Raw genomic sequence first — 107248 nt, 5'->3', positions numbered from 1 at the left:
ATTTGGACCCCACTAGTTATTATTGGAGTCTGAGGTGAGTCCAGAACCCTACTTGGAAGCACTGTATGGGTTTGGACCCCACGGCTAGTCAGTGACGCTGATAACTTGCTGGGAGGTGACTGATGACGTGGCAAATGGCAGCATGGTAGGTACAGCTTGTCCCAGGAATTAATCATGATTTTGAGGATTAGATGTTAACTGAGAAACACACATTCTGGATATATAGAGGATCTTGAACTATTTACTGATCAGCATTTTGATATGCTCAAAAAGAATCAGATACATCGAAGCGACCAAGAGAAGACTTCTCCTCGAGCTCTGCAAGCAAAACTGAAGGGAAGTTATAATCTAAAATTCCAAGTTTAACATTGGAAGGGAAGGTTTTTATTTGTCTCCAGAAGATAGAGCATGGCTTACAAGCATGAGCAAGCAGTTAAAAAATATGTATCTATTGCCTGGGCTACTGGGGGAGGTTCAGGCCTTAAAAACAGGAATGGAAGTATGAAGAATAATTAATATTGTCATAATGGGAAAAAAGGGGGATGAAAACAAAATAAAATGGAGTCAATGGAGGAAAAAGTAAAGGTTTTCATGAAAGGTCATCTCAAGATGACTAACGAACAGGTGGATACAATCGATTTTCAAAGGGCTCACTATTTCGGTGGCAGAGGGGAGGGAAGGCCCTGTCCGATAGTAGCTAGGCTAACTCACTGCAAAATGAAGATTGCCTTTCTACAACAGGGTAGGGAAATGAAGAACACCCGTTCTCTATTAATGAACAAATTCCCCATTAAATATTGGAGAGAAGACGTGCCCTGTACGCCACTTTCAAATGGCTCCGAGCAGAGAAGCACAACTTTCGTCTAGTGGTGATCAATAATAAGTAAACAACCAAGTGTTCAATGACTCGAAGATTACAACGTGGCTGTGAGGGGAAGGCGAAGATGGGTAAGGCTGACCTTTTTTCATTTTGTTTATTTATTTACTGTAAAATAATAATAATCAAAAAACAAGGTTGTGATATGGCGTCATTGTAGAGATCGTGGTATATTATGACTTAAAGCTATTATACAGTGTGGCCCTTTTGGCAGATGTAAATCGGAACGAATCGAATTTAAGGTAAAACAAAATAAATATTAATATATCTAATGTACTGTAGGGCTAGGATAAAAGATTACAGAATTAAAAACCTGTCTAGATTCTCTACTGGAGTAGGCCTATACGATCCTATAATAATTGGTGTCATTATCTTTTTACAATCTTAAAAATGTAAAGGACATATTAATGTTCAGATACACACCGGCAAATGGATTGATTATTGTCAACAGGGTTATTGTTGATATTAGTGTTCGGCTAGCTGGTTAACCCTGGGTGAAACCGATTTAAGTTAACGGTAGCGCCAACACAATAACTGGCTTATGGAAGCACTTCTCTAAGTGAGAAGTATATTATATTTTTACACGAGCTATATACGCTACCTTTATACTCTCGATCCTAATGATATTGGCCTATGTGTACAACAGCCGAAGTGATATAGCAACGCCCCTCTAATAAAAACAAAAATGTATGTGGGTGGAGAGAGGGTTGGTTTTACAGGTTTACTCGCTCTGCATGTCTTCTTTGCTATCGTTCCATGGCCTTGTCAGGGTCGATTGTAAGTTAAATGTATATATCCCTTCATGGGTAGTGTGATGCGTATACGCTAAACATTAGGGGTTCAACAAGGGTTCTTCTAAGATCCTCAAAGTTCTTTGAAGAACTTTAGGGTTCTCGGCACTGAAAATTGCACACAAAAGGTTTTTCCAAGAACCCCATTGGAGGTGGGGCTCATCGAGGAACCTCCTTAGTTGGTGGGGGTTCTTGCACCAACCTAACTGCCCAACTGAAACATTTGGATTTGAATTTGAAAGGAGAGCAGGTGCAGGCACTTAACTGAAAAATGTAAAGATCTCAATTTAAGGTAAGATTTGTCCCTTGTATGATATAGTAAATTGATATTGTTTTCTGATGATACCATCTCTCTTTTCATATTTGTGCAAATCTTTCTAAAACAGAAAATGGATTCAATGGATATCAATCAACAAAGAGGCACGCATATGTGGGTTATAAGAATATGTTGAAGGCTAGCTGTATTGGGTGCGGATGACTGAACTGCTCACTTTTGTGTCTATGTCTGCAGGTATACAGACAAGGAGGCGTACAATGGTATGTCAATTGGTATTGGTATGTTTAATGCAGATCACATTTACCATCCTCCTCCCTTACCTCTTCAATGAATATCTCATAGTCCTCTACATTATGGACAAGGTATGTGGATGAAAACCATTATCAAAGCAGTTTTTTTCATTCACATTCACCAGAAAAAACAAGGTATGAATACTGTTGTGTGCATGTTTTGTTAATCATCTGTATAATTACTATTTTGGGGATTCACAGACTTCACCCTCCCTACACCTCTATGACTATAACAAGAAACCTGTTCGATCACCATGCACTGCAAATTCATTCTGGCTGTGGATGCGGAGAACATCAACACATTAACATCGACAGGCCAGAGGATTTACCCATTGGACTTGGGACTCTGCTGGGAGTTTACCTCATATTTAGATTGTTTTATTCTGCTTTGCCACTAAAATCATAATACACACTGACAACTAAAATATTGTGTTATTGTTGTTATTGTTCATGTGTATTATTATTATTATTAATAATAAGAATAATGGGGGGGGGTAGTTAAAAATGTACCCCAAAAGGTTCTTCAAAAGGTCCTTCGAGGATCCATTAAAAGGGGTTATTTGAGGAACCCTTTTTGAAGGGTTCTTCGAAGAGCCTACAGTTTTAATTTGAAGAACCCCTAAAAGATAGTCCAGGAACCTTTTCGTTTTAGAGTGAAGACACATTTTTACTGGCCGTTAAAATGCAAGTTGCTTTTTCTTTCTTCCTTTTTGCCGGAATATAACAGGATATAATAAGTTTCTCGGACGATAGGCAGTGTGCATGTAATGGACATAAAGAACTGGTCTGCGATATTTATAGAAGGTATTTTTTCTCTTAAAATTGTAGAATTTTTTAAGAACTTTTTGATCCAATGAACTGAGCAGGCTGGGCTGACATGCTTATGGCCTTTGCTAGGACTTTCCTAATATGAGCATACATCTATAATATTGTGCTGAATTATGTTTTATAATATGATCTATTATTGTTATTATTTTATTTTTCAGACTGTTTTCCATGTTATTTGTTTAGTTCTCTCTTAAAAAGCACCCTTTGTTGTTGCTCTGGGTCAGGTTCACCACTTTTCTGTTGGTTCCTCCAAATCCCCTCCAGATCCCCTTCAGCTTGCCGTAGCAGTCTTTCTTGCTGGGTGGAGGAATTGAGGTTCATATCCATGCGAACACCTGTATCCCACGCCACATTAGGCCAAAAGACCATTTGTTAAGGCAGGTTGCCTATTTTGTACTGTGTGAAGGTAGGAGCTGGTACAGGAGTCCCAGTTAGAGTACAAGGATAGGGAGAGAGACTTGAGGTTGCGTTCTAGAGTTGCAGCTCCCGTTTGTTTATCATTTCAATTATCCATTTCCATAAGTGAGTGTGTGCAAAAAAAACAGTAAACAAAACATTTGCATTAACACATTAACATATTATTCCTCGTCATACATATTTCATCATATAACCTAAATTCTTTCCTTAACATTTACAAAATATATTAATTTCAAGGCATATCGAACTTCACTATCCCTACGCAGCCACAGCAAAACATTCTACAACTAATAAACAACAGTGTGTCTAAATGAGCATCTATACACATGAAAAAGCAAGTAAGACGTAAGCAATATTTAGGTTTGGGTGCTGTGATGCACAGATAACAGAAATAAAAGGCTAAATGCAGGAGAGTTCTTCACAACTGCATGGGTTGTTTGGCACTGAACGAAAAGACAAAGGAACTCCGGTATTTAACAAGGGAAAGTGGTTGCAGGTACACTCAGAGCACAGAGATGTGTAGAGATCTCTAGTTCCCAAAAGCCTGAATAACTCGGGCAGCGCCATTTGAGGACTGATATGTAGCGATCTCTACACATATCTATGGCTCAGAGGTGCCTGCAATTAAAGGGACAATTAACTAAAAAGTGCAATTAAAGGAACAGTTAACCAAAAAGTGTCAGAATCATGACAGTCTTTTCAACAAAAACACGGGACATACAGTAATGGGCAGGCATAAGCCCAATTCAAGACACTTCACTACACTGCACTTGTCTAAGCCCAATCGTAACGTTAGCTAGATGAAGTAAAACATTTGTAACAGGTCAAATATATTGTCTGAAATCTAAGTTTAGCTACTAAGATAAGATACACATTTCTTAACGGAAGATGACTTATCTGCTCAGAAAAGCCGATAGCGATGGCTGGCTTTTTCGCGGGAGCCGTGAATAGCGAAGCTTAACTTTCCTTAACATTCCTTTATTCTTATCACTACGGATGCAATATATAATATTTTTTTTGGGGGGGGGGTTAAACTAAATTAAATATAATTGTTTTAAGAACTTAAGGATGACTTTGCTATTTGATTTGGAATTTTAAGACCACTTGAAGTATAACAAAAATACATAAAAACAATATTTGATGGACATTTTTATTTGACCTTGCTATAAGCCCATACAAACGCACGGAGCAACAGATAGTCCCCCCAAAAAATTATCCAAAGGAAGTTTGTCCTGAAGTGTCTATCCTATACAGTTGAAGTCGGAAGTTTACATACACTTAGGTTGGAGTCATTAAAACTAATTTTCAACCACTCCACAAATGTCTTGTTAACAAACTATAGTTTTGGCAAGTTGGTTAGAACATCTACTTTGTGCATGACACAACTAATGCTTTTTCCAACAATTGTTTACAGACAGATTATTTCACTTATAATTCACTGTATCACAATTCCAGGGGGTCAGAAGTTTACATACACTAAGTTGTCTGTGCCTTTAAACAGCTTGGAAAATTCCAGAAAATGATGTCATGGCTTTAGAAGCTTCTGCTAGGCTAATTGACATAATTTGAGTCAATTGGAGGTGTACCTGTGGATGTATTTCAAGGCCAACCTTCAAACTCAGTGCCTCTTTACTTGACATCATGGGAAAATCAAAAGAAATCAGCCAAGACCTCAGAAAAACAATTGTAGACCTCCACAAGTCTGGTTCATCCTTGGGAACAATTTCCAAACGCCTGAAGGTACCACGTTCATATGTACAAACAATAGTACGCAAGTATAAACACCATGGGACCACGCAGCCATCATACCGCTCAGGAAGGAGACGCGTTCTGTCTCCTAGAGATGAACGTACTTTGGTGCGAAAAGTGCAAATCAATCCCAGAACAATAGCAAAGGACCTTGTGAAGATGCTGGAGGAAACAGGTACAAAAGTATCTATAGCCACAGTAAAACGAATCCATATTGACATAACCTGAAAGGCTGCCCAGCAAGGAAGAAGCCTCTGCTCCAAAACCGCCATAAAAAAAAGCCAGACTACGGTTTGCAACTGCACATGGGGACAAAGATCGTACTTTTTGGAGAAATGTCCTCTTGTCTGCTGAAACAAAAATAGAACTGTTTGGCCATAATGTCCATCGTTATGTTTGGAGGAAAAAGGGGGAGGCTTGCAAGCTGAAGAACACCATCCCAACCGTGAAGCACGGGGGTGGTAGCATCATGTTGTGGGGGTGCTTTGCTGCAGGAGGGACAGGTGCACTTCACAAAATAGATGGCATCATGAGGACGGGAAATTATGTGGCTATATTGAAGCAACATCTCAAGACATCAGTCAGTAAGTTAAAGCTTGGTCGCAAATGGGTCTTCCAAATGGACAGTGACCCCAAGCACACTTCCAAAGTTGTGGCAAAATGGCTTAAAGACAACAAAGTAATGGTATTGGAGTGGCCATCACAAGCCCTGACCTCAATCCTATAGAACATTTGTGGGCAGAATTGAAAAAGTGTGTGCGAGCAAGGAGGCCTACAAACCTGACTCAGTTACACATGCTCTGTCAGGAGGAATTGGCCAAAATTCACCCAACTTATTGTGGGAAGCTTGTGGAAGGCTACCCAAAACGTTTGACCCAAGTTAAAGAATTTAAAGGCAATGCTACCAAATACTAATTGAGTGTATGTAAACTTCTGACCCACTGGGAATGTGATGAAAGAAATAAAAGCTGAAATAAATCATTTTCTCTGCTATTATTCGGACATTTCACATTCTTAAAATGAATTGGTGATCCTAACTGACCTAGCTAGACAGGGAATTTTTACTAGGATTAAATGTCAGGAATTGTGAAAAACTGAGTTTAAATGTATTTCGCTAAGGTGTATGTAATCTTACGACTTCAACTGTATCTGAGAGACATAAGAAAGATCAGGAAACATTTGTTATAATTTTCTACATGTATTTAACACCTTATTTTTGGCACTAAACAGTCTCCATATATACAGTGCATTTGGAAAGTATTCAGACCTCTTGACTCTTTCCACATTTTGTTACGTTACAGCCTTATTCTAAAATTGATTAAAAACAATAAATAAATTGCTTCGATCTACACACAATACCCCATAATGACAAAGCGTAAACAGGTTTTTAGAAATGTTTGCAAATTTATTGTGACACATCCAATGCATAAAAACCCTATCTCTATCTTAAAATGACAGGGATTTTTTGTATTATGCTATTCAATTTCCTTGGGGGGCGTGGACATCGACTCTGGAAACAAAATAATATAGACCTAACACATTATTTTAAAATATGTTAACTTGAACCTGTTCGCAGTCCACATTGTTCTAAGTAATTGCATGGCTTCAATATTGAAATAATACATAGCATTTGCACTGATATAGGGGCTAGGCCTACTGTAAATTACATTATGGCTAAGCATGGATATGCCAAATTTTGTCAATAAGCAAGATTAAATTCACAAAAAAATGGAATAATTCGAATCAAATTCTAAACAAAACGAAACAACAACTTGTTGTAAATAGGCTATGTCTAAATAGACTTACAGACACCATAATTGCTTCCCGTGGGCATATAATATTAAAACAACACAGACTATGGAGAGTTTTACGCACATCTAATCTTTTCCCAGTAACTGGACAAAGATCCAATATAAAGAGAAAGGGAGAATGTCCACTCACCCTTATACTGCTCCCAAATATAATGCTTTATATACACTGAACAAAAATATAAATGCAACAATTTAAAAGATTTTAATGAGTTACAGTTCATATAAGGAAATCAGTGAATTGAAATAAATTCCTTAGGGCCTAATCTATGGATTTCACATGACTGGGAATATAGATATGCATCTAATTGTCATAGATACCTTTAAAAATGTTTAGATGCGTGGATCAGAAAACCAGTCAGTATCTGGTGTGACCACCATTTGCCTCATGCAGGCAGACACATCTCCTTCGCATAGAGTGTTATCCCACTCCTCTTCAATGATTGTGCGAAGTTGCTGGATATTGGCGGGAACTGAAAAACGCTGTTGTACACGTCTATCCAGAGCATCCCAAACATGCTCAATGGGTGACATGTCTGGTGAGTATGCAGGTCATGGAAGAACTGGGACATTTGCAGCTTCCAGGAATTGTGTACAGATCCTTGCGACATGGGACCGGGCATTATCATGCTGAAACATGAGGTGATGGCGGAGGATGAATGGCACGACAATGGGCCTCAGGATCTCGTCATGGTATCTCTGTGCATTCAAATTGCCATAGATAAAATGCAATTGTGGTCATTGTTTGTAGCTTATGCCTGCCCATGCCATAACCCCACCGCCACCATGGGGCACTCTGTTCACAATGTTGACATCATCAAACCGCTCGCCCACACAACGCCATACACGCTGTCTGCCATCTGCCCGGTACAGTTGAAACCGGGATTCATCTGTGAAGAGCACACTACTCCAGTGTGCCCACTGAATTCGGTTACGAGGATGACGAGCCAAAATTCTTCAGTTGCGCAAACCCACAGTTTCATCAGCTGTCCGCGAGGCTGGTCTCAGACGATCCTGCAGGCGAAGAAGCCGGATGTGGGGGTCCTGGGCTGGCATAGTTACACATGGTCTGCGGTTGACAAATTCAACAACAACAAAAAACATTGGATGCAAATTATGGTAGAGAAATTAAGATTCAATTCTCTGGTGAACATTCCTGCAGTCAGCATGCCAATTGCACGCTCCCTCAAAAATCTGTGGCATTGTGTTGTGTGACAAAAGTGCACATTTTAGATTGAGCATTTATTGTCCCCAGCACAACGTTCACCTTGTGTAATGATCATGGTGTTTAATCAGCTTCTTGATATGCCAGACCTGTCAGGTGGATGGATTATCTTGTCAAAGGAGAAATTTGTGAACAAAATTTGAGAGAAATAAGCTTTTTGTGCATATGGAAGATTTCTGGGATCTTTTATTTCAGCTCATAAAACATGGGACCAAAACTTTACATGTTGAGTTTATATTTGTGTCTGTATACAGTACATATTGGAACCATCTTGCAGATCACATTCACACTTCTTACATAAAACCAGGACAGTGAATCATTCTAATAAGTTTGGTTTTAATAAAATGAAACAAAAAAACAAGCAATCTGTTCGTTTTTTTTCAACAACAATAAATACATGTAAAATGTAATAATATCATAAAATCGCCAGGGTAAAAAAAGACACGAGGCATTGATGTTGAACCAGCTTTTGTTATAGTAGGCCTAGGGTAAGTAAGGGTAGCCTACAGTGGGCTTGGGTCGATTTTTTTGTTTTTACAGAAAAACAAACTACTGTTACAGGAAATAACTTCTAAATATGAGGTTTGCCGGTATTCACCGAGGTTCTCATCTCTTGTTTCATGATAGGTATGGACACGTAGTCTACATCATGGAGGGGGTTTTACACATGTCCAAAGCATGGCTAAAATAATGTAGGCCTGCCTACAATACATAGCTCATAAAGGGAATGTCAGCTCACTGTTTTGCTCCTCTCAAACTTGATATTTTAATAAAGTTTTAGATTAAAGATTAAGATTTCTTTCCAAGCGGCCTCACCAGCCAAACACTTTATCAACGGTCTTGACTAGCCTACTTGATTACATTGAGCAGGGTGAAAGGAAAACAGCCTTCATTGAGAGGAGGGAAGTTATGCTTGGTTTTTAATATTTTTATAAATATGAAGTATGCAGGCACCAAAAGCATATCTTGTTCCATGTGCATCTGAGCAAAATCATACTGATGTTAGACTGGTAAATTGCCGAACTTGGCGTTAGGGTTGTAAAATGCCAGTGCGCCAGTTTTTATGTGTGTTTGACACTAGCGCCACCTTAATGGCAGCCTAAAATAGAGCCCTCCGTGTCAGAAATATGCAAAAATTGAGAACATTAGGAAGTGTGCAAATACTTTTTTCATGTCACTGTTTATCAGCGCATTCGAACAACCTAACCATTACGAAACGTATGTATTCGATCAAATAAGTCTCACGTAGCAAATTAGCAATGAAACATTTTGTAGACCAAATTCAACATGTTGTCATTCACCTCCATTAAAAAAAATCCTCACCTTGCAGGGCTTATTATCGTGGACCTATTTTTTTGTAAAACCTCTCACTTTGCCTATTCTCTCTGGCCTCGGCTGATAACTGTGTACTAAAACCTTGAATAACTGTATAGGCTATGCCATGACTGACCATGTGCTTGAAAAAGGCTAATTTATTTGAGCGACTCAAGGATTTTATCAAAACCAACCACAAGTTTTTATTGGAACAATTTCAAACAGTACTGATGTCAAACAAAACATATTTTTTTATATGCTAAACTTAATGAAAGTAAATTTCTCCAAAACAATGTAACCAAGTGGTTCATGACAATAATGATCATTAGAATCACTAAAAGATATCTGTTATAGTGAAGTCCATGTGGCTATAGTATTGTACATATACTGTAACTCAACGGTTGTTCGCCAACCAAGACATTTTAGAAAACACAAGATATCTTCTCAAAACAGAACAAAATTAAAACACAGCCATTATAAAGTTGAACTGTACATTGGTTTGCAGTAATGAAGGCTAGTGTGTCTGTACCATTCCCTGACTTTACACGCAATGTGTATTCAGCTCTTTTCTCTTAGATGGAGTTTTCCCAACATCCATCCTCTCTGATTATACATACAGTGCCTTCAGAAAGTATTCAGACCCCTTGACTTTTTCCACATTTTGCTACGTTACAGCCTTATTCTAAAATATATATATTTTTAAAGAATCCTCAGCAATCTACACACAATACCCCATAATGACAAAAATAAAAAAAGTTTTTAGAAAAGTTTTCGCAAATGTAAAAAAACTAAAACAGAAATACCTTATTTAATTAAGTATTCAGACCCTTTGCTATGAGACTCGAAATTGAGCTCAGGTGCATCCTGATTCCATTGATCCTACTTGAGATGTTTCTACAACTTGATTGGAGTCCATCTGTGGTAAATTCAATTGATTGGACATTATTTGGAAAGGCACACACCTGTCTATATAGGGTCTCACAGTTGACAGTGGATGTTCAGAGCAAAAACCAAGCCATGAGGCGAAGGAATTGTCCGTAGAGCTCCGAGACAGAATTGTGTTGAGGCACAGATCTGGGTTAGGGTACCAAAACATTTCTGCAGCATTGAAGGTCCCCAAGAACACAGTGGCCTCCATCATTCTTAAATGGAAGAAGTTTGGAACCACCAAGACTCTTCCTAGAGCTGGCCGCCCGGGCCAAACTGAGCAATTGGGGGAGAAGGGCCTTGGTCAGGGAGGTGACCAAGAACCCATTGGTCACTAACAAAGCTTAAGAGTTCCTCTGTGGAGATTCTTTCAGAAGGACAACCATCTTTGCAGCACTCCACCAATCAGACCTTTATGGTAGAGTGGCCAGACAGAAGCCACTCCTCAGTAAAAAGCACATGACAAGCCGCATGGAGTTTGCCAAAAGGCACCTAAAGACTCTCAGACCATGAGAAACAAGATAATCTGGCCTGATGAAACCAAGACTGAACTCTTTGGCCTGAATGCCAAGCGTCAAGTTTGGAGGAAACCTGGCACCATCCCTACGGTGAAGCATGTTGGTGGCAGCATCATTCTGTGGGGATGTTTTTCAGTGGCAGGGACTGGGAGACTTGTCAGGATCGAGGGAAAGATGAACAGAGAAAAGTACAGAAAGATCTTTGATGAAAACCTGCTCCAGAGAGCTCAGGACCTCCTACTGGGGCGACCGATCACCTTCCAACAGGATAATGACCCTAAGCACACAGCCAAGGCAACCCAGGAGTCTCTGAATGTCCTTGAGTGGCCCAGCCTGAGCTTGGAGTTGAACTCGATCGAACATCTCTGGAAAGACCTGAAAATAGCTGTGCAGCAATGTTCCCCATCCAACCTGACAGAGTTTGAGAGGATCTGCAGAGAAGAATGGGAGAAATAAACACTACCGGTCAAAAGTTTAAGAACACCTACTCATTCAAGGGTTTTTCTTTATTTTTAATATTTTTTACATTGTAGAATAATAGTGAAGACATCACAACTATGGAATAACACATATGGAATCATGTAGTAACCAAAAAGTGTTAAACAAATCAAAATATATTTTATATTTGAGATTCTTCAAAGTAGCCACCCTTGATGACAGCTTTGTATACTCTTGGCATTCTCTCAACCAGCTTCACCTGGAATGCTTTTCCAACAGTCTTGAAGGAGTTCCCACATATGCTGAGCACTTGTTGACTGCTTTACCTTCACTCTGTGGTCCAACTCATTCCAAACCATCTCAATTTGGTTGAGGTCTGGTGATTGTGCAGGCCAGGTCATCGAATGCAGCACTCCATCACTCTCCTTTTGGTCAAATAGCCCTTACACAGCCTGGAGGTGTGTTGGGTCATTATCTTGTTGAAAAACAAATGATAGTCCCACTAAGCCCAAACCAGATGGGATGGCATATCGCTGCAGAATGCTGTGGTAGCCATGCTGGTTAAGTGTGCATTGATTTTTAAATAAATCACAGACAGTGTCACCAGCAAATCACCCCCACACCATAACACGCTCTCCTCAATGCTTTACGGTGGGAAATACACATGCGGAGATCATCCGTTCACCTACACCGCGTTTCACAAAACCATGGCTGTTGGAACCAAAAATTCCAATTTGGACTCCAGACCAAAGGACAAATTGCCACCAGTCTAATGTCCATTGCTCGTGTTTCTTGGCCCAAGCAAGTCTCTTCTTGTCGGTGTCTTTAGTAGTGGTTTCTTTGCAGTAATTCGACCATGAAGGACTGATTCATGCAGTCTCCTCTGAACAGTTGATGTTGAGACGTGTCTGTTACTTGAACTCTGTGAAGCATTTATTTGGGCTGCAATTTCTGAGGCTGTTAACTCTAATGAACCTATCCTCTGCAGCAGAGGTAATTCTGGGTCTTCTATTCCTGTGTCGGTCCTCATGAGAGCCAGTTTCATCATAGCGCTTGATGGTTTTTGCGACTGCACTTGAAGAAACTTTCAAATTTCGTGAAATTTTCCAGATTGATTGACCTTCATGTCTTAAAGTAATGATGGACTGTCATTTCTCATCGCTGATTTGAGCTGTTCTTGCCATAATATGGACTTGGTCTTTTAACAAATTGGGCTGTCTTCTGTATACCCCCCACCTTGTCACAGCACAACTGATTGTCTCAAACACATTAAGAAGGAAAGAAATTCCACAAGTGAACTTTTAATAAGTCACACCTGTTAATTGAAATGCATTCCAGGTGACCACCTCATGAAGCTGGTTGAGAGAATACCAAGAGCGTGCAAAGCTGTCATCAAGGCAAAGGGTGGCTATTTGAAGAATCTGAAATATAAAATATATATTGATTTGCTTAACACTTTTTTGGTTACTACATGATTCAATATGTGCTATTTCATAGTTTTGATGTCTTCACTATTATTTTTGACCGGTAGTGTAGGTGTGCCAAAATTGTAGAATAACACCCAAGAAGACTCAAGGCTTTAATCGCTGCCAAAGGTGCCTCAACAAAGTACTGAGTAAAGGGTCTGAATACTTATGTAAATGTGATATTTCAGCTTATTCTTTTTTATAAATTAGAAAACATTTTTAAAAATGTTTATGCTTTGTCATTATGGGGTATTGTGTGTAGATTGATGAGGGAAAAAAACAATTACATACATTTTAGAGTCAGGCTGTAATGTAACAAAATGTGGAAAAAGCCAAGGGGTCTGAATACTTTCCGAAGGCACTGTAAGCCCTCCTTCCTCGAAGTTATCACTGATCTGATATGATTGGTGAAATCAAGGTAGTGGACTTCTTGCTCACCTATGAAATAATGCTAGATTTGTGCTTACCTCAAGGAAGGGAAGGAGGAAGAATGTATTATTAGAGTATTCGAACAGGGCCATAGACAGCTGCTGCATGTTGGACAGGCAAAGAGCGAGAGACACAGAAAAAACAGACAAAGTACTGTTCTCTACAAGCAGTTACACATTGTCCACCATAGTAGGAATAAGGGAAGTTTTGCATTTCTGTCCCCTCTAGTTCCTTTTTTAATCCCCAAAATGGTGCTCACTCTCTTGTCCAACTTTGCCCCGGAAGTCCAGCCTACTTAGCAGCACTGTTCGGCCTCAATGAAGCCCTCCTTATCGTGACCCCCAAGCTCCACCTCAGCATAGGTGGAGTGACAGCTCTGGTTGCGGAACTTCATAGATGGCCAGTAGTTATTGGTGTGTCGCTGTGAACAACAGATATTTGACCCAACCAGGATTAGTCAAGTCCATGAGTACAGTACAGCCCTAGACCAAGGTTGTGTTCAGTAGGGAACAACCATTTTGAAACGGAGTGAAACGGGGAGGTTCTACCTGAAAGTGTCCAATAAAAACGCAGATTTTTGTTTCCGGCTCCAGTGTGCCTTACTGAACACGACCCAGCACATCTGGCCCTCAAGGGCCGAAATCCTGCTACCTATCGTTTCTTCGTGGCATTTAATGAATCTTTTCATGCTGATCATAGCTTAAATTGAGTCATGCATCCCTGCTCTAACATTTCTATATAATTACAGAGCATCCAAGTGGAATTTATCTAATTCTGTAAGGGCCTGCTCTCAGTCTCACCTGCATGAGGTAGAATGGAGGAGCAACAGTGGGGTGTGTGTTGATATAGTAGACAGCCAAAAGGGTTAAGGCTACCAGCAGAATGAGGGCTGCCACCACACCTGCAATAATCGCAGTGTGCTCTGTCCGTTCCTGGTGTGGAGGACCTGTTTGCAAGTCTGAGAGAAAAGGAAAGTGAGGTAATGCCAATTATTCGAATCATTGGAATGATTGTGAAGAAGAATTGCTCATGTCAAATGAAATTAGCCCTAGTCTACCCTGCTACGCTTGGTAAAATGGCTAATGGAGAAGGCAAGGTGCCCACGACAGGATACATACAGTACAGACAAACAGTTAGCCAGCTTCACTTGCACATTAGCGACAGTTATAGGACAAAAAACACATCACAAAGACAGAACAACAAACGACTTACAGTACAACACTATGAACTCAAGACTCCAGCAGCATTCCAATTTGCCTGGAAATTGTTGGTGACAATAAAGGCTCGGAACAGCCAGGATATTGTCTTTCAGTAGGTAGCGCACAAAAATGTTGATTTTATTCATAGTTGCATCAGGATCTTTTTTTCGACATTTTTTTACTGAGTTTATCCTCTCAATGGCTCAGTCTAGTCTACGGTCAGTGCTTCCGGGTAAGGATAACATTACTCACAACCAGGCAGCCTCACTGACCTATGCAAAACACCCACATAGCCAACCAACTACAAGCCAACTCACCACCACCATTGTAGCGAATGAAAAGTTTGGTGTCATCTGTGGACAAAAAGAGAGTATTGTTGTACAGACACATGAGATGGGAAGAGACAGACGGACATAGAGAAACAAATCGACAGACAGACAGAACCTAGACAACAGAATGCAAGCACAGAAAGCATGGATTGGCATCTCACTATATTTATCAATCTTTCGAGGGTGGACTTGGGTTGCAGCTACATAGCAAAACTTGAAATGTCTCCTTATAATTATACTATGGTGTCTTTAAAAACATAGGGAGAAAAACATTTCAATCTGGAAATTGTTAAATGTCTCAACCTGGCAACATTGATTTCCTATGTTGACCTTGGACTGGACCATTTATTTGGGCTGGACCATGCTATCTTTAATAAGCTAATCGGGGTGTGCTGATTTGCTATGTGAGTGGCCAGCAACCCTGGGCACCACTATAACTCAGACCCAGCAGACGGGTGGTGCTTCCGGCCCCCAACTCACCCTCGGTGACGGGGATATCTGAGAGCACTTCAGGGGAGGGCGTGGGCTCTGGGGCCGAGTGGTTGAAGGACCCCATGGAACCCTCAGGGCCACCCTGAGTGTAGTCCTCACAAGTGCCCTCTTTTGCCTGAAAGAAAGTTACAAAATAATATTGCCGGGAGAGGGGGAGTAACAGTTGTTCGATGTAATTTGTCGCAATGTCATCTTCTGCTTTTTCGGCCCTACGATCTAATACCATCTCACCTCTTCAGGACAGTTGTAGTCGAGCCACTCCTGTCTGTGACGATCAATTCCATCGGAGCATCTGAAATACATGTGGAGAGGACCGCGAGAGAGGACAATTATGCAGTATAATTCACAATACTACGCTAATAAACAATTTTTACGTCTCATGTTAGTCTTTCTTACATGACATTAAGTCTAACACATGTATACATACACATGCAAAATCATGCAAACACACACACACACACACACACACACACACACACACACACACACACACACACACACACACCTACACACACACACCTCACCTCACCTTTGCAGTGTATTGCACCAACCGCAGCCATTTGTCAGGTTGGATATGAGACAGAGTTCACAGGTGGTGTGTTGGAGACATGCTGGGAAAATAAGACAAGTGATCCATTACAACTTGACCCAGGCTTGCATTCAGTGGGGGGAAAGCGTGAAACTGCCATCATGATGTCACTAGTTTGGCTGAGTAGGGGTCTGTGAGCACAACGCATACTCACTGGGCAATGGAGTGAACTCAAAGGCAGAGTTATTGATGATCTTAGTGGTGTCAATCTCTACTCTATGGTACTCATAGATGGTCCGCCGTCTTGCATCTATAGAGAGGAAATCAAGTAGAAGTAGGGCCAGTGTTCTTGACCTTGTGACATTCACACAAATAACATGACGCTCCATCTAAAACTGGTCTGGGTACAGTAGAGAGGGAAGGATATTGGATGGCAGGTGTGAGTGAAGTCTTGTTGTGACTGACCTGAGGACTGTGGAGAGGGGAGGAGGGCCATGAACGCGTCAGACAGGCCCACCTTCACTGGGTGTTCAGTGGAGTTGATCTTCTCTACTGGCAAAGGAACCTAAAGGAGTAGGAGAAGGAGGGAATCAAAGACTGGAGACTTGGCTTTTGCGTTTTTACACACAAGATGACTTTGGGAGACTGGTTGAGATATTCCCATTTTGAGCTAGGGTGCGCCTACAGTGATCAATAACATGTTAAAAAATCCTAACCTGTTGTCGTAAGTGTTCCACGTCTCCGAGTGAGTATTATTTTATATCTATAAAAAGAGGCCAGCTATCTATGGCTACAGCTAGCCTTTCTGCCGCATTGTGCCCATCTCTTTCAGTGTTTGGATAAGAGGATCACTTAAACAAGGCCATACACATTTTATTAACGGTTTAACAGATTTCCTATTTTTTTTAAGTGAGGTGAGCAAGCGAAAAAAAATAAAAAATCTAGTTGAACCCATTGTACAAAATACTAAACAACCTCAATACAACCCCTAGTGTTCACACCAAGCGACCTCACAAAAACATTGTATAACTGAATTGGAATGACAGTCACAGGGACCAGGGTTTGAGTCCCAGTCAGGGTACCCCTACATTGGTGTCAGGTGTTGGATAGCACCTTTGAAAGCATGGCTGAATCTCAAACCGAACACTTAGCTCCTAAGCCCTTCATTGAGTGGCCACTAGCTGATGTGTTCGACAGTGATCACTCGAGTCTGCAAGTGTTTTGGCCAAAATGAGCATTGAGACGATGGGCACTCAACGTCCCAACTGCCATTTATCAATATTCCAAAATTCCGAAATCCATTCATGAGCATTCTCCCACGACCTGTCTTGTATCATATATACAGTATACAGTGCCTTACAAAAGTATTCAGACCCCTTGGATTACTTCACATTTTATTGTGTTACAACGTGGGATTAAAATGGATGTAATTGTCTTTTTTGTCAACAATCTACTGTAATTGTCTTTTTTGTCAACAATCTACTCAAAATACTCTGTAACCTCAAAGTTGAAGATGTTTTGTCATTGCATAAGTAATTCAGTAAAATGTTGCTTAACAAATCGCATAATAATTTAGATAATGAGGGTTGACATGATTTTTGAATGACTAACCCTTCTTCTGTCCCCCATACGTAAAACATCTGTAAAGTCCCTCAGTCGCGTACTGCATTTAAAGCACAGATTCAACTACAAAGACCAGGGAACTTTTCAAAAGCCTCAAATAAGTGATTGGTAGATGGGTAACAATAACAAATCAGACATTGAATATATCTTTAAGCATAGCATGGTCATATGCTGTGGATTATGTATTAAACCACCCAGACACATCAAAGATACAGTCGTCCTTCTGATCTGAGCTGCAGGACAGGAATGAAACTGCTCAGGAATGTTGCAATGAGGCCATTGTTGATTTGAAAACATTTACAGAGTTCATGGGCTGTGATGAAAGGATAGATCAACAGCATTGTAGTGACTCCATAATAATACATAATAGACTTAAATGACAGAGTAAAAATAAGAATACAAATATTCAGAATAAAAATATTCTAAAACATGCATCGTGGATGCCGCTCAAACTCAACTCTGGACCTCGAAGCCAGTTCCACTGCTTTTTTTCATTACATTTCCCCCTCTAATCAGGGACTGATTTAAACCAGGAACACCAGGTGTGTGCAATTAGTTGTCTGGTAGAACAGAAACCAGCCAGCTCTGGACCTCTTAGGCTAAAAGTTGAATACCCCTGGTATATGTAACAAGACAGTAAAGTAATACTGCAAAAAACGAAATGTGTAAGCCTTATGTTTGAGGCAAATCCAACACTCTACATCAGTAAGTAACTGCCTACTTATTTTCAAGCATGGTGTTGGCTGCATCGTGGTATAGGTATGCTTGACATTGGCAAATACTGGGGAGTTTTTCAGGATAAAAACCAACAGGATGGAGCTAAGCAAAAGCAAAATCCTAGTGGAAAAGCTGCTTCAGTCAAATAAAATAATAATGCACAAATAAAATAAAATTGTATTTGTCACGTGCTTCGTAAACAACAGGTGTAGACTAACAGTGAAATACTTACTTCCGGGCCCTTCCCAACAATGCAGAGAGAAAGAAAATAGATCAACAATAGAAAAGTTAAACAATAATAATAAAAGTAATAATAAATACACGAGTAATGATAACTTGGATATATATTTACGAGGTACACGGACTGAGTCGATGTGCAGGGGTACGAGGTAAATGAGGTAGATGTGTACATCAGTGAGCTCCAAAGGTATTGAGACAGTGACAGATTTATTTACATTTTTTTGCCTCTGCACTCCAGCACTTTGGATTTGAAACTATACACTTCTACATTAATGTGGATGCTACCATGATTACAGATAGTCCTGAGTGAATCGTGAATAAAGATGAGTGAGAAAGTTACAGATGCACAAATATCACTAAACTTTTGACTACTTTACTACACATATAAATGAATTCCTCCCAATACCTTTGGTCCCCAAAAATGGAGGTACAAAAAGTGCTGTAATTTCTAAACGGTTCACTCGATATGGATGAAAATCCCCTCAAAATAAATCTAACAGTCTGCACTTTAACCTCAGTCATTGTATGGAAGTGCTGGAGTACAGAGCGGAAACAAAACGTGTCACTGTTCCAATACTTTTGGAGCTCATTGTAAACTAGAAATAAAGTGACAGATAATAAACAGTAGCAGCAGCGTGTGTCAAAAAAATTTTTGTACGAAAAGGGTCAATGCGGATAGTCCGGGTAACTATATTTGGTTAACTATGTAACTTGGCTTTCCTGTGGCTCAGTTGGTAGAGCATGGTGTTTGCAACACCAGGGTTGTGGGTTCGATTCCCACGGGGGGCCAGTACAAAAAAAAAAATGCATGTAATTAAAATGAAATGTATGAATTGTATGCAATCACTACTGTAAGTCACTCTGGATAAGAGCGTCTGCTAAATGACTAAAATGTAAAAAATGTAAATGTAACTAACTGGCTTGGGGATAGAAGCTGTTAAGGGTCCTGTTGGTTCCAGACTTGGTGCATCGGTACCGCTTGCCTGCGGTAACAGACTATGACTTGGGTGGCTGGAGTCTTTGACAATCTTTAGGGCCTTCATCTGACACCACCTAGTATAGAGTTCCTGGATGGCAGGGAGTTCACCCCAAGTGATGTACTGTGCCGTACGAACTACCCTCTGTTACACCTTACAGTTGGATGCCAAGCAGTTGCCATACCAAGCGGTGATGCAGCCAGATGCTTTCAATGGTGCAGCTGTATAACTTTTGGAGGATCTGAGGGCTCATGCCAAATATTTTCAGCCTCCTGAGGAGGGAGAGGCGTTGTCGTGCCCTCTTCATGACTGTGTTGGTGTGTGTGTGGACCATGATAGATCCATAGTGATGTGGACGCAGAGGAACTTGAAGCTGTCGACCAGCTCCACTAGAGCCCCATTGATGTGGATGGGTGCGTGCTCGGCCCTCTGTTTCCTGTAGTCCACGATCAGCTTCTTTGTCTTGCGGACGATGAGGGAGAGGTTGTTGTCCTGACTCCACACTGCCAGGTCTCTGACCTCCCTATAGGCTGTCTCATCTTTGTCGGTGATCAGGCCTACCACCGTCATGTCGTAGGTAAACTTAATGATGCCGTTGGAGTCGTCGGCACCCAGTCATGGGGGAACAGGGAGTACAGAAGGGGCCTAACCCCCCCCCACCTGAGGGGCCCCTGTGTTGAGGGTCAGTGTGAAGGATGTGTTGTTGCCTACCCTCACCACCTGGGGACGGCCTGTTAGGAAGTTTTATTTTTTATTTAACCTTTATTTAACTAGGCAAGTCAGTTAAGAACAAATTCTTATTTACAATGGCGGCCTACTAAAAGTACAGGATCCAGTTGCAGAGGGAGTTGTTCAGTCCCAGGGTCCTTAATTTGGTGACAAGCTGACACTATGGTGTTGAATTCTGAGCTGTAGTCAATGAACAGCATTCTCAGAAAGGTGTTCCTCTTGCGCAGTTGAGAAAGGGCAGTGTGGAATGCAATAGAGATTGTGTCATCTGTGGATCTTTTGGGGAGGTATAAAAATTGTAATGGGTCCAGGGTGTCTGGGATTATGGTGTTGATGTAAGCCATGACCAGCCTTTCAAAGCATTTCATGGCTACAGGTGTAAGTGCTATGGAGAGAGTCATTTAGACAGGTTACCATGGCGTTCTTGGGCCCAGGGACTATGGTGGTCTGCTTGAAACATGTAGGTATTACAGACTGGGTCGGGAAGAGCTTAAAAAGCCACTTGCCTGCTGGTCAGCGCATGCTCTGAGTACGCGTCCTGGTAATCCGTCTGGCCCTGTGGCTTTGTGAATGTTAACCTGTTTAAAGGTCTTACATCGGCCGTGGAGAGCACTGGGAGAAGAATTCACCTTTGAGCAGGACAATATTTTTCAATACAAGGCCAAATCTACACAAGAGTTGCTTACCAAGAAGACAGTGAATGTTCCTGAGAGACCAAGTTACAGATCTGCTTGACAATATATGGCAAGACTTGAAAATGGATGTCTAGCCATGATCCCCAACATCTTGACAGAGCTTGAAGAATTAGGAAAATAATAATGGGCTAATATTACACAATCCAGGTGTATAAAGTTCTTAGAGACTTAACCAAGAAGATCCACAACTGAAAACGCTGCCAAAGGTGTTTCTAACATGTATTGACTCAAGGAGCTGAATCTTACGCAACAACTATATTTTAGTTATTTAATTTCTATTAAAACATTTTTTTAAAGATGTTCTTCCACTGACATTACAGACTATTATCTGTAAATTGTTGACAGAAAAATACAATTAAATCAATTTGAATCCTACTTTGTAACACAAAATGTGAAGAAATCCAAGGGGTATGAATAATTTTTGCAAGGCACTATACACTATAAATGACTTGCTATGAAACAAAGACAGGGAGAAAGTTGTAAAAACAAAATGAAATCTCTACTTCTGCCAAAAAATATCTGTAGCTGGAATCATTTCGTCACTTGTCAGTACTCTTGTGAAAAATATTATATAAAACACCTTTATATAAAGTACATATGTACAACAGCTAATAATATCTATACCACAATGAAGTTGTGAACATACAAGGCATTCTATATTATACTACAACATCAGTCTAACTGAATGTGGATATGTGTTGGTTGAATGTTTCAGGCAGGTTCCAGAATGTTCTTCAGCTAGTGAACCTCTTTTTGTGTTGGGTTATGGCAGCTGGTTTAGCAGGCTTTGGCGATGTTCTTCACCACCCACTGCTTCGACCTCTCGCAGAAGATTTAAATGTACTGTAAGTCTCCTGGAAAGACATGAAGACTAATCATGATATGATAATAAACTAGGTTCATTTGTAAACAAAAATGGGAACAGTAGACGGGTATGTGTTTTGTTACACATACCCGGGGATGGGAAATGGGATGTCAGCAAAGACGTGAAATGTTTGAGTTGGCTTGACTTGTACACAGTCTGGTCATGTATTGTTGTGTATGAGCACCTACAGCTGTGCTGTTGAGTAGACAAGCATTGCCAACAATAGAGTGAATAGGCTAAAAAGGTATACTAACAGCCCCTCTCCCCAATGAACTGACTGCAAGGGTGTGAAAAGTTTGAGGAGCACTATTGTAGACAGTTTAGTGTATTGGTGATTTAAATACCTTTGGCTGTCCTGGCTTGTTTCGAAGTCAGATGACCTTGAGCTTGACCTTATTCCAGGCTGAAAGCTTTCATCCAATGGGTCTACAGGCTCTGTGCTACTAAAGCTAGGGTCAATGCCATCATCATCATCATCATCATCAGCAGCAGGATTAGTCTGTAGGACACACAGTAGTCAGTGATTAGCCAACTTTTTACTACTTTATCCCCATCAATACACACTCAATAGATCATGCATACTAACCTTCACACACAATACCCACCCTCAACAGTATATTTATTTGCTCATCATGGAGTCATGGAAAGATTTAATAGATTTTAGTAAGATTTTAGAAGGTGATTTACACTAATTGCTGGTGCTGAGCTTAATGTTGATGCCGCTGCAGATGTTGATGGGATCAGACTTTAAATATAACCCATAACGTTAGTCACATTCGCCTCTGTGGAAGTTAGTTAGCTGGCTAGCTAACGTAAGCTAACAAAGTTAACGTTAGCTTGCAAAGCTACAAATCACACCACCAGATAGTCAAGCCAGTGGATTTTGAATGCTAGCTAGCTAGAGTTTGGTTTAGGTAAACAAATGTAGTTAGCTAGCTAGTTAGCTAGGTAACATTAGCTACGTTACCTCAGCTTGACTGATTTTCTTCTGTGCTGATGTTGGCTGACCGGAGGCCTTCCTCTTTGAAGTGAAGGGGAAAGTCGATGGAATAGCATCACTTTTCAACGACATATGCAACCCCATCGGTTGAGACTTCAGTTCCGTTTTGAAATCCTCTGGCTGAAAGTGCTGGCTACAAACACAGACATTTAGATTTTTATCACAACAATTGGATACACCTCCTCAGGGCAGCACTATGTCCTGAAATCGCTATGAATTCTGGATATTGTGGTTTGCTTACAACCAGAACAATTAGCTGGCCCGTTTCTACCAGTGATATGCAGGAACTTCATCTTAAGGTAGCTAGGTGAGACAACCACATTTCACAGTCATGGTAAGTACAATTATTCCTCAATTCATTCAAGTGCAAGAGACTGTTGCGTTTAGCCAGCAGTGTGTCTGTACCAGTGGGGAACTATAACCGCCTTCTAGGCCTTTAGAGAAGGCCCAAGGATTGATAAAGTAATTTTACCCCCTTTTTCTCCCCAATTTTTCGTGATATCCAATTGGTAGTTACGATCTTGTCTCATAGCTGCAACTCCCCAACGGGCTCAGGAGAGGCGAAGGTTGAGTCATGCGTCCTCCGAAACATGACCCAACAAGCCGTGCTGCTTCTTAACACCTGCTCGCTTAACCTGGAAACCAGCCACACCAATGTGTCGGAGGAAACACCATTCAATTGACAACTGAAGTCAGCTTGCAGGCGCCCAGCCCACCACAAGGAGTCGCAGGAAAGGAAAGCCCCCCCCGGCCAAATCCTCCCCTAACCCGGATGACTCTGTGTGCCGCCCTATGGGACTCCCGGTCACGGGCGGTTGTGACACAGGCTGAGATCGAACCCCAGTCTGTAGTGATGCCTCAGCACTGCGATGCAGTGCCTTAGACCACTGCGCCACTCGGGAGGCCCTTCAATGGTATTTTTGTTGGTGGTCTCTTGGGAGATAAATCTAGCTATCTAGATGAGCAATTGGCTAGTTCTTCAGAAACTAGACAGAAGCCCTCTGCCATTTAACTGTATTAGAGCAGAATTGTGGAGTGGCAATGGAATCAACCAATCATGAGACAGCTTATAGGGAGGATGCCAGAGACCTGAACGTGCGGTGCAAGGACAACAACCTCTCCCTCAACGTGATCAAGACAAAGGAGATGATTGTGGACTACAGGAAAAGGAGAAACAAGCACACCCTCATTCTCATTGACGAGGCTGTAGTGGAGCAGGTTCTTGGCGTCCACATCACCAACCAACTAACAAGGTCCAAGCACACCAAGACAGTCGTGAAAAGGGCATGACAAAACCTATTCCCCCTCAGGAGACTGAAATGATTTGGCATGGGTCCTCAGATCCTCAAAAGGTTTTACAGCTGCACCATCGAGAGCATCCTGACGGGTTGCATCACTGCCTGGTATGGCAACTGCTCGGCCTCCGACCACAAGGCACTACAGAGGGTAGTGCGTACGACCCAGTACATCACCGGGGCCAAGCTTCCTGACATCCAGGACCTCTCTGCTACCAAATGGCAAGCGGTACCAGTGTGCCAAGTACAGGTCCAAGAGGCTTCTAAACAGCTTCTACCCCCAAGCCATAAGACTCCTGAACATCTAATCAAATGGCTGCCCAGACTATTTGCATTGCCCCCCCCCTCCTTCTACGCTGCTGCTACTCTCTGTTATTATCTATGCATAGTCACTTTAATAACTCTACCTACATGTACATATTACCTCAATTACCTCGACACCGGTGCCCCCGCACATTGACTCTGTGCCGTTACCCCTTGTATATAGCCCCTCTATTGTTATTTTACTGCTGCTCTTTAATTATTTGTTATTCTTATCTCTTACTTTTTTTAGGTATTTTCTTAAAACTGCATTGTTGGTTAATAAGGGCTTGTAAGTAAGCATTTCACTGTAAGGTCTACACACCTGGTGTATTCGGCGCAAGTGACATTTTTTGTTGTTGATTTGATCACATTTTGATTTGCATTTTTCCCATTTACATTTTTTCAATTGAATTTCTTCTCTAAGGCCTACCGGCACATCACTACTAAGCGCGCGAGCCTATAGTGTACCATAGTATGAGTCATAATACCCATAAAACCTAGCAGTCAAACATGGAAATGGTTCTAATAGTTTTTTTCCACCATTCATTTTTTCATAGGGGATTAGGTGATTATTAGATTCAGGTGTGTTAGCTGGGGCTGAGGCAAAACTGTGACACCAATCAGGCCCTCGAGGACTGGAATTGCCCACCCCTGAGCTAGCTCATGTTTAGCTAGTTAGCAACATTAGCCTGAATAGATGGCTACATTAGATGTCTATTTGTCTAGCAATTTAAATGCTTGTGAAATTCATAACTAGTTTAACTTTCTTTAGGTTTTATAAACCAGCAGTCTAGATTTCTAGTTGACTAGCTAGCTATCTTAGATGGTGAAGCTAAGCGTTCTTGATAATGTTTGTGTCTGTGGGTGAGGGGTGGGTAGCCCTTTTCAATTACTACTTGACATGTAGCTACGCTAGCTAGCTGTATTAATTTGTTCTGGCTTTTTGAGAGGTTTCAGAGATGGATTGATTAGCATCCTCTGTTGAATCAGCAGTGTGCTTACTTTACAGTGGGAAGACATTGATCTGTTTGCTGTTACCCTCTGGACAGCAGATCATTAGTATATCTTGTAGGCAAAGGTAAGTAATCTTATTTAGTCCTACATGCTATGGTGGGTTTTAAATGAATTGGTACTCACACGTTTGTTTTTGAGGTAGAATTACTGTCATGTTATTGATGCCAAATTGCAAACCTTATTTGCACTTTCTTTATTCCATAACCAATGGGTGTGCCAGAGTCTAATCCCCTGTCAACTAGTTAAGATATTTCAACATGGAACACTATTCTCCTGCTTTGGTCTGTTTCAGTCATTGCAGGAAGTCCTGTGAGACCAGGAGTGTGTGAAAGGTTTTGTCCCAGCTAGAGTTGCAAAATTCTGAGAACCTTCAAAAAGTTCCCTGGTTTTCCTGAAATCCCGGTTTAGGATTCACGGAATCAGAAAGGTATGAGCAGGAAATCTGTAATCCTCCAACCAGGATTTCTGGAGCTGGGCTGTAACAAAAGCTTATATACACTCCTGCCATTCAGATCTGGAGCTGTCCACCGTTTAACTCATTATTCTGTATTATGGGTACAATTCATTTACAATTATGGTATTGCTATATAAACAGGGTTGGGGAGTAACGGATTACATGTAATCCGTTACATGTAAGGGGATTACAAAAAATGGTAACTGTAATCCGTTATGTTACCAGCAAAAATATTGTGATCAGATTACATATACTTTTGAAAAACTAGATTATTACTTCGAGGATTACTTTTAAATTCAGAAAGAACGTTTGTGAGAAAAAACACTTTGACACTTCTCTGTTTTCTCAATGACATTCAAATCCGCATTGAAAAAAAGGTGCAAGTTTAAGTTTGTTCCACCTGAGCGAGTCTGACCACAAGTCAGGGACCACTATCACATTACCAGGGGCAAACTACCTGAACTCCAGGACACCTACAGCACCTGATGTCACAGGAAGGCCAAGAAGAACATCAACCACCCGAGCCACTGCCTGTTCACCCCGCTATCATTCAGAAGGTGAGGTCAGTACAGGTGCATCAAAACTGGGACCGAGAGACTGAAAAACAGCTTTTATCTCAAGGCCATCAAACTGTTAAATAGCCATCTCTAGCATCTTAGAGGCTGCTGCCCTATATACTGTACTGCACATAGACTTTAAATCACTGGACACTTTAATAATGGAACACTAGACACTTTAATAATGTTTACATATGTTGCATTACTCATCTCATATGTATATACTGTATTCTATTCTACTTTTAGTCTATGCTGCGCCGACATTGCTCGTCCAAATATTTATATGTTCTTAAATCTTAGATCGATTCCTTTTAGATGTGTGTATTGTTGTGAAATTGTTAGATACTAATTGTTAGATATTACTGCACTGTTGGAGCTAGAAACACAAGCATTTCGCTACACCCGCAATAACATCTGCTAAACATGTGTATGCGACCAATAAAATTTGATTTTATGATGACAAATGTGTTTGATGGATCGCGGGAAAAGAGCAGGAATAGGTTTTTGTAGGCTACAGTCCAACCTATGTCTTCCAATGGTGTGACTGCTGTTAGCATCCAAAGATTATGTAACTTGAATAAACGCTTGGCGGTAAGGATGGCAGCAGTGGTGTAGTCTACGGCGATACGGATATCACTTATTATTCATATTTACATAGCGCATTGATGTGAATCACACTGCTGCTCTCCCATTTAGCTATTTGCGCCTTATGGATTGTGGTTGTTGTGGATGGCTGTTCACAAAACTCAATAAGAACTTGAGCCCAATAACGGTTGAATTCAAGAAGTTTAAGCTGCCTATCAATTATTGTTTTTGAAACCAGTGGACAGCCAGTGAAAAATGTCCTCTTGCAACAGCTGCACAGTGCAGATCCCAGCCTATGGAATAAAAGTGGGGCTTTTATTGCTCAATCTAATTCACGCTGATAAAACAAAATCCATAGGCCTAATGGACTTAAAGGGGCAATCTGTAGTTGCTACATCTATTTTTGGACATGAATATATATAATTCATGTAAAGATATCATTTAATCGTATTATTATATGTAGTAGAAAGCGATGGGTTAGAAGAAGCCTGCATAACCAACCCATAAAGTAACATTTAACATCCATATATGTTCAGCTATGTAAACTTGAACATTGATTTATCCTGCAATAGATGTCGTTCAATTGGTAACATACATTTTTGTCTTCTTTTAATGCCTCTTAACGTGAAAGTAATCTAAAATTAACGGAATGTAATCAGATTACGTTACTGAGTTTGGGTAATCCAAAAGTTACATTACTGATTTCAATTCTGGACAGGTAACTAGTAACTGTAACAGATTACATTTAGAAAGTAACCTACCCAACCCTGTATATTGTACGGAGCGGTCTAAGGCACTGCATCTCAGTGCAAGAGGTGTCACTACAGTCCCTGGTTCAAATCCAAGCTGTTCACATCTGGCCCAGTGTCGTCCTGGTTTGGCTGGTGTAGGCCGTCATTGTAAATAAGAATTTGTTCTTAACTGACTTGCCTAGTTAAATAAAAGTTAAATAAAAAACATAACGCATACTCCACTCTCAACTTGAAGTTCAACTTGTTGACTGATACCAAGGCGGCGGGTGCTTAAGAAGGGAGCAACCAGAAGACTGCAGCCAAGGCAACACTGGTCCACACTTTGGTTGGTACTGTATGTGCCTTTAGGTTCCTCTCCATGTGTAGACTATTGCACTGGTCTGTGTGGTACAGTCTTATGTGTAATAGTTTCCCTGCTAACAAGGAACATATGAGACATTTGTAACATTCCCCTTAAGTCTTCTAAAGGTACTGAATGTCATAGCCCGTTTGGGACATAATAGGCACATTCATAATGTTTGTAATAAGTATTATAGGGGTTATAAATATCTGGTCGCTATACAGACATGGGAACATTAAAAACATTCCTTGGTAGTCCATGAAAGGTTCTGAATATCATGTTATTTTGGAGAAATCCTAGGAACATTTCATTATGTTAGATTTAGAGCTATGGTTTGTCTTCATATAACATTACAATCGAAAGATAGAAATACATTTTGGAACGTCGTCTGTAAGTCAAGTGGTGGTACACTTGTAACGTTGTTTTTCTAAGTGTGTAGGAACATTTCTTACGTTCAAAATAAGTACTTTAGACATTCTGAGTGTCAGGACACTTTGGTGACATTGTAGTAGTATTTGTAACGTTCACAGAAGGTTCCTGAAATGTACTGAATGTCTGGTCACTTTGGCAATATTTTACAGAACGTTCCCAATGAGTCTAGTAGATGTTGTGAAGGTCAGATCCCTAAATGTCAGGTCAATTTCGGGATATCGTAGTAACTCAGCTAAAGAAAATGACGTTTGAGGATGTGACCACAAAGTTATTTTAGTCCCCACATAAATCATGACAGCGTTATTGCGAAATGTGCCTTGTACGTAGCTGTGGTGTCAGCTGACAAAAGTTACATCCCAAGTCTTTTCATGCAACTTAAATAGCTAAATGACGCTATTTAGTAACGTTATAAGAGATGTCCTTGAATCTTCCCTGAACGTGCACACCGTTACGTACCTCATTGCTACTGCAGGAACTCACCGACGAAAGTTACGTTCCCAGTGGATAGCAGAAACGGCATTTTGTGGGGCTCTCAATGTACTTTCTCACGTTTATCAACGTTATGCGGTTGACGTAAAAATAATGTTTTCATGAAACGTCTCCTAGATGTACCTGTGGTATCAGTTGACAAAAGTTACGTCCCAAGTCTCTTCAGGACGTTGAAATGTGGGGGACCCTGAATAGCTCAGTATTGTTATTTAATAACGTCATAAGAGATGTCCTTGAATCTTCCCTGAACGTGCACACTGTTACATGCCTTATTGATACTGTAGGTACCCACTGACGAAAGTTACGTTCCCAGTGGTTACCAGAAACTGCATTTTGTGGGCCTCTCATTGTACTTTGACGTTTAGTAACGTTTGGAGGTTGACCTAAAGATAATGTTTTCATATAACTCTAATTTCAAAATGTTTGCTAAAGAACCGTGCATAGTTATTCAACATTGCAATGACAATTATAAATAGACATTATGGATCATTGTCAGTTAGTCAAGTGGTGGTGTACTTGTAACGCTGTATTTCTGACTACATATGAGTGTCACTTACGTTTTAAGTATGTACTTTGAAGGTTCTGAATGTCAGGACACTTTGGTGACATTTTAGTAGTATTTGTAATGCTCACAGAAGGTTCCTCAATTGTACGGATTGTCAGGTCACTTTGGCAATATTCTACAAAACATTCCCAATGAGTCCAGTGAATGTCAGATCACTTTTGGGATATTCAAATAACATTTAGGAATTTTCCTTTGAAAGCCCTGGTGTGTCTACAAACAAAATCGCAGTACTTAGGAAAATATTTACTGTGCGGTATGTCCCTTAGTGATCTATATGTCACATTTTCTTTCTGAGCATAAGGGGACATTAGAAATATTTTTTTTTAGAGCTAGGCCCCTTTTTTCTCATTTTTCCTCCTGAATGACGTGCCCAAAGTAAACTACCTGTTGCTCAGGCCCTGTAGCCAGGATATGCATATAATTGGTACCATTGGAAAGAAAACACTTTGAAGTTTGTAGAAATGTTAAAATAATGTAGGAGAATATAACACAATAGATATGGTAGGAGAAAATCCAAAGAAAAAACAACCAGAATGTTTTTTTGTTGAGAGACCATGCTCTTACAATGGAAAGTATAAGGGCATACTGAGAATTAGCTCCCATGATGCAATTCCTATGGCTTCCACAGGATGTCAGCAGTCTATGTTCAAGGTATCAGGCTTGTAACTTCCAAAACGAATAAGAAATATCAGTTTTAGTACAGGGACACAGTCTTGGAAATTCGTGTTTGCGCACGCCATGAAGACAGGACACACCTGCTAAAATCGGTTTCCTATTGAACATACTTCTTTCCATAAGAAATATTATAGTTTGATTACATTTTAGGGTATCTGAGGAGTAAATAGAAACGTATTTTGACTTGTTGAAATAAAGTTTACGGGTAGATTTTCGGATTCCTTTCTCTGTAAGTTGAACGAGTGGATTACTCAAATTGATGGCGCCAACTAAACTGACTTTTTGGGATATAAAGAAGGATTTTATCTAACAAAACTACACTACATGTTATAGCTGGGACCCTTTGGATGACAAATCAGAGGAAGATTTTCAAGAAGTTAGTGAATATTTAATCGCTATTTGTGAATTTATGAAACCTGTGCCGGTGGAAAAATATTTTGATGTGGAGCGCCGTCCTCAAACAATCGCATTGCATGTTTTCGCTGTAATAGCTACTGTAAATCGGACAGTGCAGTTAGATTAACAATAATTTAAGCTTTCAACCGATATAAGACACTTATATGTACCTAAATGTTTAATATCCATAATTTTCACGATTATTTATTTGAATTGTGCGCCCTTCAGTTTCACCGGAAGTTGTCCCGCTAGCGGGACACCTAACCCTAAGAATTTTTTTTTAAGTCTAGGCAAGTTCTAAAATTACTTAACAATATGATGATTTTGGTGACATTTAGGGAACCTTCACAACATTCCCAGTTAGTCCTTTCAATTTTGTAAATGTCAGGCTAATGTTGGGATATAACAATTCAGAGCGTTTGGTATAGAGCCATGCATAGTTACATCTAAAGTTGCAGAGAGAATTATACATAGACATTATGGAACATTGTCAGTATGTCAAGTGGGGGTATATCTGACTACATATGGATATTAGTTACGTTTTCAGTCAGTACTTTGGAGGTTCTGAATGTCAGGACACTTTGGTGACATTGTAGTAGTATTTGTAATGTTCCCAAAAAGTTCATCAAATGTACAGAATGTCAGACTACTTTGTGAATATCAAAAGAACATTTTGTAATGTTTATTTGAGAGTTGTAACGTGTCTATAAACAACGTTGCAATCGTGTTACTAAAGAAACATTTAAACATTTTACTTAACTCCTGACCAGTAAAAGGGGTTATTTGTTATTGTAGTTTGGTCAGGGTGTGGCAGGGGGTGTTGGTTTTGTGTGGTTCGGGTTTTTTGGTTTATGTTATACATTTTCTATTTCTATGTGTTTATCTAGTTTTTCTATTTCTATGTTGGGTTTTGGTAGGACCTCCAATTAGAGGAAGCTGGTTGTCGTTGCCTCTAATTGGAGGCCATATTTAGTTGGGGTTTGTTTCACTTGTGTTTTGTGGGTGGTTGTTTCCTGTATAGTCTGTGCACCTTACGGGACTGTTTTCGTCGTTTGTTTTGTTTAAGTGTTTTTCCTTCAATAAATAAGAAGATGATCAATATACCCGCTGCATTTTGGTCCACTCATTACTCCGCCCGTGACAGAACCACCCACCAAAGAAGGACCAAGCAGCGGAGGAAGGAGCAGAAGGAGAGCTACTTGGAGTCATGGACATGGGAGGAGATCCTCGATGGAAAGGGACCCTGGAGCCAGGCTGGGGAGTACCAGCACCCGAAGGAGGAGCTGGAGGAAGCCAAGAGGGAACGACGGAGGTATGAGGCATTATATCCTCCATTTCAGGAGGAGAGGAGGCAGCCCCCCAATTTTTTTTTTGGGGGGGGGCACACGGGTAGTTTGGCTGGGCCAGGGATGAGCCCTAAGCCAACTCCCCGTACTTATTATGGGGAGCGTTTGGCGTGGAGAGCACCGTGCTATGCGGAAGTGCGCACGGTCTCGCCCATCCGCACGCACAGTCCGGTGCGGTCGATACCAGCCCCCCGCAAGTGCCGTGCTAGAGTGGGCATCCAGCCAGGAAGGAGTATGCCTGCTCAGCACATCTGGCCACCAGTGCGTCTCCTAGGCCCAGGCTACCCTGCGCCTGCTCTACGCACGGCAGCCATCATTCCTCAGAACAGCCCAGTTCGCCCTGTGCCAGCACTCCGCCCGTGCTGGGCTACAGTAACAACTCAGCCAGGACGGGTTGTGCAGGCTGTGCGCTCCAGACCTCCAGTGCGTCTTCTAGACCCAGTGTATCCTGTTCCTGCTCCTTGCACTAGTCCTGTGGTGTGTGTTACTGTTCTGGCGCCTCCAAAGCCAGCCCCACGCATCAGGCCTCTAGTGCGCCTGCCCAGTCCAGTACGTCCTGTTCCTGCTCCTTGCACTAGCCCTGTGGTGCGTGTTACTGTTCTGGCGCCTCCGATGGGGTGGGGGGGGGTGGGGTGTAGCACGGGAGCTGTCGTTGACGGTGGCCACCCTCCCTTCCCTCCCTTTAAGTTTGGGGTTTATTTTTGTGGGGTTTTTGTTTTGAGGTGCATTCCCCTCTCTTTCTGACCCTACTGAAGGACTGTTGAATAGCCTGTGTTAAATATAGAGAGTCTGGGAACATCAAACAAATGGGGAAAAGGAACCATATTTTGGTAATAAAACCAGTTGGAAATATGCTTTGGAACGTAATGAGTATGGATGTCAGTTCGGTTGTCATCTGAGACATTATGACTGATGACAGGACGACAAACTGTACCTGGGAAAGTATACACCCACTAGTTATCAGAGTCACATGGAATTGTTATGCAATTGAAATGTTTGATATTGAAATTGTTTGTTAGGAGATTAAATGTAATTTTAGCTTCCAAATGAGAGAATTGAGTTTTCATAAGGAAAGTGCCCTGCTTGATCAGTGGCCCGCCCCTGTGAAGAGACAGGGGTTCTAAACAATGAAACACATCCTTCCCCCTCTCCACTATATAAGCCTTTGACGAAAAGATAACCACATATTCCAGTACGTGAGGTCTGCAGCCTCTACGTTAGAAGGACACACATGTCACGTACAGAACTAAGCCAACCTCGGCGTGAGCTTTGGTGGCGAATGGTATGAACTTTGAGCTTATTCACTACAGAAGTGATACTTCCTAGCCGTTGAGTTAGCAGCGGCCGCTGTAGACGTGGGCTAGGAAAGGACGGACGACGGATCCAGTCTAACAACCACAGACGAAGATACCACCACGTATCCACTTTACCACCATTGACATTCCCGAGGACAGGAAGATCTGTTGGCCAACCCGGCCAGCATCTACGACCAATCTACCGAAGCACAGCACAGAGTAAATATTTATTGCATTTTCCTTTTCCAAATGTTTCTTTGTTCCTAAGTCTTCCCGCTCTTTCATTTTAGCCAACCCCCTTCCTTTGTGTAACAAATGTCGGCTCCGTCCACCAGGGACGTTTTCTGTATGACATCATTTGTCTTCTGTGTATATGTAATTCTGTGTGATTAGTTTAGGTATTTAGTAGATAAATAATTAAACCCAATTTTGTATTGCTGATTCAACTTGTTAGCCAGGGTTTGTGAAAATAACCAAGAATTTACAACTTTCATTATGAGACTGAAAATAAGATGATTAAGATGACGGCTATCAATGTCAAATATTACTAAGTATTTTAAGAGTTTATTCAGAAGATAACGACTTTCTAGTTAATTACATTTACATGATTAGCTTAATCAGGTAATATTAATTACAGAGAAAGGATTTTATAGAATAGCATGTCCTATCACTTAATCTGGCATAGCCAAAGACACGACAATAGCCTGACGTGAATCCTTAAAAAGATGGGTGGGTCTAAAGCTTAAAATGGTGTTAATGATGCTGAGTGGGTGTAGACAAAGAAGAGCTCTCCATTAGGTACCAAAACATTCAAGGGCCATTTTATCAAAAGTGAGGTTACAAATGTATCAACTTTCAAAGCAGAATTACTTTCCCATAATTCCTCAACCCTAGTGTATGATATACCATTTTCTAGCTCTGAGTCTCTGCTTTTATACAATTTCAAATTTTGCTATATAAGAAAGAATCGAGCTGGTCGGTCACATATAGAGCCATTATTGCATGGAACTCTGTTCCATCTCATATTGCTCAAATGAACAGCAAACCTGGTTTAAAAAACAGATAAAGCCACACCTCACGGTACAATGCCTCTCCCCTATTTGACCTAGATGGTTTGTGTGTATGTATTGATATGTAGGCTGTGTGTGCCTTTACATTTTTTTTTATGTAGTTCTGTCCTTGAGCTGTTCTTGTCTATTAATGTTCTGTATTATGTCATGTTTCATGTTTTATGTGGACCCCAGGAAGAGTAGCTGCTGCTTTTGCAACAGCTAATGGGGATCTTAATAAAATACCAAATACCAAATGTCTGAAAAAGTTATAAATTCTTCTGTCCTGGTTAAGAACAAGTTGTCATCCAATAGGCTTTGATTACATTTCCAATATCCTCGCCCTGTGGAAATTCTATAATAGTATATGTATAAGTATATGCCAATTATTTGATGGTCCAACCGCATTCTGTCCCCTATCAATACTTTAAAAAAAACTTTTGGTGCCAGCGAGAATGACATAAGAAAGTATTCAAGACGTCTATCTTGATTGAGCCTCCGCCATGTACATCTCACTAGGTCAAGATATTTAAGCCTCCATATATCCACTAGATCCAATATATTACTGAGGAAATTACACTGAGGTATTTCAAATCTGCCACCCTAACAATAGTCTTGTTTGCTTGTAGGCTTGATAAATTATTATTTATATATTTAAAGAAGTGTGGATCATCATTATTTGGACCGTATAGATTAATGAGCCAAATATGTTTATGGTCCAATAACATATTTAAAATAATGCATCTACCTGTTTGGAGAATTTGCACATTCAGCTCAAAATTATTGTTATTTAATATCATCACCCCTTTTGAGTTTCTTTGCCCATGGGAGAAGTCCATTTTCCACACAACTTAATCTAAAATTGTTGAATGACTTTCTTGTAAACAATAGATATTATATTCCTTCTCTTTTAGCCAGACAAATACTGATCGTTTTTTCTTATTATTTGCTAAGCCATTACAATTACAAGTGGCTTTACATATTTCACCATTTACCATAATGAGATACACGTTTCAATTCTATTTATCATAATATATGTTTACCACTGAAAAGTACCATGATGATTGAGTGTCCATATATTGAGTGTACCATGATGTTTGCACAGCTACTGAGAGAACTTCCAATTGTGCTCCACTATTCATTCCACCCACTAAAACCTTCCCCATCCCAATTTGGGTTGTCGTCCCAATAACTGGCAGACCACCCCTGTCTACCTGGATCCTAGGGCCTTTGAGAGATTGGGATCCATCCTTTAAAAAGAGCACAGTGCCACCTGCCGAAAAGAAGCAGACTAACAGCCAAAAGCATTTCCAATGCCTTTACCTCAATTGTATTGTGTCTAGTTATTTTTATATATATATATATATATATATATATATAAAAATCATGTACCTTTTTATTTATTTCCACAATTAACTAATAAAATGCGTAATAATGTAATGTAGGCACTTCATACAAAGGATTGTTACCTATAACCAGGACTGGCATTACAAAAATTACATTTTAAGACGAGAAATTATTATTTTGGGAAGCAGTTATTATGATTAATCCTATACTGTCCCTACCATCATTACCCCATTGCCCCATTCGATGCTTCTCCAATATCCCCGGTTTGCAATAACTCACAAAACAGTTCCTAAATATCATGAAACTCAGGGGCTTTCTTTTTCAATATATAAGTAAAATTTTCAAGAGCCAGGCTTGACGTTGATTATTTTAACCAATGACCAAGTGAGGGGGAACTGACATTCTGTTTAAGCTTAGTAATAACCTGTTTACGCTTGGATAGCTAACAAACTCCACAGACATTCCACGAAGTAAGTATCAGTTATTTGAAGTAATTTAACTAAATATGTAGACATGGAATAAGCTATAGCATAAAGGAATATCTAAACTATGTTTAGTAACCACAAGGACCACATTAATATTTTGTAGTGAGGAAAATAAGTAAAGGTCTGTTTGAACAAACAACATATACAGTTGAAGTCGAAGTTTACATACACTTAGGTTGGAGTCATTAAAACTCGTTTTTCAACCACTCCACAAATGTCTTCTTAACGAACTATAGTTTTGGCAAGTCGGTTAGGACATCTACTTTGTGCATTAACAAGTAATTTTTCCTACAATTGTTTACAGACAGATTATTTCACTGTATCACAATTCCAGTGGGTCAGAAGCTTACATACACTAAGTTGACTGTGCCTTAAAACAACTTGGAAAATTCTAGAAAATGATGTCATGACTTTAGAAGCTTCTGATAAATGATGTCAATTAGCCTGAGTCAATTGGAGGTGTCAATTGTCAATTGGATGTATTTCAAGGCCTACCTTCAAACTTGGTGCCTCTGTGCTTGACATCATGGGAAAATCAAAAGAAGTCAGCCAAGACCTCAGATAAAAAAAATTGTAGACCTGGTTCATCCTTGGGAACAATTTCCAAACGCTTGAAGGTACCACCGTTCATCTGTACAAACAATAGTACGCAAGTGGGACCAAGCAGCCGTCATACCGCTCAGGAAGGAGACGCGTTCTGTCTCCTAGAGATGAACGTACTTTGGTGCGAAAAGTACAAATCAATTCCAGAACAACAGCAAAAGACCTTGTGAAGATGCTGGAAGAAACAGGTACAAAAGTATCTATATCCACAGTAAAACGAGTCCTATATCGACATAACCTGAAAGGCCGCTCAGCAAGGAAGAAGCCACTGATCCAAAACCACCATAAAAAAGCCAGTTTGCAACTGCACATGAGGACAAAGATAGTACTTTTTGGAGAAATGTCCTCTGGTCTGATGAAACAAAAATAGAACTGTTTGGCCATAATGTTCATCGTTATGTTTGGAGGAAAAAGGGGAAGGCTTGTAAGCCGAAGAACACCACCCCAACCGTGAAGCACGGGGGTGGCAGCATCATGTTGTGGCAGTGCTTTGCTGCAGGAGGGACTCGTGCACTTAACAAAACAGATGGCATCATGAGAAAGGAAAATTATGTTGATATATTGAAGCAACATCTCAAGACATCAGTCAGGAAGTTAACGCTTGGTCGCAAATGGGTCTTCCAAATGGATGACCCCTAGCACACTTCCAAAGTTGTGGCAAAAAGGACAACAAAGTCAAGGTATTGGAGTGGCCATTACAAAGCCCTGACCTCAACCCTATCGAAAATGTTAAGTTATTTACAATGACAGCCTACCCCAGCCAAACCCAGATGACGCTGGGCCAATTGTGCGCCACCCTATGGGACTCCCAATCACGGCCGGGATTCGAACCAGGTCGGCTGTAGTGATGCCTCAAGCACTGACATGCAGTGCCTTAGACTGCTGCGCCACTCGGTAGCCTCAACTGGTTGTCTCGGTTAGCGTGAACATGGTATACCATGATAAGTTTATAAACCCAAAAAACTATTAAAGATCCGAAATGAACAGGCTACGTGAGAAAAATAAGTACCATTGAATATGTGCTACGTTAACCAAGGCCCTTTGCACATGAGGTCCGGCTTGCACGTGAGTGTCAATTATTTTAGTCCAAGGATATGATCGAAACTTAAGTCTTCATATAAAGTTGTCCCGATGCTTCTCGGTCGTGCAGGATGAATGAATAAGGTCCCGCTGTGTTAAGGCTCGAACACTGGCTAAATAAGGTAACCTTAGTCATTTTGAGTCTGTTGACATGGAGTTAAACATACTCGCCGGCATTTTACAGTGTTTATGTTATCCAATGGAAGAGAATTATCAACATAACAAAAATAAACATGACGTCAAACGTTCAATGGACAGCTATCTAGCCTGAAATACTGAAGAAACTGAGCTAACTGATGAGCGCATACAGGCTACAAATAATATAAGGACACTTTGAGTGGGCTAGCTCGCCTATTATTCACTTAACTTATGCTAGCTACAGTACTACAGTAGCAGCTAATAAATTAGCTAATGTTAGTTAGCTTGCCAACAGTCACATAATCCAAGATGGTTTAATTCTCTGTAGTCCAGAGTGGTGGTAAACTTCACAGTGGCAACATGACTAGGAAGAAGATTTACGTTGTATGCCACAGATGAACACCTTGGCTTGAGAGGGAGATTCAAACTCGTGTGACCGTCCATTGTAAGTCAGACGTAGTTTAGCTGGGAAGGCTATTCCATAGGCAATGTTGAGGGACCTGAGCTGGCGTTTGACCCCTTCGTAACCTTTTCTTTTTCGGTGCAGGTCCGCGGATAGGTCAGGGAAGAACATGATTTCTTGGTCCCCATACATCATCTTACCCTTGGCCCTTGCTTGAGAAACTTCATGATAAGGACTCGAGTAGATGGTGGTTTCTCGGGCCAGTAAGAGCCAGAAGCCGATGGTCTCTTTCAATGTGCAGGGGGTCCGGAAAGGTATCTGGCCCCAAAGCCTCGGGAAGCCATCTCCCGAGACATGCAACTGCATCACCATTTTCCACTTTTTCGGGTAGATTTAACCCGTCTCAAATTAGACCTCCTGTGGTGGTTCTCGAGCGAGCTTGGTTTTGAAATAAGGTCTGCCATCTGTTTTTCCAACTTTTCGGTTGTTGTTTTGACAGTGACGAGAGTATCTTCCACCATGCTAATGCGTTGCTCTGCTTCGTCCAAGTGTGTGAAGTAGGTTTGAAGGTCACGTTTAACCTCACTAATCCCTCTTAGGACACCTTTGAGTTTGGTGGAAAAGTCTTCCCTCATCGCAGACATTGCTTCCAAAACCCCTTGCTTCTGGTTCTGGTTTAGGTCGTCGACATCATTGGTTGCCATGTCGGACTCGTGGTGTGAGCAGCTAGCTGAGCTTGCAGGGCTAATTAGGTTAGTAGAGCTGGCTTTCCTGGCCTAGCCTGGACCAAGTTGTCGATAAAAGATGTCCCTCTTGTTTTAGGAGGACTATGTTTAAGTCGATTCATAATGGATGTAGATACATCTGAAGTTGTCCAAGAAAATTGTTGTTCGTGTTACGAGGATTTAAAATAAGAGATTAAAATAATTTACAAGAAGTTTGCTGAAGTTGGTAGGAGCAGTAAAAACAAGTCCGCTCAGTTCAATGCCATAACCACGCAGCCTGTTTTACATTTTGTGTTATTTGTGCTGGTCTAATTCCTAAAATGGAAGAGCAGATTAGTCTGTGCGATCTCAGATAGTAATAATACTTCCTATGGTTGGTGCTCTAAGATGTCCCAGGTTTGTGGCATTGATTAATGAATAATGTAATCTTTACTTCGAGTCAGATGTTTATTTTTTATGTCATGTATAAAAGGCATATGTATGCATTGTTTACTATTTTGATTTATTTATAACAATGTAATTGATGGAGTGCAGGTGTTTGATATGATTGATGGGTGACTAGGTGTATTCTTGTCAAATAAATATGCTTATTCATGATTATGGATACATTCTGCAATGAGTTAATCTGGTTTTTAATCAGATACAGAACATGTCAACAAGTTAGTTCTGAATTGCTTTATTCCGCAGAGCATTCTGACACCATGAATTGAAATACACTAAACAAAAATATAAATGCAACATGTAAAGCATTGGTCCCATGTTTCATGAGCTGAAAATAAAGAAATGTACCATACGTACAAAAAGCTTATTTTGTTTTAATCCCTGTTAGTGAGCATATTCCTTTACCATGATAATCCATCCACCTGCCAGGTGTGGCATATCAAGAAGCTGATTAAACAGCATAATCCCTACATATGTGCATCTTGTGCTGGGGAAAATAAAAGGCCACTTTAAAATGTGCAGTTTTGTCACACAGCACAATGCACATATGTCTAAAGTTTTAAGGGAGCGTCCAATTGGCATGCTTACTGCAGGAACGTCCACCAGAGCTGTTGCCAGAGAATGTAATGTTAATTTCTCTACCATTGGCTGCCTGCAACATCGTTTTTCGAGAATTTGGCAGCACGTCCAACCGGCCTCACAACTGCAGAACATGTGAGCCCAGGACCTCCACATCTGCCTTCCTCACCTGAGGGATTGTCTGAGGGGGGAGGGATAATAAAGCCCTATTGTGCGGAAAAAAATCATTCTGATTGGCTGTGCCTGGCTGCCAAGTGGGTGTGCCTATGCCCTCCAAGGCCAACCCATGACTGCACTCCTGCCCATTCATGTAAAATCCAATTATTTCAATAGACTTATTTCCTTATATGAACTGTAACTCAGTAAAAACGTTGAAATTGTTTCATGTTGCATTGATATTTTTGTTCATATTGATTTAAACTCATTCATATCGTTGGCCCAAATTATAAGAGATTAAATATAGACCTCCACCAGCTGAAGGAGAAGAGGATCAGGTAAAATAAGGGTATGTTGATATTATAGCCTAGTATTCATGGTACATTGTAAATATCGGTCTGCTACTAGGATAGTATTCTGTAAAAGACAAGAGCAAATGCATAAATAAGACAACAAATATTAGTTAAATAAAATATGGAACAGTAAATGAAAATGTTCAGTATATATTTTGTTTTGGATCAAGGTAGCTAATAGCTAGCTGATAGCAAAGGTGTCAGCTAGAGATGACATGCCGGAGCTTGCAGGGATTTGTAGTCTTGCATGATGTCTACTTTGATGCTAATTAGCATTTTCTAATCTGAGTGTAAATAGAGCTGAACATTGATAAAAATCACATTGTTCGAGAGAGATTTACTGTACACAGCTATCGAAACGTCACGCCAGAGAAAGCCTACATGAAACACAGACCTTGTTTGAAGTGGTTCTAAAATCCCCAATGGTGAACAAAAACTATTGGAACCATTTCCGTGTTTGACCATTAGGTTTTCTGGGTATTATGACGCATCCACCATGGGGCTCTATGGCGTGAGCACTAGTTTTCCCACGGTCAAGCAAGTTTCTCTTTTAGGCTAGAGCGCAGGTGTTATTGAGAAGGATGTGTTTGCTAATTTGTTAGTATCGCCCTTTTCAAGATGAACTTCCACCAAGAAGCTACGTTTTCAAATTATCATCATCTGGTGAGTGCCACTGTTTTATTATTTCAGCTCGCTTGCTGTTAGTTATCTATGAACATATTGGGTGACTGTGACTGGGTAAAACACGGTTGCATTTAAACTATAGATCACCGGTTACTTTGTGTGCAGAACTAGATACAATATGTATGCAATGGGAAGTAGCTAGCTAATATTAGTACTTTTAGAATGTGGAAATGCTAAATGGTTGGTTTTGTATTGTCAAGATTGGGGCCTACTGGCTTATTATGTCCAAGTGAATGGGATGCTTTTATTATTTTGCTGTGTGTGACTGCTTTCTTTCTATTGTCTGTGCTATATAGGCCTATGTTTTATAAAACAAATGTGCTCTCCTACGTGGAGTGTGCAGGTATTACAGTCTCTGTCTTTTCAGGACCACGAGCCTAGCTGTCACATTCTTTGACATGTCACTGACTGTTGTTGCTATTGTTGGTAGTGATGGTGATGGTGTGGGCTACCATAAGTTGGGTGCACATTTTGGTTGTTGTTGCTCCGGTACTGTTATGACTCCTGTGCCAGTGGCAGCCTTTAGTGCAGCACAGGCCTGTTTGATTCATTAATGATGTCATCAAAAAGCATTGCTCCTCTTGCATTAGAGCTAGATATAATGTTGAGCGCATAAAGTGATGCTATGATTCTGTTATTTGTCTTGATATTCTAGTTTGATACGTTTTGGAAAAATCTATTTCCCACTGAAGGTCCAATACCCAGGGTTTGCCACTGGTCTACAACAAGCGGCCAGGGTTCCAGTAGAAGCACAGTTTCGACTGCTCCTAGTCTTGTTTCAATATTGCGGTTTAACTGACGCCGGCCCAGAAAGACAATTTCCATAGACGGCCACACAGAGAAGTCAGATTAGAAAATTCCTAATAAGACATCATCACCTTTGTGCACAAAACATCCATTGAGTTCTTCAACTAATTGTCGCTGAGGCCGATTTTTTTTCACTCACAGAAGATATGAATATGTTATATTCATCCAATGCCTACCAAGTTTTTGGATGACGTCGTCGCTGCTCCCTGTGCGCACTGAGTGCTAGTGAACATGTGAAGTTGGGCCATGTAAACCGGATGCAACTGGGATATAGACGGTCCATGAATCGGCGTATGCGAACATGCGTAGATTATGCTGAAAACAACTGTCTGACATCTAGGATGCAGTCGCCAGTTCTTTATTTTTACTATTTTCTACATTGTAGAATAATAATGAAGACATAAACTATGAAATAACACACATGGAATCATGTAGTAACCAAAAAAGTACTAAACAACAAAATACATATATATATATATATATATAGTAGCCACCCTTTGCCTTGATGACAGCTTTGCACACTCTTGGCATTCTCTCAACCAGCTTCATGAGGTAGTCACCTGGAATGCATGTCAATTAACAGGTGTGCCTTGTTAAAAGTTCATTTTTGGAATTTCTTTCCTTAATGCGTTTGAGCCAATCAGTTGTGTTGTGACAAGGTAGGTGGGGTATACAGAAGATAGCCCTATTTGGTAAAATACCAAGTCCATATTATTGCAAGAACAGCTCAAATAAGCAAACAGAAGCGACAGTCTATCATTACTTTAAGACATGAAGGTCAGTCAATGCAGAACATTTCAAGAACTTTGAAAGTGCAGTCACAAAAACCATCAAGTGCTTTGATGAAACTGTCTCTCACAAGGACTGTCACAGGAAAGGAAGACCCAGATTTACCTCTGCTGCAGAGGATAAGTTCATTAGAGTTAGAGTTACCAGCCTCAGAAATTGCAGCCAAATAAATGCTTCAGAGTTCAAGTCACAGACACATCTCAACATCAACTGTTCAGAGGAGACGGCGTAAATCAGGCCTTCATGGTCGAATTGCTGCAAAGAAACCACTACTAAAGGACACCAATAAGAAGTAGAGACTTGTTTGGACCAAGAAACACAAGCAATAGACATTAGACCAGTGGAAATCTGTCCTTTAGGTCTGATGAGTCCAAATTTGAGGATTTTGGTCCCAACCGCTGTCTTTGTGAGATGCAGAGAAGGTGAATGGATGATTTCCGCATGTGTGGTTCCCACTGTGAGGCATGGGAGAGGGTGTGGGGGGGTGCTTTGCTGGTGACACTGTCTGTGATTTATTTAGAAATCAAGGCACACTAAACTAGCAAGGCTACCACAGCATTCTGCGGCGATATGCCATCGCATCTGTCCCACTATCTCTTTTTTTTCCCACAGGACAATGACCCAACACACCTCCAAGCTGTATAAGGGCTATTTGACCAAGTAAGAGAGTGATGGAGTGCTGCATCAGATGTCGTGGTCTCCACAATCACCTGACCTCAACCCAATTGAGATGAGTTGGACCGCAGAGTGAAGGAAAAGCAGCCAACAAGTGCTCAGCATATGTGGGAACTCCTTTAAGACTGTTGGAAAAGCATTCCAGGTGAAGCTGGCTGGGAGAATGCCAGGAGAGGGTGGCTACTTTGAAGAATCTAAAATATATTTTGATTTGTTTAACACTTTCTTTTGGTTACTACATGATTTCATATGTGTTATTTCATAGTTTTGATGTCTTCACTACTATTCTACAATGTAGAAAATAGTAAAAAATAAAGAAAAACCCTTGAATGAGTAGATGTTCTAAAACTTTTGACCGGTCATGTATATGGATAATTTATAAAGCCAGGCACATTTAACAGTTAGACTATTGATTACAGACCTAATTAAGATGGGTTCTCTTTCAAGTATTCATTTTGGGATTTCTTCAGAAGCGTTTATTACACTACGCCAGCAATGATTGGCTGGACGTCGAGATTTGTGCGTCCGGGAAGGGTGTCCCTCCTACCCTATAAAAGGTCCAATACAGCGTCTCTGAGTCATTCAAACATCTCTTCCCGCTTTTTTATCAGAAAGCTTACCTCGATACGATTGCATTTTCCAGAACTAGCTTAACTGTCCACAGATGTGAGATTACAACTCGCTCGCCGGGTGTTATTCTCGGGACTGCAGTGGTGACAATTTTCATTTTCCTTAACCATAGTTGGAGGAAAATTATTGGAGGGAGGAACGGGTACAGCTGTGGCACGGTTAACTCGTTCACGACCAAGTTAGCTGTATCCAAACAGTGACTAGTCGTAGCTAGCTTTTCTGGTTTACTTTGACAAGAAAAGGTTAGCTTGCTGAAGCTATTAGATCTTTTCTAACCTGTTGTTTCAGAAACGGTATCCGGCCGTCACACCGAGTGGCACCGTTGGAGATAACCCACTAATCGCTAGCTATCGGACTAGCCTACCCCGCTACTTTTTTCCCAGACAGCTAAAAACATAGCATCCAAGATATGGCGACAAACACATCTCCCACCCCAAACGAGGAGAAGCTCCCAGCACTAATCTGCTCCTGTGGAAACAAGATATCGGCCAAAGACACCCACTCGGTGTGCTTCACTTGCCTTGGGCTGCAACATGCCCAGGAAGCCTTAGCCTCCCCTGGCTCCTGTCAACACTGTTCCCTCTTCACTGTGAAGAGCCAGCCACTGTGAAGGGCACGCCAAGCTAGCCTGAGTCAAAAGGAACCTAACATGGGGGCCGGCTCCCCTGGTGGCTCACCAGAGGAAATGGATATCCCCACGGGGAATCGTGGTAAGACGGCTAGCTGGGGCGACCAGCTTGACGCCATTGCCCCGCTGTCGGAGGACTTCAGCAACGACCTCGCGGCCTCCCTGCCGGGCTTCCTGATTGGAGACGATAACGACTCCACAGGGTTTGCCGACAGCCTCCTTTCAGAATCATCAGATAGAGACGAAGACTCCTTCATTCCATCAGGCCAGGCCACCAAGCCCCCTGCCAAGGAAAACCGAAACTGGACACGGAGGCGGGGGGCCTTCCCCAGTTCTCAGTGTGGACCTGCAGGACGTGTGCAAACACGTTGTGAATAAGCTGGTGATTCCCTGGCCCAATGCAGTAGCAGAGACCACCATGTCTCGCTACGAGGGTACGAGGCTACCCAAAGCCAAACGGGCAGCCAGGCAATTACTACCAGTCTTCCCAGAATGCCTGGAGGAGGTTACCTGTACATGGAGTACACCTATCTCCTCCAAGGTGGGTCGGTGTTGACATGGCGGGAATTGGGCTCTGTGTTGCCACAGACCTCAATCTTCGTCTGCTTAAATCCGTTGTCCAGGCATCAGGAAGAGCGATGGTGCTCATGGTATCCCAGGAGAGGGCTCAATGGCTCAACCTATCCACGGTGTCTGATAGTGAGAAGCTGATGATCCTGGTGGCACCTTTTCGGTCCCACTCTCGAGATGATGCAGAAACGGTGCAAGGAGAAAAAGAGGGAGGTGAAGCCCTCCAGCTCTGTCTGCACAGGAAGACGCCTCCCCTGTGCCTCACCGCACCTTTGCCCAGGCTGCAGCAGGTCGTCGTCCCTCGACCTTTAAGATGCCCAGATGCCCAGCCCCCCAGGCTGCGAGCCCAGGGCAGCAGAGAACCTTGGACCCTAAGGGCCCTTGGTCTATAAGCCTCCCTTCCCACCCATCGCACCAGGGGGTAAGGAGGAAGAAGTGTATGGCCTAGCGATGTCCCCATCACCAGAGAGGCGAGAACGGCCTCCCCCAAGAGCAGTTCTATCTCCTCCGCCAAGCCTGAGCCTGTTCCAGGGTGCAAGTTCCCAGGCACCTCAGTGTTCTTTCCCGCCGTACCGGGTCAAAAATCGGTGGTCACAGGGTACAGCCCAAAGAGGAGAAGAGACAATGTTTTGATGGATACTCCTAGAAGGCCCCCCTCTTGTCTCACAAACACTCCCCAATGTCAGTTCACATTAAAAATGTTAACACTAGCGCAACCAGGCTACAGGCTAAGAGCGCAGTCAGACATGTTGTTTCTCACAAAATCAAAACAAACAGGGTGCCTCCTTATAACGCCACCAGAGGGAGCTACCGCTCCTTCTGTGGTGATAGGACACATAAGCGCTCTCCCACTACAAGCAAGCCAGACATGCGCAGTGCGCCACGGACTGTCATACACCCTCCCCCCGACAGAGGGTGCTGCTGCACCGTCTATGGGGGGAAGCCCGGTCAGCCCTCTCTCGGAGCAGAGAGAGAACTGGCGGGCATGCGCAGTGTCACACTGGGTACAGGGCACGATAGACAGGAGACGACAATTTGCTGTCACCCCGCCTCGATTTAAGGGAATCATATACACTCCGGCTCAGGGGTAATCAGCGCGTGTACTCCGGGAGGATATCGCATCGCTAATAGTGAAAAGGGCAATAGGGATTGTTCCTCCCGAGTAAAACCACTGCAGTTTTTACTATTGATATTTCCAAGTTCCAAAAAAGGGGGCGGTATTCGCCCGATCCTAGATCTACGTGCTCTGAACAGGCACATGAGAAAGTACATGTTCAGAATGTTGACACACACTGCTTTGCTATGTTCTGTGCGCCCAGGCGATTGGTTCGTATCCGTCGACCTGAAGGATGCTTACTTTCACATCTCAATACACCCTCCTCACAGGAAATTTCTCAGATTCACTTTTCAAGGCCTAGTAATCTACACATTCCTCGTACTCCCTTTCGGCCTCTCACGGTCACCTCATGTTTTTACGAAGTGTACCGAGGCAGCCATAGCCACACTCAGAGAAAGGGGCATTCGGCTGATGATGTACATAGACGATTGGCTGCTGTGTGCGCAATCGAGACAAGAGGTCTTAGAAACCAGTCAGCTACTATTGGAACACCTGACATTTCTAGGTTTCAGAATAAACACAGTAAAGAGCGTTCTGATTCCCACACTCATTCATAGCTCGCCTTTCAGTGGAACGTATAAGAACATTCCAAGATTACCTAGCACTGTTTCGCAGAGGGAACCTGGTCTCTTTCAAAACATGCCTGAGGCTGCTTTAGTAGTCATCCCATTAGGACATTTGAATATGAGAGGCTTTCAACGCTGGGTCTCTTCTCTAGGTTTGAGCCCTTTACGTCACAAACATCTCCATAGACTGCATGGTAGCACTGCACTCCTGGAGACAGCGGAAGTTTCTGTCACAGGGTGCCCAGATTCACGAGGGCAGAACAGTGTGGGGACCCCATCACCGTTCTACTCACATGTCACGGTTGTCGTCGGGAATGGAGGACCAAAACGCAGCAGGAATGTGGATGCTCATCTTGATTTATTTTTAAACTAAAGTGAACACCAAAATAACAAACAACGAAGAACTCACGAACAACAAAACAGTCTTGTAAGGCTCACACAGGCAAAACAAGAAACAATCTCCCACAAACACTAAACCAAACACATACCCATATATAGGACTCTCAATCAGAGGCAACGAGAAAGCACCTGCCTCCAATTGAGAGTCCAACCCCCATTAACCTAAACATAGAAATACAACATACTAGACTAAACATAGAAATACATTAACATAGAACAGTGCCCAAAAACCCCGGAATACATAAATCAAATACCCTTCTACAAAACCACCACCCCGAACCACATAAAAAAAATACCCTCTGCCACATCCTGACCAAACTACCATAACAAATAACCTTTATACTGGTCAGGACGTGACATCACATAAACTGCCTGGAACTCCTTGCAGTGTCCCTAACATTAAAGACATTCCTCGATTTCTGGAGGGTTGTCTTGTTCTAGTCAGAACTGTTGTGGCTTACGTAAACAGACAAGGGGGACTGCAATCCCCTCACTTATACACACTGGCACACAGACTGATTATGTGGAGCAGTGTGCATCTCCAGTCACTGAGAGCTACTCATATACCGGGAGTACTGAATCTTGGGGCAGATTTACTTTCCAGTGTTCAAGTTGAACCATTCACTTGGCCCGTGAATGGTTCAACTTGAACTCTGCCGGGCTTTCCCAAAATGTAATTTGCTAGAGCCTCATCCATCAGGTCCCTATGGATTTACAATGATGGTGAAAACTTGGAGAAATGTTGGGGTTAGGTGGGTTAAAATATTTTAAGAAGTCACAGCGTGCCCAGAGGGACATGTCAAAATGATGAATTTTGGCACTTTAGCAAGTCTTTATTCATATGAAAAAGTCATATGTATTGAATTGTTCATGTGGTCACAATTTCTACATAAAATATCAAAGGGATGCAAAAGGAACTAATTTCTGGGAAGGTACTTCTACTGTTCGCGATTCACAAATTATTATTTTGATTCCCATGTTTTAATTCACTGCGATAGATACCGAACCCCAACTATTATAATGGCGAAGCAAATCATTGGATTCGTCAAAATATATGAAGTAGAGCATCCATTTAACAGTAAAAAAAAAAGACCTATTATAGTACATTGTATTAAAAAACTCACCTCTCTGTAGTTGAACGCGATTGTTCCATTGTTGTGGAGAGCAGCCTGGAAGGTGAAGGTTCCCTCTGCCTCGCGCCCCTGAAGCCGCACCTTGTCCCATTGCACCACAAACACCTCACCTAGCACAGAGCACGGGTCAGAGGTCAACATTAAAAGGTCACGTAAGGGCTCCCAAAAGGCACCCACAAAATTAAAATCAGCTAAAACCCTAATGAAGACAATTTAGCTGTTGAAACGTTGGTAAAATAAATTATTACACCGGAGCAACTAAAGTGTGCTACTTTTCCTTTTATTTTCTTAACCCCACACATACACTGCCGCTCCCACACCCACACACACAGCCCCACACACAAATATATAGACATACGCACATACCAACACACTCACCATTGTCCATGTACCGCACTGTTGAGTTTTTTGAAAAACTGGGGTCAAAGTTGGCCATGAGGGGGGCGATGTACTGTGTGGCTGTCAGCATGCGATGAGTGATCTCCCCCGTGAAGATGAACCCTTCGAAAGATCAAAAGTTCAAACATCAGAGGAACTGGGAGAAAGTCTTAACTTTCTACATTGTTATGTCTGGCACCCCAACAATATGATAAATAAAACAGGAAAACAGGACCCAAAAGTTCAAACGTCAAGAGACTGGAAGAAGCACACCTGCACGAAAGTCTTTCATCACTCTCCATTGTTATGTCTGGCACCCCAATGAGATGATAAACAAAACAACAGGACCTGGGGACGTGATATATGGCCATTTCCTTGTACCACAGAAACCCAGCCATTCTTCACTCTGAAGGGCAGGCGAGGAGTCGGAAACTTTATTGGGACTTGATTGTTCAGAGGAGAGTTTTGAAAGGACACTTTGGGGACTTTAAAGGCTCAGTGCAGTCACAAATATGATTTACCTGTGTTTTAAATACAGTGCCTTCAGTAAGTATTCATACCCCTTGACTTTTCAAAATGTTGTGTTACAGCCTGAATATAAACAGATTATATTGAGATGTGTCACTGGCCTACACACAATACCCCATACTGCCAAAGTGGAATTATGTTTTTAGAAAATGTACACCTTAATGAAAAATGACAAGCTGAAATGTCTTGAGTCAATAAGTATTCAACCACGTTATGGCAAGCCTAAATACGTTCAGGAGTAAGTTGCATGGATTCAGTCTGTGTGCAATAATAGTTTTAAAAAACGTGTTTATTGGCTACCTCATCTCTGTACACCACACACACAGTTATCTGTAAGGTCCCTCAGTCGAGCAGTGAATTTCAAACTCAGATTCAACCACAAAGACCAGGGAGGTTTTCCAATGCCTCACAAAGAAGGGCACCTATTGGTAGATGGGTAAAAAAGTAAACATTGAATATCCTTTTGAGCATGGTGAAGTTATTAATTACACTTTGAATGGTGTATCAATAAACCCAGTCACTACAAATATACAGGCGTCCTTCCTAACTCAGTTGCAGGAGAGGAAGGTAACCCCTCAGGGATTTCACCATGAAGCCAAGGAGTTTAATGACTATAATAGGAGAAAACTGAGTATGAATCAACATTGTCACTCCCCAATACTAATCTAAATGACAGAGTGAAAAGACAGAAGCTTGTATAGAATAAAAATTTTGACGTAAATCGGCTTGAAAATCTAAGACTTGAAAATGGTTGTGTAGCAATTATCAACAATCAACTTGACAGAGCCAAAATCATTTTTAAAAGAGTAATGTTATATTGTATAATCCAGGTGTGAAAAGCTCTTAGACTAAGCTAGAAAGACTTTAATAGCTGTCCAAGGTGATTCTAACATGTATTGACTCAGGGGTTGAATACGTATGTAATCAAGATACAGTTGAAGTCAGAAGTTTACATAGACCTTAGCCAAATACATTTCAACTCAGTTTTTCACAATTCCTGACATTTAATCATAATAAAAATTCCCTGTCTTAGGTCAGTTAGGATCACCACATTATTTTAAGAATGTGAAAAGTCAGAATAATGGTAGAGAGAATTATTTATTTCAGCTTTTATTTCTTTCATCACATTCCCAGCAGTTCAGAAGTTTACATACACTCAATTAGTATTTGGTAGCATTGCCTTTAAAATTGTTTAACTTGGGTCAAACGTTTCGGGTAGCCTTCCACAATAATTTGGGTGAATTTTGGCCCATTCCACGTGACAGAGCTGGTGTCAGGTTTGTAGGCCTCCTTGCTTGCAAACGCTTTTCTGTCCACAAATGTTCCATAGGATTGAGGTCAGGGCTTTGTGATGGCCACTCCAATACCTTGACTTTGTTGTCCTTAAGCCATTTTGCCACAAATTTGGAAGTATGCTTGGGGTCATTGTCCATTTGCGACCAAGCTTTAACTTCCTGATTGATGTCTTGAGATGTTGCTTCAATGTCCACATAATTTAACTTCCTCATGATTCTATCTATTTTGTGACGTGCACCAGTCCCTCCTGCAGCAAAGCACCCCCACAACATGATGTTGCCACCCGTGCTTCACGGTTGGGATGGTGTTCTTCGGGTTGCAAGCCTCCCCTTTTTCCTCCAAACATAACGATGGTCATTATGGCCAAACAGTTCTATTTTTGTTTCAGCAGACAAGAGGACATTTCTCCAAAAAGTACAATCTTTGTCCCCATGTGCAGTTGCAAACCGTAGTCTGGGTTTTTTATGGCAGTTTTGGAGCAATGGCTTCTTCCTTGCTGAGTGGCTTTTCAGGTTATGTCGATATAGGACTCATTTTACTGTGGATATAGATACTTTTGTACCTGTTTCCTCCAGCATCTTCACAAGGTCCTTTGCTGTTGTTCTGGGATTGATTGCACTTTTCGCACCAAAGTATGTTCACCTCTAGGAGACAGAATGCGTCTCCTTCATGAGCGGTATGACGGCTGCGTGGTTCCATGGTGTTTATACTTGCATACTGTTGTTTGTACAGATGAACATGGTACCTTCAGGCGTTTGGAAATTGCTCCCAAGGATGAACCGGACTTGTGGAGGTCTACAAATGCTTTTCTGAGGTCTTGGCTGATTTCGTTAGATTTTTCCATGATGTCAAGCAAAGAGGCACTGAGTCTGAAGGTAGGCCTTGAAATACATCCACAGGTACACCTCCAATTTACTTAAATTATGTCAATTAGCCTATCAGAAGCTTCTAAAGCCATGATATCATTTTCTGGAATTTTCCAAGCCGTTTAAAGGCACAGTCAACTTAGTGTATGTAAACTTCTGACCCACTGGAATTGTAATAAAGTGCATTTTAAGTGAAATAATATGTCTAAACAATTGTTGGAAGAATTACCTGTGTCATGTACAAAGTATGTCCTAACATACTTGCCAAAACTATAGTTTGTTAACAAGAAATTTGTGGAGTGGTTGAAAAATGAGTTTTAATGACTCCAACCTAAGATCTTCCTAGATCTTGCCACCTGGCCAAACTGAGCAATCGGGGGAGAAGGGCCTTGGTCAGGGAGGTGACCAAGAACCCAATGGTCACTCTGACAGAGCTCCAAAGTTCCTCTGTGGAGATGGGAGAACATTCCAGAAGGACAATCATCTCTGCAGCACTCCACTGATCAGGCATTTATGGTGGCCAGACAGAAGCCACTCATCACGAAAAGGCACAACAGCCCGCTTGGAGTTTGCCAAAAGGCACCTAAAGACTCTCAGACCATTAAAAACAAGATTCTCTGGTCTGATGAAACCAATATTGAACTCTTTGGCCTGAATGCCAAGCGTCAAGTCTGGAGGAAACCTAGCACCATCCCTACGGTGAAACATGGTGGTGACAGCATCATGTTGTGGGAATGTTTTTCAGCGGCAGGGACTGGGTGGCAAGTCAGGATTGAGGAAAAGATGAACATAGCAATATACAGAGAGATCCTTGATGAAAACCTGCGCCAGAGCACTCAGGACCTCAGACTGGGGCGAAGGGCTACCTTTCAATAGGACAATGACCCTCAGCACATAGCCAAGACAAAGCAGGAGTGGTTTCGGGACAATGTCCTTGAGTGGTCCAGCCAGAGCCCGAACTTGAACCCAATCGAACATCTCTGGAGAGACCTGAAAATAGCTGTGCAGCGACGCTCCCCATCCAACCTGACAGAGCTTGAGAGGATTTGCAGATAAGAATGGGAGAAACTCCCCAAATACAGGTGTGCCAAACTTGTAGCGTCATACTTAAGACTTTTCTTCAACAATGTACTGAGTAAAGGCGTATGTAAATATAATGATTAAGTTGTTTATTTTTAATACATTTGCAACATTTTCTAAAAAACTGTTTTTGCTTAGTATTGGGTATTGTGTGTATATTGATGAGGAAGAAAAACAATTGATTCAATTTTAGGATTAAGGCAAGCGTTCTGAATACTTTCCGAATGCGCTGTATCTACCAATTGTCAATGGTTTCTTTTTCATAAAGGAAGAGATGCTAGTTTTCAAATTCATGACCTTTTAGATGTATATTCATTATTTTCACTGTATGTGAATTGTGAAGTTTTTAGCTCATTTGAGTAGAAGCTATATATAAGAAAAGCTGGATGTGTTATTTATTTGAAAGCAATCAGATAGATGTTCATTGTCTTAGTAGTATTTACTAAACTAAGGCATATATGGCGGGAATTTTGATGTAAGTGTAGTCCGACATACAGTACCAGTCAAATGTTCGGACACACCTACTCATTCAAGGGTTTTTATTTAATTTTACTTTTGTAAAATAAACTCAGCAAAAAAAAGAAATGGCCCTTTTTCAGGACCCTGTCTTTCAAAGATAATTCGGAAAAATCCAAATAACTTCACAGATCTTCATTGTAAAGGGTTTAAACCCTGTTTTGCATGCTAGTTCAATGAACCATAAACAATTAATGAACATGTACCTGTGGAATGGTTGTTAAGACACTAACCACTTACAGATGGTAGGCAATTAAGGTCACAGTTATAAAAACCTAGGACACTAAAGAGGCCTTTCTACTGACTCTGAAAAACACAAAAAGAAAGATGCCCAGGGTCACTGCTCATCTGCGTGAACGTCCCTTAGGCAGGCTGCAAGGTTGCATGAGGATTGCAGATGTGGCCAGGGCAAAAAATTGCAATGTCCATACTGTGAGACACCTAAGACAGCGCTACAGGGAGACAGGACGGACAGCTGATCATCCTCGCAGTGGCAGACCACGCGTAACAACACCTGCACAGGATCAGTACATCCGAACATCACACCTGTACAGGTACAGGATGGCAACAACAACTGCCCGAGTTACACCAGGAACGCACAATCCCTCCATCAGTGCTCAGACTGTCCGCAATAGGCTGAGAGAGGCTGGACTGAGGGCTTGTAGGCCTGTTGTAAGGCAGGTCCTCACCAGACATCACCGGCAACAACGTCACCTATGGGCACAAACCCACCGTCGCTGGATCAGACAGGACTGGCGAAAAGTGCTCTTCACTGACGAGTCACGGTTTTGTCTCACCGTGGGTGATGGTCGGAATTGCGTTTATCGTCGAGGGTCCGTCCTGGTCTGTGGCGGAGTCACAGCATCATCGGACTGAGCTTGTCATTGCATGCAATCACAACGTTGTGCGTTACAGGGAAGACATCCTCCTCCCTCATGTGGTACCCTTCCTGCAGGCTCATCCTGACATGACACTCCAGCATGACAATGCCACCAGCCATACTGCTCATTCTGTGTGTGATTTCCTGCAAAACAGGAATGTCAGTGTTCTGTCATGGCAAGCGAAGAGCCCGGATCTCAATACTATTGAGCACGTCTGGGACCTGTTGGATCGGAGGATGAGGGCTAGGGCCATTCCTCCCAGAAATGTCTGGTGCAGTCCACGAGGAGGAGATGCACTGCAGTACTTAATGCAGCTGGTGGCCACACCAGATACTGACTGTTACTTTTGATTTTGACCCCCCCCCCTTTGTTCAGGGACACATTATTCCATTTCTGTTTGTCACATCTGTGGAACTTGTTCAGTTTATGTCCCAGTTGTTGAATCTTATGTTCATACACATATTTACACATGTTAAGTTTGTTGAAAATAAACACAGTTGACAGTGAGAGGACATACATTTTTTTGCTGAGTTTACATTGTAGAAGAATAGTGAAGACATCAAAACTATGAAATAACACACATGGAATCATCTGGTAACCAAAAAAGTGTTCTTCATAGTAGCCACCCTTTTCCTTGATGACAGCTTTGCACTATCTTGGCATTCTCTCAACCTTGTTGACCTGGAATTCTTTTCCAACAGTCTTGAAGGAGTTCCCACATATGCTGAGCACTTGTTGGCTGCTTTTCCATAATTTTGCGGTCCAACTCATCCCAATCCATCTCAATTGGGTTGAGGTTGGGTGATTGTGGAGGCCAGGTCATCTGAAGTTGGTTGAGAGAATGCCAACAGTGTGCAAAGCTGTCATCAAGGCAAAGGGTGGCTACTTTGAAGAATATGAAATATCATTCATTTTTGGTTACTCCATGATTCCATATGTGTTATTTCATAGTGTTGATGTCTTCACTAGAATTCTACAATGTAGAAAATAGTCAAAATAAAGAAAAACCCTTGAATGAGTAGGTTTGTCCAAACTTTTGACTGGTACTGTATGTTTCTAACTTTGGAATATGGCCAACTTTTGCATCTGCTAACTTTTGTAACATCTTTTGGACAGTAAAATCAAATCTAATTTTATTGGCCACATACACATTGTCACGTCCTGACCAGTATAAGGGTTATTTGTTATTGTAGTTTGGTCAGGATGTGGCAGAGGGTATTTGTTTTATGTGGTTCGGGGTGGTGGTTTATTTATTAGGGCGTTTGATTTATTATTTCCGGGTTTTGGTTTATGTTCTATGTTTTGTACTTCTATGTTCTTTCTGGGTTGGTGTATTTCTATGTGTAGGTTAATTGGACTCTCAATTGGAGGCAGGTGCTTTCTCGTTGCCTCTGATTGAGAGTCCTATATATGGGTAATTGTTTGGTGTAGTGTTGTGGGAGATTGTCTTTTGTTTTGCGTGTAAATGCCTGACACGACTGTATTTTCGGCGTTCATCATTTTTGTATACGTGTTTGTTTGGTTTTCTTTCTTTCGCCTATTAAAAGATGAGTATACAACCCGCTGCGTTTTGGTCCTCCTTTCCAGACGACAACCGTTACACACATGGTTAGCAGATGTTATTGTGAGTGTAGCTAAATGCTTGTGCTTCTAGTTCTGACAATGCAGCAATATCTAACAATTCCACAACAACTACCTAATACACACAAATCTAAGTAAAGGAATGGAATAAGAATACATACATATAAATATATGGATGAGCATTGACAGAGCGGCATAGACAAGATGCAATAAATTGTATAAAATACAGTATATACATATGAGATGAGTAATGCAAGATATGTGAACATTATTAAAGTGACTAGTGATCCATTTATTGAAGTGGCCAATGATTTCAAGTCTGTATGTAGACAGCAGCCTCTCTGTGTTAGTGATGGCTGTTTAACAGTCGGATGGCCTTGATATAGAAGCTGTTTTTCAGTCTCTCGGTCCCAGCTTCGATGCACATGTACTGACCTCGCCTTCTGGATGGTAGCGGGGTGAACAGGAAGTGGCTCGAGTGGTTGTTGTCCTTGATTATCTTTTTGGCCTTCCTGTGACATCGGGTTTTGTAGGTGTTCTGGAGGGCAGGTAGCTTGCTCCCGGTGATGTGTTGTGCAGACCACACCACCCTCTGGAGAGCCTTGCGGTTGTGGGAGGTGCAGTTGCCGTACCAGGAGGTGATACAGCCCAACAGGATGCTCTCAATTGTACATCTGTCAAAGTTTGTGAGGGTTTTAGGTGACAAGCAAAATTTCTTCAACCTCCTGAGGTTGAAGAGGCGCTGTTGTGCCTTCTTCACCGCACTGTCTGTGTGGGTGGACCATTTCAGATTGTCTGTGATGTGTACGCCGAGGAACTTAAAAATGTCCACCTTTTCCACTGCTTTCCCATCTGTGGATATTGGGGTGCTCCCTCTGCTGTTTCCTGAAGTCCACGATCCTCTCCTTTGTTTTGTTGACATTGAGTGAGAGGTTCTTTTCCTGATGCCACACTTCGAGTGCCCTCACCTCCTCCCTGTAGACTGTCTCGTCGTTGTTGGTAATCAAGCCTACTACAGTTGTGTCGTCTGCAAACTTGATGATTGAGTTGGAGGCGTGCATGGCCACACAGTCATGGGTGAACAGGGAGTACAGGAGGGGGCTGAGCACACACCCTTGTGGGGCCCCAATGTTGAGGATCAACGAAGTGGAGATGTTGTTTCCTACCTTCACCACCTGGGGGCGGCGCGTCGGGAAGTCCAGGACCCAATTGCACAGGGCGGGGTTGAGACCCAGAGCCTCAAGCTTAATGATGAGCTTGGAGGGTACTATGGTGTTGACTGCTGAGCTATATTCAATGAACAGCATTCTTACATAGGTATTCCTCTTGTCCAGATGGGATAGGGCAGTGTGCAGTGTGATGGGGATTGCATTGTCTGTGGACCTACATTTGGGCGGTAAGCAAATTGAAGTGGGTCTAGGGTAACTGGTAAGGTGGAGGTGATATGATCCTTGACTAGTCTCTCAAAGCACTTCATGAAGACAGAAGTGAGTGCTACGAGGCAATAGTCATTTAGTTCAGTTACCTTTGCCTTCTTAGGTACAGTAACATCTTGAAGCATGTGGGGACAGCAGACTGGGATAGTGAGAGATTGAAAATGTCCGTAAACACAACAGCCAGCTGGTCTGCGCATGCTCTGAAGATGTGCCCAGGGATGCCGTCTGGGCCGGTAGCCATGCGAGGGGTAACACGTTTAAATGTCTTACTCATGTCGGCCACGGAGAACGAGAGCCCACAGTCCTTGGTAGCGGGCCGTGTTGGTGGCACTGTATTATCCTCAAAACGGGCAAAGAAGGTGTTTCGTTTGTCTGGAAGCAAGACATCGGTGTTCGTGTTTTGGCTGGTTTTCCTTTTGTAGTCCGTAATTGTCTGTAGACCCTGCCACATACGTCTCGTGTCTGAGCCGTTGAATTGCGACTCCACTTTGTCTCTATACTGACATTTCACTTGTTTGATTGCCTTGCGGAGGGAATAACTACACTGTATTCGGACATATTCCCAGTCACCTTTCCATGGTTAAATGCGGTGGTTCGCGCTTTCAGTTTTGTGCAAATGCCGCCATCTATCCACAGTTTCTTGTTAGGGTAGGTTGTAATTGTCACGGTAGGTCCAACATCTCCTACTCACTCCTATGTACAATACAATGTCAAAAGTAGCATGCTGTTCTGTACAGTGGCTTGCAAAGTGACAAATAAAACAATAAGACAGTTTTACCTCAAAAGCCTTTCATTCCAAGAATATAGAAATTATTGAAATTGTAAAATATATCGAAAACCCTCTCATAGTTTCAGAGGAGGAACTGCAGAATGTGAATGAATTGGTAATGGTGCTATAAATCACACATCCCTGTAATTCGGAGGCTTTGGGTCAATAGCGGCTAACTCAATGGTTACCATTTTCAATCTTAATATTTCATTATGAAAAGCGATTTAGAATTCCATTTATCTGGACCCTACTCCGGAAATGAGATAGGCAGAGCGCTAATAGCTTCTCTTGCTTAAAGTGTACCTCGAAGGAAACCAAAAAATTGGTGCCCAATTTTAAGGGCTTTAAGAATATATCTGTGTGGCAACAGTCTAGTATTTCAATACATAATAATGTGATCCTGTTGGATGTGTTCACATAGAAGCATTTACCGCATAGTGAAGAGACGTCTAGTTTGGACAGTTTTAGTAATATAAATTCAGTTTACCTCCTGTTGCTATGGTGATTTGTCTCAGGTAGTGTCCATAGAAGGGGAAGTCAAAGGAGAGAGCCACACGCTAGGAGGAGCATATATCAGACAGCATGTCAGTCATGATGGCAATGTCATGGTGTCAAAAGACTGCATGCAGGCCTATGTACAGTATTGTTTCTGTGCTCTTGTGTACGTCTCATTCTCCCACCAACCACTTTGCATCTGTATGTGTATAGTGTGTGTGCGGGTGTGTGTACGCATGTGTGCATGTCTCACCGCTGCCTGCCGGTGTGTGTTGGACAGGATGCCGTGCACTCTGACTTTGCTCTGTTGCACAGCGCTTAGGTCTACCCAGAGTTCCTCCATCCGTCTGTCCCCTGGCCCGTAACTCCTCCACCTGTAGTACCTCTGAGAGTCCTCCTGAGAGAGAGCATGCTGATTAGCACAGAAATCTTTTCCGGTTTCAATGAATTCACTGGTCAGTGGCCCAAGGCCTTGATTTGGTAAAAATTGACTTTGACTACATCCCCATAATGCATTTATTACACATCTATAAGCATTTCATGAACGTGATAACAGGTCCCAACTGCATTATTAAAGGTTAATGAAATATATCCATAGCATATGTATAGCGCATTCATGTTATGCAAAGCTCATATTTAGGTATCTTAATAGATGCATCATTACAATGACAGCATAGTGTCATCATTATGGATGTTCTCAAAAGTGTGCTTCTGCTATACCAGTGTGAATATGCAAAAAGGCCATTTGAAAATGATGCTGATATACAGTGCATTCGGTCACTTTCCTGTTGGAAGGTGAACCTTCGCCCCAGTCTGAGAGACTAGACAGGATCGAGGTAAAGATGAACGGAGCAAAGTACAGCGATATCCTTGATCAGAACATGCTCCAGAGCGCTCAGGACCTCAGACTGGGGCAAAGGTTCACATTCCAACAGGACAACGACCCTAAGCACACAGCCAAGACAACACAGGAGTGGCTTCGGGACAAGTCTCTGGATGTCCTTGAGTGGTCCAGCCAGAACCCGGACTTGAACCCGATCGAAACACCTCTGGAGAGCCCTGAAAAAAAGCTTTGTAGTGACGCTCCCATCCAACCTGACAGACCTTGAGAGGATCTGCAGAGAATGGGAGAAACTCCACAAATGCAGGTGTGCCAAGCTTGAAGCGTCATAAGGCTGTTATCGCTGCCAAAGGTGCTTCAAAGTACTGAGTAAAGGGTCTGAATACTTAAGTAAATGTAATATTTCTGGGTTTCAAAAAAATACTTCTACATTTATAAACATTTCTAAAAACCTGTATTTTCTTTGTCATTATGGGGTAATGTGTGTAGATTGTTGAGGGGGAAAACAAATACATTTTAGACTAAGGGTGTAACGTAACAAAATGTGGAAAAAGTCAAGGGGTTTGAATACATTCCGAAGGCACTGTATATTGTCGTGTATAAAACCAGGTAAAATTAAGACACAGAAACCAGTTGCTTTCGTTTTGACAGCAGAGGAGCAGTGAAAGATCAGTGTGACATCACGTCCGGGTGACAGAACCAGCATTCTTCTGAGCTATTTTTGTTATTTTAAAGGGCGACTGCACTTCCTGATTTGTCCTTGTTTTTGATTTGATTCATTAATAACTTCTTAGGGATAGGAGGCAGTATTCGGAAGTTCGGATGACTGACATGCCCAAAGTAAACTGCCTGTTACTCAGGCCCAGCAGCTAGAATATGCATATAATTGGTAGTATTGGATAGAAAGCACTATGACGTTTCTAAAACTGTTAAAATAATGTCTGAGTATAACAGAACTGATATGGCAGGCGAAAACCCGAGGAGAATCCATCTGGAATTTTTTGGTTTGTTGAGGTGACCACCCATTGAAATGCCTATCTATGGGAAAATCAAAGGAAATCCTCCCAGATTGCAGTTCCTATGGCTTCCACTAGATGTCAACAGTCTTTAGAAAGGGTTTCCGGCTTTCTTTTGAAAAATTAGCTAGAATTTGTAGTTTTTCAAGGTGGCTCTCATTTTGACTGTAGTGTTGTGGCGCACGTGGATGAGCGCGCACTTCATTATTTATCTCCGGTATTGAACACACCATTCTCCATCTTAAATTGTATTGTTTATTTACATATTAGGGTACCTGAGGATTGATTTGGGATTCCTTTGTATGCGTTTTGAACGAGTGGAACAGGTGGATTACTGAATCAAGCGTGCCAACTAAACTTACTTTTTTGGGATATAAAGAAGAACTTTATCGAACAAAACAACCATTTGTAATGTAGCTGGGACCCTTGGGACTGCAAACAGAAGAAGATCTTCAAAGGTAAGTGATTTATTTTATCGCTATTTCTGACTTTTGTGATGCCTCTGCTGGTTTGGAAAATGTTTTTAATGCTTTTGTACGCGGGCGCTGTCCTCAGATAATTGCATGGTGTGCTTTCGCCGTAAAGCCTTTTTGAAATCTGACAAAGCGGCTGGATTAACAAGAAGTTAAGCTTTTAAATGTATGACACTTGTATTTTCATGAATGTTTAATATTACAATTTTTGTATTTTTAATTTCGCGCTCTGCAATTTCACCGGATGTTGGCGAGGTGGGTCACTAGCGCCCCACCTAGCCCAAAGAGGTTTTAAAGACATTCTCCAATACTTTGGCAACTTTCGGCTGGATGTGTGAATGTGTAGTTCATACATGCATAATCTACGTGCAGAATTACTGTCTCATCTCAATTAGCTACGAAATCCCTAGTTTGAAAGTGACTTTTCTTGAAGCTGTGCAGCGCCACTTTCCCTACATTTCCCCCCACGTGGGCCAGCCCTCAAGCAATTCGAGTTCTAGCCAATGAGCTTCAGCCCCTCGCATTTGAGTGACAGCAATCAAGATAATGCCTGCCCAGCATTATCCAATGAGGTTACAGGGCGGGCCCAACAGCTCAGTGGACACAGCAGACAGAGAGCAATAATGTGGTGCACATAACCGCACATATGTGATGTAGTACCCAATTTTCTGGGGGAACACTTTTGGCCCGTGCTTGCGACTTTCAGAACAAAAAAAATGTACCCTTATGATTCAACCCTGTGGGGATCTTAACTATTGACTTCAGTGAGGAGGAGGAAAAGGGCTAGTACAGGCTATACAGTGTATACAAAGTATCTCTAAGAAATGCTTGCGGCCATGACTGAATTCAAACCTGCGTTGGTTTCGATGTGTGGTTTGATGTGCGTGTTCGCTGGTGGGAAGAGTTAGCCAAATTATTCAACTAATTAGCTTCAGCCGGCTGGTGTGCGACCATTGCAAAGTTGGTTTGACTTTGGATAGCCTATCTCCGTGGCTAGTTAGGGACCGTCAGTGAATTACGCAATGTAGATGACAATATGTTAATGTTTTCATCCTTTTAGTTCTCAATAAATGCTTTCAATATTGGTATTTGAATTTCTACAATTTATAGTTGGTTTTAGGTTTAAGTCATTGAAATTTGGAGCTATGGGAATTTTAACATATGACCCATTAAAGGAAGCTATGCTTATGTCGTACGTCACTACAGGAGAGGCATATGTTTTTTATTTTTTTATCAAAATGCGTTTCTTTGCCAGAAATGCCTTCTGGAACATGCAAACTTTCATGTGCCTTAATAACGAACTTGTACGCCATCTGTAAATACAAATAAAATTGTTAAATACGAATCTAGTTGGTTTAGACACGGAAAAAGACAGGAACCTTCCCGCTAGCCATGATTGTCTGAGATAATGAATGGACTGGACATGCCATGCGATGAGTTCAGATTAGTCTGCCACATAGCATGATTCTGTCTGTAACATGAGCATGTGTAGATAATCCTTACTACCTGACAAAATTAGAAGATATTGCGTTTGCCATGGATTACTGCAAAAGTGTTGCTACTGCTCTTAACATTCCTGTCCTGAATTTAGCAGGCACTATCGACAAAGATTAGTGGGAAAAAGTTGTGATGGACTACTTTCTGCACAGGGTCAGTGTGAACCGGAGACACTTGACACAAGACGGACCAAACAAGCTGTACAAACAAAACAGAGTTAAAGGGGTTTTAGTCTGCAGTGAAACGTTCATCTAGGTATATGGGTAAGAGTCTAGCTACATTTTCAAATATTACACATTTCATTTTCATTGCAAATTAAAGAGTAATTTTCATTGCAAATTAAAGCGTACTGTTCGCTAACTAGCGAATGTTAGCTTGCTGGCTCGTTTACGTTACGTGTGTGATCTATGCAGTAATATTATTTGTATCTCAGAAAGCAATTTGCATTGCTAGTTATAGCCTAATATTAGCTAGCTAGCTAAAATTGAACCTAGTTGGTTAGCTTTAGCTACCTGTAGATTCATACTACAGCATTTCATGTATGGTGGCTAGCTATGAAAATCAGTTTGTATTGCTATTAGTATGGGTTGGGATTATGGTTCATTGTTTAGCTAGCTAGATAATGTTACATGTCTAAACAAAAGACTACACTTCGCTAGATGATTACCCATTAAGTTAGCCAGGTGTGTCTGGGGATGATTACGGCCATCTATTATATTTCACGAACATGTGTACATGTCTAGACAATAGTAACCCATCCACTTAGCTAGATGTGGCTGGGGGGTGGTTATAGCATTTCTTTCACATGACCTAACAATTTAGACAACTGTGTCTGGTAGGGGTGCGCCGACATATCCATATTCGTATCCGTAAATTGACAGTTGAATCGGATTATACTCGTGATCGGAAAAAAACAAGTGCTTTAATATGCCTAAATAGATGTTGGCAAAACACCTCCCTGCATGTTCTCACTGCAAAAAAAAAAGCTGCAGATTAAGAGCAGTGCGCAGAGGGGTGGGTTTGTATGTGTGTCTGTCCTCAATTTGCAGCAGGCAGCCAAATTTGCTCTCACTCAGTCAGAATGCGCATTAGCGTTTAATCTTTCCCAAACCCTTGCCCCACTTGTTAGATAATATGCACATTGATAGCAAATGTCCTCGCCATGTTGATTTATCATAGTAACTGGCAGCAGCAATCTAAATGATCAGATCGAAAACATGCGAGAGAAAAGTGTTTGGATGAAATTATGAAGCGAGTGGACGGAGAAATACAGCTTCATTCTATCCAATCAGAGCAGCAGGTTCAACGTACACCCGCCCTTCTCTTTAGACAGACAAACTAGCCAGTTTAGTTATTAAGACCACGCATATGAGTGACTCAAAGACAGTACAGTATGGTTTAAAAACTCTGACACGTTAGAAACATGCTTGCTGGTACCACAAAAAAACATTTTTTCTGATCATAGATAATTACAAAAAAATACTCTGATCATAATCGTATCCAGAAAATTGCCAATATCAGTTACGATACTCGTTTGTCTGACTACTCGGCACACCCCTAGTGTCTGGGTAAGCATCACCTAATAATGATACAATATGTATACTATATTTTTATCTGGACACTTTCTATTTTTGATAGTGCTGCTATGCAAATATACAAGTAACTATTTCACTGTACCGTTTACACATTCTGCATCCTGTGCATGTGACAAATAAACAGATTTTATTTCATATAGTGTGTGTTTACTAGAGACGTTAATGTGAAGAACAACATAACCTGCACCAAAGTCAGATTAGAATATAGGCCAAGGATTAGATAAAATGTATTTTTACCTGGAGTTTTTCCTTATTGTAGGTTACTACTTTCACCACTTTTAGTCTTGAAATCTTTGATTCTTTACTACACTACCTTACTTACTCTGTTTAGCACATGTGAATCTTTAAAGAGATGGGTGGGGCTAAGGCTTAAGAGGGTGTGAACGATGTGCAATAGTTGTAAACAAAGAAGAGCTCTCCAGTAGGTGTACGAAAACATTCAAGGGCCATTTGCTCAAAAGTGGGGTTACAAGTTCAACTTTCACCGCAGAATTATTTTCCTATTGTTCTTCAACTACAGTGTATGCTATACCATGTTGTAGTTCTGAGTCTCTACTTTTATCCAATGTAAAAAAAACACAATTTCTAATTATTTTGCTACATAAGACTGAATCGAGGCGGTCGGTCACATATTGTCACATGTACATTGTGTAATTTACAGATAATCCCTAGCTAGCCCCATAGGGATATCCAAAGTCAACCCAAATTTATCACAGGCATTATAATCGGGTCATGTGCAGCTGCACTCTGCATTGATGATTCCTTGTGTGCTGCCAACCATGGGCATGTGGGCAGGATTAAAACAAACCCAACCTCTATTTACGTTGTGATGCAGTCAAGCATTTTCGCAACACCCGCAATAACATCTGCTAAACACGTGTATGTGACCAATAAATTTGATTACCACAAGTCTCACAAAATTCAGTTTTGGACGAGCTTGACTATGACAAATTAAACTATTCACAATTTTTCCATTTTGACAGTATAATAAATGTTTGACTCATATACACTGAGCATACCAAACATTAGGAACACCTTCCTAATATTTAGTTGCAAGTGACATCAATAAGGGACCATAGCTTTCACCTGCACAGTATATCATGCAAAGAGCAGGTGTTCTTAATGTTTTGTGTACTCAGTGTATATGCCATTTAGCAGACGCTTTTATCCAAAGCGACTTAGTCATACGTGCATACATGTTATGTATGGGTGTTCCTGGGTATCAAGTCCATTACCCTGGCATTACAAGTGCCATGCTCTACCAACTGAGCTACAAAGGACCATATAGGCTTTGAATATGAATCTTTGTCAAATCTACTCAAGAAAAGTCTAACTGAAAAATGTCAACAGTAGGATTCTTCGGCGATGTCCTCAGCAATTGTTTTCTGTGCTAGCTACATCTGGAAAATTTAAATAGGATGTTCATATTCCCTTTAAAGGCACAATGCAGCTATTTTTAGACCTATATCAAGTCATTACTGGGTAAAAATTAAGTACCTTACTGTAATAGATTTCCATTAACTGGGCACAAATAGCTTTTTAGCAAAAAAAACTTTGTCAAGCTAGAATTTAGCTAGGACTGTCTGAGAATGATCTGAGTGGGGAGGGGAAAACTAAAAACGGTCTCTTAATGGCAGAGTGGTTTGGAACTGTGTTATTGGTCTATTAACCAATTTACCGTATGGTGATGTCACCATGGAAAGCTGAAACTCCCTCCCATGCAAACCTGCGGATTAGAAGGTCCTGTGTAGATTGTATTTTTAACCAGCAACTATCAGAAAATAACAATGATCCATTTTTTCTTCAAAATGTTAGTTTTAGCTGTTGTACAATATGATAGAAAAACACAGGAAATTGTTTTATTTTGACTGTACTGAGCCTTTAACATTGTGTTGTGTTCGTATTCTTTTTAATAAGTGAGGCATGTTTATAAATGCTTTATAAATGCTTTAATGGGAAAATAGTATTGACAGTACATTGACTGCATAGAATTCATACATAGACCTTTAATGTGGCGTTATAGATCAGTGGCAAACTGCACAGTTAATTAACCATGAAATGCTTAGCTATAAATGCTTAATGAATGGGGAAAATAGATAAGCTTTACTTTGACTGCATATAATTCATAAATAGACCCTTTATGTGTACGTTATAGACCAGTATGCGCAACCTAATAGGGATGTGGAGGAGGGCTGTTAATGAGTTACGAAAGAGCCTTGGCCCTCAACTACACGATTTTGATGTGTAAAATTTACCCTGAACACTGGGGATCTTCATGCACCATTGACCTCATTGAGAAGAAGAAGACCATACTTTAAGTCACGGGCCTATACCGGCCGGTGCGGGAAATGGGGCTAGTACAGGCTATATAGCAGCATCATTTTCAAAATGTGGTTTGGCCTTTAGGCATATTCACTAACACTGGTATGGCAGAAGCACATTTTAGAGAACAGCCATAATGATGACACTACGCTGTCATTGTAATGATGCATCTATTAAGATGCCTAAATGGGAGCTTTTGCATAGCATGACATGAATGCGGTATAGATATGCTATGGATATATTTCATTAACCTTTAATGTGGTTAAGACCTGTTATAACACGTTCATGAAATACTTATAGATGTGTAATGAATGTGTTATGGCTATGTAGTCAAATTAAATCGTTACCCTTGATTCAATCTAGAGCAGGAGGCTATTCTATTGTATTCTTAATATGTATGGTTGTGGAAGATGGTAGTCCTTATGATGGGAAGATGATAGCTATGATGCTAGTTAGTATTTGAGATTGGAGTTAACTATTGTGCATAGTGACACCAGGGGTCCTTTCCATGTACTGTATTTTCATTTACACCAGGTGGGGGAGCTGTATACATACTCTAATGATCTCAGTGCTTTGGCATTGTAAGCCTCTGTATCTATTTAACAGATCTCAGAACTCGATCACATTATTAATGTGTGCCTTGCTTCAAGGTGACAGAGAGCAATGGTGCTGGGGTTTAGGTGTGGGCTGGGAAAGTGGAGCAGTTAAATGCAGTGTTCTCAATGACGATCTGGCTGCTCCACATACAGCAAGTGACCCACTTTCTCTCCTTCTCCAAGCCCCAACACAAGGCACTGTTTCTGGGGGAATCTCCGGGTCTGAGAGGAGAGCAGCTCCCCAGACTTTGCCCAGGGCTTAAACACCTAAGCTGCGTTAAGATTGGTCAATGAGAGCTGCTGTGGTGAGAGGTTAGTTAGTTAGGGTCTTGTGTGAAACCAGACGACACACACACTAAGTTACCAGGACAAGGCCAGGATCTGTTGTCAATTTGTAGTGCCAAGGGTAGTAGAAAAGCTAATCACAATTTATTTGGCAAAAATTATACTTATGTGGTAGTAAGAGCAAGATGATACACTGGTCCCCACCACACCAACTAATCCAACATACACATTTAAACACACATTTTATTAACCAAAAATGTATTCCCATTCAAAATCCTATTTTCCCTAACCCCAAACCCCTAACCCTAAAACTAAATGTAACCTTAACTCCTAAACCTAACCCTAATTCTAACTCTAAACCTAACTCCAAAGCCTAAAATAGCCTTTTTCCTTGTGGGGACCGGCAAAATGTCCCCACTTTTCCGAATTGTTTTAATATCCTTGTGAAGACTTCTGGTACCCACAAGGATAGTAAAACCAAACCACAAACACACGGTGGAAAAACCCATCTAGGGAAAACTCGCTTGCAAACACCCATACACCTGTCATTAATATCCCAATAGCAGTCACCCCTGATAAAGGGTCATAGCTTCAGGCAACGTGTTCCCATTGATTGCCCTCATCTGCTGGGGTCACACACTGCTGCCCATTAGCAAAGTGCTTAGCCATGCATTGGGATGTGGTTATTAGCGGTGACTAATGAAGATGTTGCTAATTACCTACTACCAGCTGTGTCACAGAGAGGGCCTAGGCTTTAGCTCACAGGGCTAAGAGTGTTATATGGTGTGCAGGAGACGCAGTCGGTCACATGAGCCTGATCCTGAGCAAACTGATGTGGGTGCTAGGATGGCAACTAACAAGATGCTGAGCAGAGGGGAAAATAACAATATTGCTATCTATATCATCACAGATGGCTGCCTGTTAGTTAGACCTTACCACTACAAGAGTTATACTAAACATAACTCATTAAATTTCTCACCACCACATGGGTCATGTTGTCGGGCAGGGTATCGATGTCCAGTCCTCCCCCCAGTGCGTTGCGTACCGCTCGGTTCTGACCATGTTTGATGGAGGGCTGCTGGTCTCGGTAGGTCCTGCCCATCTCAGACGAGCCCCCATCTATCCGCAGTGACGTATCATCTAAAAATATGAAAGATGACCTAACAGTCAAGATAACATGGCCATTCGATAGAAACAGCAATATCATATCCCATGCAAACTATGAGAACACCACAACAAGAAATATATAACTGATTAAAAACAAACTGTACTCGGGGGCATCATGCACCCCAGAAATCTGAGGGGGAACAAAATACGTGAGAACGTACCCCGCCCCCCCAGCCAAAAATGTATATTCTTATGCCACTAGTACCCTAACCCGTAATCCATATTGTACTTTAAAAAATAGAAAATATTTATGACCAATGGAACAAGCAGTGATCTACCTACAGTGCATTTGGGAAGTATTCAGACACCTTGACTTTTTCCACATTTTATTAGGTTATAGCCTTATTCTAAAATGTATTCAATTGTTCCCCCCTCATCAATCTAATACACAATACCCCATAATGACAAAGCAGTAATCGGTTTTTCAAAATTTTAACACAAGTATTCAAACCCTTTACAGCCTCGAGTCTTCTTGGGTATGACGCTACAAGCTTGGCACACCTGTATTTTGGGAGTTTCTCACATTCTTCTCTGCAGATCAGGTTGGATGGGGAGCGTCGCTGCACAGCTATTTTCTGGTCTCTCCAGAGATGGTCGATCAGGTTCAAGTCCGGGCTCTGGCTGGGCCACTCAAGGACATTCAGAGACTTGTCCTGAAGTCACTCCTGTGTTGTCTTGGCTGTGTGCTTAGGGTCGTTGTCCTGTTGGAATGTGAACCTTCGCACGTCTGAGGTCCTGAGCGCTCTGGTGCAGGTTTTCATCAAGGATCTCTCTGTACTTTGCTCCGTTCATCTTTGTCTCGATCCTGACTTGTCTCCCAGTCCCTGCTGCTGGAAAACATTCCCACAGCATGATGCTGCCACCACCATGTTTCACCATAGGGATGGTGCCAGTTTTCCTCCAGACGTGACACTTGACATTCAGGCCAAAGTGTTCAATCTTGGTTTCTTCAGACCAGAGAATCTTGTTTCTCATGGTCTGAGAGTACTTTAGGTTCCTTTTGGCAAACTCCAAGCGGGTTGTCATTTGCCTTTTACTGAGGAGTTGCTTCCGTCTGGCCACTCTACCTAATTGGTGGAGTGCTGCAAAGATTGGAGAACCATCCTGAATAGAGGTCGACCAATTATGATTTTTCAATGCCGATACCGATTATTGGGGGGCCAAAAAGGCCGATGCCGATAAATCGGCCGATTTAAAAAATATTTTTTTCTTTTTTTTTGTAATAATGACAATTACAACAATCCTGAATGAACACTTATTTTAACTTAATATAATACATAGATAAAATCAATTTAGCCTCAAATAAAATGCCCTATTCAATTTGGTTTAAATAATGCAAAAACAAAGTGTTGGAGAAGAAAGTAAAAGTGCATTATGTGCCATGTAAGAAAGCTAACGTTTAAGTTCCTTGCTCAGAACATGAGAACATATGAAAGCTGGTGGTTCCTTTTAACATGAGTCTTCAATATTCCCAGGTAAGAAGTTTTAGGTTGTAGTTATTATAGGAATTATAGGATTATTTCTCTCTATAGGATTTGTATTTCATATACCTTTGACTATTGGATGTTCTCATAGGCATTTTAGTATTGCCAGTGTAACAGTATAGCTTCCGTCCCTCTCCTCGCTCCTACCTGGGCTCGAACCAGAACACATTGACAACAGCCACCCTCGAAGCAGCGTTACCCATGTAGAGCAAGGGGAACAACAACTCCAAGTCTCAGAGCGAGTGACGTTTGAAACGCTATTAGCGCGCACCCCGCTAACTAGCTAGCCATTTCACATCGGTTACACCAGCCTAATCTTGGGAGTTGACAGGCTTGAAGTCATAAACAGCACAATGCATTGCGAAGAGCTGCAGGCAAAACGCAGTAAAGTGCTGTTTTGAATGAATGCTTACGAGCCTGCTGGTGCCTACCACCGCTCAGTCAGACTGCTCTATCAAATCATAGACTTAATTATAACATAATAACACATAGAAATACGAGCCTTAGGTCATTAATATGGTCGAATCCGGAAACTATCACGTTAATTCTTTCAGTGAAATACGGAACCATTCCGTATTTTATCTAATGGGTGGCATCCATAAGTCTAAATATTCCTGTTACATTGCACAACCTTCAATGTTATGTCATAATTACGTAAAATTCTGGCAAATTAGTTCGCAGTGAGCCAGGCGGCCCAAACTGTTGCATATACCCTGACTCTGCGTGCAATGAACGGAAGAGAAGTGACACAATTTCACCTGGTTAATATTGCCTGCTAACCTGGATTTCTTTTAGCTAAATATGCAGGTTTAAAAATATATACTTCTGTGTATTGATTTTAAGAAAGGCATTGATGTTTATGGTTAGGTACAGTCGTGCAACGATTGTGCTTTTTTTGCAAATGCGCTTTTGTTAAATCATCCCCCGTTTGGCAAAGTTGGCTGTCTTTTTAGGAAGAAATAGTCTTCACACAGTTCGCAACGAGCCATGCGGCCCAAACTGCTGCATATACCCTGACTCTGTTGCAGAGGTGACACATTTTCCCTAGTTAAAAGAAATTCATGTTAGCAGGCAATATTAACTAAATATGCAGGTTTAAAAATATATACTTGTGTATTGATTTTAAGAAAGACATTGATGTTTATTAAGGTTAGGTACAAGTTGGAGCAACCTTTTTCGCGAATGCGCACCGCATCGATTATATGCAACGCAGGACAGGCTAGATAAACTAGTAATATCATCAACCATGTGTAGTTAACTAGTGATTATGATTGATTGATTGATTGTTTTTTATAAGATAAGTTTAATACTAGCTAGCAACTTACCATGGCTTCTTACTGCATTCGCGTAACAGGCAGGCTCCTCGTGGAGTGCAATGTAAAGCAGGTGGTTAGAGCATTGGACTAGTTAACTGTAAGGTTGCAAGATTGAATCCACCAGCTGACAAGGTAAAAATCTGTCGTTCTGCCCCTGAACAAGGCAGTTAACCCACCGTTCCAAAGCCGTCATTGAAAATAAGAATGTGTTCTTAACTGACTTGCCTGGTTAAAAAAATGTTTTTAAAAAATTACAAAAAAAATATATTTAAAAAATCTAAAATAAATATCGGCAAATCGGTGGCCAAAAATACAGATTACCGATTGTTATGGAAACTTGAAATCGGCCCTAATTAATCGGCCATTCCGATTAGTCGGTTGTCCTCTAATCCTGAAGGACAACCATTTCCACAGAGGAACTCTGGAGCTCTGTCAGAGTGACCATCGGGTTCTTGGTCACCTCCCTGAGCAAGGCCCTTCTCCCCCGACTGCTCAGTTTGGCCGGGTGGCCAGCTCTAGGAAGAGTCTTGGTGGTTCCAAACTTCTTCCATTTAAGAATGATGGCGACCACTGTGTTCTTAGGGACCTTTAATGCTGCAGAAATGTTTTGGTACCCTTCCCCAGACCCTTTGACCTCATGGCTTGGTTTTTGCTCTGACATGCACTGTCAACTGTGGAACCTTATATACTGTAGACAGGTGTGTGCGCCTTTACAATCATGTCCAATCAATTGAATTTACCACAGGTGGACTCCAATCAATTTGTATAAACCTCAAGTATGATCAAAGGAAACAGGATGCACCGGAGCTCAATTTGGAGTCTCATAGCAAAGGGTCTGAATACTTATGTAAATAAGATATGTTTGTTTTTAATACATTTTCCCAAATTTTTAAAAACCTGTTTTCGCTTTGTCATTATGGGATATGGTGTGTAGATTGCTGAGGAAATTGTTTTATTGAATCCATTTTAGAATAAGGCTGTAACATAACAAAATGTGGCAAAAAGTAAAGGAGTCTGAATTCTTTCCAAAGGCACTGTAAGCATACCGCTTAACTTCATTGATAGCCTGAAATGGCTTCTTGGTAGATAGTTATGAGGTTGGGACATTGGGAACCTATCTGGGCTAGCTAAAGCCAACTTCATAAAACTGCTAGGTGGCTAGTATTTTATTTAGAATTTTTAAACAGGACAAATCTGAGGCGGCATGTGCCCGTGCCCCCTATGGGCATGACACATCTGGTTATACTTGTAAAACAATGCCTTCTGAACATCACCCGAGGTCCTTGGTGAACCTTAAATCTTACTGCCTTATTTGGCACCTAGTGTTTCACCAGTGACTTGGATTGGTCTGTGGGTTGTGGAGGTATTACCTTTGAGGCTGACACAGACGTGTGCTTAACACAGACGTGTGAAAAAGATTCATGGAGTTGTGATGCATTAGGTGGGAAAGATACTCATCAAACCATAAGTCACAACTGTGTGCGCCTCATAAGGAATACAGGCAATGAACAGAAACATGGATGGAAGTTTAAGATTCACATTTAAGATTCACAGCAGGAAAATCTATAAGTCACAAAACTATCTCTGGGAGACCACCAGGACACCTTTGCAGAGACAAATCAACACGACACATCTGGACAGACAGTAACACTTCCGTGTGTGTTTGCTTTATGATGAGCCTTGTAACAGAATTTGATTCAACAGCAAATCAGCATATGAGTCATATACAATTGGCGGGAAGAAGACAGTGACCATTAACATCCATATTACAGCAAGTTAGTGTGACTTAATATCTTGGGATTTTCTAGGTTGTAGGCCCAAATAATCAACTGGGTTAGCACTCTCTGGCTTTAGCATCACGCCACATGTGGAAAACGTTATCCCCTGCCACATTATGAGCAAAAGTTTCAGGCTGAATGAAACTTTCAGGTTGAATAAAAAGTACTTTTGTAAGAACCGTGCAAGTGGTCAATAGTTTCGTAAACACATGCTGTAATTGAGCCAAAGTATAATTAAGGAAAAACAATTAGTCTGTAGAAACAAATAGTGTTTTGACAATGCCAGGACATGTAATCCATAGTACAGACATTCAAATCACTTAAAGGGTAACTGTAGTGCCTCTTTCCGCCCTCTCTGCCCCTTTTTCCTTTGAAAAATGCTTGAAAACAGGGAGCGTTATGTTGAGTGTGTCATCTCTACCAAAGGTGAGTTCATTCAACAAACCTACCACCTGGTATCAATTTCAGTTGAACGATTTGAATTTACATTCCAAAATGTTATGGTGAGGCCGCAAATAGCACATTTTTGTATGGATTACTGTATGGATTTTGTATGGATTTAGCGACAATATTCAAACTGAAAATGGCTTTGATATCTCTACTACAAGTAATAGAAAGTCGCTGCAGTTTAGACCCGAAGCAGACACAATCGCCGCACTCTACCTCCTCGATGGCTAATTCACACTCCAATCAGAGACGGAAGAGGAAGCGAGACATCCCTCTCATCTCTTCTAGTTACATTACAGTCAATGAACTAAGCAGACCAGACTGCTAATGCATTGGTATCTATCTCTGAGCTGTTTCCTAAAACCATTGTTACTAAAGTTGCACTTGAAAACGCTCACTATTTACCGACTGCTAAGTGCTTAGATGCTTCTTTGCTCTCCCGCATCAGTTTATACACAGAAGATCTCCACTAAACATAAACATCTTGATTCTGTCTCTCTGTGACCGCCAATAACCTCAGAACAAAGTTGACTACAAAGACAAACTTGCCAATGTCTGTAATTGTTTCAAACAAGCAAAGGCTAAAAAAATCCTTCAAATTAAAACTGCGATGACTGCATTAAAAGATAACAGTATACAGTATAGGCTACATAGGCCTATATACACTGCTCAAAAAAATAAAGGGAACACTTAAATAACACATCATAGATCTGAATGAAAGAAATAATCTTATTAAATACTTGTTTCTTTACATAGTTGAATGTGCTGACAACAAAATCACACAAAAATAATAAATGGAAATCCAATTTATCAACCCATGGAGGTCTGGATTTGGAGTCACACTCAAAATTAAAGTGGAAAACCACACTACAGGCTGATCCAACTTTGATGTAATGTCCTTAAAACAAGTCAAAATGAGGCTCAGTAGTGTGTGTGGCCTCCACGTGCCTGTATGACCTCCCTACAACGCCTGGGCATGCTCCTGATGAGGTGGCGGATGGTCTCCTGAGGGATCTCCTCCCAGACCTGGACTAAAGCATCCGCCAACTCCTGGACAGTCTGTGGTGCAACGTGGCGTTGGTGGATGGAGCGAGACATGATGTCCCAGATGTGCTCAATTGGATTCAGGTCTGGGGAAAGGGCGGGCCAGTCCATAGCATCAATGCCTTCCTCTTGCAGGAACTGCTGACACACTCCAGCCACATGAGGTCTAGCATTGTCTTGCATTAGGAGGAACCCAGGGCCAACCGCACCAGCATATGGTCTCACAAGGGGTCTGAGGATCTCATCTCGGTACCTAATGGCAGTCAGGCTACCTCTGGCGAGCACATGGAGGGCTGTGCGGCCCCCCAAAGAAATGCCACCCCACACCATGACTGACCCCCTGCCAAACCGGTCATGCTGGAGGATGTTGCAGGCAGCAGAACGTTCTCCACAGCATCTCCAGACTCTGTCACGTCTGTCACGTGCTCAGTGTGAACCTGCTTTCATCTGTGAAGAGCACAGAGCGCCAGTGGCGAATTTGCCAATCTTGGTGTTCTCTGGCAAATGCCAAACGTCCTGCACGGTGTTGGGCTGTAAGCAGAACCCCCACCTGTGGACGTCGGTCCCTCATACCACCCTCATGGAGTCTGTTTCTGACCGTTTGAGCAGACACATGCACATTTGTGGCCTGCTGGAGGTCATTTTGCAGGGCTCTGGCAGTGCTCCTCCTGCTCCTCCTTGCACAAAGGCGGAGGTAGCGGTCCTGCTGCTGGGTTGTTGCCCTCCTACGGCCTCCTCCACATCTCCTGATGTACTGGCCTGTCTCCTGGTAGCGCCTCCATGCTCTGGACACTACGCTGACAGACACAGCAAACCTTTTTGCCACAGCTCGCATTGATGTGCCATCCTGGATGAGCTGCACTACCTGAGCCACTTGTGTGGGTTGTAGACTCCGTCTCATGCTACCACTAGAGTGAAAACACTGCCAGCATTCAAAAGTGACCAAAACATCAGCCAGGAAGCATAGGAACTGAGAACTGGTCTGTGGTCACCACCTGCTGAACCACTCCTTTATTGGGGGTGTCTTGCTTATTGCCTATAATTTCCACCTGTTGTCTATTCCATTTGCACAACAGCATGTGAAATGTATTGTCAATCAGTGTTGCTTCCTAAGTGGACAGTTTGATTTCACAGAAGTGTGATTGACTTGGAGTTACATTGTGTTGTTTAAGTGTTCCCTTTATTTTTTTGAGCAGTGTATTTCAACCATGACTTTGAATACAATTGCTCTAGGAGCTGATCCGTCGTCAGTATTGTGAAATAATTCTAATGTTAGTGTAAGATTTGAATGGAGAAAGCTGATATGAGAGCAGCACTGCTTTTCTTTCGATCCTATTGACACATGCTCCAACGACGCACTTGAACGTTCTCAATACATGGTGTTTTGGGAAACGCATGTGAAATCTTCGGCAGTTGTAGAAAGATGCATTATTAAAACCCTGGTAAGCTTAAGTTCCATCACTACTGGGAAACCGTTCCCAGGAAGTTACCAAAGTTAACATTTTCAGTCCAACATTGGCTGTTTAGCCAATTATATTATAACTGTAGAAAGGCCGTAAACAGGATTTGAGTGTTTGTGAGGTCCGGAAGAGGGGGGGGGGAGGGATGTTTTTGAAAGTTGAAGCTGATTTACTGCATATCTATACAATTACAAAACTTTAAAAATGCTATTTGAAGAACTACAAAAACAAGCAAAAATGACCACGGCTGCTATCCTGTTTTTACCCAAATAAATTCAATTTGATTTCAATTAAATCCTTTATCTCGCTCTAACATCACCTCAGGTCGATCTACAAACACAGCCTATTAGCTATACAATTATAATGTTATAGCCTTGACAGGGGGAAATATGAAAAATGTATCACACTGATACGTAGCATCAGCGACAAAACCAAAACGTATTGCATTTTTAGAACTGTGTTGTTTGCATTTTTATTGCATTTGAATGTAGGCCTAGGCCTATAGAGAAGATAGGCCATGTGGAGATGTTTATATTCAAACACATCTTTTGTTTGATAAGATTAGTGTTCCGAGCTTTGATCAACACTAGGAGCAATATTTAGATGTTGACCCCTAATTGATTTTCTTTGTTTACAAAATATCTATTTAGATGATTTATTTTTCTCAAATTAGAAGTAATTATACAGCAAAGAAAGAAAGAAAAAAAAAACGCCCTTGAGAGGTATCGTGACATCACAGCACATCTGAGTCCACCTATCAGTTCTGTTTCAGAGGGAGGGGTTAAAAGTAGGAAATTAAGAATTAAAAACATATCGCTCTTGGACCTAAAAGTGGAAATTAAGACCAGGATTGATGTGTTTCACTAATATAACCTTGAACAACTGTTTTAACTGAGTTGTTTTTTGAGTCAAGTTACTCAATGGTGAAATAATCAGTTAACATTTGATGTGCAATGCTTTACGGTGAGCTTAGTGTTTCGAATGTTTTCTGGAGAGTTGTTTGATGCTCTTTTCATATTTCAAGTTCACACAGTCAGAAGAATTCGAAACACTTAATACCTAAATGTAACATATTTGGAATTTGTCCAATTCCTGTGTGTGCGTGGGTGTGTGTTTGTTTGTGTCTGAGTATGTGCATGTATGTGTGTGTGTGTTATGTCATCCGGTCAACACATCAGATGGTTATGTTTTCATGTTCACTCTGGCCATTGCTTTGCTTGAGGAATTGAATGGCTCCATCGTGACCTACTGTGTTGTGTACATTTTACTACAGCAAAACCACATTTACAAAGTAACCCGATCAGTAGAAATCGTTATATAAACAGACTGTCATATGGAGAGGGAGGAGATAAACAGAAAGTCTATCTGCGATAGATGAGTTTAACACATTAGACAAACAATATAGTGGCAGTTCTTTGGGGACTTTGACAAATAAATACTCTTTAGAAGCTAAATTCTTATTTGAGCTGGGTTATTAAACTATGACATGGACATTATAAGCTTGAGTCAAGGTAGTAATATATTATTACAAAATGCACAGAGGGTGAAGAGGGTAAGGGGGATACACGAGAAGCTTGGCTGGATCACTCTTTCTAGTGACGCTATGCCCTCACCAGGGAGGAAATAGCAGGAGTGATTCCAAACCAGGGAGGCAGAACGAGTGTCTCTCTCGCTCTCTCTCTCTCTCTCCTTAAAGGTATACAAAAACTATAGTGTTAGGTCGTATATAGCCTCCACTTATGGTGTAGGAATGAAACTGATTATGTTGAAAAACCAACTGTCTCTCCCTCTTTCTACAGAAACATATGATGTGAGGTAGTATACCTAAATATAGCCTGTACTTATGGCGTTGGAATGTAAAGTTTAAACAAAGTCATTTGTCGAGGGAGGTTGGCCAACACAGCCATTCCTGAGCGCAGAATGTGCACAACCGACAACTATATTTATTGAGACCATTTTTGCTGGAATGCCCAGATATGTGTTAACGGATGTAACAAAAAGACTAGCCTGGTCAAGCAGACTGACTGCTGCGCTCACATTGAAATGTTAATGTGAGCAAAAGCAGGCCTGTTCCACCAGGCTACTAAGACAAAGAAAGATTACACCAGGCAAAATAACTGGAAAGAGGGAAACAAATTTGGGAGGAGTAAGATAGAGCGAGATAAAGGATTTAATTGAAATCAAATTGAATTTATTTGGGTAAAAACAGGATAGCAATTATTAATTTGAATACTTCCACAAGAAAGGAATCATGTGCACAGACCGAGTAGTCAAGCATTTGAACATTATGGCACATCTCTTTTCCGTTTTACTGTCAAGCTTAATGTTGTAGGGTCTGAAGCGATCCATCCCTGTGGAATAGAAGGCTGGCTTGTATAGGTGGAGACGGGATGCTGGGATGGTCCCAGGATGGTTCCGTTTGTCATCGTAGTTCTGGATGATTAGCTTTGTGACAGGATGGCAGGGGTCTAGGACGATAGTACCTGGAGTCATCCATCCTGTCACTGTGACGTAGTATCCCTCCCACTCAAATTAGTCCCGAGGTGCCGCAGATCTAAGCAGAGTAAGTAGCCAGTGGATGGGAGCGATTCCTGGGCTTGTAGGCATGCCAAGTCTTCACTACACTGTCCAGCTGGGCTTCTCTGAGTAGATCTAGCTCTGCATCAAGGTAATCTGCTGCAGAGGGACTTGCGGTTAAGTGGTTGATAATGTGTTGTACTTGAGCAGCAGCATCTAGGAGCTCTTGATAGGATTTGTGTATGCTTACATCTTGAGCACGAGGGTTGAATGTCACTGTACCACAGAAGAAGGATTTCTTGACCTCTGATTGATCTTCTTCTCAGGAATAGAGTCTTTGGGTCTTTGCTCTGGAGACTGGGGTAGAAAAGGAGGGCCATGTTGCCATGTGCTTGGTTTAGAGAGCTCTGATAAAATCTTTCCTCTAGTCAGATCATCAGCTGGGTTGTTTGCTGAATCAATGTATCGCTAGTCTTGGATGTTGGTGAGCTCTTCTACAGTACCAGTCAAAAGTTTGGGCACCTCATTCAAGGGTTTTTATTTGTATTATTTTCTACAATGTATAATAATAACAGTGAAGACATCAAAACTACGATATAACACATACGGAATCATGTAGTAACCAGAAAGTGTTAAACAAATCCAAATATATTTTAGATTCTTCAAACTAGCCACCATTTGCCTTGACAGCTTTGCACACTCTTGGCATTCTCTCAACCAGCTTCATGAGGTAGTCACCTGGAATGCATTTCAATTAACAGGTGTGCCGTATTAAAAGTTAATTTGTGGAAATTCTTTCCTTAATGCGTTTGAGCCAATCAGTGTTGTGACAAGGTAGGGGTGGTATACAGAAGATAGCCCGATTTGGCAAAAGACCAAGTCCATATTATGGCAAGAACAGCTCTAATAAGCAAAGAGAAACGACAGTCCATCATTACTTTAAAACGACAGTCCATCATTACTTTAAGACATGAAGGTCAGTCAATCTGGAAAATTAAGAACTTTGAAGTGCAGACGCAAAAACCATCAATTGCTATTCTGAAACTGGCTCTCATGAGGACCGCTACAGGAAAGGAAGACTCAGAATTACCTTTGCTGCAGAGGATAAGTTCACTAGAGTTAACTGCACCTCAGATTGCAGCCCAAATAAATGCTTCACAGAGTTCAAGTAACAGACACTTCAACTGTTCAGTGGAGACTGCGTGAATCAGGCCTTCATGGTCAAATTGCTGCAAAGAAACCACTACTAAAGGACACCAATAATAAGAAGAGACTTGCTCGGGCCAAGAAACACGAGCAATGGACATTAGACTGGTAGAAATCTGTCCTTTGGTCTGATGAGTCCAAATTTGAGATTGCAGATACTCTGCATCTCACAAAGCCAACTGCTGTGTCTTTGTGAGATGCAGAGTAGATGAACGGATGATCTCCGCATGTATGTTTCCCACCGAGAAGCATGGAGGAGGTGGTCTGGCGGTGCTTTGCTGATGACAATGTCTATGATTTATTTTAGAATTCAAGGCACGCTTAACCAGCATGGCTACCACAGCATTCTGCAGCGATACGCCATTCCATCTGGTTTGCGCTTACTGGGACTATAATTTGTTTTTCAACAGGACAATGATCCAACACACCTCCAAGCTGTGTAAGGGCTATTTGACCAAGAAAGAGAGTGATGGTATACTGAATCAGATGACTTGGCTTCCACAATCACCTGACCTCAACCCAAATGAGATGGTTTGGTGTGAGTTGGACCGCAGAGTGAAGGAAAAGCAGTCAACAAGTGCTCAGTATATGTGGGAACGCCTTCAAGACTGTTGGAAAAGCATTCCAGGTGAAGCTTGTTGAGAAAATGCCAAGAGTGTGCAAAGCTGTCATCGAGGCAAAGGGTGGCAACTTTGAAGAATGTAAAATCTATTTTGATTTGTTTAACACTTTTTTTACTACATGATTCCAAATGTGTTATTTAATAGTTGATTTCTTCACTATTACTCTACCATGTAGAAAATAGTAAACATAAAGTAAAACCCTTGAATGAGAACAGACCCATCTGCTTACGCCCCCATCTCCGGCATCACTCTCCGCCACATGGCCTCAAACTGCGCCATTATGTTTCTCTCCTTTCAGCCAAGTACTTTCAGCGTTTAGGTAATAAAGCATCTGACCTTTCCATTTTGTTAACGATGGAGGATTGGTTGACTTTCCAGTTGTTAATTATGCGTTTTTTCAAGATGATTGATGAGAAAAATATCGTCCAACCCATCGGGTATCTCACTGCACCGTCATATGCCAGACAGATGGATTAAAAGTAAATTTACATTGTAATAGTTCTGACTCCACCCATAACTTGTATTGCATTCCCAGAAGGCATTGTTAGTTTTACAGTTAAGCTGTGGAATTTGTGAATTTTGTCTCTTGTATAATACATTAGTTTATACTGGATTAAGCGCACATTTTCGTTAACTGTAATTGTGTTAGTTATGTTTCAACATTCCCATCTTGAGCCAATATCAGTTCTTGGTTATAGAGATTCAGTTGGATAGGTTCTCTAAGGTTTTGTACATCTTACCTATCATATAAATATCATTTTCTGACTCAAATATGATTCCCTCAAGATTTCTCTGATGTCCAAAAGATTTCAAATGGAAATTGTGATATGACACTTAAGTTGTATTTCAAAATACCTACATTGGTCAGTCCAAAATGACTTTTTAATTCTATCATGGCAATGAATGTATTTGTTATTACCAAGTAATTTACGGTTTCTATGCTTTTAGTTTTCCATATGGACCAACTTAAAAATCGGTGAATTCTGAAAAGCTTACAAGGATTGTTCCAAAGCGTTGTGATTTTAGGGAGTGATGTTGGTTCTTGTAGAATATGTTTCATTTTTCCATATTGTTATAGTGTTCTTAACTACTGTATGAAGTTGTTAATGTTCTTAGCTTTATACTTTGAAAATAGACACGTGAAAAGATTCTGGGGATGAGCATGCACATCTTCAATATGTACCCATGTTTCCTCTTTAGTGCATTTAACTTTAGGTTGCAAGTAAAAGCCTTGGGTGGCGAGTTGATATAATTCCAAGTCTGGAAGGTTGAAACCACCCTCAGACTTAGAATAAAAAGGAAAGTTTCACATCTTCCTATGAGTTTTATTTGCACAAATAAAGTTTGTTGTGAACGAGTATACTTTTTTATAGTATGTCTTTGGTGGGGTAATTGGTATTACCGAGAATAAATATAAAAACTTTGGGAGCCATGGCATGCTGATTCCTTATTGATGTCACTTGTTAAATCCACTTCAATGAGTATAAATGAAGAGGAGGAGACAGGTTAAAGGAGGATTTGAAGCCTTGAGACATGGATTGTGTGCCATTCAGAGCGTAAATGAGCAAGACGAAAGATTTAAGTGCCTTTGAACGGGGTATGGTAGTAGGTGCCAGGTGCACCGGTTTGAGTGTGTCAAGAACTGCAACGCTGGTGGGTTTTTCACACTCAACAGTTGCCTGTGTGTATCAAGAATGGTCCACCACCCAAAGGACATCTAGCCAACTTAACACAACTGTGGGAAGCATTGGGGTCAACACGGGCCAGCATCCCTGTGGAACGCTTTTGACACCTTGTGCATAGATATCAGGAATTGAACAACACCCACTTCTGCAGCATCTACCAAAAGGACAGGACAGAGGTTGTAGAAGAGTACAAATATCTGGGTGTTCTCTTGGACAATAAGCTTGTAGACCTCATCTACAAAAAGGGTCAGCAGAGACTGTACAGTGCATTCGGAAAGTATTCAGACCCCTTCACTTCTTCCACATTGTTACGTTACAGCCTTATTCTAAAATGTATTAAATAACTACACACAATACCCCATAATGACAAAGGAAAAACAGGTTTAGAAATGTTTGATCATTTATACAAAGAAAAAAATGGAAATAACTTACTTAAGTATTCAGACCATTTGCTATGAGACTCGAAGGTCCCACAGATGACAGTGCATGTCAGAGCAAAAACCAAGCCATGAGGTCGAAGGAATTGTTTGTAGAGGTCCGAGACAGGATTGTGTCGAGGCACAGATCTGGGGAAGGGTACCAAAACATTTCTGCAGCATTGAAGGTCTCCTAGAACAGAATGGCCTCCATCATTCTTAAATGGAAAAAGTTTAGAAGCACCAAGACTCTTCCTAGAGCTGGCCGCACAGCCAAACTGAGCAATCGGGGGTGAAGGGCCTTGGTCAGGGAGGTGACCAAGAACCCGATGGTCTCACTGACAGAGCTCTCGAGTTCCTCTGTGGAGATAGTTGTCCTTCTGGAAGGTTGTCCCATCTCTGCAGCACTCCACCAATCAGGCCTTTATGGTAGAGTGCCAAGAAGGAAGCCACTCCTCAGTAAAAGGCACATGATAGCCCGCTATGAGTTTGCTAAAAGGCACCTAAAGACTCTCAGACCATGAGAAACAAGATTCCCCTGTCTGATGAAACTAATATTGAACTCTTTGGCCTGAATGCCAAGCGTAATGTCTGGAGGAAACCTGGCACCATCCCTATGGTGAAGCATGGTGGTGGCAGCATCATGCTGTGGGGATGTTTTTCAGCAGCAGGGACTGGGAGACAAGTCAGGATCTAGGCAAAGTACTAGGAGGTCCTTGATGAAAACCTACTCCAGAGCGCTCAGGACCTCAGACTGGGGCGAAGGTTCACATTCCAACAGGACAACGACCCTTGGCACACAGCCAAGACGACGCAGGAGTGGCTTCAGGACAAGTCTCAATGTCCTTGGGTGTTCCTGCCAGAGCCCGGACTTGAAGCCGATCGAACATCTCTGGAGAGAACGGAAAATAGCTGTGCAGCAACGCTCCCCATCCAACCTGACAGAGCTTGAGAGGATGTGCAGAGAAGAATGGGAGAAACTCCCCAAATCAGGTGTGCCAAGCTTGTAGTGTCATACCCAAGAAGACTCGAAGCTGTAATCGCTGCCATAGGTGCTTCAACAAAGTACTGAGTAAAGAATAGAATAAAATCTTATTGTCCATCCAGGATGGACATTTTTCTTTGTCATCACCTTCCATTAAAAAGATCACATACATTCACACATTTAAACCAGTCCGTCCATCATGTTGCATACACTAAACAGAGGACATTGACACATTCACTCACAACCGACCGCTTTCCCAACTGCACTGGATAGATAAGTACGTATACTGATACAACAGCACAAGGAACGAATTAATGTTTGAACACATTCTCAAGCGCCGGTCAGAGGGAAGCCTCTCGAACTGAGGTTGTAGAGGGGTCGCCAATGACAGCCATTGCCTTCTTTTTGGTTGCTTTGTGGAACAGACTGGTCAAATGTGCCTGTGGTCAACCAATTACTTTGCTGGCTGTGTTTACTATTCTGGTGAGTTTGCTTTTGCTCCTCACCCTCAGATTACCATACAAGACTGTCATATTGAAGGTGAGGATGCTCTCCACCCTCAGATTACCATACAAGACTGTCATATTGAAGGTGAGGATGCACTCCACCCTCAGATTACCATACAAGACTGTCATATTGAAGGTGAGGATGCTCTCCACCCTCAGATTACCATACAAGACTGTCATATTGAAGGTGAGGATGCTCTCCACCCTCAGATTACCATACAAGACTGTCATATTGAAGGTGAGGATGCTCTCCACCATGCTGCTGTACACCCTCTCCAGAACATCCTGTCTGATCCCAAACCCATTCAATATCCTGATTAAAAACAGGCGTTGACTTTCCTTTTTTGATCACCTCCTTTGTCTTTTCAACATTGATGTGGAGGGCTCTTGACCGGCACCATTCTTGAAGGTTGTTTGTCTGTTTAAAACAGCTGTCCCCATCTGACGTAGCATCAAAAAAAAAAAAAGAGAAAAAAAAAATGAAGGTCCTACCAGAGCCATGACATCCGTGTACTTGAAAAGACTCACATTGTTTCCTTGGATCATTAGTGTAGATAGAGAATAACAGCGGTGAAAGGACACACCCCTTTCCATGCATTTGGCCAGAAGGGTCGTGAGGGCCACAGGTCAAAAGCCATTTGGTGATTTAGCATCTGCCTTCTTAGGCACTGGTACAATGGTCAACACCTTCCAGGAGTTTGGCACTGTACAGGTGCTCAGCAGGAGTTGAAACAGTCGTGTGAAGACTCCCTTGAGCTGGTTGGCGCAGACCTTCAGTACTTTGCCCCGTAGTTCGTCTGGGCCCGGTGCTTTGTGTGGCTTAATATGTGACAAGCCTGAAGCCTCCCCGTTCTCTGACAGGAGAGGATTTGGGGATGCTCTCATATTTGTTTACATTAGTCTTTAAAAATCGACAGTATCAAATCTTCCATAAAAACAGTTACGGTCATTTACAAAGGATGAACAGTCTGCTATGTTATTGTTCTCTCTTTTCCTTTCTCCTCCCGTCATTGCATTAAGCCCTTCCCATGCTTGCCTTGGATTGGCTGGACAGATCCTCTGCTCCACTTTATCCTTGAAGTCCTTTTTAGCTTTCAACATTTGTGACTGGAATTCATTTCTCTTTACAGCATCAGTATCTCCTTTCAGGGACGCAAACTTCCTTTCATTGAGGCACATTTTCAAGTCCTTGGACACCCAGGGTTTGTTGTTGGGAAATACTCTGACAGTTGTGTTAATGATTGTATCCTCTCAGAACTGGATGTATGATATGATGCTGTCTGTCAACTCGTGGGGACCCCTGCACGAGTCAAAGAATACCTCCCAGTCTGTGACGTCAAAGCAATCCTTGAGCTCCTCCCTACTCTCTTCTGTCCATACCTGAATGGATTTCGCTACAGTTTTTTTGCGTTTCACCTGCTGCCTGTATCTCGGAATGAGATGGATAACATTATGTCTGATTTCCCGATGGGTGCTCAGCACACTGCCTTGTATGCATCCTCTGCATTGCCATAACACTGGTCCAGGATACAAGTTGAGCGAGTTGGACAGGTGACATACTGTTGCAGAGTGGGGAGGTGCGAGGAGCGGTAGAGCGTATTAAAATCCCCAAGCAAATACTGGCTGGTCAGTTGATCGTGAAAACGCAGCATTGAAACCGTCTGTAATCCTGTCAGCAGCTTCTTTATTGTTAGGTCCAGGCACATAGACCAGAATAACGGTAATCTGTCCAAACTCACGTGGTAGATAGAATGGCCTGAATAATACAACTAGAATCTCAATCACATTACACTGCGTGGCCCAAGTATTATCTACAAACATACATAGCCCCCCCGCCTATTGATTTGTGATGTTTTGTCTCGATCTGTTTTCCTGTCAAAATGTAACGAGTTCTTTTGGGTGTCAGGGAAAATGTATGGAGTAAAAAGTACATTTTCTTTCAGAATGTAGTATAGTAAAAGTAGGCAAAAATATAAATAGTAAAGTACAGATACCCCCCAAAAACTACTTAAGTAAAAATACTTTAAAGTACTACTTAAGTACTTTATGCCACTGTATCCCATATAATCGCATTGAATAACACATTCATAAATGGCAAACCAGAAAGTCAAGAAATGTATCATAAGGAACAAGGTTTTGAAGTGTCTGTCCTATATATGAGAGACACTTTTGGTCATGTAGTGTATGTGGACACCTCCTCGTCAAACATGTCATTCCAAAATCATGGGGATTAATATGGAGTTGGTCCTCCCTTTGATGCTGTAGCAGCCTCCACTCTTCTGGGAAGGCTTTCCACTAGATGTTGGAACATTGCTGTGGGGACTTGCTTCCATTCAATCACAAGATCATTAGTCAGGTCGTGCACTGATGTTGGGCCATTAGGCCTGGCTCACAGTCGGCATTCCAATTCATCCCAAAGGTGTTCGGTCAGGGCTCTGTGCAGGCCAGTCAAGTTCTTCCACACCGATCTCAAAATAATTTCTCTATGGACCTCGCTTTGTGCATGGGGGCATTGTCATGCTAAAAGGGCCTTCCCCAAACTGTTGCCACAAAATTGGAAGCACAGAATCTTCTAGAATGTGATTGTATGCTGTAGCGTTAAACTGTATCTTCACTGGAATTAAGGGGCCAAGCGCGAACCATGAGAAACATACTGTATATAACGGTAATGAATTTGTATTGTCCTTTTGTATGGTTCTTTTCTTAAACACCATTTTAAAATGTGTACATGATACTGCAACACATTTTCCCCAAGGGAACAATAAAGTCAGTAAAGTAAAGTACATGTCTGTTTATTAGGGGTGTGCCAAGTTCTAGGACAAAACAGATATACATTTATTCATAAGGTGCCTTAATGCTATTATAAACTGGCTACCAACATAAATAGAACAGTAAACAAGTATTTTTACATCAAGTTACCAGGATGTCGCAGAGGACCATGTCAATACTTTTTTAGGACGTTCTCAGGACTCATTTTACTTGTCATTAGGACATTGCGTGATTGTCCCAAGGGAACATTCTATGGGGGACCTTAGTCTAGTTCCTGTAAGATACCAGGATGTCACTGAGGACCATGTTAGGACGTATTTAACACGCTCAGGACATTCATTTGAACAGTTTTCAGGACATTGTGTGGTGGTCCTGTTCAGCTAAAATAATGTGAAAAAACATGTTTAAGCAGTGGCAAGATGATTACATTTGACATGATCACTAAGTACTGCTTTTTCAATATGACCCCACCTGGGGTAGGCTGATCTTTCTGCTGTGCCACAAAGAAAGTCTGTAGCATTCTCAGAAGTAGCATACCCTACACATTCATTACTTATAATACACCTCTTAGAAAAAGATAGCCATCTGCCCTGCTATTTCAGTTAATCTGACTCTTCTCTAATCACTTATTTAACGTACTTATTCAAGCAATTTCAGGGTTTTCTGTATAGTTGTCTAATGTTGGTGGGGCATATCATTCTGTTTAGATGTTACTCCTGAAATCACTATGATAAATTAAATGGATTCTTGTGTAGTTTTAACAGCGTTGCGCTTTACTTAAGTGCAAAGTAAATGGAATAAAGGTGAAATCAGTGATTGATACAGACAAGGTGGTGTATCAGGATGATTGGACTGCTGTGAACCAAGTATAATAATGTTTATGACCAATCGAACAAGCAGTGATCTACCGACAGTAGGTGTGGGAAGTATTCAGACACCTTGACTTTTTCCACATTTGGTTAGGTTATAGCCTTATTCTAAAATGTATTCAATCCCCCACATTAATCTACACACAATACCCCATAATGACAAAGCAAATGGGTTTTTCAATTTCTACATAAGTATTCCGACCCTTTACTCAGTACTTCGTTGAAGCACCTTTGGCAGCGATTACAGCCTCGAGTCTTCTTTGGTATGATGCTAAGCTTGGCACACCTGTATTTGGGGAGTTTCTCCAATTCTTCTCTGCAGAGCTTCTCAAGCTCTGTCAGGTTGGATGGGGAGCGTTGCTGCACACCTATTTTCCGGTCTCTCCAGAGATGTTCGATCGGCTTCAAGTCCGGGCTCTGACTGGGCCACTCAAGGACATTCAGAGGCTTGTCACGAAGCCATTCCTGTGTTGACTTTGCAGTGTGGTTAGGGTCGTTGTCCTGTTGGAAAGTGAACCTTTGCCCCAGTCTGAGGTCCTGAGCGCTCTGGAGCAGGTTTTTAAACAAGGATATTTCTGTACTTTACTCCTTTCATCTTTCCCTCAATCCTGACTAGTCTCCCAGTCCCTGCCGCTGAAAAACATCCCCACAGCATGATGCTGCCACCACCATGGTTCACCTTAGGGATGGTGCCAGGTTTCTTCCAGACATTACGCTTGGCATTCAGGCCAAAGAGTTCAATCTTGGTTTCATCAGACCAGAGAATCTTGTTTCTCATGGTCTGAGTGTACTTTAGGTGCCTTTTGGCAAACTCCAAGAGGGCTGTCATTTGCCTTTTACTGTGGAGTGGCTTCCATCTGGCCACTGCCATAAAGGCCTGATTGGTGGAGTGCTGCAGAGATGGTTGTCCTTCTGGAAGGTTCTCACATCTGTCAGAGGGACCATTGGGTTCTTGTTCACCTCCCTGACCAAGGCACTTCTCCCCCGATTGCACAGTTTGGCCAGCTCTAGGAAGAGTCTTGGTGCTTCCAAACTTTTTCCATTTAAGAATGATGGAGGCCACTGTGTTCTTGGGGACCTTTAATTCTGCAGACATTTTTTTGTACCCTTCCCCAGATCTGTGCCTCGACACAATCCTGTCTCAGAGCTCTATGGACAATTACTTCGACCTCATGGCTTGGTTTTTTCTCTGACAACGCACTGTCAACTGTGGGACCTTATATAGACAAGTGTGTGCCTTTCCAAATCATGTCCAATTAATTTAAATTACCACAAGTGGACTCCAATCAAGTTGTCGAAACATCTCAATCATGATCAATGGAAACAGGATGCACCTGAGCTAGCTCTATTTCGAGTCCCATTGCAAATGGTCTGAATACTTATGTAAATAAGGTGTTTTTCTTTTTTAATACATTAGCAAAAACTCTAAAAACCTGTTTTTGCTTTGTAATTATGGGGTATTGTGTGTAGATTGATAAAGATTATTTTTCTCCATCAAATTTTAGAATAAGGCTGTGGGAAAATGTGGAAAAAGTGAAGGGGTCTGAATACTTTCCGAATTCACTGTATTCTAGTCATGGCTCATCCTATATGACTACTTCTGTACACCTTTTCTGTTCTTATACTGTCCACACACACACACACACACACACTCTGGACTGACATTGCCCGTTCTGATATTACTGAATTTCTTTCTTTTTGGATTTTGTGCGTATTGCTAGGTGTTTTTACTGGACTGTTTGAGCTAGAAACACAAGCATTTCTCTGCACCTGCGATAACATCTGCAAATCTGTGTACGCGACCAATAAACGTTGATTTAAAGTATAGGGCGAGTGAATACTTTCAACTAAATCTGTGTCTGGCATAAATGCAGGTCAGCAGTAGCCAGCCATGCATTATTTATTAGCCTATTTCGTTGATAATTGAATAGGACTAAGTCAGTAAATCTTGGGCATTTTCAGCTGTCGGGATTGTTTCTTAGCTTGGGACAACTTGTGAAGAGTTAAGAAACATACAGGTTTGCTCTGAGATGTGTTTGGATTGATAGTGCAGTCATACACAGTTGGGGTATAGGCTTACTGGCATTTAAATCGCGCTTCTGTTTATTAGATCATGAGTATTACAAATATGAGTATGACGTGATCAGCGCACCCCTATTGTTTTTCTCCTCTTTGTAATTCCCTTTGTAGAAACCACAACTACTAATCCATATTGTTAGGAGAATTCTGTTCTCAATGTTCTTAAACTGAACTTCAATTAAACTACTCAGTCTGTAACCCAGAATTTGTAAGATTCTGGTTGAATGAAACAGACGGAGCCCCAGTTTTCAATGATCAGAATGTTTTATTTACGAGAGCTCTCCCGTTATACAACGTACACAGCCTTTTATACCTAACATTTGGTCATACGAATGCCCCTCTTCTCTAACACCGTCAATGCTGTTTACAAGTGTTCTCCTACACCTACATTGCTTATCATATCCTGCAACATGTTCCATAATCTACCGTAGGCCTAAAGCCATTCTTCCTGTTATCAGTTTCACAGGGGTCACAAGTAGTCTGCAACAAACTTTCTGTTCACAGTTCCCCTTTTCCTTGAATGTCTCACTTATATTGCTAAATAGAAAAGTCTTAACTTGTTAACTTGTCCTATGCACACACATTGGGGAATTAATCTTATAATCACTCTGTTATACATTTTCAGGGTGGAAACATTTTGTCAAAACCTTAAACCTATAAATTCCATTATCACATATCCTCATCCAATCCCCGTGTGATTTGTGTAAAGTGTCGGTAGGTGCCTTTCCAAATCATGTCCAATCAATTGAATTTACCACAGCTGGTTTCCAATCAAGTTGTAGAAACATCAAGGACGATCAGTGGAAACAGGGTGCACCTGCGCTCAATTGAGTCTAATAGCAAAGGGTCTGAATACTTACGTAAATAAGGTATAGCTAAATGCCAGCTATGCATGGCACCATGTTTGACATCATATACTGCTCAAAAAAATAAAGGGAACACTTAAACAACACATCCTAGATCTGAATGAAATAAATAATCTTATGAAATACTTTTTTCTTTACATAGTTGAATGTGCTGACAACAAAATCACACAAAAATAATCAATGGAAATCCAATTGATCAACCCATGGAGGTCTGGATTTGGAGTCACACTCAAAATTAAAGTGGAAAACCACACTACAGGCTGATCCAACTTTGATGTAATGTCCTTAAAACAAGTCAAAATGAGGCTCAGTAGTGTGTGTGGCCTCCACGTGCCTGTATGACCTCCCTACAACGCCTGGGCATGCTCCTGATGAGGTGGCGGATGGTCTCCTGAGGGATCTCCTCCCAGACCTGGACTAAAGCATCCGCCAACTCCTGGACAGTCTGTGGTGCAACGTGGCGTTGGTGGATGGAGCGAGACATGATGTCCCAGATGTGCTCAATTGGATTCAGGTCTGGGGAACGGGCGGGCCAGTCCATAGCATCAATGCCTTCCTCTTGCAGGAACTGCTGACACACTCCAGCCACATGAGGTCTAGCATTGTCTTGCATTAAGAGGAACCCAGGGCCAACCGCACCAGCATATGGTCTCACAAGGGGTCTGAGGATCTCATCTCGGTACCTAATGGTAGTCAGGCTACCTCTGGCGAGCACATGGAGGGCTGTGCGGCCCCCCAAAGAAATGCCACCCCACACCATGACTGACCCACCGCCAAACCGGTCATGCTGGAGGATGTTGCAGGCAGCAGAACGTTCTCCACGGCGTCTCCAGACTCTGTCACGTCTGTCACATGTGCTCAGTGTGAACCTGCTTTTATCTGTGAAGAGCACAGGGGGCCAGTGGCGAATTTTCCAATCTTGGTGTTCTCTGGCAAATGCCAAACGTCCTGCACGGTGTTGGGCTGTAAGCACAAGCCCCACCTGTGGACGTCGGGCCCTCATACCACCCTCATGGAGTCTGTTTCTGACCGTTTGAGCAGACACATGCACATTTGTGGCCTGCTGGAGGTCATTTTGCAGGGCTCTGGCAGTGCTCCTCCTGCTCCTCCTTGCACAAAGGCGGAGGTAGCGGTCCTGCTGCTGGGTTGTTGCCCTCCTACGGCCTCCTCCACGTCTCCTGATGTACTGGCCTGTCTCCTGGTAGCGCCTCCATGCTCTGGCCACTACGCTGACAGACACAGCAAACCTTCTTGCCACAGCTCGCATTGATGTGCCATCCTGGATGAGCTGCACTACCTGAGCCTCTTGTGTGGGTTGTAGACTCCGTCTCATGCTACCACTAGAGTGAAAGCACCGCCAGCATTCAAAAGTGACCAAAACATCAGCCAGGAAGCATAGGAACTGAGAAGTGGTCTGTGGTCCCCACCTGCAGAACCACTCCTTTATTAGGGGTGTCTTGCTAATTGCCTATAATTTCCACCTGTTGTCTATTCCATTTGCACAACAGCATGTGAAATTTATTGTCAATCAGTGTTGCTTCCTAAGTGGACAGTTTGATTTCACAGGAGTGTGATTGACTTGGAGTTACATTGTGTTGTTTAAGTGTTCCCTTTATTTTTTTGAGCAGTGTACAATGCTTTGTGGATGTCATAACAAAATGGATTGTTCACTCAAATTAGATTGTAACTATCGTTACTCAGGGTTGCCAGCTCAAACCCTCCTTTCCAGGAGTTTTATTTAGCTTACAAACTTTGTTTGCTGCCCCCCCACCCCAATTTATTGATAAATCCCCCATCATAGTAACATCTACTGCATATCCCCCTACAAATGGTTTCAACCAAGTCTGGCAGCCCTGTTTAACTTTCACACTACGGTTAGGCTAGGCAGTAGGCTTGCATTTGCGATGATGATCTGTGAGGTGAAAACATTATTTGCTTTGTCAAACTGTAAACGACTTGTCAAGTCATGTGCTCCAGTTCTTGTATACACTAACAAGTAGATTTGTAATATCCTTTAAAGTGCCCAAACTAAATTCATATTTTACGGGCAATGGGCGCAGCCATCTTTGACTTTGTTTATTTGCATCTTACAGTAAATTGCAATCTGGGATGAAAGTTCGCTTGTTAAACAAACATGGCTGCCATCCAAGAAGTTAGCTAAACTAACAGCAGCTGACACACATCTCTTTTCTAAACAATATTACATTTCTCCATTGTGCTCACCAGAGATGTGGTACAGTCTAAAGAAGTCTAGCTGTTAGGTCGCTAACTTACGTCTTGTTTTAGACTGGTTTATAGATCGAGTTCTGCTATTGATGTGTTTTGTTCTGTTGCTACTGTTCCAGACACATATTTGCAAAGGTACGCTGTAGGGACCATTCAACAATGACCACAAATATGTGCTCATACGCAGAAAATGGTTAAAACATTCCAAACCCACGCAGCACTGTTTAAAACTAACGGAGAACAGTTTCAGGACCATGCAGCACTGTTTGCACAGTTGAGGTTACAGGAACCATACACCCCTTCAAGGTCCAGTGCACAGCACTACTCCAACCCAGCCTCCAGCTATAACCCCTAAACCCAAGCAAACACCACCTGTACCACCAGCAGCCGGCTGCCATTCCTGCGTTGTGGCCTCCCCTTAGCAATCACTGCTGTCTCACCTTCAAAATCTTAGGTCGTTTCTACAGAGGAAATACAAACGGGAGATAAACAGAGCGTCAAGCGTGACTGACCATGCCAAAACGATCGGTGAAGATAAACTGAAATGTCTAAAAGATAACAAAAAGGATATAACTACTGACAATAGGGACAATAAGTGTACTAAGGTAATGTCAGTAGCGTACAAACTGCAGCCATTGCAAGGATCTCTAACATCAGCATGTTACATTCTCCAATGAATAAGGCACTCACTTTATTATTATTATTATTTTCTAGCAAAAAAAAAAAGAGACCATGCCACCCATGGCATCCCCATGAAGGTATTGTTAGTGTTCAGAAGGGGAGATGGTGGTTATATGGGATGGTGAGGAGTGAGAGAAGGCTTAGGAGTGGTGATTTGGGAGTGAGAACAGGTGTGGGAACAGGTGTAGTGGAAGGAGGCGTGGCCTGCACCAATTTGAAGCAATTAGTGCAATCAGGTCATCGGAAGGGGAATGGTCTTCAATACAGTTCCGCCTCTGGGCAGCCGAAGAAGTTTGTACAAAGATGTTGATCACGTTGTTTATTACAGTAACTACAGACAAAAAAACGTTTGTGCAAAATGTTGATCATATCATTTGCAGTTACAACAGACAAAGCTGTTTTAAAGACATGGGGTGATGGAGAACAGGAAGGGAGGGGAAAACAGCAGCGGAGCAATGTACATGGCTTTTTGCATAAAGTAGCATATGCACAGAAGTTAAGGTTGTTTAGCTTTCAGGAAGAGGTGTGTTGAGCCTGGTTATGCAGCCACTCCCTTAATTAAAACACTTGTTTCCAATGTGGACCTCGATGTTGTCGAAAAGAAAGGATGTGGTCGAAAAGAGACAGCTAGAGTGAGAGAGAACATCAGAAAGAGAGAGAGAGAGAAACATACACAGGGGGGAGGTGGTTCTAATAAGGGGTCTTGTTTGATTTCACTGCAACAGCGGAAGAGGATCTATTTCTGACGCTTCACAATCAAAGCTGTTTAATTGGGTCAATTTGGCTGCATTTATCTCTGCTGAGAGGATGAGGGTTGCATCCCAAATGGCACCCTATTCCCTATGTAGGGCACCACTTTTGACCAGTCTAAAGTAGTGCACTATATAGGGAATAGGGTGCCATTTTGACCAGTCAAAGTAGTGCATTATATAGGGAATAGGGTGCCATTTTGACCAGTCAAAAATAGTGCACTATATAGGGAAAAGGGTGCCATTTTGGACTTAACTGAGGGGTGTCCGAGTACGGAGGGAGGACGAAGAGGAGGAGTGAGAGAGAGAGAGCGAGATAGAGGGACAGTGACTCAAGGAATGGACAGTTGTCATAACACTGTTCTGAAAAACACACACGCACTGGGTCTTGCTCCATCAGTGTGTCTCCCTCAACGATCCAACAAATCTCAGCACATCTTAAAGGCAATCATTGGGATGACAGGCCTATATACTGCACAGTACATCCATGTCTTACAATAGGTGCACCCCTCTACACCAGACCTATGTTAAATTAGTATCCATTTTCTTTCAAATACTTTCAGCATTCGATTGAACCTGCCAGCGTGTCAGATGGGCAGGGTTTGCACTTTGCACTTCTGGGACTATTCCATTGGTTCCATTGTACCAGACAAGCTCAATCAAGTGCATAATTTGAAACAAAACAAATACTGTTTGAACCCAGGTTTGCTATAGATCCTTTGGAACAGGACGGCACCATTGCTTTATGTGAGATAACACTACAACAAAGGCAGATGTGCCTGCCCTAGAACATCCCTCTGGAGGCCCTGCATTGCGGCAACAACCTTGCAAATCTGGTGGGTGTTTGAAACATATATAAGGAAAGAAGCCAATGTAGGGCAAGCATCATCAGCCACATATGTACAGTACAGATACATAGGCCTATATAATACACTGGTAAGAACAAATCCCTAAAGCATCCACACTGGGTAACATGCTCAGAAATGCATGCATGCACACACACACACACACACACACACACACACACACACACACACACACACACACACACACACACAGATCAGTAGGCCTAGCGTCAATAAACCCACATCAAGTGAAGCTACTATTTACTACCTTATCAAGACAATATAATTATCTCACTAAATTATGCAGGTTAATTAAGCGTCATAATCACTCATTATTAGCACTATTTTTATGGGACAATACACTGTCATCCATCTCCTGACTCTCTCAAATTGAACTATTCACTACCACTATTTTCTTTCCCCCATTCTCTGTCAGCATATCATCCATCCACAGCTATCTCACAAGCCTCAGCATTATCATGAGCCAAATATGTCCATACTCCATGCTGAATGCACTGAAGTTCAATCGGTCTATGTTCAGTTTCATCCAACAAAATGAATGGCAATGAAGGCAATCCATACTGCCCCTTTTGTTATAGCTGCATATAACTTATGTACTTTCTTTTGCAGGGAGACATCAGTCAATGGACTTCGTACTTTAAGCTTTTCCCAATAGAAATAATCCATTAATGAACAATAAATTACTTTTGCTGACTTAATGGATGGCGCTCATACTGTTGGGTCCCGATTCCAAACGTAGGAGATTACGCATTTCTTAAGAACGCCTTTGCTACCCACTTCTCAGTAGTTGGTATATTCAGACTTACCTTATGAAGGTGCGAAACGGGCTTTGCAAGCATGCTTCCCTTGCGCACGCTGAATAAATGTAATTCAAACCTCCCAATTGCTGGCCAACATATTTTCTCATTGGGTTTTCATTCAACAGGGTTTTCAGTACATTTGTCTTAAGCCATCCCCTTAAATATGGTGAACCTTTTAGTTAGAAATTTGTCAACAGCTTCAGTAGAATATATTGACAGAACGGGTTCAGAATATTAGGGATCAGTGAAAGAAAGCCATCTAAATATATGCATATTCGTCTCTGTTTCATCAACAATTGGTAGATGTAATAATACTTTTAGATTATTTAGGATTAGGAAAGTATTTGCGGATGATAAAAAAATGGTTTGGAGAGCCTTTACGAACGAAAGAAAGAAAATCCTGGTTTGATTATTTATGAAAATTGCCACATTTACAGTTGAAGTCAGAAATTTACATAGATCTTAGCCAAATACATTTAAACTCACTTTTTCACAATTCCTGACATTTAATCCTAGTAAAAATGTCCTCTCTTAGGTCAGTTAGGATCACCACTTTATTTTAAGAATGTGAAATGTCAGAATAATAGTAGAGAGAATGATTTATTTCAGCTTTTATTTCTTTCATCACATTTCCAGTGGGTCAGAAGTTTACATACACTCAATTAGTATTTGGTAGCATTGCCTTTAAATTGTTTAACTTGGGTCAAACGTTTTAGGTAGCCTTCCACAAGCTTCCCACAATAAGTTGGGTGAATTTTGGCCCATTCCTCCTGACAGAGCTGGTGTAAGTGAGTCAGGTTTGTAGGCCTCCTTGCTAACACACACTTTTTCAGTTCTGCCCACACATTTTCTATGGGATTGAGGTCATGGTGTTGTGATAGCCACTCCAATACCTTGACTTTGTTGTCTTTAAGCCATTTTGCCACAACTTTGGAAGTATGCTTGAGGTCATTGTCCATTTGGAAGACCCATTTGCGACCAAGCTTAAACTTCCTGACTGATGTCTTGAGATGTTGCTTCAATATATCCACATAATTTTCCTACCTCATGATGCCATCTATTTTGTGAAGTGCACCTGTCCCTCCTGCAGCAATGCACCCCCGCAACATGATGCTGCCACACCCGTGCTTCACGGTTGGGATGGTGTTCTTCGGCTTGCAAGCCTCCCCCTTTTTCCACCGAACATAACAATGGTTGTTATGGCCAAACAGTTCTATTTTTGTATCATCAGACAAGAGGATATTTCTCCAAAAAGTACCATCTTTGTCCCCATGTGCAGTTGCAAACTGTAGTCTGGCTTATTTATTGCGGTTTTGGAGCAGAGGCTTCTTCCTTGCTGAGAGGCTTTTCAGGTTATGTCGATAAAGGACTCGTTTTACTGTGGATATAGATACTTTGGTACCTGTTTCCTCCAGCATCTTCACAAGGTCCTTTGCTGTTGTTCTGGGATTGATTTGCACTTTTTGCACCAAAGTACGTTCATCTCTAGGAGACAGAACGTGTCTTCTTCCTGAGCGGTATGACGGCTGTGTGGTCCCATGGTGTTTATACTTGCGTACTATTGTTTTTACAGATGAACGTGGTACCTTCAGGGCTGTGGAAATTGCTCCCAAGGATGAACCAGACTTGTATAGATCTACAATTTTTTCTCTGAGGTCTTGGCTGATATCTTTTGATTTTCCCATGATGTCAAGCAAAGAGGCACTGAGGTTGAAGATACGCCTTGAAATACATTCACAGGTACACCTCCAATTGACTCAAATGACGCTAATTAGCCTATCAGAAGCTTCTAAAGCCATGACATCATTTTCTGGAATTTTCCAAGCTGTTTAAAGGCACAGACAACTTAGTGTATGTAAACTTCTGACTCAATGGATTTGTGATACAGTGAATTAATTATAAGTGAAATAATCTGTCTGTAAACAATTGTTGGAAAAATTACTTGTGTCATGCACAAAGTAGATTTCTTAACCGACTTGCCAAAACTATAGTTTGTTAACAAGAAATTTGTGGAGTGGTTGAAAAACGAGTTTTAATGACTCCAGCCTATGTACGTAAACTTCCGACTTCAACTGTAGTTCTTTAACCCGTGGTACTGTTGAAAGATTAGTGTACATAGAATTATAATCAGAAAAATAGTGTACAATAGTAGGCTATCTCCTTATCTATAACTTGCACTTACCATGGAACTGTGTGATGACAGCCAAATATTGCACCATGCTTTGCTTTCAAACTGTTACGGACAGGTCTTTTTTTTTATATTATAAACTGCTACTAATGATCCTCAGCAACAACCACATAGCCGTGACAGCATTTACAGAGGAAACAAATGAAGGTAAACTAAACAATGTAATTAAATGGAATGATAATGTAGGCTATACCAACTGAAGGGAACTAACAGTAAGCTGGCAGTTGAATATGTGTGGTTATTAGGGCTACTGACGGTCAATACTGATAGTGGCTAATATTTAACATGATAGAAATAGGAAACAGAGAATGTCGGAGTAGTCTATAATTAAGGCATTTGACAGCGCCGATCTCTCCAAGCTAAAAGACTGTACAATTTAAATTCTGCATAATGGCACAGCATTTAATAAACTTTACTGTGGGAAAGTTTATATGTTGATATGTTTCAGTTTGCTGCCATATGACTGGTTTCACATTTGTCTCCAGCGGTTATAAGGTAAAATAGATCTAAAAGAAGTGTCATTTCTATTTTCAATTCCTTTATCCAAATTGATGGCTCATTTACCTAGCTGTGCATAGAGAATAGTGTTATTTCTATCAGAAAAAGAAGTAGATGCTTTTTCCACTTGGAACCGGTAGGTTTGCTTGACCTTATTCATGGTTTCCTCTCGTGTACAGGTGGTGGAATTATTAGGGAATTAAGTGTTGCGAACAACAACTTACAGACAGACGCACACAAATAATGACTACATCTCCTCTGTCCAGATACGCATGCTCAAACCCCTGTGGACAGACAAAGAAAGGGAGGACGGCCAGAGTTTTAAGTCAGTAAAATCATTTTTAATAAAAGGAGATGGCCATCTTTGAGGTGGAGCAAAATGTTTACGGGGGACTGCTAATCATTGTAATGACTGTGGCCTTGTGACTGAAACAAATACGGCTTCTGTTCATGCAAGTACACTCTTACGGAAAATAAACCCACATCGTTTCACGTGAAATTTCACGCGAAGTGTTCCAAAAAACACGTTTTCACATTCAAGTGAAAGGTCATAGGGGTGTGGGATAAAAACCCTTTTACGTTGCACATATCATAACATAGAGACGAGCTTTTCTCTGAAAACGGAAATATGATTAATATGATTTTTAAATCATGTTTTAATTCTATCTGAATCTGTTTCATTACTCCCATCTCTCACTGCAGCTACGAATGCACATACAATATGTGACCCTGGCCCTGACTTCACATGTTGAAATTTGTGTTTTCACATGTGCTCGTACAGTGGCGGGTTTAGGCATAGGCGACATGGGCAGCCGCCCGGGGGCGGCATCTTGCTGGGGGTGGCGTGGGGCACCCAAACAAAAAATGTAAATAATAATAATATTCCGAATGGTGACATTTGCTTGATCGGTTTTCTATCGCTCATTTGCACGTCAAGTCAATGATATCATGTCACCGTGTGGGACTGTGGGTCAATTAACCTTGTTGGAGTGGGTGTCCTGATTCTTGTTTATGAGCTAGGCAGACTACTGCCTGGGAAGGTCTCCCACTCATAAGTACGAGATGGGGAGGGGGTGGGGGTAGGTTGACCTCAGGTCCCCACTGGAAGCCCGAGGTAGGGGGAGTGGGGGAATCTATCAAATAGTGCACCTCTAACTTTGTACAGTACTAATGCAGTTAGTAATGCAATTAATTGTGCAATTTAGTTTGTGTGTTTCTTGTTTGAAGTGCAATAGTGTACTAATCAGGTTCTCTTCTTTATAAGTGTGTTATTCTATTTGTGTATTTTTGTGATATAGGATTTGTGCAATTTAGTTTTATTTGTGTGTTTTATGTTAGCAATACGGTAATGGCGTAATAATTTGATTCTTTTTTATTTGTATTTATATACTACAATTTGTTTCTATTTGTTTTTGTTACTTCTTTTGGATATTTATGAGTTTTTCCATAATGGCATACTGATGCCAAACCAAAGATGGTTTAGTATGAAGATGCTTAAAAACTGATATTCTTCTGCTGCTCTACGTTCGCTACATACTTCAGTCTGAGATTGCCATCGTTGAAGTCATTTGTGGTGACGTCAAAATGAGGGGTGTTGTACAAAACAAAGTCATCATCGATTGGATCATCTCTAACCAATCAGAGTGTGTTCTGGCTCTGGCCCAACCCATCGGATTCTGGCACCAATCATAATGGTTAGAACATTTTCATTCTAGAAATCGTGGGGGGGGTACTCAGATCCAGACTCATTGCAGAGAATAAACTAACGTCTGTGGGCGAGGCTTAGTGTTTGAAGTTTGGGTAGCCAGGCAACAGAAACTGCTTCTCCAATATAAATCCTTGATCACATTTGTAAGCGATGTCATGAGGACGTTAGCTAGCTAAGCTCATGAGTAGAAACACGTCAGCGGGTCTAACGGTCATGTCATACTGAACTGCACATTTCCAGGCAGTCAAATCAAAAGGCAATCCTTTGACACAAATTAAAATACGTCAATTTGACACTTTCACAAGGTTGGAGTAATACCATGTTCATATATTTAAAGGAATAATCCACAAAAACCTATATTTTTATTTATTTTGGGCTATTATTACTCTGCTGTTTGCATGTCAGCAATTAAGTTTTCAAGATATAGGACTTTCAAAAAGCTGATTGTCAATAGTCACATCATCAAAATATAGTTGTTTTTTATCCAGAAAATGAACAACTATAAGGATGAATTTTTCACTTCTCTCATTGACTTTCCAAATCCCAAAACCTAGTCTGTCGAGTCTGCTTTGCGAGGCATTCCTGGAAGTATCGGTCTTTTGGGCCTATGGGTTTCAAAACTCTGTGGCCAAACCCTCATTGAGTGGGGCCTGTAATAGTTTACAGGGAGCAATAGAGTTAATATGAGTTGGATTCACTGCTGTCTTACAAAGGGCTGTATTAACACTACTATCATTTTATTGACTTTTCTTCAATCAGGGGTGAGTTTCCCAGAAACTTTGTAGCACAGAGATCATCTTAAAGGGACAGTTTCCCAGTTTTTTTGTCTCAATCTTAATCATTTCCTTGCCCTGAGTGAAGTTTTTTGACGATTTGTCACAGCAATCCATTTAAGTACTTTCTAGGCAATGGACCAACAATGGTCTTAGTGCTACGAATCTTTCAGGAAACTCAACCCAGGTTAAGTGACCTAGAACACATTGTCATTCAGACAAATTACCTCAGGGAGAGTTGCATTACATGTAGTCATTCTACAATGGTAAACTCACATGCTACATTCTTCCCTTTCCAAAATATATGAAATCCTCATGCCATCATTATATAGAACCCTAAGGGAAGTAAAACACTTCAAACAAACATTTACAACCACCGATGTGCCCACAGAGAATGACAAACATCTCGAGTGTGTTCCAGGTTGCCTATATTTGCCAGAGGCTGCAGACAAGGGATTGAGCTTCAGAGCTTCAGATCCATATGGTCATACAGTCAAAAGATGATGATAACAGCAAAATGGCTGTTTAACCACGATTGGTGTGTTTCATCGTGGTTCGTTTCAAAATGCTCTGGTTGTACTCGGTCTGCACATGGTCAGGTTGTACTCAGTATGCACGTACTTAGGACAGTTCATGCCAAGTCTGCAAATGCTCAGTTTAGGCTAGTTAAATGAGTGCTATATAAACATATTTCCTTTTCTTAACTCCTTTCACTCATCGGCAACAACTGGACGGATGAAAGTTCACCAATGTCCACTTCGATTTGAGTCCTTCATTTTTAACACAAAGTCATAGCTGATCTTTGAGAACCTTTTGAGCACTCTTCTGACCCCTCCCAGGTTGTCTAGACTTGTCGATTACGTCATTTTATTTTATTCTCAATCCCGAGACACCTAACTGACCTTTTTCAAAGCACTTCAAGCTAGTGTCCACCAGAGCCAGCTATGTGAATCGAGGGCTCTAATGTTCCTTTATCCTGTAGTCTCACCATCATCTCAAAACAACTGATTTGTGGATGTTCCTTTAACATTAGGCCAGTTCTCCCATCATGCACCTGGGTATACCTACAGGGTGCGCAGTCTCATGTTCCAGCCGAGCATTAGCACCCCTGCATTAACACATCAAGCCCTCAATAACAATATCTAAATCATGTATGTCAGAGTGATGGAACTACAAGGCTGTACATCCAGTGGTTCTCCACAACCAGGATCGAGGAACATGAGGCATGACGACCTCCTCATCCAAGGGGAAAGCACTGTTCTCTTGCCAGGCTCTGCTGTTGCAATATGGGGCCCCTGTGGTGGGGCATATGGGGCTGGGGTCTGTCTCTTCTCACTGGGGGCCCAGGGGGGCCTCTCTGGGCTGGGCTCCTTACTGCAGAGCTGGGCCCCTGATCAGAGGGAAGGGGACCACAGGAGAGGGCAGTGAATCTAGAGCAGCACTGATTGTAGGAGGAGGAGCGGTGGAAGAACGGTGGCTGCTAAAAATACTGCATCTCCAAGGAGTACTGAAATAACACACACACACACACACACACACACACACACACACACACACACACACACACACACACACACACACACACACACACACACACACACACACACACAGGCGAACACTGTGATGTGGTTGAACAGACACACACATACATACTTTTCCTCACGAAAATACACACACACACAAGTACACACATGCATGCATACTCGCACACACGCACATACACACTCATGACCGGTGATGATGACAAAGACTGGGTAGAAAATCAAATCCATCACAGTGCCTTCAAGTGTTTCCTCTGACTCACAGAGATAAGTGTCGAAAGGACTGTTAGCCTTTTAGCATAGCTTGCACAGATGTTCAGAAGACCAAGGCTTGGCCACATATACAAACTTTTGTCCATGTATCGAAAACAAATCTCTTTCACGCACGCTCACATATTCTCTTACTCTCTCTTTCTCTCTCTTTCTCTCTCACACACACACACACACACACACACACACACACACACACACACACACACACACACACACACACACACACACACACACACACACACACACTTTCACAGTATTTCGACAGTGGGAAGTTAGTTCTGGGACTATTTACCTCAGGTATGGAAGTGTGTGTGCTAGTGTGTGTGTGTGTGTGTGTGTGTGTGTGTGTGTGTGTGTGTGTGTGTGTGTGTGTGTGTGTGTGTGTGTGTGTGTTCATGTGATACAAGCTGAGATCTTACCTGTTCGCTCCTGCGCCCAAATTCTCCCAAACTGTGCCTGGGATAGACAGATCAACAGAACAGCATACAACCCCATGTCCACACAGTAGAGTGCGCTCCCTCCTTCCTCCTCTCTCCTTTTCCCCTTGCACTCTTACTTCTTCAAGGAAAGGGTGCCTACTCCTCCTCTCGCCCACCTTTCCTCTTTCTCCTTTCACTCTCACTCTTCCTTTCTGACTTAGAAGCGAAGGGTTCTTGTTTTTTCTTTTTCTCTCTCCTCTCTCTTTCTCTCTCACACTCTGTTTTTGCTTCCTCCTTACTCTAAATCCTGGGATGTTGTAGCCATGGTAAAAGAAGAGTTGACAAACAGTACAAACAGCTGATGAGGTGATGCAGTTGTGAAGGTTTTCTGTTCCTTTCCTCGTCTCTCGCTCTCCTCTCTTAGTTTTCGGCCACCCTCCCTCCTTTTTCTCACTCCGTGTCTCTCTCTTTCTCTCCCTCTCCTGAGCACTGCTCTGATTTAGAAGCAGGGCTGAGACTACCCTACATAGAAATATTTATATATTTCTTCCACAGTAGCTGCCAGGCACATGGCACCCTCCTGTGGACATCCGTCAAAACAAAAACAAACTAGTCAAACATAGAACAGTGCTACAGAACGTGTGTTGATCCAGTCTCTCAAATAATCAACCATGTTTAAAATACACCTAAACATAAAAATAAGCTTTACTTAACACTTGTTATGGAGCAGTAACATCGGACATTGGATCCTTTATTGGTGTATTACGCCGCAATACTCAGAACTATGGACATTGGATGTCCATGTGACTGAGAAAAAGTAGTGCCAATACCAATATTTAGACACCCCTACACTGTGCCTCTTCCCATCCCCATGGCGACTGGAAGGAGTAGGGTAATTGTGTTGTGCGTTGTTGGCACACTGTTAAAATGAAGTGGAACAAGTCTGGTAAAATCCTGCACAGCTGTTGTGGATGATTAAATGTCAATACTCCCACGGACTCTACAGCTGAGGAGAGCTGAGCAAAACACGTTCTCTTTAATTCTTTTAAAGACAGATGAGCACAAACGCACACAATATGTACTGGCACAGGCGAAGACACACACACACTCACACACAAAGAGGTTTAGCGCACGCACACACAAAAATAGGTTTTGCGCACACACAGACATACACTAAAACAGAGGTTTAGTACACACACACACACAGCCCCTTTTCAGGCTGACGCGTATGAGACTAACTGCAGACAGAAATACTCATTAGATTGTCAGGAAATGGAGGGAGACTGTTGGAGGATGGTGGACGTCAGGGCTGAGAATGACACTCAGATGATTCATGGGGTTCAGCAGGTGAGCTGTCATGTTTAACCTCAGAACAATAGGATAATTTTGCAAGCAATCTTCATTTGGGGGTGATTCAATCCGTAAAGCTGAAGTTCAGCGCTATAGCGTGATTGAAATTTAAAGGAAATGTTCCTGCATTTGCAGAGACTGATTTCACTGTAAACGCTGCATATGTCGGCTCAATCGGAATATACCTTTAAATTACAATCGAGCTATAGCGCTGAACTTCCGCAATATGAATTGAATCGAGCCCTTGATAATAAACAACACTGTCTAAATAGTCGGCTGACCACACAGCCAAAACAAAGTTGGTTTGCCTATTGTTGGGCTTCCTGGAAAAACGTATATCTCACTTTATGTGCATGTATGTCACGTGTGCTCCCTCTCCGGCCTCTAGGTCACCAGGCTGCTCGTTATGGCGCAAACCTGTCACCATCGTTACACGCACCTGCGCGTCGTCAGACACCTGGACTCCATCACTTCCTTGATTACCTGCCCTATATATGTCACTCCTTTTGGTTCCTTCCCCAGGTGTCATTGTTTCCATTTCTGTTTCATGTTTGTGCGTTGTTCGAGGTTCATTTGTATTATGTTCCGTTTATTTTATTAAAACACTCACTCCCTGAACTTGCTTCCCGACTCTCAGCGCACATCGTTACAATGCATGTGTATGTTATATGTCCCCTCCATGTTCTGTGAAAGTTTCATGACTCTTACACTAATATAATTAATTAAAATGACAATGGATGGCAATGGCAATAGACCAGAAACTAAAAACAAAGCTTTTAAAGATTTTCCAGGATGCAGACACTGTTTTTGTAAAAAGGCATCTTAGTCATTTAATTTTTCCTAAATTATGTTTTAGAGGTCAACAACATTTTACAATCTTGTAATTTCCCATTTTAACTTATTTTTGTATTTTTTTTTTATTACACCTTTATTTAACCAGGTAGGCCAGTTCTCATTTACAACTGCGATCTGGCCAAAATAAAGCAAAGCAGTGCAACAAAAAACAACACAGTTACACATGGAATAAACAAAAGTACAGTCAATAACACAATAAAAAAATCCATATGCAGTGTGTGCAAATGGAGTAAGGAGGTAAGGCAATAAATAGGCCATAGTAACGAAGTAATTACAATTTAGAAAATTAACACTGAAGTGATAGATATGTAGATGTGCAAGTAGAAATACTCGTGTGCAAAAGAGCAAAAAAGTAAATAAAAACAATATGGGGATGTTGGGTGGGCTCTTTACAGATGGGCTATGTACAGCTGCAGCGATCGGTAAGCTGCTCAGATAGCTAATGCTTAAAGTTAGTGAGGGAGATATAAGTCTCCAACTTCAGAGATTTTCTAGGTTTATTCTAGGTTTTCTCACACGTAAAGGTGGTGGAATTATCAGGGAATTATGATGCGTTCATAACCAAGTGGGAAGGTAATATTTATCACATATGACTGGGAAAAATCCACTTGAACGCCCCTCCAACTGGTAATTACTAGTTTGAGACTCGTCTATCATCCCTGAGCTCGGACTGCTCCCGCATGCTGACCTCTGACGGCGCCTACTAAGGAAATTATCTCAACAACAGCATTTCCGGGAGTTAAAGGCAACAAAAAACATTATATATAAAGGCAATCTATTAATATTGTTTTTGAACACTATAATTTGTTTACAAGCGTGATACTATAGCTGAACATTTAGTTTATGGTTGACGCAGCTTGTTGGCCATTAGCCAATAAGCTTTTGTCAATGACTTCAAAGCAAGTGAATTTATCCAACTGGTATTTACAACCTAACAATTGGTAATTACCACCTTCCTACTTGGTTATAAAGCAGCATTAAGCCAAAATCTGAATGATCTTATCTGTAGACACACCTCTACCACACCTCCATTTCAGTGATATCAACCCCAGATGTGGACCAGGTTGGCACTTGCGTTCCCCCATGCTTTAGTTCAAGGTCAGAATATGCACAGAGAAGAAAGTGCATAACAAAAGGAATTAAGTTCCATTTAAGTGCGCGTATCTCAATGCTGAATTCCCCAGCGTTCAGTGTAGCACATACAGTGAGGGGATAAAAACTAGGGCATTTTTGGAATGAGATTCACTGCAGAAATGTTGACCTTTCAGACAACTCATCCCAAGTGAGACAATTGTGCTCTTCCTCTATCCCAATGTACAATCCATAAATCGGCTGAAACAGAGCGCTTATGAGAAGCTAATAACAATGAAACTTGGTGCCACTATAAATTGTAATCTATTATGGATAGACTATTTGTGGAAAATATGTTGGTAGAGATAAAATACGGTAAAAAGTACACCTGAACGAGAAAAAAAGGGGGAGGTTGGGACGGTTCTGGTGCGTGGGCCACCAGCCCATCCCTATAACAAACTGTCCAGAGTTTCATTCTTGTCTCTTCATTACCTCTTTTGATTGATAGGCCTTGTCAGTCATGGTGGGTATCCATACGTTATTCCTCTTTGTCCATTTTCCATGGCTGGAGACACTATGAAAAGAGTCTGCCACTGTGATGGACCTCTCCATTCCCCCAGGATGCATTGCTGCCATGCTGCTGATCTAAATTATGGGCGTCCACCTCTGACAGACAGACAGGCAGGCGGGCAAGGCAGGCAGGGAGATTAGAGTTTTACAGTCAGACAGACGGAGAGAGTGTGGAGAGAGAGAGAGAGAGAGAGAGAGAGAGAGAGAGAGAGAGAGAGAGAGAGAGAGAGACCTCTCCATAACAGGGCTTATCTGAAGGTTGAGGAGGCTGGGGTGTGCAGGGGCAAGGAGGTTGTTTGACAGGTCATGGATACAGCTTAATTGAAGTAGATCAATGCTTCCCAAACTTTTATAGTCCCGTACCCCTTCAAACATTCAACCTCCAGCTGCGTATCCCCTCTAGCACCA

The 107248-nt window shown here is 41.7% G+C and overlaps 1 protein-coding gene and 1 long non-coding RNA gene across 3 annotated transcripts; both read right to left on the bottom strand.

Annotated features, from left to right (window-relative positions):
* Window positions 1-12816: 12816 nt before the first annotated feature.
* plxdc1 (plexin domain containing 1) lies at window positions 12817-103688 on the bottom strand. 2 transcript variants are annotated; one of them, XM_014158685.2, is made up of 14 exons: window positions 102995-103688; window positions 68035-68195; window positions 58684-58827; window positions 58423-58492; window positions 48983-49105; window positions 48596-48714; window positions 16369-16468; window positions 16118-16213; window positions 15904-15985; window positions 15606-15666; window positions 15363-15489; window positions 14871-14906; window positions 14155-14312; window positions 12817-13775 (listed from the first exon to the last, which is right to left on the bottom strand). In XM_014158685.2, the coding sequence occupies exons 1-14, from the start codon at window positions 103068-103070 to the stop codon at window positions 13650-13652; spliced, it is 1479 nt and encodes a 492-aa protein (XP_014014160.1). In that variant the 5' UTR covers window positions 103071-103688; the 3' UTR covers window positions 12817-13649. The 2 variants fall into 2 exon arrangements, with proteins under 2 accessions (XP_014014160.1, XP_014014162.1); XM_014158687.2 differs by lacking the exon at window positions 14871-14906 and having other exon boundaries at window positions 12822-13775; window positions 102995-103685.
* On the bottom strand, window positions 21139-22981 carry LOC106598272 (uncharacterized). The gene is made up of 3 exons (XR_006760755.1): window positions 22717-22981; window positions 22094-22248; window positions 21139-21738 (listed from the first exon to the last, which is right to left on the bottom strand). It is a non-coding gene; the product is annotated as an uncharacterized lncRNA (long non-coding RNA).
* Window positions 103689-107248: the final 3560 nt, after the last annotated feature.

This window comes from Salmo salar, chromosome ssa19 (genome assembly GCF_905237065.1).
Source record: "Salmo salar chromosome ssa19, Ssal_v3.1, whole genome shotgun sequence".
In the NCBI taxonomy this organism is placed as follows: Eukaryota; Metazoa; Chordata; class Actinopteri; order Salmoniformes; family Salmonidae; genus Salmo; species Salmo salar.
Note: the sequence above shows the minus strand (reverse complement) of the source record. Positions and strands in the feature narration are given on the sequence as shown.

Bases quoted from the DNA above. Each gene is read 5' to 3' on its own strand.
- plxdc1 (XM_014158685.2), bottom strand. From the start codon at position 103,070: ATGGGGTTGTATGCTGTTCTGTTGATCTGTCTATCCCAGGCACAGTTT. The intron at 15,986-16,117 runs GTGAGTATGCGT...TTATTTTCCCAG, and splicing joins TGAGTTCACTCCATTGCCCA to CATGTCTCCAACACACCACC. The intron at 14,313-14,870 runs GTGAGTTGGCTT...CTTTTCTCTCAG, and splicing joins CATTCGCTACAATGGTGGTG to ACTTGCAAACAGGTCCTCCA.